The sequence below is a fragment of the Cornus florida genome, unplaced genomic scaffold, assembly GCF_030987335.1.
Source record: "Cornus florida cultivar Cherokee Brave unplaced genomic scaffold, ASM3098733v1 CherokeeBrave_3.0.0_Hap2_Chr06, whole genome shotgun sequence".
NCBI classification, from domain to species: Eukaryota; Viridiplantae; Streptophyta; class Magnoliopsida; order Cornales; family Cornaceae; genus Cornus; species Cornus florida.
This window is the reverse complement of record NW_026775576.1, coordinates 66,481,311-66,588,250: the sequence shown is the minus strand read 5'-3', so window position 1 is coordinate 66,588,250 and position 106,940 is coordinate 66,481,311. Positions and strand designations below refer to the sequence as shown.

At 35.4% G+C, this 106,940-nt stretch overlaps 13 protein-coding genes and 1 non-coding gene across 16 annotated transcripts; 9 read left to right on the top strand and 5 right to left on the bottom strand.

Annotated features, from left to right (window-relative positions):
- Positions 1-2,439: 2,439 nt before the first annotated feature.
- Positions 2,440-2,544, bottom strand: LOC132315472 (small nucleolar RNA R71). The gene has a single exon (XR_009483663.1). It is a non-coding gene; the product is annotated as a small nucleolar RNA R71 (small nucleolar RNA).
- Positions 2,545-10,237: 7,693 nt separating this feature from the next.
- On the top strand, positions 10,238-15,550 carry LOC132311810 (uncharacterized). Its single transcript, XM_059809916.1, has 3 exons — positions 10,238-10,376; positions 10,502-11,154; positions 15,067-15,550. Exons 2-3 carry the CDS (start codon positions 10,611-10,613, stop codon positions 15,327-15,329), a joined length of 807 nt encoding a protein of 268 aa, XP_059665899.1. The 5' UTR covers positions 10,238-10,376; positions 10,502-10,610; the 3' UTR covers positions 15,330-15,550.
- Positions 15,551-16,743: 1,193 nt separating this feature from the next.
- On the bottom strand, positions 16,744-20,298 carry LOC132311811 (iron-sulfur assembly protein IscA-like 1, mitochondrial). The gene is made up of 3 exons (XM_059809917.1): positions 20,001-20,298; positions 17,909-18,026; positions 16,744-17,302 (listed from the first exon to the last, which is right to left on the bottom strand). Exons 1-3 carry the CDS (start codon positions 20,194-20,196, stop codon positions 17,188-17,190), a joined length of 429 nt encoding a protein of 142 aa, XP_059665900.1. The 5' UTR covers positions 20,197-20,298; the 3' UTR covers positions 16,744-17,187.
- Positions 20,299-23,690: 3,392 nt separating this feature from the next.
- Positions 23,691-26,088, bottom strand: LOC132311809 (small ribosomal subunit protein eS25-like). Its single transcript, XM_059809915.1, has 4 exons — positions 25,959-26,088; positions 25,795-25,869; positions 24,815-24,949; positions 23,691-24,019 (listed from the first exon to the last, which is right to left on the bottom strand). Exons 1-4 carry the CDS (start codon positions 25,959-25,961, stop codon positions 23,906-23,908), a joined length of 327 nt encoding a protein of 108 aa, XP_059665898.1. The 5' UTR covers positions 25,962-26,088; the 3' UTR covers positions 23,691-23,905.
- A 3,751-nt stretch (positions 26,089-29,839) lies between these two features.
- On the top strand, positions 29,840-30,451 carry LOC132314245 (uncharacterized). Its single transcript, XM_059813130.1, has one exon. The coding sequence runs from the start codon at positions 29,840-29,842 to the stop codon at positions 30,449-30,451; it is 612 nt and encodes a 203-aa protein (XP_059669113.1).
- Positions 30,452-38,301: 7,850 nt separating this feature from the next.
- On the top strand, positions 38,302-38,850 carry LOC132314244 (uncharacterized). The gene has a single exon (XM_059813128.1). It carries the CDS (start codon positions 38,302-38,304, stop codon positions 38,848-38,850), a length of 549 nt encoding a protein of 182 aa, XP_059669111.1.
- A 5,866-nt stretch (positions 38,851-44,716) lies between these two features.
- Positions 44,717-51,603, bottom strand: LOC132311808 (vesicle-associated membrane protein 727-like). Of its 3 annotated transcripts, none has more exons than XM_059809912.1 (6): positions 51,402-51,603; positions 50,678-50,931; positions 50,382-50,583; positions 50,115-50,235; positions 45,116-45,178; positions 44,717-45,023 (listed from the first exon to the last, which is right to left on the bottom strand). In XM_059809912.1, the coding sequence occupies exons 2-6, from the start codon at positions 50,871-50,873 to the stop codon at positions 44,880-44,882; spliced, it is 726 nt and encodes a 241-aa protein (XP_059665895.1). In that variant the 5' UTR covers positions 50,874-50,931; positions 51,402-51,603; the 3' UTR covers positions 44,717-44,879. The 3 variants fall into 3 exon arrangements, with proteins under 3 accessions (XP_059665895.1, XP_059665897.1, XP_059665896.1); XM_059809914.1 differs by having other exon boundaries at positions 51,276-51,406; XM_059809913.1 differs by lacking the exon at positions 51,402-51,603 and adding an exon at positions 51,148-51,287.
- A 4,705-nt stretch (positions 51,604-56,308) lies between these two features.
- Positions 56,309-62,510, bottom strand: LOC132311807 (uncharacterized protein At2g38710). Its single transcript, XM_059809911.1, has 5 exons — positions 62,075-62,510; positions 59,911-60,030; positions 59,229-59,343; positions 58,421-58,514; positions 56,309-56,790 (listed from the first exon to the last, which is right to left on the bottom strand). The coding sequence occupies exons 1-5, from the start codon at positions 62,176-62,178 to the stop codon at positions 56,591-56,593; spliced, it is 633 nt and encodes a 210-aa protein (XP_059665894.1). The 5' UTR covers positions 62,179-62,510; the 3' UTR covers positions 56,309-56,590.
- A 4,849-nt stretch (positions 62,511-67,359) lies between these two features.
- LOC132311806 (uncharacterized protein At2g27730, mitochondrial) lies at positions 67,360-72,067 on the top strand. The gene is made up of 3 exons (XM_059809910.1): positions 67,360-67,617; positions 67,743-67,820; positions 71,755-72,067. Exons 1-3 carry the CDS (start codon positions 67,465-67,467, stop codon positions 71,779-71,781), a joined length of 258 nt encoding a protein of 85 aa, XP_059665893.1. The 5' UTR covers positions 67,360-67,464; the 3' UTR covers positions 71,782-72,067.
- A 128-nt stretch (positions 72,068-72,195) lies between these two features.
- Positions 72,196-73,701, top strand: LOC132311804 (germin-like protein 9-3). Its single transcript, XM_059809909.1, has one exon. It carries the CDS (start codon positions 72,959-72,961, stop codon positions 73,577-73,579), a length of 621 nt encoding a protein of 206 aa, XP_059665892.1. The 5' UTR covers positions 72,196-72,958; the 3' UTR covers positions 73,580-73,701.
- A 2,569-nt stretch (positions 73,702-76,270) lies between these two features.
- Positions 76,271-76,891, top strand: LOC132314901 (germin-like protein 9-3). The gene has a single exon (XM_059813673.1). The coding sequence runs from the start codon at positions 76,271-76,273 to the stop codon at positions 76,889-76,891; it is 621 nt and encodes a 206-aa protein (XP_059669656.1).
- A 1,776-nt stretch (positions 76,892-78,667) lies between these two features.
- Positions 78,668-79,413, top strand: LOC132314243 (germin-like protein 9-3). Its single transcript, XM_059813127.1, has one exon. The coding sequence runs from the start codon at positions 78,668-78,670 to the stop codon at positions 79,277-79,279; it is 612 nt and encodes a 203-aa protein (XP_059669110.1). The 3' UTR covers positions 79,280-79,413.
- Positions 79,414-81,970: 2,557 nt separating this feature from the next.
- Positions 81,971-82,591, top strand: LOC132314900 (germin-like protein 9-3). Its single transcript, XM_059813671.1, has one exon. The coding sequence runs from the start codon at positions 81,971-81,973 to the stop codon at positions 82,589-82,591; it is 621 nt and encodes a 206-aa protein (XP_059669654.1).
- Positions 82,592-84,367: 1,776 nt separating this feature from the next.
- LOC132314241 (germin-like protein 9-3) lies at positions 84,368-84,979 on the top strand. Its single transcript, XM_059813126.1, has one exon. The coding sequence runs from the start codon at positions 84,368-84,370 to the stop codon at positions 84,977-84,979; it is 612 nt and encodes a 203-aa protein (XP_059669109.1).
- The last annotated feature ends 21,961 nt before the right edge of the window (positions 84,980-106,940 follow it).

Here is a 106,940-nt window from a genome sequence, read left to right as displayed (position 1 = left end):
TTCTGTATAATAGGGAATAGTATTCACAATTATCTCTTTCTTCAGTGTTACCATCCGGTTGCTCAACATTGCAGATTCAGACCTCCCAAAGAACCGGACTCATAAAAAACAAAAACAAAAACAAATTCAACCAAAGCCCTGCATCGTCTCTCTCTCAAGATGTTCGAACCTATACATATATAACAAATCCAGTCTTTGAATTTGAATTTCGCGCCGGAGGAGGTCGCCGGATAAATTTACAGGCTGCGCAGCCAAAGGGGAGGGGCATTACAGCGGTGAGACCGCCGTAACAATCGGCGAGGCCGTCTTCCACAATCCATATATATATATATGTATGGGTTAATTTCACTCACACCCCCTCAAGTTTGGCTAAATATCAACCTCAAATATTGTTAGGCGCTGAATGTTATACATTTTAACCCCTTTACTTGCATGTTTTATTCTCTTAATAATAGTTTATTTGTGATTTTACATTGTTTTATTATTTTTATTTATTTCAGGACTTTAATTGTAAAATCAGTGAAGATCAGTGATTTTGAGCTTTAAAAGATGACATTCCGTGGGATCGAGCAATGTTGAAGATCCAAGTCTAATTATACTTGGAAAATTGTCCAAAAGAAGCTACAAGTTGATGAGAATGGAAAGAAAAAGAAAAGGAGAAATCCTTCTCCAAAAATGAAACTTTCGCCAAAGTTGGTAAATTGAACCCATTTTGGTAATCTGGCGGTATCTCTCTCCTCGAGTGTCAAAACAGCTAAATTCTTGTATTGGTTGAAAGGAAATTCGAAGAGTTACAATTTTGTATTTCATGAGGATTCCATAAAACAGCAGTTTACCTTGTTAAAATTGGGCTGAAAGTCTGTACGAATTTTGGAGTCCTTATTTGACAGAATTTTTATGTATCTCTTCTATATGAAAAAGGGAACTTTAGGGCTGATCTTTTATTATTTAAATGGAGTCCTCTACAGCATTGAATCATCACACAGAGGAGCTTGAGGCTGAGATCAGAGGAGAAGCATTCAGAAGAAAGAAAAGATCAATCCATGGCAGTGAAGATGTCTTCCTCAACCATGAAGAATTCCATTCCAGTCATGCTTGGCTAAACACTTTGCCAGGGTTTTGATGTAGCCCTAACTTAGCACGCTGGTTTGATTGTATTTAATTATTGGAGAACAATTTTTATCATGTATGATTGTGTAATCTATAGGATTTTTAATTGATTTTTCAATAAGAATCGGTTTTAGAGTTTTAATTCAATTACAAATATTTTTCTATCTTGCCTTAGATATTTTAATCTTGTAATTGAACACAACTCATTCACTTCTTATAGTTGTGAATGAGATGATTACACAATTGTATTTGTCTGAATATAATGTTAGAGATTTGATGGAAAGATAGACCATGCTACATCCTAGAGTAAAGTAGATAGGTAGATGGTTTATACCAATCAAAGATAGTCCATGCTTAGCTTTAAATTATATTATTTTCTAGTTGAATTAATATGTGCTTGTAGCCATGATTTATTCCTTGTGCATGTTATATCATATATCTCCAATAAATTAATGTAATTAACTAGTGGTGCGACGTTAGTGGTGAAGTCATACCCTTAATTCTCTCTCTCTCTGCTTTGTACATCCTATTTAATCATTGTTCTTTAGTTTATTTTATTTTTCGACTTAGTTAATTTAGAATTAATCATTACAATTCAATTATCCTACTTTCAAGTTAATTTGGAATTTAAGAAATCTGTTGATAAACTTAATTTACACAAGTCCCTTGGATACGACACTCTTACAAGTAAGCCCTATCTATAAAGATTCGTGCACTTGCGAGTGGTACATATAAATCTCACAAAAAGTTTTTGGCGCCATTGCCGGGGACTTGTTTTAGTTCTTGATAGATTATATTAAATTCTACAATTAATTTCAATTAGGATCTTAGTCTAGGATATTATTTTATTTTGATTCTGTTGACTATTTCAGGTGAGTATTTTAGACACTTGAAGAAAATTTTTGGAGGCCTTCACAAGGAAAAGATGGCGGATGATGGGGAGAACAACAGGGCTGTTACAGGAGCGATTCGCCGTCTAATAGATCACTATGAACCAGGTGCATATAACTTTTCATCTACAGTACGGTATCCTCAAGTGAGGGCCCCTCACTGTGAAATTAAGACCAGTACTCTTCAGTTACTGCCTTCTTGTTACGGCTTATCAAAAGAGGATTCATACCGGCACTTGGATGACTTTGCAGAGGTGTGCAGAACAATAAAGATCCAGAGCTTTGATGATGATGTGCTCAAGCTACAACTTTTCTCCTTTTCATTGAAGGACAAGGCAAAAGACTGGTTTAATTCATTGCCAGTAGACTCTATCACTACATGGGCTGAATTGCAACAGAAGTTTTTGAATAAGTACTTCCCTATGGTGAGAACTACTCAATATCGAGATGCTATTACTCATTTTGGTCAAGGGTCTGACGAGCCTTTTTATGAGGCTTGGGAAAGATTCAGAGACCTCCTTTAAAAATGTCTTCATCATGACATACCAAAATGGTAGCTTGTCAATTTTTTTAATAAGGGGCTCAATGAGGCACAAAGGTATATGGTGGATGCATCGTGTGGTGGAATTTTTATGTTGAAGAGTGAAGAGGAGGCATGGCAGCTCTTCGAAAATATATCTGATAATTCTACACAACATGTCTTACCTCCAGTAGCAAGACCTCATACCATATTGAGGAGAGCAGAAAGTGTGAATGAAGCAGGAATAAATCACGGGCTAGTGAGCCAAAAAGAGGCATTAACCAAGAGGATGGACCAATTGATGACTTCACAGTCAAATTTTACTCCTCCATCAACTAATGCTCAAGGCTTTGAAGTGTGCTATTTCTATTCTAGTCCAACTCACCATGTGTCCATTTGTCCAAGTGCAGCTCAGTATTCAGAAATTTTATAAAAGCAAGTTAATGCTGCCTATGAAACACCTAGAAGTAATATGTTTTCAAACACTAACAATCCAGTTTGGAGAAACCATCCTAACTTTTCCTGGAGAAATCCAGTCATAGGGACATCTGCTCTCCCACCTCAAGTACCTCAGGTACAAGGCAATTTTCAATCTCAAGTTCAGACTTCAAATCCTCCTGGATTCACTCATATGAATGCCTTCAATCAACCTCAACAATTTTTATCAATGCTCGAGGCAATGATGACAAAGCAGTTAGAGCCAATTAATCAACTTGTCCAGTCTCATTCTCAACTTGTGCAATCTCATTCTCAATCCCTTGCCAAGTTAGAGACTCAAGTTGGCAAATTAGTTCAAACCTTGAATCGAAGAGAGGATGGCAAGCTTCCTAGTCAACCAGTGGCTAATCCAAGAGGTGTGCGTATATTAATGACATTACTGGCCAAGAAGTTCGCCATGAACAAGTGTAAGCAATTACTACTTTAAGAAGTGGTAAGAGGGTTGAAAACAAGGTGGAAGAAGAAGAAGCAAAGAATGATGAAAATTAGAAGAAAATACTTGAAGAGAAGAAAGAGCGTAATGAAAAAGCACAAGAAGTACCTCAAACTACTGAGCCAGCTCTTGAGCAAAGGCATGTTGTTGTGCCATTCTCTTAGAGACTACAAGAAACATCAAAGACGGCGAAGCAATTCAGCAAATTCCAACTTACGCCAAATTTTTGAAAGATATGTGTACTTAGAAGAGGCGTTCAAATAGCCATGTTCCTAAGAAGGTGCTATTAATTGAGCAAGTCAGTTCTATAATCTAGTACTACACTACTCCAAAATTCAAATATCCAAGTGCTCCAACAATTTCATGCACAATAGGGAATCATCAAGTAGAGCGAGCTCTATTAGATTTGGGTGCAAGTATAAACCTTCTTCCTTATTCGGTTTACTTGCAACTCGGATTAGGAGAATTGAAACCTATCTCAATTATTCTCCAATTGGCAGATAGGTCAACCAAGCAACCCCATGGTGTCATCGAAGATGTGATCATCAAAGTAGATTAATTCTACTTCCCAGTGGACTTTATTGTGCTCGATACCGAGTCAGTTCCGGAACGAAGGAGGTATATTCCAGTGATCCTTGGTCGTCCTTTCCTTGCGACAGCAAATGCAAGCATAAATTATAGGAATGGCGTCATGGACTTATCTTTTGGCCACATGAAGGTGCACTTAAATATTTTCAATGCCAGTCAATGCCACTCAGAAGATAAGGATTGTTTTTTTGTCGATACCATCGATGAATGTGTTGAAGAGATGGCCCCATTTGCCTTGACAAAAGATCCACTGGAAACATGTCTGTCTTACTTTGATACAGAGTTCTTTGATGTTGACAAAAGCATTGAAGAGTTGAATGTCATTCTTGATGGAACCAATATGCATAACATTCTACCATAGAAAATTCATATTGAGCTACTTCTACCATTGTCAAGTGAACCACCTATGCCATCTTTGAAGTCTCCACTAGAGCTCGAGCTGAAGTCGTTACCCTTTCATTTGAAGTATGCATATCTTGGGCCAGAAAATACTCTTCCATTGCATAATTCATTCTCGGATACGCAACTATTTCAACTTCATAAGGAGACTCCACCATGGTATGCTGATATTGTGAATTGGAAGGCGTTAAGAAAGAAGACCGTTCGACCGAATCGGAAGGAGTGGTACATTGAAGATTCCGTGCCTACGGAAGGAGTTGAATCTGTCAATTTGACGGATCACATTTACTCCACCTAATCATCCAGGTACCACGTCGCCTACCAACGTTAAATGGAGGAGTTTTAGATTAGGTTTTATTTTATTTTTACCTTGTTTAGTGGTTTAGTTTTATTAAATAAATAAATAAAAATCCATAGGTTAGATTATTATTTTCATTTGTTTTTAGGTTAGTTTTATTTATTTTCTTTCGTTTTATTTTGTTTATATTGTATTATATTTATTTATTTTTGTAGATTAGGTTAGTTTTAGGTGAGTTATTTATTTTATGTGAGTTATTTTATTTATTTATTTATATTTTTTCTCTTTTGTTCTTTTAGTTTTTATTTTGTAGAATAGTTTAGAATATTTTATTTAGTTTTTATTTTTATTTTTGTAGTTTAGTATAGCTTGTATTTAAAAAAAAAAAAAAAAATTTACGAAACAGCCAACAGCGCCGGGCGAATGATCGCCCAACTGTCGGGCGACCATTGCCAGGCCAAACCCATTTTTCCAGCGCAAGAACAAACCCGGGCTAATGATCGCCCGACCTTGGGGTGACCATCGCCCGGAAGGAGAAGTTACGACAGAAACAACAGCGCTGGGCAAATGATCGCTCGGCAAAGTGGCGACCATCGCCCGGCCACACAAATTTCCGGCACAATCACAGATCCGAGCGACCATTGCCCGAAGGGAGAATTCCCTGCGATCCCCATAATAGCACCGGGCGATCATCGCCCGACTTTCCGGTGACCATCGCCCGACTAGAAAAAAAAGAAAAAAAAGTCGCTCGATGGCGACGAACAGGCACGGCAGAAAAAAAAAATGAAAAATGAAAAATGAAAAATAAAAAATGAAAAATGAAAAAGAAGAGGAAAGAAACGAAGTTACTATTATAAGGAGGCTTTTGTGGCATATTGTTTTCCAATTTCTGTCTCCTATTCCCAAACCTTTACATTTTATTTTATTTTTTTGTTTTTCCTTTCTCAGTACTATCCTATTACCTCCAATCCTTGCATTCTTACAATATCATATATTTCTATATTTCATCACCCATTATCGATTTCATCATTACATCCCATTATTCCATTCTTAAATTCCATATACCAAATCAATAAATCCATAAACCAAAAATCCATTTTCCTAAATTTCTCTACACCTCATTTCCTATACCATTAGAATAAGTCCTACCCCATGGAAAAGGCTGCCGCTGATGCCTTTGATGATCATCCTTATGACTATTTGGTGGGTGAGGTGACCCAACTCCGATATGAGATTCAAGAAATCAATCAAGGGTATGGGATAACTCTTGAGGGGCAGAGGATGATTCTTGAGGAACAGAGGATGATTCGTCAGGATCAAAGATTAATGATGGACATGATGCGCGCACTTATGATTCGTAACGGGCTTAATCCCGATGCTCCGCCGCCTCCATTTTAGCTATCTTGCCAAGTGCTTTTGTTCTGTGTTTTTATTATTATTATTATTATTTAAGTTCTTATTTTTCTTAATTTTGATTTTTGCCAGTGAGACCACTGTCCAATTCAAGTTTGGGGGCATAGAGTCTACTCTAGATATTATTAATTCAATTAAAAGAAGAAGAAGAAGAAGAAGAAGAAGAGTCTACTCTAGTTGTTAAAAAAAAAAAAAAAATCAATTCTTTTTCTTTGGCATATTGACTTTAATTCAAGTATTTGAGAATTGTTGGAGGGATTATTAAAATGCTTAAGTACTTTTTAAAATTCTTTTCTGAGATCGTCTTAAATCCCTAATTTTCGTGCTTTATTTTATGTGGGTTCCATTATCTATTATGATAGGAATTTTAGTAATTGTCGGTCCCTGATGGATTTCACATGCACACTAGAATTTTATCTATGTGTATTTGTATTTTTGGTTGAATTCTGATGACTATGGATAGATATGAATTGGTGAACTTTGAAGGTTATTACTATGGCATAGATATTAAATAAATAAATAAATAATTTTGGAACCCTTTCATGGAGTAATCGGGGATCATGTCTCATAGGCATTGAGTGTTCGCATGAAGAATTGGGGGTAAGGATATGAAAAAAAAAAAAAAAGAAAAAAAAAAAAAAGAAAAGAAATAAATAATATTTTGTCATAGAAAATAACTTGAGAAGGGATATGAGGTATTGAAGTTATAGAAGTTGGGTTCAATTGAAAAGACATTACTACATAGGTAACTTGGTAGTTCACAAATTTCACAACATTGGGGATTGATTTTTGCTGTAATTTTTGTTACACAGGTGTACGGGAAACATTGGGGTGAAGTATGAAAATAGGGACTAAGGAGTATAGTCAGATGATAATTTTTAAAGTACTTCTGTGTAGTCTTCCCCATGATTAATATTGTGATAATATGAGAATAAGTTGAAATCGTGATTCCCATGAAAGCGGCATTTATGTTTTTTTTTAGTTTTATTGCTATGGGACTAGCAATATGTAAGTTTGGGGGTGTGTTAAGTGCTGAATGTTATACATTTTAGCTCATTTACTTGCATGTTTTATTCTCTTAATAATAATTTATTTGTGATTTTACATTGCTTTATTATTTTTATTTATTTCAGGGTTTTAATTGTAAAATCAGTCAAGACCAGTGATTCTGAGCTTTAAAAGATGACATTTCGTGGGATCGAGCAATGTTGAAGATTCAAGTCTAATTATACTTAGAAAATAGTCCAAAAGAAGCCACAAGTTGATGAGTATGAAAAGAAGAAGAAAATGAAAAATCCTTCTCCAAAAAGGAAACTTTCGCCAAAGTTGGTAACTTGAACCCATTTTGGTAATCTGGCTGTATCTCTCTCCTCGAGTGTCAAAACAGCTAAATTCTCACGTAAGTTGAAAGGAAATTCGAAGAGCTAAAATTTTGTATTTCACGAGGATTCCATAAAACAGCTGTTTACATTGTCAAAATTAGGCTGGAAGTCTGTACGAATTTTGGAGTCTTTATTTGACATAATTTCTATATATGTCTTCTATATGAAAAAGGGAACTTTAGGGCTGATCTTTTATTATTTAAAGGGAGTCCTCTACAGCATTGAATCATCACATAGAGGTGCTTGAGGTTGAGATCAGAGGAGAAGCATTCAAAAGAAAAAAAAGATCGATCCATGGCGGTGAATATGTCTTCCTCAACCATGAAGAATTCTATTCCAGTCATGCTTAGCTAAACGCTTTGCTAGGTTTGTGATGTAGCCCTAGCTTAACACACTAGTTTGATTGTATTTAATTATTGGAGAACGATTTTTATCATGCATGATTATGTAATCTATAGGATTTTTAATTGACTTTTTAATAAGAATCGGCTTTAGCGTTTTAATTCAATTACAAATATTTTTTTATCTTATCTTAGATATTTTAATTTTGTAATTGAACACAACTCATTCACTTCTTGTAATTGTGAATGATATGATTACACAATAGTATTTCTCTGAATATAATGTTAAAAATTTGATGGATTATGCCTAGAAAAGATAGACCATGCTACACCTTAGAGTAAAGTAGATAGGTAGATGGTTTATACCAATCAAAGATAGTCCATACTTAGCTTTAAATTATATTATTTTCTAGTTGAATTAATATGTGGTTGTAGCCATGATTTATTCCCTGTGCATGTTATATCATATATCTCCAATAAATTGATGCAATTAACTGGTGGTGCGACGTTAATGGTGAAGTCATACCCCTAGTTTTCTCTCTCTTTGTTTTCTACATCCTATTTAATTATTGTTCTTTAGTTTATTTTATTTTTCAACTTAGTTAATTTAGAATTAATCATTACAATTCGATTATCCTACTTTCAAATTAATTTGGAATTTAAGAAATCTGTTGACAAACTGAATTTTCACAAGTTCCTTGGATACGACACCCTTACAAGTAAGCCCTATCTACAAAGATTCGTGCACTTGCGAGTGGTACATATAAATCTCACAACAAACATCTTTTGAAAATAACTATCACTTAGGTCCATTTTCCCTTTTTCGTCACAGTCTCCGTTAAAAACATGGGAAAAGACAACTTTGCCCCTAGTTTTTTAATAACATTTATTCCAAAATATCAGACAAGCTAAATGACTATTATACCCCGAATTATATTATTTAATTGCCAATACACACTATTTCTCTATCCTCTCTATCTGAAGGAAGCTTCGTCTGTCTCTCTCTCTCTTCTCTATAAATACACAAAACCTTTTAGAGTCCAAATTTCGTACCATTAAGCCCAAGTTCCAAAGTCATCCACATATATCACCGAGCAAATCCATATGCCTTCTACCCAACTGCGTACTGTTGATCAAGTAGGTTTGCAAATATGGGTTCATCGTCGATGCCTCTGGAATTTGGGTTTGCAAATAGTGGTTCTCTTCCACTATTTTGGCACCGTCGTCGGTTCCTCTACAATTTGGGGCTGCAAATATAGGTTCACTTCCACCATCGATGCCTATGCTTTCTTAATCTCTCTGTCTCTCTCCACCTGTTTATTTGAGAGTTTTCGACATTGGTTAGGCATACCGGATGTAATCGAACACACCAGATGGGTTGTAGGAGGTGGCGGCATGAGAGTTGGTGTCTTCGTTGATGGTGTCAGCGCCGGATACTTGTTTGGCCTAAGAGATTAGAGAGAGAAAAAGAAGGGAGAGAAAGAGAGGCGGGGAGGGAGGGGACTAGAAACAAAAAAAAAATAATAATAACAAAAATAAATAAACACATAAATTCAACCAATTAATTCCTAAATCAACCAATTAATTAGCAGTTAGCACTCCTTTAAATATAAAAGGAGTAATAAATTTGGAATTTTTGTCAACCAATTAATTCCACCTGTTAACTAACTTTTGGGGAGTGAAAAACGACACAAACGTTTTAACGTTTTTAATATGAGTGATAGTTATTTTCGAAAGATATTTGAGACTAATATTTGGCCAAATTTGAGGGGGGTGAGTGAAATTATCCCTATATATTTTTATCATAATCTGCAAATTGAGGAAAACAGGGATGATGGTTAGAAATAAAGAGTGAACACCTTGATGGACATGGTTAATTTACCCTTATATAAATATATAAAAAAAAAAAAAAAAAAAAAAAAAACAGAAGGAAGTTTTGTGATTTTACCCTGTCTAACAATTATTTTTCCTTATTCATTGCATATAGAGTATATATAGTACGCACAATTGACTTTTACAATGAATGCTTTGTATAACATTTATTGTATGAAACCCAATCATGTTTACAACATCTTCTTAAATTCTTAAATTTTTGCTTGGACCGACAACTTTAAATTAGATTAAAATTGTTTGAGTAAATTAAATTTTATTTTGGATTTGAGGTTTTCAAAATGTCAATCTATGCTCACCTAAATTAATCCAAAAAAAAAAAAAAAAATTGACATCTAAATCCGTAAAAAAAAATCTGTTTAAATTTGGATCAGATTCCATTGGATTGCACCGATAAAATATATATATATATGGTTGAATTCCCAAAAAAAAAAAATGTCCCTGTTATTATTATATTCTCCGTACTGTATTACAAGGTCCATAGATCGAGTAACATTCGGCCCGTTTGGTCCATTCGGAGAATATAGACCAATTCCTACCCTACTCCACTCCCCTCCACTCGACTCACCCTAGACAACATCTGGCGGATTTATTCCTGTAATCACTTCCGAAAGGTATAACTCTTTTTCTTCTCAACTGGGTTTCTGTTTATTCTCACTCCTCTTCAGATGTTTTTGATGTCTTTGCTCTAACAAGGCTGCATACTCTGTCTAACTCCATATGCTTTTCTTTTTCACAGGTTCAATAAATCTGCAAAAGGTACAAACTTTAGAACCAACCCTTTTCAAAGTGGTACTTCTGATTTCATATTTTGTTTCAGTTTCATATATTTGGGTGAAAAATATAACATGGGTTTGGGTATATCTGTGTTGATAGCAATGAAAGCATCTGCCCTGTTCTTGTTTTTTGCCTACCTTTCAAGCATTGGCTTCTTGTTTTCGTCAATACCCTTTTTATATGCATCTTTGGTGTCAATGTTGGTGTCAATTGCTTCTCACCCATCTATTAATTTGCCTATGCTTTTGGGGAAGAGAACAGATGGGACTTTCCCAATTTGGTCTAGAATTATGTTCTGCCCTTACTTGTATTTTGTCGAACTTTTTTCTGCATTGAGAAGGTTGAGTAGTGGGGAAGCTCCTTATAGTGAAATTTGTGAGGGTTTGTATGTTGGTGGGTGGCCTTGTTCGCCTGAAAAGTTGCCGCCCGGTAGCCCTGCCATTATTGATTGCACTTGTGAGTTTCCGAGGAATTTGGAGTTCTCAGGGCATGCTTATTTGTGTGTTCCTACTTGGGATACGAGGTCACCTCAGCCAGGTGAAATTGAATCGGCTGTTAAGTGGGCTTGTAGAAAGAGAGCTCAGAAAACGCCAATATTTGTCCATTGTGCCTACGGTATGATTTGAACCTTAGAATCACCTTTGTGAATTCCGTGTTGTACTAGCAATCAAATTTGTTTCCTGATGTTTCTGCCTCTAATTCATTCTGTTTTTACCATTCAAATTGCATTTATTGTTGATGCCTTGATTAATAAACTTATCCATTTCATGTAGAGTAGTGATATTCACACCGAACACTTGTAGCGAATTGTGTAACTGAAAATTTTTTAATTGGCTATTATACCAAATACAACTAAGTGGAGGGCTCTACTTCCTTATTTTTTGCATAATTGACCAATTAAAATAGCAGGTCTAGCAATTCACTACAACTAATAGGTGCAAGAATCATTTTCCTTTCATGTATCAGCATGTCTTCATTACTTCTTAATGTAAGATAACATGAATGATTGCTCGGGCGCCATATTTCTTAGTTGTCATGTTTCCACTCTGATTATTCTAGTGCCGCTTTCAGTATGCTTTATTTTACTTATGCTTTCATCCTAAGATTTTGCTACTTATTCTGGAGCATCTCTTTTAGTTAAAATAGTCAAGGTGTTGCATTGCCTAAATAAGTATATGCTGCATGACTTAAGAACCTAGTAATAACGAGTGTTTGGTATGTACTACGTAGTAGGTGAACTTATTTAATAAAAAAATAATAGCGCATCTCTTAAACAAGATTTATGGAGGGCAAAGATCTATTAGATTGAGTGATCTTAGTCGATCTATGTTGTAGTTATTACAAATCCATTTAGGATTACCAAGTTCTCATATATATATATATATATATATATATATATATATATATATATATATATATATATTTAATCCATTTAGGATTTACCAAGTTCTCATTAAACATGGTTGTCGAATCTTCTATTCAATTTTTATGCATCTTATTTATAAGGGATAATGATAATATGAGATAGACTTCCTTCTTTTACAATCAGTAGAATGAAATAAAATCAGTTAATCTTTTGATAGTCATGTAATCTTCCAAGGCTGGCATTGACCAATTAGGATAGATAAGATATTCTAGAAATATGACATTTGCGTCAATCAATGAATTGAGAAAGGCTCCATAATATCATAAAGTTATAAATCTCTTTCATGTTTCAAATAAGCAAGGTGTGTGGCTTTAGAAGTCCAACCAATATTACTCAACAAATTATAAGATATGTTACATGTAATGTGCTTGTACATTCTTTTAGGTTGCAATATTTTAACTCACTATTTCTAGATTTTAAAGTTTTGCCTTCATCTTTATTTGCTGTCAAAACTTCAAAATAAATAAATAAAATCCAGAATAGTTGCAACAGTTAGGCTCCCATTAATGTAGATTAAATGATTAATGTAGATTAAATGAATGGCTTCTGGCTTCAAGATCTATGTGCTGAGGCTTTTCAATAAAGGAGATAAAACAAAGCATAAAGAGTGTCTAGATTTTTTATTTTGATGTCTGTTCTCTTTGAAACAATTGCATAATAACCTTCCATGATAAAAAAGTTCGCATTGTTATTTATTGTAAACTGACAAAAAGAACCAGAAGTGTGCATTATATGTGCACCGGGTATTATGACAAATGCGTTCAAATTGTGGTATAGGGTACATGTTGGTGATGGAGATTATTTTACTTATACAACCTATTTGTGTGTTAGAAATAGTACTGGATCATCTGTTACTTGTTACTTCCTTCTTTTGTATTATTACTTCTTATTTTAACCTGCAAAAGTACTTATTTATTGTTTACCTCAATTTTCATCCTACTATTTCAAAATAAGGTTGTCCATTGATTTCTTTTCCTTGTATAATATATTTTGGTTCATGTTTTCCTATGGAGGGCTCAGAAAATTGGTTATAGAATATACAATGTCCAAGATTTTTATTCTATATCAAAATAAAGATAAAAATTGAACACTATAGCCCACCCCAACGATTGCCTTACTTTCGCTGTTTGATGGCTTTGGCTAGATATAGACGTCCTTTTGTTTCTTACATTTTTATATTTATTTATTTGCATTTTGGTGACATGTTGAGTTCTATAAAGCAATAACAGGATTATTTACATTTAGGCAAGGCTTGGCCTACATAGGCCAATTACTTCGGTGTTGCCATAACACTTTGACCACAATATTATTGCTTACCACTACCATCGTGTTGTACTTCTGTCCCTATAGTCAGCATGGACACGCCTAAAAGGGCAAAGAATACGTATCGGACATGGACACGCGTCGGACATGCCCCTACACAGGCTACTCGTGTCGGACGCGCCAAAAAATGTGTCTGAATTTATTATTTGTTTTTGAATATTCAGACACGGCACAAACACTTTATTTTTTAATTTTTATAAGGCACTTGGGGATTTAAAGAAAGTTTTAGAAAGAAAGCTAGGTTGAAGTGTAAATATGAGGAGCTGTTTAATAGTTTTCAATAAAATGATGGTCATTATATACTTAAAAGTTGTTGTTTTATAAAACAATTTTATATTAAACAGTCAGATATTTATGCTTATATTTAGTTCCAAGGTTCAAACCCTTGCATATTTATATTTCTTTGTTTTCTCCTCTTTCTTAACCAGTTCTATCATTCTCTCTTTTCCCCGGCAAAGAACATTTTTTTTTTTTGTCACTATGAGGTTGATAAAAAATAATATTACTCTTAATTTATTAAAGTACAACATCATATACATAAATATATATATTTATTATTCACCGCGTCCGTGTCCTAATTTTTTAGGATTTGCTGTGTCCGTGTCGACCCGTATCCGTGTCCGTGCTTCTTAGGTCCTAGTTATCTTGGCTGTTCATGCATCATAATGCAAAACATATGAGGATGCAATGCTTTTTTTTTTATGTATCCATTTGCTGTATAAGCTTTCTTGTCACTAAGCATGCTTCTTTTGAGATTTTCATAAATCATCTTTTTTCTTTGGTATACACATTATCTCTTCAACTACACAATTGCATGCTTTTCTCTAGGCCAATAAGAACACGAGAAGGCTTTTAAGTTAACTCTGACTATGGATAATTTGTGGAAGAGGGGTTAAAATTATTCCAAATTGGTATTGCATGTGCAAGAGGGATTAAGATACTAATTACCTTCTTCATTGCATGGTTGCACATGAGTTGCTGATCTCTTTGTTCAGTGTTAGTGATTTATGCTTTAGTTTGTCTGTGACCACCATATTTGGCGGGCTAATGTTTGTGTTGGGGAAAAGACTCCAATAAGTTTAAAGGCTGTGCTTTCATGTCTCATACGGAGTGTGTGGCAAAGGCAGAAAAGAAGGAATATGTTTGAGAATGGGAGTTACCTATTAATAGGGCCAAAAAAGTAATAGTGGATATTTTTCATTTTTAAATGTCTAGGTCTTTTCTGGATAGTTTTACATTTTTTTAGACTTTTAAGAGATTTGTCTTGTAGAGAGGGAGTATGGACTTATGGCCCTTGAGCTCCCTATGGCACCTTCCTCCCACAGTGCAATTTTTCAAGAAAAAGGAACAGATACTGAAATCACCCTTATAATTGTTTTGATAAGAAAACCACCAAGTTGAAAAGCATTTCGTTTATGAAGTGGAATACTGGAATGACGAGGCTCTTAAGGCCCTGAGCCACACGCAACCGGGGGAAATCTCCCCAATCCCCTGTAGTTTCACATGGTCTGACTTAGCCAACTGGTGATGGTCTCAAGAGTCAGGGTAAGGGGGCAAAAGCAGACGACTGCGCTCAGGATCCTCATCAACTTCACTTGCTTGTGGTTTTATTATGTACTGTTATGCATTCATATCATTTGAAAATTGGAACCATGACCAGATTTAACCTTGTTTATATTAAACATTGGTACGTTAAGGATATATAATTTTCCCATGCTTGCAAGAATCAGAGGCTTGCAATCAGTTTTTCGGTCTTAATCATAATACTCTTCCTATAGGCCATGGACGAAGTGTTGCAGTCATGTGTGCGCTGTTGGTAGCTCTAGGTGAGGCAGAAGATTGGAAAAATGCTGAAAAGATTATCAAAGAAAGACGGCCTTATATTCAAATGAATGATCTCCACCGCAAATCCTTGGATGAATGGTCGAAGCACCGGCTATCTACTCCTAAACGGAATGAAGAAACAGATGCAAGTCCTGTAATTTTGCCCAATGCTTCTGGACGCTCTCGATCAGATAGGTCAGAAAGAAGAAGTTATTGATCATCTTCTTTAGTTACATTGACTATTATTATTGTCTTACTCCTGTTCGTAGAGGAGGACTGTATTGTTGACATTACCTTTCTTTCTTCTAAGTTGGCTACATTCTGGTGTCAGTTTCTGTATTGGGCTTATCATTATCACTATGTAGTCGTCGATAATTTTATGGTCAATTGAACCAACTGCTTGACTGAAAGAAAATACACAATGTTCTCACCATCTCATGTAGCTAAATCTCTTTATTGAAGTGCAATGTTAAAGTATGCTAGCGACAGTCGCATGCCATCTATGAAATTCGTGAGGATTGTTGAATTCCAGCTTTCAGCATAGGGCTAAAAGCCAAATTGGAAAGTATTTGGAGAAAACGTAGTGTAGTTTGTCAACGTGAAAATCATGTTAATGCATCAGACACAGGTAAAAAAAGGTGCTTGAATCCGAACTCCATTTTGTGTTTTATGTTGGCATCTAGCATGTTGAACAAGGTTGCATGTGCCTCGGCTTCTAGTTAAATGTAGACTCGTATGCTTGAAAATCAGAATTAGAAAATGACATATTGTACATTCCTTGTGTAATAGAGATGCTTGTGGTTAATTTTTCCAACCTAAGCATGTGGCTGTTGAGGGTTTTATTATATGGTTGATATGCAGAGAGGATGTTCTTCATCGTACTTCATCGTATGACTTTAAAGCACCTGCTAATTGCCTTTCAGCAAAAGATTGAAAATTCTAACCAAACAATGAAATGAAAATGCATGATTACGCGAAGGTGATGACTAGCGTGCTCTTTGAGATGAACATAGGTCTTTCATCTGCTATGCATAAACTTTTTCCCCACTTTTATTAGTTATAGAAAGTTTTTCGTTGTAAACAGTATCAAAACCATGACACAACATGATTTCAATATTCCATGTCTTGTGTATACATACAAAAAAGAAAAAAAGGAACTGAATTCAGTAGTATCTGGTGTCCATGTTTAATGTGGATAAAAAACTTCTCTGTAATCGTTTGTACTTGATCATCACATTAAGCCATCACTATGTTCTGTCCACATGTTTTGAAATAAGTTTTATGTTGAATTTTAAGATGCCATCACTTTCTTTCAGTCAAATTCCCATCAAGTTTTGGCACAGCATCAAAAGACATTTTGAGAACATTTAACTTTTCTGGAGCCGTCTTTGCCACTGATGGTGTAGGGTTTGAAGGATTGCCTGTTGATCCATCAACAATACCATTTGATCAATGAATCCTCATCCAGGAAAACCTTCAACCAGTTCCAGTTCCAGTTCCAGCTCCCGCTCAAACTCAATCTTTTTTAAATACATGCTATATTATAAAAATTTCTGATCCCAGGCATGACCCTATAAGAACAGTTTTTTGAAATGCTAAATAATCTTCATTCAAACTTCTGTAACAACGCATTAGACTAAATAGAATTCAAATAGACAAAGAAGTCTTCTCTCATATTTACAACATAGTGTGATGATGTTCTGGTTACAAATATTCAACTTGAATGTAATAAAAATGTCCATTCACTGCAACCAAAAACAACAGAATTTTACAGGAACAATAACTACAAACAAATATATATTTAAAAAAAGAAAAAAAAAAAAGAAAAAAAAAAAAAGAACTTTGCTAGGCGCCGGTGTCCACTTTATCATCCTCTATTTCTTACTTTTTTTGGTAAGGATCATCCTCTGTCACTTGTAAACCCTGACTGGTATCCTTTGTTTCGGTAAGGATCATCCTCTGTCACTTGTAAGCCCTGAATGACATCCTTGCAAATAATAAGTCAGCTCTGTCTGAAATAGCTATATATGGGATTGTAGAATGCAATGTATCCAGTTCCTGCAAATCTGTCAAAATTATGATCCTGAACTACCACCAGGCTTAGCAGCTTCTGCACTGCTTCTTGTCATAAAGGATTCTCCACAACCACACTGCCCTTTAGAGTTTGGATTGATAAATATGAACTCCGATCTGCTCAGAAAACCAAGGCCAGAGGCCACAAAAGGAATATTATATATATATATATCAAGAAAGCAAGAGACTGAAAATGATTAATTAGTACAAGAAATGCCCAGAAATAATTTTCTTGCAATCAAGCCTCATATAACTTGTCATTTATGAAACTAGACTTAGTTCTTGTATGTTTACGAAGTTAACTAAATACTAAAATCATATTCTCTAGTGCAGGTATACAAGGACTACGACTCTGAGATGAATGTTGACAGTTTCTAAGTAGTATTAGCTTTCAGGTATTAATATAATATGGTCACTGGGAAATTTCACTTTTGACATGGCAAGCCAAATGATATAGATCTCCTTTGATACATCATGAGTCAGATCATTAAGCTAGAATGTGAATTAAGGTCAAACAAAATTAAGGTGTTATCAGCTGTGTTGATTAAGTGGGAGAAGAAACCATTCTAAACTTTGAGAAAAATGAGCATGTGGATAGATTACATCAGAAACAGCACAATACACTCATACATGTGTCCATAAGTGTATGAATAAGTGTGCATGCATTACTCCAAATTCGTTTGCAAATAATTACGTATCTGGTCATTAAAATGTTGCCCATACCTGAGTTTGTCATCAACAAAATCCATCTTGGTACCTATGACATGCATGAGGGCCTTTGGGTCGATCAATATTTTCACACCCTTGTCCTCAATCAACTCATCAAACTTCCCTTTCTCATCTGTATATTTAAGGCAGGAAACCAGCAGGAAACTATATAAGCTATAACCATGTAAGAATTCCAGTTTCCGAACTATTGAAAAGAAAAAAACTTTAGAAGAGAAGCATCAATATTTCAATGCATTTACATTCACATATTCTTGCAGCAATTTAATCATCAATAAAAAAAATTACAAACCAGTGGCACAAAATGTTGGGATTTTGGAGCACTCAAAAGTCAAAAACAGATCTGATAGGATTGACAAATTTGCTTGCAAGGATGACGCAAATTAACATGTGCCACACAAGTAAACCAGGTTGAAGGAGTTGGGGTTTGAGTGGCAAGCATCCAAAGGATTGCTGCTACCAAATTGCCACCAACTAGAGCTAGCATCAAAAATAAAAGAAATTTAAGTCTTAGCTAATGATGATAGGAAACTTGGAACTGGAAGCTTCTTGATTGTCTAGAAGTGCATGCTGATTGTTAAAACTTACAAGATAGCTGATTCAGAAGGCAAAGGAAAGGGGCCAGAAGTTTTAAGTAGTTACGTAGACAATAATCTACCCCCAAGTACATCTGGAACTATCAGAAATGAGGTAGATCTATAATATATGAAAGAAAAAAAAATTCTAATTAACCAAAATGAAAAGGAGTATGGAGAATTTCAATTACCACGAAGATGGGTAATAGTTTAAAATTTAAAGGTAGCATCTTAGGGACAAGGAGAGTTTATTTAAAGTAGCACAATATGGGTCATATTAAACATCAAAAGGCAGAAAATTAAGGATACACAGGTGCATTCCAGAAGCATGAAAGTGTGGGAAATCAGATTACAATAGTATAGCTGAGGCATTATCTTTCCTCGAAACAGTAAGGTTTTACAATACCAACTGAAAACACACCAAAAAGAGAGTACTAGTTCAGCATATTTCAATCTCAAACAGGCACCAGAATGGAAGAGTTGCCATTAGCCACAAACTTATGAAGTTAGTTGTATGCAAATAGTTGCCCCTTGTACTCATTTTTCTCAAATCTTGGGCTTGACTCTTAAGTGAGCTGAGCTAGAACAACTAATGAGGCTCCAAGAAGCAACTCGTTCAAGCTTGAACATAAATTTCTCGGTTCATTAAAATTTAAAAGTTTGAGCCAAGCTTGAGCACGCTAATTCAACCAAGCCAGGCCAGAACCATGCAGCAACTTGGCCGAGCCTCCCTCAGTTACAAGACACCACGTAAATTCGACTCTGTGCATTCACACATGTCAAGCATAATTAACAAAAGAAATATAAAGAATCATGACTCCTGCTGACAGTATATACATTCAATTGAAGAAATCATCCAAAGCATAAAACCAGGTGAAAATCAAATTAGAAGTCAATGTGTATGATTCACCACTCTCATATTGGTAAAAACACTCTTAATTGTCGCTTAAAGCAAGTGTGCTTGAAAATCACACCATGAAAAATAGTACCATCAAAGAACAGGAAAAATGCATTGCATCGCCATTTGTGCTGCTCAACTCCACTGTAGGTTTAATTTTAAGGTGGTCTGGAAATGGTAATTGGTTTGGGCATCCTTGTCAGGCACCAACAACTAATACGCTTATTATGAGTGTTTTCTTAATAAAAATATCAAGTTCACCTTGCAAATATCATATAAACTCAATGAAAAATCTTCAAATTTCATTGTTTCTTCAAATTTCCCAAGTTATTGTAAATTTCTACAGATTTCAAATGTGGTTCACAACAAAGTTTCACAAGTTAAAACCTACGCTGTGATGAATTCTTCAATTCCAAAATTCAAAATTAAGTTATTAGGAAACATATATTAAAATTAGAATCTTTATCTAATTTCAAATAAATTAGAATAATTTTCGTTCTCATACAAATTAAGGTTCAAGCTTGTTCTATCAAAACACAAAGGATATGCATAAGTTTACAATATACATACATATACATATACATATATGTATATCTATAAACGGATCAAAGAGGACCTGCATAATTGAGGGTGTAGGATAAACCGTTGCAGCCGCGAGCCTTGACGCCGAGCTTGAGGAAAGAACGTTGGCGCTGCTGTAGCAGGTCGCGTATCCTAGCAGCTGCGGCGTCAGTTAAGTTTAGCGCTGGCCGGCGGACGGCGGATCCAACCTTCTTGGCAGCTGCCGCCAGAATTGAGGAAGAAGATGCCATCTCTCTCTTCTACACACTTTCTCTCTCTAAAACGTCATATGTACAATGTGTGACATGAGTGAGATGTAACTAAACCAGACCATTAGGGCCTCAGGCCCATCTTCACATGTGTTGTGAACGGTCTAGTGACTTATAGGAATAATTTTTGGGCCTATTAGTTGATCGTGATGATAATTTTGTGTGACGAGTTTACTTGATTTTTGAAAAAAATAAGAAACAAAATAAATCTATTGAGCTGTATACCTCACATCAATTTTCATAAACTCTTTTTTAAATGGGTGTAAATTTCTTATCAAGGTAAAAAATAAAAAATAAAAAAAATTCTTTAAATTAAGTACATTTTGAATAAAATTTTGCTTCTATTTATAACACATTGAAATATATTATATTTAGGGCGAATTACTAAAAAAAAAACTCCTTATTTTGTAGTGTATTGTAATAAATCTTTCTTTTCAATTCATTTTTTTTTTTAATTAAAACTTCCCTCCAACTAACTGAGAGAGTTTACTTTTACTGAAATATCCCCTCATTGTCAAGAAATTATCATGTAATTTACCAAATTATGTATAAATATAATATAAATAAAATTACGATTGTGAGGGGTTACACATTATAATATATAGTGTTATTGTATTATTTATATTATATTATATATATTTTGATCATTGGACTAGTGGCCTAGCCGTATCAGTCTCGTATCTTTCAAAGGGAGGTTTGGAAGGTTATGGGTTCAAATTTCAGATGTGTGTGAGTACCACCTAGAAAAACAAAAGTAACGTATTTTTTGATTAGTTGATGGAATTCTTTAGGGGAAAAAATAAAAAAATGAACTATCAATTAAGGAAATTATTATATTTATACATAATTTGGCAAATTACATGATAATTTGGCAAATTATTATAAAAAATGCCAGCAAATTATCATTGTTGTTGTTGTTGTTGTTTACATTCTTAATGTTAGTTTGCTATTTGGTAATTAAATTGATGTATTGGTTTCAGGCGGTGGACTACGGAGTTGAAAAGTTACGGAATAACAAGAATCTTGGGGTATCATTCGAATCACTCAATTTTCCCGGATTTGTTATAATAGTGTCTGCATTATGTTTGGTTAATTTTGAACTTCGATCACATATTGTGAAATGGTTAATTATAGCACAATTAAGTGAATTTCTAATGCAGAATTGTGTAGAATTTTAGGTCAAAACTCTATATTGTTAGTTCTCTTGATAATTATTTTAGCTAGCAGTCAAAATTTCAAGATAAAAAGCTTTGATCTTCTATAAATTAATATGAACGTCTAGAAATTGAAGGGGCTAATTTCCCTTGTTAGTCCTCAATTTTCCATAATCACGTAGTCTAGGGGACAGTTTTTTTTTTTTTTTGCTAAGCTCAAATTTTCGCCTAGGAGAGAACATCATTTGTTGGGAAATGAAAAAAGAACAAATAGAAAGAAACTAATTAAAAGCATTTTAAAACACATGCATGTTTTAATATTAGGAGGGAGCTTAATTAAATTGAATTTAAAAATGTTGAACTAATATTGAATATTTTTTAAAAAAAGAAGCCGATTGATGATTGATGACACGGGCTACTACGAGAATGCAATAATACCAATATTGAAATTTTTAGAAGGTACCATGACTAACATTATGACTAGCAATAAAATTCTAAAAGAAGTGCGTATGATTTAAATCGAGGATAATACCAGGGGATGGGAAAGATTGAGACTAATTTATGCTGAGATAGAAAGGAAAAAGATGTAGTAGTAGTAGTGTGAAGTTATGGCCTATACATGTTAAAATGGCGAAATAGGAATCATCTAGCAGATCCCTAATAGTTTGATTTAGGGCTTCATCGAGTGAAGTCGTGTCTCAATTATCAAGGGTAAGAACATTCCGGTGTTGGGATCAAGGGCACCTCAAGAATAACCAATTTTCTCACACATCCTTCTCAAGTTCGGAAATCAAACATGACTTATCAGGTGGGCATTTTGGTAATCTTGTTTTTTTTATAAGAGCTATGCATGTTCGTGATAAATTTCAACCTTCTGAAGTTCTGAAATTAAATGTTGTAACTTATCGCGTAACATTTTGGTAAATTTGTTATTTTGTAAGTGCTATGTTATGGTAAATTTTAACCTTTTGAAGTTACTAAGTTAAATGTCTTATCAGGTAGCATTTTGGTGAAATTGTTATTTCAAAAGTATGTTGTGGTAAATTTTAACCTTCTGAAGATCTGAAATTAAATGTATCGACCACATTTTGATACATTTGTTGTTCCAAAAAAGGTGCTATGTTGTGGTAAATTTGCTGCCGATATTTTTGTCAAGAACAAAATTTGGAATCATTGGTCAAGCGCTTTCACTGTTAAGATGGAGTTTTGAATTTTTCATAATTAATTACTGAATTGAGTTAGTTTTATGAGAGTTGAATCATTTAATATATTAGAGCCAAATTTTGTAATAAGAAGAATAAGAGTAAATTCATACCAAATAATGCTAGGTTTGGAGCACCGAATCTACTTTTTTATAAATTTACAATTATTACTTCTCTTATTTCATATAAATTGAATTAGCATGTAATTTTAAAAAAATGGTCATTGTCACACAAAACGTGAAATATATTCACAATAGTTAGACTGACTAGGACCATTTTTATACACACGTAAACAAAACTAAACCATTTTTTTTTGTTTTTTTAACAAAACTATACCTTTTAAAATATGGTGAACGAAACACATGAAATTATTATTATTATTATTTTTAACAAAACTATACCTTTTAAAATATGGTGAACGAAACACATGAAATTAGTCATAAATTTTCTCGATATACTTGTGGAGGGTTTGTATTTAGATAGAGTCAGTTTTTGCAGTTTTTGTTTTTTTGGTTTTTATATTTTCTTTATGAAATTATATTTAAAAAATAATTAAAATTTGAAATATTGGAGGTAATTAAAACATATTGAGTAGAATGTATCCGTTCAATATAAATGTCAGATGATCGAATGGTATAAATGATAAAAGGTTTATTAATTAAATTGTTGATTTTTAAATCCATTTATTAATAAAATTGTTGATTTTTTATTGAAAAGAACCTAAATGTTTTTCTCTAGTTACAAAATATATATATATATATATATATATTTGTTAAAAAAAAAAGAAAAAGAAATGAACCTTCAAAGGAAATTGAGTGATTTGATCACATATTTTAATATGAAGAATCAAAATGTTTGTCCAAATTATTTTCCATTAAAAATTTTCTTCTTCACAAACTAATTTACATATTTTATTTTAAAATAACAGTATCCCTCTTTTTCAAAAGGGAACTAATTAAAAAAAAAGTATTCAAAACAAATTCATTTGGTCCTTGTTAGGTCTATAGAATTTAAGTAAACCATAGCATTTTATTATAATTTTCCTGCTAGATTTTCACAATTGAACCAACAGAACAAACACAAATGACTGTCAAACAGGAGATCAAAGTATCCCTCACGGTTATTTGACAAAATAAAGCCAATGCAAAAGACATACTTCCAGTGATGAATTCGTATATAAATACGACATTGATTCAGCAAAGCAGAAAAACATGAACGATTCTAGTAATGCAAGGAAACAAAATATTCATCAACAAAGTTTAACCACTAAACAGAAAGGTAACATAATATTGGCAGGCATCCCACCTACTCATAAAACAAAAGAAACAGGGTCTCCTAAGTATTAGTGGCCCTGGTATAGATCTGTTGGCTAGCATGAGAAGACACCATCCTGATTGCACCTCTTGCCATCAAATCCTTAATTGCTTTCCGAGCAAGCGATCCATTCACCTGAACAGAAAAAGAATAACAAAAACCATCCACAAAACTTTTTAAAAATGGTGTTATGCGGGCATAAAAAAATAAATACGTCATTCTTTACTTAGCATTTATCATTTGCTGGACATATAAACCTCTCATTCAAGTCTATATCAGTAGAATCCGCTAAATCATGAAAATGAAATTGGTTGAAGTTTATAAAATACCAATAAAAATTCAACCTCCACTTATGTCTCTACTTATTGGTCAAGCATCTCAAGCTCAACGAAAGAGTATTCGTAATTCCAATTTTCAAATTCGAACTACACTGGTAAAAATATATATATATATATATATACAAGTATTCAACATCAAATAATATCAGAGGGAACTTAATAAATGTACAATTGTCATGAAATTTTATTTTATTCCAATCAGAAAGAGTAAATTTTAACAGAATTTTATTGTTTCATATTTCCAGCTACACTCATAAATCATTTTGACTAGCGACCTTTGCACAAGTTCTTATCGACAAAAAAAAAACCATATGGATTTTATGTTTTGTTAACTTTTCTTTGATGCCCTTGATTTTACCGATCTACTTTGCTAAGAGAGAAAATCAGAGCTCTATCTACTAAGCTTATCAAGCAGTAATGAACCTCAAGCTAAGAAGTTCAGTAGTGCAAAAAATGCATACACTCAATATGTAAAAGTATGTGACTATGTTTTCTGACATTTGGGATTCAAAAAATAAAGGGACATTATTGTAGAACAACTGAGATCTAGCAAACTCGCCACAAATAAAGAATAGGAAAGTTATGAACGTACCCTCAATCTATCGGACAAGATCGAAGGAGTAATGAGCTTGTACTTTGGAGCTTCAGAAAGAAGCTTATCATAAGTTGCCTTGTCAAAAAGAACCATGTTATTCACCTTCTCCTTTTGCTTTCCTTTGCTCCATTTCTGCAGAATTATTAACACTAAAAAACTTAAAAACTACTTTCTTGTAGGAAAATAAATTAAGACAAAAGAGCTTATCACTCGAATCACGAGCATAGATATAAAGAACCAACAAATTTGAACACTCCTGTTTTCTTTTGAAGGTGGTGGGGAGACGTTCGTTGAAAGTAATTTCATATGTTTGACTACATTTTCAGAATAACTATTTCAAACACCAAACAAAGCCATCTAACTTGGGAGGACGAGGGGTGGGGGGAAGAGAGAGACATCTACCATTACTTTCTATGAAAACAAAAATAATGTCAATAAATCCCCCAGGCGAATTATAAAAATAAATCAAAAATTCACAAAAACAAGATTAAGGAAAATACTTAATCCAAACCAATAAAACTTAATGAATTCGATCTCTATAGACACTCAATTATGCAATGACGCCCTAAAATTGAAATAACAACTTTAATTACCAAGTCAATTAGTTTTACAAATAAATTGCATATCAGATCAACAAAATGAAAGGATATGACAGTGTATATTTGGTCGAAGCAACAAATTCTATAAACTATTATCCTTTTTCAAGTAACCCAATAAATTTGAACTGAAATAAATAAATAAATCACCAATCACGAGCTCTGATTTAAAAAACCCAAAATTATGAAAAAAAATTAAAACCTAGGTCTCAATATAAACAATGTTTTTTTATCAACTCGCTACGTCCAAGAAAAAAGAAAAAGAAAAAACCCTAATTAGCAGGAAATCAGCACATCAAAAATTAGATTATATAAACAGTAAAAATCAAATCATAAATCCAAACATAGCAGTTGATTACCAATTCAATTATTCCTTTTTACCTTCTTTTTTTGCTTTCCTCCGCCAGATTTGGCGGGCTTTGACGACGGTGGAGGTGCCTTCTCCTTCTTCGGCGCCTAATGACAAGAAGAAAGTATTTTCAAAAGGTCAAAAACAAAAACCGGAAACAGAAAAAGTTTTGCTTAAAAGACTTGATTTGTCTCACCATGAGATCTCTTGTTGAAGATTTCTAGGGTTTCTGTGTGTTGAGAACTAGCAAATATCACCGCAGCGCCAAAGGGAGAGTTTAGTGTGCGCATCTATATATGTGTGTAGGATTCAGAAAACTAGGGTTTGAGGAAATATTTAAGCTAGTGTTTGGGTGACTGTATTGGGATGGAAGAATCCCGGATATCTTTATTCCTGTTCAGGGTAACGTAAAACTCGAAGAAAGAAATATAAATTTTTTTTTTTTTTTTTTTTCATAAACAAAAGAAAAAGAAAAATAATTAATGTTTTTTTTCAACAAATATGTTTAAAATTTTCAATTTCCTTTTTCAAGTTTAGAATTTAAAAAAAAAAAAAAAAAAAAAGCACATCCCCCCCCCCCCCCCCCCTTCCCTTTTTTTTTTTTTTTTTTTTTTTTTTAGAATTTTGCATACTTCTCAATTATAGATGGCAAAATACCTTGCCCCATTGGGTTTCCGCCCCACTTTGCCCATTTTAAACGGTTATAGGGTGATTAAATGGTTTTGGGATGAAATGGGTTTAACATTGAAACCCAGCATGTGTGTATGGGGTGGGGATGAGGAAATGTCACCATATCTCGCCTCCTTTTATAATGATAAATTATAATTGTGTCCTTATTTTTTTATTTTTATATTCAATAATATTAATTATGTATTAAACAAATTCTAATTTATTCTATGTCAATCACTAAAAATATCATTTTCATTATTCTTATTTGAGAGCTTTTCAAATCATAATTTATTTGATGTTCCTAAAATAACATTTAGGTGAAGTGCATTAAACTCTACTTTTCTATTTGTGTTTTGTACTAAACCACACTTTTTTATTTTTTTTTACCAAAAAAATCCCCCTCAACCATACGAGGGGAATAACTTAACTGATGGACGTTAACTGAAAGGAAACTATTTGGACATTAAGTTTTTCATATATTTTTTAAACGAAAATGATCCCTACCTATTTTATACCTCACATATATATTTACTCTATTATCACTCTTAGCGACATATTCTCTATCATTACTGCAACACTACGCATCTTCTTTCTCAGCTCGTTATATATATATATATATATAATATTTTATATAATATGTACCATTAATTATTATTAACACTACATTTACATTTTGAACAAACCTTCAGACCTATATGAATCTGGGTTTTTCCTTGAAATTTATCTGCTTATTATTATTATTATTTTTTAGAATTATATTGTGCATTCATTTCTTTGGTTTTTATTGATTTTCATTTTATACAGATTTGTTAAATAAGGTCATCTTTTACAACGGGAAATTATGCCTAAAAGTTTTCCCTATTTATTTTTATTCCTCAAATTTTTTATTTTTATTTTTTTAAAGTTTTTTTTTTCTTTCCTATAAGACATCTATTTAGTGCAAAACACAAATAGAGAAAGGGGGAGTTTAATGCACTTCATCCATAATATTAAGTTTTTAGTTCCAATTGAGAAGTTGAATATTGTTTTTACATGCATAAGAGAAATTTTTTTATTACCATTGTTGAAAATTAATTTGTTTATTTATTTACTTTCATTAGATTCGTAATATAATTACGAAAGTACTCTATACAATCCATTCTTATCCCGCCTCTTTAATAAGAATTTTGAACGAGGATGGGGGCAGCTATGCTAAACGGGAATGGAGATGGAGATGGCGTCCCCCCGACCCAAACCGCCACCTACCATCCTACTCTATAAATCGCTCTTTTTTTCTAAAATATAATTTACATAAATCAACATAATTGTTTATTCAAACCACTATTCAATTGACGAAAAAAAGAATGTTAATTGATTGTTTTACTACTTAAAGAGCAAAATTGCTTTCTTCATTTGTTAAGTTTACAATTTTTGTCATTTATCTAATATCTAGAACTAATGTAATTACTGGAATCATTATAACCACAAATCGGATGTCTACTCTTATGTTTTGTTTGGTTGGAGGATGGAAAAATGAGAAGAAGGGAGAGGGGATGGATGGATGAAGAAAGGATAGTGGAAATGATAGATAATAACACATATTATTTGTTTGGTTGGAAAGTAAAGAATAATTTTTATATTCTTTCAACCAAACGCAATATTAATCTTAACTTAAACTCCAACTCAATTATAATGTTTATTTCATTAATTACATAATGGTCAACTTTGAAAGGCATTTGATGGAATTTAATTACATTGCACAATTGGAATTCCCGCCATTACCAATTTCCAGAGGGACACTCGAACAGTGTTTTCTGGGCCAATTCGGCCCAAATCGACCACTCCCTAATTGCGCGAGCGCCACAACGAGTCATCTATTCTTGTGATGATTCCACTAGGCCCAATGGACATTCTATCAGATAAACACACACTCACACACACACGCGTGTGTATATATATATATATCTATACTTTTTGCCATTATAAATTACAAAGATGCCAAGGCCTTTTAAATTAATGGTTTCTGAAATCTTAAACCTACCATTGCCTATTTACACTTATCTCAACTGTTTTCAATTAATGTGTTGGTTTCATTAAAGGAGATGATAAATGCACTCTCTATATTTAAATGCACTCCATTTATTTATATATTTATAAATGTAAATGTCAAACATTCTCCTAATATAATTAATTAGAGTTACCCATATTTATGTCATTTCACTTCAAAATAAATTATATTTGGTTAAAAGGAAGTGGGGGCGAATATCTACTCCTCTCTTCATTAATTGATATCACTGTATTGAAATTTAAAGTTTAAATACTCCCTTCGTCTCTAATTAGTAGTACATTTTTTTCTTTTTACATGTCTCAAATTAATTATCCTTTTTGAAAGGTCAAAGCATCTTTTCATTATATTTCTATCATTATCCTTTTATCTTTTTTTAAAATTTCAAACTTTTTAATTATATATATTTAAATTAAAAAGAACAATTTGATAATTTTAAAAGGGGACAATGCATTAATTGCATGTCCCCTTAAAAACTCTAATTTCTAAACATGGACTTCTATTTAGGGACAGAGGTAGTATATATTAGAGATTATACCCCAAAGCAATTAATACGACAAAGTCTAAAAAGTAGGTCAACCAACCAAAAAGGCTATTAAAAGAGAATATATATATATATATATATATATATATATATATATATATATATAACTCATAAAAATTAAGTTAATTAAATTTTTTTTTTTATTATTTTTTTTTGGCTACAAGGCAAAACTTATAACTTTTCATTCTTTTTGTTGCCAAAAATTGCAATACAATCACAACACGAGAGATTAGCAAAATCTCAAGACTTCTCTAATTTTTTCTCTTCAAGACAAAATTTTTAGGGTCAATTATTTCTACTGAAATCGGGTCAAATTACTAACTGAGGCCTCAGAGGGTGGTTGGATTATACATGAAAATAGACAATCCCATTTTAAATTTCAAAATTTGTCCTCACCTAATTAAAAGTATATAATACTTTTTTATTTTATTTTTATTTTTTATAATACTTAATCGATGTTCTTAAATTAATTCACACTTTTAAATGATAAATAATGCTTCGTTGGCATTGCTTTGAAAAAAATAAAATATTTGGGAATGTAATCATTACTATTTGCTTTCCTGATTGAACTTCCACGTCAACAATCGCAGAAGACAAAATATATAAATATTTCCAGTGGAAGTTACAAAAATCAATCCGCGAAAGTAATGTTATAACAAAAACTGATAACTGTAGTATGAACGAGAAATGCATGCCCATGGTAAGACATTTCTTAGCTGTACGATTCTTTTACCACTTTCTCTCTCTCCCTCTCTATATATACACACACATACAAGTATATATCTCCTAGTGCTCTAACAACACTTTCATGAGCCAAGCCATGGCAGCTTACAATTTCTCTAGCCTCATAGAAGTCTTGAACCACCAATCATCCCAGAACTCGCAGCCAAACAATGGAATGGGAAATTCCTATGAGGACCCTTATGTCACTGAGATGTTTGGGGAGCTCTATTTTAAAGAGGCCAGTCCTCCATTTCCCCTACACTACCTTTTCCCTTCATCTCCATTTCCGTTTCCATCCTCATCGTCATTACCATCTTCTCTGCCTGATCCTACTCTTGAGTATCAAACCAACGTCCAAAACCTCAATGGTGATGCCAACCATGAGATGAAGAAGAAGAGAAATGAGGAGCATTGGGGCTCAGCGAACGATAATTGTTCGTATGGCAAACCGAGTTCATGGACAAGCAAAGAAAGATTGTTTCCTCCACCAGTTTCTCACTTTAAACTGTTTAAGACTGGTAAGGCTTTTGTTTACTTCAAATTTAATGAGAAAACTTGCAGATTTGTTCGCAAGGAGATAAAGATTCCTCCCAAAGGATTTCTGCGTGGTTCGAGGGAAAATGGATGCTTGAAGTTGAACTTTGCTCACAAAAAGGTGGAAGATGAGGAGGAGGAGGATCAGGAGGAGGATGAAAGTGTGGAAGCATAAGAAGAACAAGAAACAAGTGATAAGATTGTGAAAGTCAAGTTCTAGGTTTATGATTTTGTCTTTGATGAGACTTTGCTATCAAACTAGACAATTAAGTCTCAAAGATTCCATGCAATCACAAGAGATCGATGTTCTTGTATTGGGAAGCATGGAATTCATTTATGAGTTTGTTGTTCTTAGAATATTGGGTGTCAAAAAGAGAGAGAGAGTAAAATGAGAGGTGCATACTTGACCTTTATGTTTGGACTTAATTTGTAATGTTATGTTTTCTTATATATATATATGGAGAACCTAGTAATACTTGACCTTTATGTTTTGATCCAGCTAGCTACTCGAAAATAATTTGAATTCAACATTTTCTATATGTATATGCATAGATATATACACAAGCTAGCACAAGCAAAAACATATACACATGTATATGCTAACATATGTTGTTAAGCAAACGAACAAACAACTTCAACATTGCTGGGATTGTTTGTGAAGTAATTACAATCATGATTTGTGAGCTTTTTCCTTTCTTTCCACCAACTTTATATGAAATATAAAAAATAAAACAAAATAAAAATAAGAGGAAAAAAACAATGAATAATCATGCTTGACAACCACGTCAGCCGTTGGCAAGTTTATTTTGACAATCAGTTACTGACCACTAGGTGATATCGTTATTTAGTTATTTTTTGTTAAGAAATGTCGTTAATTATTTATCCATTGTCAAATGTCGTTAATTAGATGCATTAATTACTTTCTATCATGCACGAGCTTAATAATTAGTTATTTTTCATTAAGAGAAATACCGTTAATTAGTTATTTTACTTAGTTTATTAATATCATGCATAAACTTAGTTATTTTTGTTAAGAGAAATGTCGTTAATTAGTTATTTGCAGTTAAATGTGGTTAATTAGTTGCATTAATTACTTTTTTTTTTTTTTTTTTTCATTTCCAAGCTTGATTATTCTCCTTCGTTAAGAGAAATGTGGTTAATTAGTAGCATTAGTTACTCTTTTTTTTTTTTTTCATTTCCAAACTTGATTATTCTCCTTCGTTAAGAGAAATGTGGTTAATTAGTAGCATTAGTTACTCTTTTTTTTTTTTTTTTCAAATGTTAGTTACTTTTTTTTTTCATACATAATAGATGCATTTGGGTATGGACTAATTAGTATATAAGTTAAGAGGATATTAAACACACCTTCACAGCTTTCTTCAAGTATCTCATATTTAGTAATCCTTATTGCTACTCTGGTATGACTTCTCTATCCCATTTTGTTTCAAAGAGAGTTTGATGAAAATTTTATTACAAATCTAAGCTCTATCCCAACTGATCACACAGAGATTAGGAATTGCTTGTTTTCTGTTAAGTACAAGAAATTTCCTAGACCTGATGGATATAATTCTTTCTTTTTTCAAAAGAGCATGGCCTATTGTTGGTAATGATATTACTCTTACAATAAATTTTTTTTATCCTGATGAGGTCAATGCTACTTAGCTTTAATCCTAAAGGTTCCTAATCCCACCTCATCCTCATATAACAGACCTATATCTTCTTGTAGTGTCACATATAAATGCATTTCAAAACTTAATTCTAACAAGTTAATGCCCATTATGCCTACCATTATTGACAAGGCACAAAGTGCCTTTGTGAATTGTAGGAAAATTGGGGACAATATCATATTAGCTCAAGAACTGTTAAGAGGGTATCATAAGGACATCCACCCTCCTAGATGCACACTCAAAGTCGACCTTCATGAAGCATATGACTGCTTCCATCGGTAATTCATTCCTGATGTTCATGAGCTAAGGCCTCCATTTTCATTTATTGGATCGGATCTTGTATCTGTACTGCCTTTTTCTCTATATCTGTCAATGGTGAGCTGACATCCTTATGTTTTGTAATTGTGATTTCAGGTCTTCCCAGACTATTGAAAGTCCATGAATACCTTTAGCATGCTCTCTTGTCTCTCCCCTAATCCAAACAAGAGATATCTTTTCTTTTGTGGGGTACCACGTGCATACAAAATGCAATTTGCAGCCTATTTTAGTTTTCATGTGGTACCCTCCTAATTAAATACCTTGGCTAACTTTAATTAATTTAATATATATATATACACTAACAACTAGTGATTGCCAATCACTCATAATTAGCATGCTATCAAAGGTGACAAATTAGACAGCTAGAGGGGAGACTTCAACTGATTCAAGCTACCCTCTTCAACATACATATCTTCTGGACAAACCCTGTTGGAGGCCTTGACATTTATATGGCGTCCTAGATTTTTTTCAAAAATTTCGGATTTTTTATTTTTCTCGGTGCATCATTTTGCGTATCGTGCTCCGTTTTGTGTGCCACATGAATTTCGGTAATCGTTTGGGACATTTCTTTGAGTTTATAGCTCTTGAAAATGTAATTGGGTTCACTTTAGCATTTTCTAATTTTTGGGCTAAGAAATCCCGTGTGGGGCCCCATGCCCGGATTTTTGATCTTGGAAATTTTTTCAAATTTCTTTCACTCATTTATTTAAACTATTTGATGCAATTATATATATTTGTGTGTGTGTGTACAGGACAATACTTAACTACTCACCGATGAGTAGGGTGAAGCTACTGACCCTTATGTGATCCAATAACAAAATAACACATCACCTTTAATAATAAAATAATCCACACCTTTCTTTTTTCGGATCAACCATTAAATAAACGTATATAGTGTTTTTAGGTGTGAATTATTTTATTATTAAATGTGATGTGTTATTTTATTATTGGATCACATAGGAGAGTAGCTTCACTCTACTCACCAGTGAGTAGCTAAACATTATCCGCGCGCGCACATATATATATATGGGGGTAGATATTTTCATGGCACAATGGTAGTTAATGGTTGTAAAGAGGGTATTTTTGGACTTTGATACTTAGAGTGGGTCCCACCTTGATCAAACTTGTGGCTAAAGGCACAATATCATATATATTTCGGCACTTCATTTTCCCAATTTTCCATCGCGGGCGCTCTCTCTCTCTCTCTTTCTCTCTCTTCTTTCTTTTTCACTCCATTAATTTTTACATGCTTAAAGCTTGATTTAATTTTTACATGCTTAAAGCTTGATTTTGAGTCATTCTTAATGTGATTTTGACATAGTGATAAAAGAGAGATTGAAATTACATCTTAAGAACTTTCCATTGATGCCAAGATCTTCACCATTTGACCACTTTGAATTTTCGATCGGGTCTTGCCAAGAGGGTGGATTTTGAGATATGATGTCTTCAAGAGGAAACTTTGTTCCCCACACATTCCTCTTCACATTGACAGTGGTAGACTTCAAATTGGAGGAGTTTCAACCTTGGAGAAATTCAGCTAGGCTTTGCATCTTTGAGGTACGGTTTTGCTTAAATTGTATAGTCCTAGATTGTGATAAAAAAATATCTTGTTTTCCCCTTGAAAGCATGTTTAGTTTAGTGTAACTTGGATAGATTTGGGTTCTAGGGTTTCACCATGATCTTTATCTGCTTAATTGTTGTTTAAATTGAAGTTAATACTCTTTTACATGTTGCAAAGCATGATGATTATGTTAATAATAATGCTAGATTGGAAGATTATATGTGCTATGTTATTCATTTCATATTGTATGTACGTGACTAATTGAGATGATTGTGGGTTTATCTTACTTTGCTCCTATGTGTTATGTACCTGTCATTCCTACTTGACTTGAGGAAACGCTATTTAGACATTCTTAAGCGGTGGTGCTCACCCCTTTATCTTAAACATTTCAGGACTCAAAAGAGACGGAATGGACTATTCATCTTAACCATTGTAGACTATTTCGGAAATGATATTTGATGTCATTGTAGTCCTCATTATTTGTAGTGTTTTTGAGTTCAATCATGTTGAAATTTTAATTCATTCTAATGGCAATGTAATTTTTATTATTTTGGGTATGTAATTTTTACAAAGTGTTATATTAATATTATAATAATAGTCTTTGGTATGGTAAATGTAATAATTCTATTTTAGTACGTATGTAAACGATTATGTTAACGCTGATCATGTTAACGTTGTTTTGTTGTTTGGGGTATTAATATACATATATATATATATATATATATATATATATATATATATATATATATATATGGTGTTTGAGTGGCATTTTATAGTGTATCGGTGGTAGTTTTAGTGGTTGTGAATTGTAGTGGTTGAGTGGAATTGATTGAGTAATAAAAGAAACAAATAAATAGAGGTTTGGGGAGTTTCAGTCGACGTGTTAGTATCTCACAATTTTGGGCAGTGAGCAATTTCACTATTAATGACCCATATCGGTCAACATGAATTATTCACACGTTGATCGAATGCCCAAAGTATGTCCACACATCGACCAGTTCCTGCTGTATACAATTATGATTTATTTTCTCCTTTTTACCCTTTATCACTTATTTATTATTACTAGTATTTACCACGTGGCCCAGTAAAAATACAATTATTATGTTTTAACTACACATCCGATTATATTACTCCCGAACTTCATCCTAATCATAGGATGTCCTTGGTAAATGATTGTTTTACCCCTTTTGGGTCTTAAACCATTATAATTGAGTTAAATGACTATTTTGCCCTCATTGGGCCCTAAAGTGTTAATTTAAGGTGAAATGACTATAGTACCCTTGCATGTCATCGGGTTCAAGTAAGGACTAGGTTAACAATTCTGATCCAACGGATTTGGATCATCACAGTGCACAAAAGTGGTACATACCTGCACAAAAGTAGTATCTAGATATATTAAGGATAGTTTAGGAAAATTAATAATATTTTTCTATGTCCACGTACCTCAGACTTTTAGCAAAATCCATAACTGCGAAAAATGTTGTCTTTTACTCCATCACTCTATAAAAAGACTTCCAAAAGTCCATGTTTCTGTAATTATCCCTAAATTATATTGAGGTGCCCCTGTGTGAGCCACGACTCACACACTTTTGTGATGATTTAACTTCAATCAGTTTGGCTAGCACCATTTTTGAACAAACCTATCTTAAGATAGGAAATTACAGGGCCGACTGGAGCTTTAGGCAGTTGTCGAAGGCCCCATCCAATGGGAATACCGGCGCCCCAAATTTTTCCTAAAATTTTATTTCCTTCTAGTATTAGCCCCACAACTAATAGGAAGACTTTAAAAATTTTTATTTTCTTATATTATAATCTTGCTAAAGATTTATTTCCTTCATCCTATCTAATAGAAAGGTTCCAAAATTTTTTATTTTCTTATATTATAATCTCTCTGAAATTTTTATTTTCTTTTATTATTAAACCCCAACCAATATAAATTTAAAAAGTTTATATACTTATCTCACTCTTTGTTTTCACTATCTCTTCATCCCACCCATAGATCCCGCGAGGCGTAATTATTGAATATATATATATATATATATATATATATATATATATATATATATATATATATAAATTATTGAATATATATTTAACCATTGTAGGAATTGGTAAAACTTTTCGTAACAAAAAATTTAGGTGAAAATTCAACAAATAATCAAAACATAACAAAAAAATCTTTTTAAAGAACAACAAATGAACAATCAAGTCATCTAAAATAATTAGAATATTATATAATAGTGAAAGAAAAACATATTACTGAGTTGATTCATAATGATAATCAAATGTGTGCTAAGAAAAATCTTTATGAAATAAAATAAAATAAAAAAGATTAAATTAATTAGTCATATTATTTATTGAAAAAATACTTTAATAAAACTTGAATTCAATAATCCAATTCATCTCAAAAAAGCAAAGGTTGATTTTTAAATATATATATTTGATATTAATATAATACATATTAAAAGACCACTTATATATTTTTTCACCTAAGGCCTCAAATTATATTAAGCGGCCCTGACAGTAACATATGTATATATACACACACACACATGTATATTTCACACCCTTATAAATAATACAAATATGCATGTTGTAAATTTATAATAAAATAAAATAATTAAATATAAAGCTGCACTATCTACAATTTTTTTTTTTATCTACTTTTAAAAAAATATATATATATATAGAGAGAGAGAGAGATAGTGCAGCTTTATATTTAATTAATGGTATATATATATGGTAGATAGTGTGGCTGTATCTACTTATTCTTATGGTATCTCTTTTCAATTAATGTGTTGATTTCATTAATTGATATCCATTATGGCTGTATTAAAATTCAAGTCTAAATATTACTTTAGTTGCTCATCTTTGATATTATAATTTTTGAAGGGGACATGCAATTAATGTATTGTCCCTCTTTTTAAATTATTAAGTTGCCCGTTAAATTTTAAAAATATAAAACATCAAGTTTATTTTTTTTAAAAAAAAAAAAAAAACTAGAAGAGTAATTATGAAAATATTACATTTAATTTGTTTGAATTTTGAAAATGAATAACTAATTTAGAATACCTTAAAACAAAAAAAATGAATTACTAATATAGAACAAGGGAGTACCCTCAAAGCAATTAATACGACGAAGTCCAAAAAGTTAGGTCAACCTTCAAAAGAGACAAAGAAAAATAAAATTTAATTTAAATAACAAATAGAAAAAGTTTTTGTTTTTTTGGTAAAAAAGTTGCCCTGGTATTGTAGTGTTGTTGCTAGGATTTTGAATTATTAAAGAAATAAACTAATATGAATTAGATAGTTAATGTACATTTGATTGAGCTCATTTTGGTTCAGTCTTCACTCTATTAGTCTGTAGAGCTAGTGAAACTATTATTCATCAAGATGGAAAGATACAAAATGAAACTTAACAAGTGCACTATCAGTGTAACATACATATGTAAAGGACCAATTCCACTAATCTATAAAAATCGATTCAAAAATCATAGAGAAGTTAAACACCAAGAGTTTCAAAGAAAGTCAGAGGGTTCAAGTATTCGTTAGAAATAGAGTGGGTCCTTGCCAAGCTCCAAAAAAAAAAAAAACACAGAAAGTAAAAAAATAAATAATAGAGATCAAGTTAATTAAATAAATTTTTAAAACTTAAAACCTCTCTTTCTTTTTGTTGTCAAGACAAATTTTTTAGGGTCACTTATCCAGTTATCCTGAATTGGTGTTAGAAGTTAATTGGTGTTTAATTCATATTGGATTCAGATGAGAATGCGTATGGATATATATGGGTTGAATGTTAACACCACTTAATAACTTAAGTTTTTTTGTTTGGATCATAAAACACTCAGTCCGTTACAATTGGTATCAGTGCCACACTCAATTCTTATTCAGTATCAGGTAGACATGGTGAAAAATGACTCTTATAATTAAAATGAAATTGTCGTCAACAAAAGGGTGATTGAATTATACTTGAAAAAAAAAATAATAATAATAATAAATCATTGTCTCAATTTAAATTTCAAATTTTGCCCTCATCTAATTAACAGAATGTAATATTCAGTTTTTTTTTTTTTTTTTTTTTTGGACACCTTTATAATACTTGATTGATGTTCTTAAATTACTTCACACTTTTTAAATGGTAATCTTTGTTGGCATTGCTTTGACATACTATATAATAGATGGAGATGTAATCATTACCACCTGCTTTACTGATTGAACTGCCATGTCAACAATCGCATAAGACAAATATACTTTCAGGGGAAGTTACACAAAATAAATGTGAGAAAGTTGTTGTCATATGTGAGATAGCAAAGTTCAAAACCTTCAAGTGTGAATGCAAAAAACAAAATGCATGCCCATGGTGAGTTCTTATCTGTATAATTCTTTTACATCTCTCTCTATTTATCTATATATACACACACATATTCACACATACAAGTATCTCCTGGTGATCTAGCCACACTTTTCATGAGCCAAGCCATGGCAAATTACAATTTCTCTAGCCTTTTAGAAGTCTTGAATCACCAATCATCCCAGCAACAGCCAAACAATGGAATGGGAAATTCCTATGAGGATCCTTATGTCACTGAGATGTTTGGGGAGCTCTATTTTAAAGAGGTCATGAGTCCTCCATTTCCCCTACACTCCCTTTTCCCTCCATCTCCATTTCCATTTCCATCCTCATCATCATTAGCATCTTCTCTGCCTGATCCTACTCTTGAATATCTAACCAACATCCAAAATCTCAATTGTGATGCCAACCATCACAAGAAGAGGAAGAAGAGCTCATCGACAAGCAAAGAAAGATTGTTTCCACCTCCTGTTTCTTTCTTGAAACTATTCAAGACTGGCAAGCCTTTTTCTTACTTCAAATTTAATGAGGAAATTGGTCGGCTTGTTCGCGAGGAGATAAAGATTCCTCCCCAAGGATTTCTGCGTGGTTCGAGGGAAAATGGATGCTTGAAGTTGAACTCTGCTCACAAAGAAGAGGAAGAAGAGGAGGAGGAGGATCAAAGTGAGGAAGCATAAGAAGAACCAAGAAACAAGTAATAAGGTTTTTTTTATTTTTTATTTTTGGTAGTTAAAGAAGTGATAAGGTTGTGAAAGTCAAGTTCTAGGTTTATGGTTTTGTGTCTTTGGTGAGACTTTGGTATCAAACTATATTGACAATTAAGTCTCAAAGATTATATGCAATCGCAAGAGAGGTTCTTGTTATGGGAAGCATTGAATGCATTTATGAGTTTGTTGTTCTTAGAATATTGGGTGTAACAAAAACAAAAATAATATATAATTTATATCCCTTTATATTTTTTTTCCTAGTTGATATCTATACATACATGTCTTCACGGCCTTATCTCTTTTTGAAAAGTAGGAATCTAATACCGCTAGACTACGAATCTGTTGATATTTAAATCCCTTTATAGAATATGAGAGGTTCATACTTCTTCTTTAAGTTTAGAATTTACAATGTTATGTTTTCTTATATTATTTGAAGAACCTAGTTAAACTTGACCTTTTTGTTTTGGTCCCACTACCCGAAAATAATTAACATTATCTTTATGCATATGTATATGCTAGATACATACACAATTAACCACTACAGCAAAAACAAACACGTACACCCATATATATGTTTACATATTAAGCAAAGGAACAAACAACTTCAACATTGTTGGGAGTGAGTGTGATTTGTGAGTGTTTTTTCCTTTCATAAATAGAATTCAATAATTGCATCATATCCATGAAAATAAAAATAAAATAAGAATAAAAATAAAAGAAAAAAGACTATCATGGTTCACAATCACATCAATTGTTGACAAATTTATTTTTACAATTAATTTACGTTAGGTGATATCGTTAAGTATGTGATATAGTTAATTAGTTATTTTTTGTTGAGATGTCGTTAATTATTTATCCATTGTTAAATATCACTAAATAGTTGCCTTAATTACTTTCTATCATTCATGAACTTAATAATTATTTATTTTTCATTAAGAGAAATATCGTTAATTACTTATTTTTATTAATTAGTTTATTAGTTACTCTTTATCAGGCATGAGCTTAGTTCTTTTTGTTAAAAGAAATGTCGTTAATTAGTTATTTGCCGTTAAATATAGTTAATTAGTTGCATTAGTTACGTTTTTTTTCTTGTTCGAAATATTGTTAATTAGTTATTTGCCAATGTCGTTAATTAGTTGCATTAGTTACCTTTTTCATATGATAGGAAAATATAATAATATGAAAAGCCATCAATAAAAGTTACAAAATAACGATGACCACTAATTATTAGTACAGGACATGTGCCATATAAATTGGCGTGAATAATCTATAATAATTGTTCACTACGATAGAACACTTTTTCTATAAATTAGTCAAATTTTCTTTTATGCAATTAACAGAAAGACCAAAATCTTAAAAACTAGTGGAGGAAGGATGGATGTATTTTTATAAATAATTGAACACTATTCAATTTATATAATTAATTAACAAAAATTCCAAAGCCAATTGTGCATGAATTATGAAACTTTATTGAAACTTCAATTAGTTGCATTAGTTACCATACTCAAGCTTCGTTATTCTCATTCGTTAGAAATGCCGTTAATTAGGTTATTTGCCTTTAAATGTCATTAATTAGTTTTAATTAATTGCATTATTTTCATAGACAAGCTTAGTTATGTTGGAAAAAATTATTATGACAAATAATAAAAATCACTTGCACTTGGGCATCGACCGAAATACAATAAGTTATTTAACGTTAAATATTATTAATTAGTGTTAATTAGTTGCATTAGTTACCTTTTTATCATAGAGAAGCTTAGTTATTCGTATGCTCATTAAATAAACGATTGTGCCAACTACTAAAAGTTATCAATGTTTCAAAATTGGAGGCTTTTTGGGAGAGGGAAAATAAAGAAGCATTGGAGGCTTTTCAGGAAAAGAACAGTGAAAAAACTCTACTAACCACCACATTATCACCAAGTCAATTTTTTATTAAGAAAAGGAATACTACGTAAATAATAATGAGACTATTTGATTAACTAGATACTCAACATTATCTACAAATTCAATATTTTTGATCTATTACGAGGTTTTAGCTCAAGTGATATCTCTTCATTTATTTCGAGTAGAAGATTTAGAGTTTGGTGAATGAAAGTGAAAAATTGAGGACGAAGAAGCTAGAGAACTCAGCAAGATTTTAAAACCTGATATGATATGATATGAACTTTCTATCTATATATATATATATATAATTAATATTCTATATTAAAGATTATTTCTATAGATTCATTGGGACCGGTTCGGTTCCAAAATACTCGGTCCAATCCGAACCCCAAATTGGTACTGAATGTTCCATCCTAGCATAAAAGTCTACTCACCAACAGCCAAGTGCAAGTTTCCTAACAGAAATTAAACTCTATTTGTGTTTACAAAGGGACTACTTCTTCACCATATGTAAAATTCCAATGCTAACCTCCTGCCACTCTCTGCCTCTCCACAGTCACTATTCTTACCATTGCCATTACATTCTCACAAAATTCGAAATTGATGTTGCAATAAAGTCTTAAATTGAAAGTGATGAGCCCCAAATTCATTTGCATCTGCTATCAAAAGCAATTCATTACACCAAGACCTAATGCAGAACAAATTCATCTTCTGTACAATCAATCAATTTCTCGGTCTATATATACCATAAAACCTAAAATGGGGATTCACTTACCCCTTCTTCCTCTTGACTCCTACTGGGGGTAGCATAGAGGGCAGCCAAACCTCATATGATTCCCATCATACTGGCGGAAGCATTGAGGGCAGCCAAAGGTCATATGATTCCCATCATAGCCGACGACAATTAGAGTAACCACGCCGTGTGCGGCACAATCGAATCTGTACCCGAATGGTGTTAGGTAATAGTGTGATAAGTGGCTTGCAACAATCATCAGATCTTGTAATAGCAGTGACTTGTCGTCGAACAACATCCAAATCACCAGCAATGTCGCAGGGACAACATAGGAACAATCGCCGCCGGTGACCTCACCAAAACTCCTTTGTCCGAGCAAATATTTATCCCAAATCGTGAGAACAATGTACCCCAAGTTCAGTAAGACGATGGTGAATCTGGAGAAGTTTGAGATCTCTAATTGCTGAGCCATAACAACGGATAACATAACGATAAGACGAAGCCTCCTACCCCTCAAAAGGTTCTCCATGTTGGTCGTTGCGGTGGTGGAGTGAAATTCTGGGGCTGGGTGCTTTTCGAATCTGATTTTTAGGGTTTGGTTGTTGTGGCGGTGGAGACAGTGGAGTGAAATTCTGGGTTTATGTATTTTTAGGGTTTGGCTGTTGTGGCGGTGGAGACTGTGGAGTGAAATTCTGGGTTTATGTATTTTTAGGGTTTGGTGGGTTTAGCATGGCAATTACTGTTCTTACCAAGGGTAGTAATGGAATTGCTGTAGTTCCAATGAGCAGAAGCAGAAAAATTGGTCCCAAATCCATGTTTGGGTATCAATTTAATCCATAATTACTGTTCTTACCAAGGGTAGTAATGGAATTGCTGCAGTTCCAATGAGCAGAAGCAGAAAAATTGGTCCCAAATCCATGTTTGGGTATCAATATAATCCATTCCTACCCTTGGTAAGAACAGTAACCAATTCATTACATTGTGCTCTTTCAGGTACACATATCTCTGGTAATTTTTGCATTAAAGATTTTTATTAGGTTTAATTAGTTTAGTGTGCTTCAATTAAAGACTGGTGGGTTAGTAATAGTAGTGATATTAGGTTTTGTTCCGGTTTCCTTTATGGTACATAGATCCAGAAACTAAGTAGATTGATGGGTTGTACTGAATTATAATTTAATGAAATGAAAATATCGCTAATCACTGGACCATGGTATATGAATCTTGTTTGAAAGAATGAATTTATGCTAATCACTAATTTTTGAAATAAATCAAACAAGCTAGAGTCGCATTTTTTACGCGGATCCATCTTGTTCATATTGGAAACTAAACATACAAAACAGATATTTTGTTATTATCATTTTATTCGTATACATTTCATATTTGCAATTAAGATACAAAATAAGAATAATCATTTTATTCATATATATATTTTAAAAAATGATAGAAGAATACTATTTTGTTAATTTGATTTATTTGTTACTAAAATGGATATTTTGGAAAATTTATTAAAATTTATTTTATTTTTTAATTTTAAATTAGTCCAATCAAACATTAAAATAGTTATTACCATTACATTTCATTTCCTTGCATTTAAAGATAACTAAAGTCATACAATTAGGGCCCATTTGGGAAGTGTTATGCGGTGTAGTGTAATGCTGTAGCCTAGAACAGAACAAGTGTTTTGTAATGTAGTGTTCTGAAATGAGAACAAAACATGTTTGTGACGAAAATTTGGAGTGAGAATTTTGGAATACAAATTATTATTATTTTTTTTGATGATTAAAATAAATTAATTACAGAGCTTGACTAATTTGTAAAACAAGAATTAGAGAGCTTGATTAGTTGATTTAGAAAAAAAAAAAATTAAATCAAAACCCATACACACAGGTTAGCGGTTGCAGAGAGAGAGAAGGGGCAAGCTTGAGAGTTGAGAGAGCGGCTGAAGCTTGTGAACGGCTGAAGCTTGTAGATTTTGTAGTTTGCAGTTGTAGTTGTAGTTGCAGAGAGAGAGAGAGAGAGACTAGGGCAATTGGAAGGCTGAAATGATTTGCCCTAAAAATGGATTTGCAAAGTTGAGAACGAGAATAGAGATGGAAGCGTTTGGGAGGCTAAATTGATTTGCCCTAAAAAAAATTTAAAACAAAACCCACACAGTTTGCAGTTGCATAGAGAGAGAACGAGAATAGAGATGGAGGCGTTTGGGAGGCTGAAATGATTTGCCCTAAAAAAAAATTAAAACAAAACCCACACAGTTTGCAGTTGCAGAGAGAGAGAGCAAGAATAGAGATGGAGGCGTTTCGGAGGCTAAAATGATTTGCCCTAAAAAAAATTAAAACAAAACCCATACATTTGCAATTGCAGAGAGAGAGAGAGAAAGAGAGAGAGAGAGAGAGAGAGAGAGAGATGGAGGCGTTTGGGAGGCTGAAATGATTTGCCCTAAAAAAAATTAAAACAAAACCTATACAGTTTGCAGTTGTAGAGAGAGAGAGAGAGCGAGAATAGAGATGGAGGCGTTTGGGAGGCTGAAATGATTTGCCCTAAAAAAAATTAAAACAAAACCCATACATTTGCAGTTGCAGAGAGAGAGAGAACGAGAATAGAGATTGTGGCGTTTGGGAGGCTGGCGTTTGGGAGGCTGAAATGAACGATGGGATGGATGAATGAGATTAGGGCCTGTTTATCTACAGTAAATATTGAGCTAGAACAACATAGAACACCAAAATCTTGTTCCAGCTTTTGGGCCAAATAGTGATTTTGTTTTGAAAGTGTTCTGGTACTGTTAAGAACAAAACAATGCGGGCCAAACATGTTGTTGACTCAAAATGGATTATTATAGCAGGCTTGGAACCCTTCAAAACACTACAAAACAAACACCAAACAGGGCTTTATTCTCAATGAGTGGCGCTCTCACACTTTCTCCTCTATTATTCCGCTATTATTTTTTCTGCTCCGCGCACAGTCATGCTCTCACAGTGTGTGATTTAGATTTTGCCGCTCTCAAATTATGTTTTGCTACCATCCGTATGACTTAGATGGTAACTACTCATTTGCTTCAAAAGAAAAGGCATTGCAATTTGTTTATAAAGCAAATAAGTACGGAGAACATCTGTGTCCTTTCCACTAACATGAAATCCGGAAACTAATGGTGGGAGAAGAAGAGGTGCAACAAGTTAGAAACAGAAAATTCAGTCACCACTGATCATCAGAAATACTAAAACATGCATATCAAATTATTAACCTTTTAATTATCATTACGGGTTTTAATTATCAATGTTTTCAAATTTCAGCAGTCAGTCTTCAAATATAAGAACATGTACGTAGTAATTCTTTGTACATCAAATAAGAAAGCAACCAACTCATACGAATGTATAGTTTACTCTCATCAACATTTGAAGCCTCCACAAGCTATAAGCCACAGAATGACAATTAGGACAAGGATGGCTCCTCCTACCATCAGCTTCATTTGGAGGTTCTGTAGCCACATCTTACGTCGCAGTTGTCTACCCTGCCTCTGGAAGCTGTCAGCCTGAAGTCCAACAAATAAGTACAAGCACATCAATGACAAACTCCCTAAGATACCTATCCGACTCGGAACAACAGATGAGAAATAATATATACCTGGAACTGAAGGTTTTCCGTTTTATCCACCAGTATTTCAATCCTCTCACCACGATCTAAAACCTGCCACCAGAGAAAAGAAAAAGGTTATTTATCAGATTAGTTTCCGACACCAATATAATAATTCATGAGTTTCCTAAAACCTGTAAGATTTTGCCTTAAAATACATCAGTATGTACCCACCCACCAACCCAACACACACACACACCCCTAAATTTTTTTCCCCTCAGTTAAACACCAGAGCAAATGATTTGCGATAGCTTGAAGAATCTCACATCAAATAAATCAGTAAAACTTCTGTACAATGTTGGAAAACACCAGCCAATAGAAAGCTAAAGGAATACGTCAAATAGAGTCAGATCTCTCCATAAGAAACTAAGAATAAATAAAATTCATGAAATCCTACACTTCTTTTCACCATTTGGTTTGTGAATATATCTTTTTTCATCATTTAGGGAAACAACACGCAAGTATTCAATAAAGCATCAAACATTTTCTCCCCGTCTATGCTTCTTCAGCAATGCCTATCCTTGTCCCCAGATTGAAGCACTTCCACAAGCATCAAGCTCATCTAATGATTAGCCTTCCACATCCACATAAAAACATCTGACTTGCTCTTCCAATTTTACATCACTAAATTTACTCAAGGCATCATCCACTCTCAAACTTGTCCACCTTAGTTTCTACACTCACATGTCGTCACTCGTCATGTATATGATAAAAACAAACTCTTGCTTAGTTTCTACTGGAGTCATGGGTCTTCAATGGTTATGGGCATTATGGCTAAATTATCCTACCAGTTTTTCCTCTTGTCCATAATTGGAGCTACCCTAAACTCCTCAGTTCTTACAATAAATATCTCATCTTAGACATATCTCCTTCCACTCATCTATCTCAACGTCATCATAGCTACAGTTGGTTTATAAGCACATAATTTCCTGAATATTAATATCAAAATTACCAGCAATAATGTCCCAGTGCTGAGCATAAGCTCACTCTTGCTACATACAAGCACCTTCCTTAACCAGTAGCAATAGTGTATCAATCCAAAAGCAGGGTGCCCCAGCCCCCAATAAAGGAAGTGGTACATCCAGTACCATTGTTATATAAAATAGGACATCAAATTTTTATCATACATGTCAGTCACGTAGTACTATAAAACAATTCTCCATTCACTCTTCTCTAGTTCTACAAGTAGTGTTCAAAATTGACTACTAAATTTCACCTGACAGAAAAAGAAAGAGCAAAATAGGAAGGCACATTGTACTTAATGAGAATTCAGGAGAAGGAAAAGAAAGGATACACTACAGAGGATAAATGTGTTTTACAATTAAGGCATTCACCATCCATTCCACGTTTCCCCTTAGTCTCATTTTCTTAGTCCTTATAATCTTATCGAACAGCTTCATTAATTCGCTTATAAATAAAAATCTGTTTAGAAAGCACCAAACAGGTGACTCATACACATATGGTATCAATAAATTATAGTTCCAAGTTTCAACTCACCCAAAAATATACAAAATAATTTATCAATCTTAAAGATTTTCCAGTGATAAAAAAAAATAAAAAGAAAAAAGTGAGTTCAACATTCTCTACCGTAAGAGACAAAATATCAGATCCATTCTTTCCTAACCAACAGCACAACCATCAATGACTAATTGTTTCAGCCCTTTCACACTTGCAATACCACTTAAAAGTAACCATTTCCTTTTTCAGCAAGTTGGCAATACTTAGTGTTTACCCAAGCACCATGTCTAATGAAAAAAGAAAACCACTGGAGGAGCTAAAGTACGTACAATGACCTTCTAAGGGAACGATGTCAATCAAGTGAGATGAGACCTTAAAAGATTTATCAAAAAAAAAAGTGAGATGAGACCTTAAAAGATGGCATTTTGTAGACGTGGTTCATTAAAGCTTTCTCGGGAGCTTGCACCACAGGCGTCTCTAGTTTCTTTCACAAGATTAGAAGATTAGAGGAAAGTCAGTTCCTATTATTAGTGAACTTTTGGCGTTTATGTGCCCTTCGAAACTCCGATCAAATGGTTTTCTTCCTATTTGCATACAAAGTTGGGCATCTTCATTATCATTATTTGTCAGCTCTCCTATGTCAGACCGGTTCCTTTAAAGGTGCTTGCTGTCATGCTTTAGTGCGCCCATGGGACTCACCCTTTATTGAGCATCGTAAAGTAAGATCTCGCCTGAAAATTTCCCCCTTCTATTCCATCCAATTCAAAGAATCCTCCTCACCCACATCAATATCCTGAGCATATAAAATGCCTAAGGCTCTATTCTATCCAACTCTCAATCCTAAAAAGGTTTTAAAAAGCATAAATCTCACCACCCTACTCTCTAAAGTCCTACAACAGTCTACAACTGTATCCTGTCTATCAACTATCACGATGAAGAGGCCCAAAAAAAGTCCAATGCAAGGAAGCCTCGCCACAACAATGACCAAGCCAACACACAGCCAACAACAATCCTAATATGGTTCAAAAAATCTTTCCATCCTTGGTTGATGTTCTTCGTCACCCTCACCCCTTAAGAGACGACCTCCATCTTTTGTCATTTTCCCTCTCACCAGCATACTTCCTTTCCTCCATTCTCCTTCAGAGGTTCTACCTCTCCTCCCCAAACATCCACAGCCATTTTCCCAAAGAGTTTGAATAAAGATTCTCAGATTTCTAATGGCCAACCATACTTCCTTCACCAAAGCAAACTACCAAGTGCTATTTGAAAACGCGCAACGCCTCCACAAATAGAGTCCATCTAAAACTTCTCCAAACTCCTCTAGCAGAAGTTAGAATAGGGAAAAGAGACATGAAGTATGCTGTTTAGTTGGATAAAGTACTTTTGGTAAGGGTACAACGTCCACCGTTTGATGGATATTGATTATTGCCTCTTCCATCCTGCCAACCTGCTCCCAAACAGCTGCATCATGGTATCTTAAATAGCCTTATGTTTGAAGAAAAGTGTAGGAACCCGAAAGAAGACCTAGACATATAGCGGACGTACCTCCAATCAAGATAGGTCATTACTCTATACTCAAGCCCCAATTGAAGTGCGTCAGTGACATCATAGATTAAAAGCTTTCAATGCTTCATCCTTCTTTTGAGGCTTTGGTAGGCTCTAGAGGTGGATGGTTGTCCAATGTGTCTATTTTGCAGCACCATGTTTCTTATCGAGGGTAAGAAATAAGATGGTATCTGGAAAAATTAATATGATTCTTCGGGACATGTCAAGGGTAGAATCAAATTTTCAATTTCCTTCAGGATGTCAGCCACAAAAGACATCAATGGCATTCCCCTTTCCTTGCACATGAACATAAATAGAAGCATATTTACATGCCACGTCCACAATAAAAATGTTGTGGGACCCTTCTTTTTCTTTTTCTTTTTCAAAAATTTTTCCCTCTCAAGTATAACAAACACATCAATGTCCCAACTGAGGCCTGAAGCTAACAGCATAAGATTCGATATTCTGTGGCTCCTTAGTGTCGATTCCAAATGTAATCTTTGAAGCTGAACTTAGATGGGCTGGTCAATCTAGGATGTCAAAATGACTGAAGTGGCACGAGAACCACATCATGGTTGCTTTATCTAAGACTTTATAATATGGTAACACCGATATGGCTGAAGTTTAAGCATTTCTATAAGGCCTAAGGGATCCTAAAGCGAGGAAGTTATCAGAATTTCTAATTAAAAGAGACAGTAGATACACAACTCATCAAACCAAATATGCTAAGGGAAATAACAACATATAAATTGTAGTATTTATGAATTTATCTGAGACTAATTTATTTAGATAGTGTACTGAGCTTAAGCCTAATTCAGAATCTCATTTAGAAACCACCACCCCTCCCAACTTGTATGGGCTTGTGAATATGGAGGATAATAGTGTTTGGTATAATTTCCCCTTACTTTCATTACTTAATAGAATTAGATATTCAAAACTCACTGTTCCATTCCTTGTAAGTCTGGCATGTCCTAAGCCATAACATTACCTCAACTTTTTCGTCTTTCACGTTTTTACCCTGTTCATTACAAAATTATGACCTTATACAAAACGAAATGGCAAAAAAGGATTCACATAGCCAACTGAAATAGTAGGGACAAGGCTTTATGGAATTTGGTTCAGGAATTCATCCATTAAGAACTCTCAGGTCCAAAAATTTCAACCTTATTAGCCAAGCTTAGCGCCTCAAGCTCAGTTGAGCCGAGCCAAATTACAATATTGTATATTTTAGTTGAGCCAAGCGTGAAAAATTGAACTCGGCTCTGCTTAATTCATTTGAAACTTTATCAACAGTTGTCCACAGTCAAATTGCAATTGGCTAAAGTAGACATTTGATTAGACAAAAGTTTTACTCAATCACTCAAGATATTTATTAGAGTCCAACGCCAATTAAAAAGTGGTCAAGCTATTTTGAACATTAAACCCAAGTTCCAAGTCTAATGAGTCAGCCGTGTTCTCTGTCTTTTAAACAAGAAGCAAAAGATAGTCTAAAAAATCATTTATTTATTATGCTTCATAGTCGAAGACTCAGATGTTTCAGTTTAGAAGACAGTAGTTTTGGTTTGAAAGGGAAAAAGAAAAAGAAAAAGAAAGAATGAAAGTACCCTGCAACCATAAAAACTGAACATAGAAGAATATTTTGCTTCCTTGACATTTCATTTCATTATTTAAATTTTTTGTATGAAATTTCATGATTTATGAATATTGTAGACGTAGAAACTACAGCAATTAGCACAATATGGTGAGTGTTAGTGCTCAAATCTTTACAGCTTATCAATTTATTGTGTTTTATGAATTTTGAGGACAACCTTCCTCAGTAAACAAAAACACAATTTCAACTATTTTCACATGGGAAAACTCATTGCTCTATAGTTTTTTCAACCTGATCATAACCGGACTTAGAAGACTTAAATTGTCACTTATTATATATACTACACATTTATCATTCTCAATATCTATATATCTCTCTGAAGAAATAAACATTTACCTTCTCAATGTTGTCCATCATTATTCCTTTGACCTCTGTTATTTGAGCCTTCAGTTTGGACAGCTTACTAATTTCATCTGGATGATTCATACAATATTCCATGTGATCTTTGAGCTTTGGGCTGGTAGACAATAAACAAAAATATGACCAACATAAAATTGAGCTTTGGGCTGGTAGACAATGAACAAAAATATGACCAACATAAAATTGGGGCAGTAGACACCAGAATTCAATGCATATTCCCAATGAGTAAAGAGATATACACACCCAAATTCTCGGTCAAGATTGTATGCAATACTAAACCGATCTCCAAATAAATCATCATCTTCATCGTCATCATCAGCAAGAGAGTGGGTGTTGTCACTTCTGATACTTGCACCGTAACGCTGTTTGAAGTCATCCTTGACTCTGTCAAGAAACACATAGGGCACACTCCTCCCTAATGATTCATCCGCAACGACAAGAAAAACTGCATGGCCAAGAAAAGTTACCAACCAAAACTTGTTTGCTAGGATGAGTTAAAAAAAGAGTTTGTATTATCAACTCAGATGAAGAACCATTACCGAATCCAGTGTCAAGGAGGAAGTTGAAGGTAAGCCCATCACAAGAGTATGTGTACTTGCTGCTATTAGAAGGCAGCTTCTGTAAGCACTGCACAGCAATGGTACTGAAGTTGCCAGAATATGGCGTGTGCTCCGCTAAAACAACTGTTCCTTTTGCTACAAAGCTATAAATTAACCCTTTCTGATTCTGACTCATCTCTCAACTATAGCTTCATAAACTTCAGAGATTTTGAGTTCCTTAATGCAACAGTAACCTAACAAAATTGGGATTTTATAATGAATTTCAATTTAATAAACAAAATTAAAATCAAAACCCATTAAGCATAATAGCACGACAAATTCATTTATCTATCCATCAATATATATATATATATATATATATATATATATATATAAACGATTTATAAAACAAACATATACAAATAATTAAAACCCTAACAAGCGTGCTTTTTTACGATTAAAAAACATACACTGATGAGATCTTGAAATACGAACAAAACTATAGCCTCTTGCTAAATTTACAGAAGCTGATTCACTGTAAATGCCTAATTGTAATATAAAGATTTGTCAACGGTTGAATTGGAATCAAATCGCCGACCTAATAAAAAACTTCACGACGAAAATCGAAGATAAGGAGGAATCCAAAGTGAATCTGGATCATCAATCCGAACGGAACAAGAAAAGATCGATATGCATATATATCACACACATATAGAGAGAGAACCTGAAATTGAAATCTGGCTTTTGCTTCGCGTGCAAGACTACGAAGAAGACTGAACGAGTCAGAGGAATTGAAAATTTGAAAGTAAAGTTCTCTGGATTATTAGTTAACTTGAGAAACCGCAGGGAAAGTTTCCTACTGGTTTAGTTAGGTGCTGTAGTTTTGTGGAAGACTATAGGATGCTCATTTTGCACTACAATTCTAAACCCTGCAGTTTTTCTTTTTCGATTGTATGCCATTTGTTTTTATTTGTTTATTTATTTGTTTATTATTTTGGTAATTGCAAAAAAAAAAAAAAAAAAAAAATCCCAGTTATTAAGCCCGTGGGTATAAATTTCCACCATTTGAAAATAAGTGCAAATATTAATTTTAATAAATTTTTTTATTAAAATCTCAAAATACCCTTAATAATCAGTATTTTATGAAATCAATTTTTAAAATTTTATTTTGTCTTAAGGGTACTTTATGTATTTTAATCTTAAAATTGACAAAATGTTCTTATTTGCTCAATTTGAAAAATGTAGAGGTTTTCTTTTTAACACCAAGCATTTCCACTTTACCCCCTAGTATAATTATTAAAATGACACAATTTTGATGCAAAATTGCATAAGCACTCTTGCATTCCAATAATTATTTAAAAAAGAATTCCTATTCTTCTAGGTAATTGTAAAATTTATTTTTTATTTTAAAAAATAGAGAGAGATAAAGGAGATCATTATATGGTATACTCGTAAAATATTCCTTGAGTGGTATTTTTTTTTTTTTTTTTTTTTTGCACCAAACCAAACCTTAACATTAAGAAAAACGAGAACTACACTCAGATAGCATCTAGAAGCCACTTGGGCCAGATATTCCACTCCAAATCACCACAATCGGCATTCAAAGCCTTCTTGCTCAATAAATGAGCTACAACATTACCTCCCCGAGGCACCCATAATAAAGAAGAACCTATACAAGCATTCAGAAGAGAAGAAACATCATGAAGAACCACCGTTAACACTTGACTCGAGGCATGGAGGTTCATAACCGGCTAACAATCTCCTTCAATAATCACATTCTGGTAGTCCCATGCTTGGAGGAGATGAAGACACACCCGAAGGACAAGACCTTCAGCAAGAGAAGGGCCACAAACATGGGGAAGGAAAATCGTTGCAACTTTGATGGCCTAGCCAAGATGATCTCGAAGGATAATACCCCCACCAGAAGATTTTTTAGAGACATCAAACGCTGCATCGAAATTAAGTTTAAGAAATCCCAACGCCGGAGCACACCACCCCACTGGAGGAGCAACGGCTGGAGATGGAGGAAGAGAAAGCAACCGGCTTTGACGGGAAATTTCCTGAAATTCATGAAAGTCGGTGAGGGCCTTCTAAGCTACATTCCATGGCTCCCATCTCTTGTTATTAAAAGAGAAATCATTCCTACATTTCCAGAGGGTCCAACAAACAAAAGCCGCAAGGCTTAAAGCCTCCCCCGAACTTGCAGACAACATCAAAAGATTGGAAAGCTTGGTCTAGCGTTTTGGCCAAATGGATGGGAACAAGCCCCGAAAATCCAGCCTAAGAGGGCTGAGCAACCAAACCTGACATGCAAAAGGACATGTACATAGCAGATGTCAACAGTTCCAACTTGATCTTCACAATAAGGGCATCAGATCACCTCCAAGCAGCCGCGAAAAGAAAGCTACTTGTTAACTGGTAATCTATCACGTAGACTCTGCCAAAGAAACAATTGGATTTTTTGATGAGTCTGAATAGACCAACCTTGCGCCACATATTAATTTTGCTTGCATCAAAACTACTACCATCATTAGAAGATGAAACTGATTTCTGGTTTAGGATAGAGAGAGCAACTTGGTAAGCACTTTTAATTGAAAAGGAGCCATCTTTGGAGGCACCCCATACTTTACAATCCACTCCACCCATAAAACTAATTGGAATTTGTAAAATCAAATCGCGATCCCTCGGATTAAAATGTTGACGCACGCGATCAGAATTCCATTGATGGGAGGATGGAAAAATTAAATCAGCAATGGAGAAAAAAGAGGCACCAAGTGGAGATGACACGACCGCATGATTAGCAACATCAGGAAGCCAATTATCCTTCCAGCAATTGACTAACGAACCATCCCCAATTCTCCAATTCATCCCTTTCTTAATAACTTCCCACGCAGAAAGAATGCTTTTACAGGCCCACGAAGCGCGAGCTTTCTGGGAAGCATCCACAAAACTGCAATGTTTAAAATATTTCTCCACGCCATCTTGGCCAGCAAAGCCAAATTAAAAGCCTCCATGTTTTTAAAACCCAAACCACCCTGCATTTTGGAAAGACAAAGTGTATCCCAACTAATCCACTTGATTTTGTTTGATTTTCTTCACTGCTCCACCAAAAGTTAGTGAATATGCGTGTCAAGTCGTTGCAATTATGTTTAGGAAGTTTAATACACTGCATGTTGTAAGTTGGAAGGGAAGAGAGTAGCGCTTTAATCATCACCTCTCTACCGACCCGAGAAAGGAACTTTCCTTTGAGAAGTTTAGCTTTCGCCGAAACTATATCTGAAATGACTTGAAGAGTCGCAACTTTGGATTTCCCTAAAAGTGAAGGTAAGCCAAGATAGGTATTGTGCCAATCCACATCGTGAATCCCTAAGGAATGCCTGCAAAAATCCTTCTGGTCTTGGGAAGAATCAGGAGAGAAATAAATGCTTGATTTATCAAAATTGACTAGTTGGCCTGTTAAAACCGCATATCTGTCGAGAAGAAGTTTCACACTTCGTACCTCTGGGTCCTTTGCTTTACAGAAAAGAAGGACATCATCGGCAAAAAGAAGATGAGATATAGGGGGCAACCTCGAGCCATTTTCTGCCCAAGAAGTTGTTTACGTCGCCCAAATTCCTAAAATAAGAGAGACAAACCTTCCGTGCAAAAAAGGAACAGGTACGGGGTGAGACGATCTCCCTGCCGAAGACCCCTGAATGGAACAAACAGATCACCACCTTCACCATTCAAAATCACTGAATAGGAAACCGTACCAATGCACTCCATCATCAGGCTCACCCACCGCTGGTCAAAACGCAAAAAAGTCATAAATTTACGAAGAAAAGTCCAGCTCACCCTATCATATGCCTTAGCCATGTCCAGTTTAACTGCCATAAAACAAGAATCCCCATTTTTCTTTGACTTGAGCACGTGCAAGAGGTCATGGGTGATGACAATATTATCGTGTATGAGGTGATGAGGGACAAAAGCGCTTTGAGCCTCACTAATGAGAATCGGAAGAAGAGGTTTGAGTCGATTGGCGAGGGTCTTCGAGTATAATTTGTAAACAACATTACACAAGGCAATTGGTCTGAAATTAGCCATGAGAGTAGGATGTTTGAGCTTGGAGATTAAAACAAGATTAGTGGCATTGAGACTTTTAGGCAAAAGACCACCATGAAGGAAATTATTAAAGCCCCTTGACAGATCAAATTTTAAAACCTCCCAATTCGTTTGGAAGAACAGAGGAGTGAACCCATCTGGACCTAGGGCTTTGTAAGGACCCATACTTGCAAGAGCTAACCGAAGTTCTTCCACCATGCCATCTTTCAACAAGTCAGTATTCATGGCGTGCGTAACTTTTGGTAAAACCAAATTCCAGAATGAAGGATCATTTTGCTCTGGGAAAGAGGAATAAAGATGATGGAAATAATCTTCTACAACCTTACGAATGTCATCCTTAGAATCCCTCCACAAACCACCGGAATCTTCCAAACCAATGATTTCATTTTTCCTCTGGCGAATTTGCGCTTTCCTATGAAAAAATTTGGTGTTCTTATCACCATGTTGCAACCATGCTACGCGAGATTTCTGCATCCAAAATATTTCGTCTTATCTCCAAGCATTACCAAATTCCTGTTATAAATTTTGATAATGCAAAAATGCCTTGATTGCAGATACAATATGGCTTTATTTATTATTATTATTATTTATTTTTCAGGGGAAGTTCAATCCAAGGGTCACCGAACTCAACCGGTGATATTAAACTCTTAACCCAAACCATCCTCCAAAACAACGAGTCTAACCCAAGTTTTCTTTTCCTGAACTAGGGTTAGGCTCGAAATTGTCAAGTTAGGTTCAATTTAGGCTCACCAATCAAGCTATGCTCTTCTCGTGAGAACTGGATCCATGGTTGATGTCGTGGTAGATGCCCAAGATGTGGCTATGGGTAGGGGAGCTGACACTGTTGTTGATGTGATCCTCCAAGACCGTGCATTTTCTGTACCACTAACATAGTGATATGATTCAAGTTGGATTAGTAGACCATCCAATAACCTGAATTGGTAGACAATGTGCCACTGTCGCTATGCACTCTTACTTTCGTATGCAGTGAGACTGAATCGAGATGCTTCTTTCAGAGATGATTTCTCGGGTATGAGTTATCCTTCCTTGTAGAACTGTCTTCTAGAGAACGCTTGGAACCCCATGATAAAGTCACTGCTGATGATAAAGTCACGGCTGAAGTCAGTGCCCATTCAACAAAGTAACCGAGACTGCTCCCCGACTCAGCTGGTCACAATGGAGCAACAACCTTACCGTAGGCGCGCCCCTCCCCTTTGCCCACCCAAATCTGATGGAGTAAAATACATTACGTGCATGTGTATACGCGCGCGTGTGCGCGCATTTTGAATAGAACCTTGTCAATGCCATGAAGCAATCAGAACAGCTTAAGCAATGCATTGAGAACATGAACTACAAGAACGTATGCGTTTATGCGTACATGTGTTTGTGTTCATGTGCGTGTGCAGTATTAGACAAGTGGAACTAATTATGTACTTAAACCATTTTATGAGAAACAAGAAGAAAAGGCAACGTACCTCTAATTCGGTTTTTAAAAGGCCCGAGACGAAGAGGAAACTTAAGAGGGAGAGATACAAATAAACACACTGGGTCAAATGTATATTACAAACAATAATGGTATACACCATTGCAGTTCCAGAGAAGCTGCCAGACACAAATTTTGTGCAATAGGCACAGTAACCAGAGTTCAAATGGAAGAGTGTTTTTGGTGTTCTCTTCAAAATCAAATGAAATTGAAGAAATAATTTAGACAGGTTATTACAATTTCTTGTATGGGTTGGAACCCCAAGAAATCCATTCCAACCCATTGATAACCAAACCGGTTATGCTTTCAAAGAAAGCTGTTTGGAACAATTAGCTGGGCTTAGCCCCAACAACAGAGGGAGCAGCACCTCTGGTTGTCTTGACATAGGAGATGTAATCACCATAGTGCATAGTGAATAGCGTGCTCTGGTAACGGGTCAGCTTGATGCGCTTCCTGAGTGATTCAGTGATGGTGCCATTGTAACCTGCTTTCCGTATCAATGAGTCAATTGTTTCAATCTTTGTCCAACCTGAAAACAAAATACAACAAATGAGAAACTAGTTACCAATAAAAACCCAATGCTTCAAATAAAAGTCTGGTTCATGTTTACAGTAGAGGTTAACACTTCAAAACATAAATATCACTTTTGATAACACCATTTTTTCCTACCCGAATACATACACAAGTCTAGAATGCTACACTAACTTTTCAAATCTTTATTCTTCAATCATTCATTCACAATGAAAAAAGAATGGCTAAAATGATGCTTTGTGAAAGAATAATCATTACTTAAAGATTGTTGAATTTGCCTATTTCAATTTCGTGTAGCAAATTAAAGAGCATTTCAAGAATAGATATAAATATGAAAGCATGTTAACATCCAAGCACCAGTACCACATCCAGTTACTAACTTACTAATTAGAAGTCGCAATAGATTAAAGTTCATTTGGAGAACAGAAAGGGAAGCTTCATAGGAAATCATTGCTCATGCTTCTTGTTTTAGTAATGGTTAGGCTGCAAATGAAGTTGTTCATGATAAACCCAAACCCGACTTGTTTAGAGCTCGGCTCAGGTTCGTTCATTAAGTAGACAAGCCGACTTCGAGCTTATTTTCAGCTTGTAAGTAAACAAGCTAAGCCCGAGCAGCATTTGGCTTGGCTCATCTAAGCTCTTGAAAATAGCCCATAAAAAGTTTAGGAAGTCCATGTCTATTAATCCGTTCTTTAATTTTAAGCACAGAAAAAGCTTAGGAAGCTCATGCCCATTAATCCATTCTTTATTTTTAAGCCCATTAATCAAATCTCCTAATAACATCCCATACACAAAACCTGCAGACACCCCAAGCCCATGAAAGAATCGGTTAAATCCCCTGTTGCCTTATCCATTCCTCAAATAAGTCTATTATCTCCTTTTGATTTTAAGGTTAGCCTCTCTCTCTCTCTAGAAACCAGATCTTGCTTTATCTTTTCTATGTATAAATCTCCATCTGTGAGCACGCCTTGGGACCCAACAGCGCTGAATCTTGGCTATTAGGAAATGGCTTTCTTTTGGCACTGGGAAAAAAGAGTAATAGTAGCAAAGGAAAATAGGTAACATATTGGAAGGTTTTATCTCCGAGTAGTGAAGCTCAGAGGAGAGAAGTCCTTTTAATCACGTATTCATATATGCCGTGTCTCTGTCATGTTCATGTCATATTTTTTTTTTGGAATCACTGAGTCAAGAAGATAAAACGAGTAAACAGAAAATGTCCATGTCGTACTTTTAAGAACTCATTCTGTCAATAGGTCTGTGTGACTTTATCTTCATGTCTGTGCAACATAGGAAGTACCGCAAGTAATAAGTAACAATAGGAGCTTGACTCTTGGTTTACCAATGCAAAATTAAGAATGAAATCAAATAAAGCAAATTACTCTAATTTCACAGATTCTCATTACTCCAATCTTTTTAGAAAAGAAACAGCAAACAGTGAAAAGGCATAAAAAATATGTTGTGGAAAAGGAATGGGCACATAAAAGACATCTCCAATTATTATACCAAGATTATGATGATAAGAACCCTTTTGTAATAGCAAATCCCCTCAAACTGATAGGCATATTCACTCTGTCCAGTACATTTTGTGGTAAGAAGCCTAACAAAGAGAGCATACCCAACAAACTCACCTTCATGAGCAGCCACCTCGGGCAGGTATGTGGCGCTTCGCCTTGTATTATAGTCAGGATCAGTGAACTCAATGATTATACCATGCTTCCCAATCTGCAAGAAAGCAATAAATACTCAAGGACGAAACACACAACGCCATATGCAGGGCAAAAAAACATAAAGCTATAGAAAATCCTAATACTAGATTTTATTAAAAATAGGATTTCAGCTGTAAAATCAAGACAGTGACACCCATACACGATAACCAATAATGATCCCATCTAGTCATAATTTAGGAGAATTGTAAAGTTGACAATTCTACAATACTATCCATCCGAACCACTTAAGACTTCATCCAATTTCCAATTGGAAAAATATCATCCAGTTGAACAATCCAAGAAAGAAAAGTTGCAAAATTTACATGAGCAATCCCATATTGCAGCATGAATAAGGTCCAACCTAATCTCATCTAAATTCAGTGCAGTAATCTAATTTGGACTCCAAATCATTTACTTAATTCTTTTTCCAGTAAATAACATTAAAACATTGTTGGATCATTTAGAAAACACTTATAGTGAAAAACATTTCTGCGTCCAGAATCAACTAATACCAATCGCATTACACATTTAATATTTTCAAGCAATATATCCATCCCTAACATGGAATCATCTAAGGTCTATGCATAATATTGTTTGGATCAATCTTTTTGAGAATTTTGGCTGAGAGAATGTGGTTGATCCAATGCAGAGAATCAGAGACGTAAAAGCCAAGACATCCATGCACCCTAATTCCTGTTCAAAAAATCAAAACAAGTTTGAAATCACAAACCTGCCAATCAAGGTAGTGGGGAGCAGTTTCATAATCAGTCAGAATGGAAACTGTACATTCCAAATTAGGCAACTCCTTAGCCTGTATGGGGGGGAACCGGCGATCCTTCAGGGCGCTGCACAACATTCGAGATATAGACTTATATAAGCTGATGTTTTTGGGGATTTCTTTCTTCTTCTTCTTCTATTTTATTTTATTCTTTTTTTTGTGGTGATTAAATCAATTTCATTAAATCACAACAAAAAGCAATAACAACCAACAAAAACCAGCAGCTTGCAGTATAGCTCAGAAACATATAAATTAGAGTTCAAACAATTAAGAAGCTGGGTCTAATGCTGATTTAAGCATCAAAGCTACTAAAGACTATAAGAAGTTTGACTTCTCTAGAATCATGCAGTTGATTACATAGAAATGTTAAAAATGTCTTTTTTCATACTTGCAAATTAGCACGTTATTGCTAAAGTCTCTAATTGAAATTGTGACATATCTACAAAAATAAATAAAAGAATTAAACAAAAGAAAATTTTAAAAAGATTAAGAAAGAAAATTATTGGAAATAATGTCGAGACCTATTTCTATTTATTTGGAGTAAAGAACATTTAAGCAAAGAAATGTGGCTTAAAACTAGAGATAGAGATGGATAGACAAAAAATAAATTCGAAGCCCTTCCTTTGCAAAATACCTCGTTAGCGCATAGTCCTTGAAACCATTGATTAAGGCGCGGGCCTCCAGAGTCCCAATGCATCCACGTAGTCGAGGCTCCCCACCATTTACAACTTTCTTCCAAGTAACAAACAATGGGCTGAAACCAGAATATTGCAGATAGAACATCATACCCAATGGGGTTTTAGTTTGTAAATGTGCATTTGGTATGCGATAAAACCATAATCACTGTATACGAATGTGCACTCTTGGTTAGATGATCATATATGAAACACGCTGCTCTGTATAAAAAAAATAGAATAAAATACTTATTTAATGCTAACAAGATTAAAAGAAAAAGTCTGCCAAAAATTGACTGCTGCCTTTGGTTCTTTTATTTCCTTATTAATTTCTACTTACATACTAATAATTGTTTCAGCCTCTCCGCATGCGGAGGTAAGGCTGCATACATTTGATCATCCCAGACCCCGCAATGGTGGGAGCCTCATGCACTGGGCTAGCCTTTTTTTATACTAATAACTGCTTCAGTAATGCAAAAATATTCAGCAACTCTGCAAAATAATACTCAAAACACTACAGAATCAATTGTCAATGAAAGCAACTAGAACTTGCTTTTTAACTCTTGGTACAATAGCAAGAGCAATCTCCATCTTAAAAAACAAGAAGAAATTCAAAATCCCAAAGCATGGGGAAAAAAGTATAGTTTTTATGTGGCCAACTGTTGTCAAATGGTATAATATATACCATATTAAACAATGTAGAACTATTAAACAATGTAGAACCAAACCCAAAGCAATAGTCACCCATTATCAAATACAAGAGAGTAGTTAAAGTATAAACAGCATTCCAGCAAGTTAAGCTCTGCACAGGCTGTAAAATTTACATGACCACATGAGAATTACACAAGATAATCAATATTCAAAATTCACAAGTTAATCAAATAGAATATAATGCAGCAGATCCATGGTAGAGTATCAAATAGCAGTGTCATGAAATGCAGTCAATGACTCCCAAAAAATACACATAGGGCATATCACACAGTAGAGGAATTGTGTGCTTAATTTCCAAAGAATTTGTGCTCTGGGCTAGCAACCACAAAACATACATAAATTTAGTTTTAAGAATTACTGAATTCCTAAATTATAATAATTGTAACTGAAAGTACAACACTCCACCATTTGTCACCTAACAAATACTATCTGTGATGTGTCTATTGCCCATAGTGAGATGACTCAGATAGATAACGGTCATTTAAAATAATGATTTCAGTCCAAAACCACTTTGAATGTCAAGAGCCCCTCCTCTAGGTCAAGGTGCCATGTTTGATCCGACACCTTCTCTCTAGGTAAAAAAATATAATGTCTAGGCATGAAGCTGCAAATCTACTGCAAGAGGGGAGGGTACCTACTATACGAATCATTCAACTCCAAAATCACTGGTGGAAAGAAAATGAAAATTAGAATTGGTTCTTCCGATCCAAATTTCAAGGCCCCAGCTCCTTGCAAGCAAAGACTGATTTTTGATCATTTTTCTATACCATGCTTATAAATATGTCCCTCAACACAACCTTCTTTTCCCGTTTCCAGAATATTTTTTTAAAAAAAGGACAAAAAATGTTGAACTTTCGCAATCAAGGCTAAACATATGACCCAAAAATAACCAAAACATGGCTCCCTCTAGCTCAGTTTGTTACTAAGGAAAAAATTGACACAAATGCTTGTTTTCCAAGCTTCACCATGAAATCCACATCAATAAATTCCTTTCTGTGACATAATTTTTCCCCAAAAACTGTTCTTTAAATGAAAACTTTTGTTTCTGAATAAAAGTCGCGCTAATGGAAGAGTCTTTAAAAAATTCAAGCAAACACTAAATACATATAAATCAGAAAAAAAAAAAAAAGAAGCAAATACAATAACGTGCAAACACTAATTTCTTAATGCACTCAACAGATTATTCTTTCAACAAAAAGGAAATAAGTAAGAAACATATTTATCAAATAACTAACATAAAAACACTCCATAAATAAATAAATTAAACAAAAATAAGCTACACCGTCAAAGTGAATAGTCAAAACACCATAGGATTTAATCCACAAACAAAAAGGAAATCAAAAGCATTCATCGGCTGACTATGAACACACGTGAGAGAAGAGGGATATAATTTTAGAGAGAGAAAGAGCATACTGTTGACCCTCATCGAAAGCAGGAGGAGGGGCTTGTTCGCTGTTGTAGTGAGCGACGAGGATGTCGAAGCAGTACACCACCATCTCCCTATTAGCCGACACCATTTTCGCCGATTCTGAGAATTTGGGGGTCTCAATTACACAACACAGCTGGATCAATTGATCTGATGATTGATTATCAATCGATCGAACAATTAGTTAATTAATCAATTAATTAATTAGGTTAGGGTTTACAGAGGATTTAAATATGTAGAACTTTCTCTTTCGTGTGAGAAGAAAAGAAGCGCTCTTTTGCTTTTCTTTGATGGAAGAGAACAGCTCTTCGGATTCCGAAAATTATTGAGGTTCAATAGAGAGAGAAAGTGGTACTCTTACTCAGGAAGCGCTTCTCTCTCTCTCTCTCAAGACACCAGCATACGCCTCCTCTGAAATTAAATAGTACAACACATTTTTTTTTTTATATATTTTTTAAAAATTGTTTCTGGAGCTGACGTGTCCACAAGCCAACGTATTCTCTGTACAACTTCTTGTACTAAAAAGAGGGCTTGTCTGAAATAGAAATCGTTACACGGTCCTGTCTTTGCAAAACCCATTTATTTAAAGGTTAAATTGTAATTTATTGAGATTAGGTAATGATTTACATGCTACAAGAAAGACTTGTCCAATATTAGATTGGAATTAAAAAATTGGACTTGAATCAATATATATATATATATATATATATATATATATATATATATATATATAGATTGAATGTTAACTCATTTAATAGTTTAAATTTTTTATTTGAATCAAAAATTATTTTAACCGTTGTACCATATCACTTACAAATTTAATAAAAATTAAATGTTATAAGATTATTGAAGGTTGTTTTTAGAAAACAATTGTATCATTTCATTCTAAAAAGAGTCATGTAGGACTTGATATGGGAGAGTTGTGCGTGTATGTGTGTACAGTGTGTACATATTGTTTCATCTACCACTCGATGTCTTGTAAAAAATATTAGGGTAAAATACAATCACATCTTCTGAGATTTGACAAAAAGGCACTCAGATGAAACTTACTTATTCTTTGGACAAAGACACCCCTGAAGGTTTAAAAATGGACAAAGACACCCCTTTACATGAAAAATTGATCAAATTACCCTTTGACCGTTTAAGAGACTTTTTTAACTTTACAATTTAATATATTGGACCAATCTACCATCATGAACAATTTATGCATAAAAAAAATGTAAAAAAAAAAAAAAAAAAAAAAAAAAAACTTTATATTGTTCACTCATTTTTTTTTTTTTTTTGTTATTTACTTTATAAATGTCCCAACTTCTTAAAAATGTAGACGTCTAAAATAATTTTTTGATCAAATACATATATTTCAAATAAATTATATTTTGTTATTACTTCTTTTCTTTTTTTCTTCTTTTTTTTTTTAAATTAAGATGCTTAATTCTTTCATCTAAAAAAAATAAACCAATCTCTTTTCCTTAAAAATAAAAAATATGGTACTAGTATAACTTTATGCATCTTAAATTATATATCAAATATTATGCATTTCCCAACATAAAAGGGAAAATAATAATAATAAAACAAAGGGAAAAATAATAATAAAACAAAGGGAAAAAAAAAAAAAAAAAAAAAACAAACAAAGGCATGCATAAAGTTACACTGGTACCTATTTTCTTTTATATTGGAAAATGCATAATATTTGATATATAATTTAAGATGCATAAAGTTATATTGGTACCATATTTTTTATTTTTAAGGAAAATGATTGGTTTTATTTTTTTAGATGAAAGAATTAAGCATCTTAATTTAAAAATAAAAAAGAAGTAATAACAAAATATAATTTATTTGAAATATATGTATTGAATCAAAAAATCATTTTAGAAATCTACATTTTTAAGAAGTTGTGACATTTATAAAGTAAATAAATAAAAAAAAAAAGTGAACAATATAAAGTTTTTTTTTTAATACTTTTTTTTTATGCATAAATTATTCATGAGGGTAGATTGGTCCAATTTATTAAATTGTAAAGTTAAAAAAGTCTTCTAAACGGTCAAAGGGTAATTTGGTTAATTTTTCATGTAAAGGGGTGTCTTTGTCCATTTTCGAACCTTCAAAGAGTGTCTTTGTTCAAAAAACAGGTAAGTTTCCTCTGAATGTTCTTTTGCCAAACCTCAGAGGGATGTGGCTGTATTTTATCTAAAATATTACTATGCATTATGTAATTTTTAAAACATATTTTCTTTTTCAGAAATTAAATTTTACAAGATGTTATAATCATATATAGTTAACAAAAAAATTTCTTTATATAATATGTTAAATGTTTCTTATATATTATGTGGTTGCTTGAAAAATATATATATTATAAAGGGCAATTATGTGAGTGAAAATTTCAGGAAGCATACCATGTATGGTTCAGGATTTTATTTTATTTTATTATTTTTTAATTTAACATTAAAAGAGAAGGAGAGTGAAGTGTCTAAAGTATCTTCTTAGAGGGCCAATATCAATATCTTTATTAATTATCTCCTAATCATAATTCAACTAATTCAAAGGCAAGTATTAAGTGACCTAAGTCACATAAAACGAGAGTAAATTTGAGAATGAGAGCGTGAGAGGACAGAGTAAAATTCACTTTGGTTAGATTTTGAACTTGATATTTATGTACACTTTGGTATTAATGTACTAACAATTAAACCGTTATATTTGGTACTAAGAAATTACTTTCAAATTTGAAGTCTAATTTTAAGGTACTCATTAATTTGAAGTCTAATTTTAAGGTACTCATTTTATGCTTTCAAGTATATAACTGCTAAGAGTAAAGCACCGTTGGAACTTTTTAGTTTAAAAAATAATAAATAGTTAGAGAGTTGGACATATATAATCACATTTTTTTTTTTTTTTTAAGTATATGTATCGGCCCACAATACAAACAACATTTAAGTAAAGTGTACGATTCGAAAGCGAAATATCAAGTACTTACTTCCTGAATCTCTGTCAACGCTGCTATACCTCTGAAGGCAGACATATACAATCAATAACGTTATCTTTTACTTATATAACTATATTTTTGGAATACTATATCACAACTCTTTCACATTTTACCCACTTTAACGGTTCAAAAAAAAAAAAAAAACGTTTCGATTCTTCTGCCACCTTTTAGAGATAGGAATCTTCCCCGACCAGGCAAGGACGTAAACGAAGACAATCCATTTCGAGTCGGTCTCGGGGGGGTTGTGTTGCGGGAGACAAGAAACTCAAATCTATGGGGGGTGGCGCAGTGTATACGCCTTCTGCGATGTGCCCTTTTGGTGTTATGGTATGAAACCCTTTTGATTCTTCTAGAAAGTCAGGTGCGCAAAATGGAGAATCTTGCCATTCTAAATTGTCTCCATCTCAATCTTTTGCAACTCAACTTGCACTTTTGGTGAGTGCTAGTCCGTCCAGCGCTCTAGATACCTTTTAAACTTTAGGTTATTATCAAAATTAATGTCGTGACCTAGCTTGGTATTGGGTTTGTTTGAAATTAATTTTTTTGTCAGTGCTTGCGGTTCTTAGTGTTATGGTATGTGTGGGCCAAAAAAAAAAATACAACAGCAGTTCAAAAAGAAAATAATATATATTTACATGACAGAAAAAAAAAAAAATATATATATATATAGATGCAAGGCAATACAATAATTACTTGTGCATCAGTATCACATCTTTAATCGACCGTTATATATACCTTTTTGTCACAAATCAGAGAGTAATGTGAGGATCATGCCAGCTATATAAACCTACAAAAATATCTACTGGCATGGCCCACCCGGGAAAAAAAATTATCAGGACAAAACGACATGACTATGTACCTCACCATTATTTTGTACCTGCAAAGCACATAGACAGCTTAAATGGTCCACTTCAATCAGCCCTATCTATTTATTTGGGAGAAATGACTTATAACTAGACTAGGGAATATCATCGCATTATTTATTATTATTATTATTATTTTAGTTACGTAAATTCGCACATAATTTACAAATTGGTGGATTAAACTCCAACTCTCACCTCTCGATTAATAATTAACAATTGTTAGATCAGTATAGGAATATTTTATTTGAGTAAGAAGTTAGCTTAATTTTATTAGTCTTATATAATGTATAGCACAATCCTACTTATATCGACTAACTCAATGCACCAAGTTACCGCCACTGCGGAGTTTGAAAATTGGTTTTTTTTGTTTGAGTCTGTTTTTCAGGTTACATGGAGCAACTTTATTGATGCATCAAACCCGTCATTACAATTTTACCTATAAAAATATCTCAATTGAACATTTGAAACCCCTCTTCACCGGCAAACAAATTTGGGATCTGCCCAGTTACATGCTAAGACCCTCATCTCGCCCCTTGTGATTAACTCTAGCGTGGAGCTTGTTTGACAATGGTTATCTTCATTGGATTTGAAGAGAAAGACTTCTCTGCACTGGTTATATTATGTTAAATCGCTTTATTTTAGTAGGTTCAATCACTGCATATCAATATTTAACCGTGACACTAACCATGTCATCAATACAAGCGGAGCAATAAAGTATTTTCTCGAATTTGAGACAAGCGGTTAGCTGATTGGAATTTCCATCTCCCTCCTGTTGGGTTGGGCTTAATTGTGCCTTCAGCCATGGGTTGTGCTTATTGTACTCCCTTGTTGGCTTTCTTGGGCCATTCCCTTTTGGGCTATAATTTTTACAAATATAAATATATATACCTAGGTTGGGCCCACAAGTGGTTGAAACCAAGGTTTCATAATCTTGATTCAGTGGTGGGCTGAGCCAAACAGAATTTAGGGCTAAACTGTTAATGGTAAGTTTAAACCATCAATTTTTATTGCCTTTAAAGTTTTTATCGTTTATATGAAATCCAAAATTATCAGGTGATATCATGGTATTATCAATTATTAATATTTTGTCACATAAAATATATATATATATATATATATATATAGTGTCATAAATGGAAAAGTGCATTTCACAACGTGTCAATAATTTAACGTTAACAATTACTAACTTTTTTTAAAAAATCATTAAATTTATTAGTGATATCATTTTAATATTATTAAAATGATTAAAATGATAAGAAGGGTAAAGTATTTCCCCTTAACAATTATGTTAACAAATAGTTATTTCACTCTTATCAATATAAATTTATCCATCATTTTTAGACCATAGGAGAAGGGTACTTGTGTACTTTCATACCCATTTTGGTTACGTGTAAACAATCCAGAGAGCGGCACCCGAAGCTTCGCCAGTTTACGGAATAATCCAGAGACCCATTTTAGGGTTTGTTGACTCAATCTATCAGTTCCAGATAATTTCTGATATATATCTGAGAGTCGTTGATAAACCCAATTGACAATGGCTATGAGATCTGTCGTTTCCCGTTCTTCCCTGTGTCGTTTCATGGAGGGCTCTCGAACCTCAACACCTTCGAGTCTTCGCTACTTCAGTGATGGCAAAGGTAGGGTCTTTAGTGAAGAAGAACGCGCTGCTGAGACCATCTACATCCAGGTTCTTCTTACTTCTTTCATTTCTCTCTCTCTCTCTCTCTATATATATATATATATATATATGGGTTTGTAGATATTGTTTTAGTTTTGTTTGATAATTTTTTATTTATTTTTTTTGTTGTGAAGAAAATGGAGAGGGAGAGGCTGGAGAAGCAGAAGCTGAAAGCGGAGAAAGAGAAAGCACAGAAAGAGAAATCTGAGAAGGTATGGACTGTTGGGGTTTATTATTATTTGTTTGTTGTTTTTTTGGTTTTGTTATTATTTGTGATATATTTTGGGTGTTTTGTTGATCTGAATCTTTATGCTATGTTTGGCTGCTGAGAAACAGTGGAATAACTACTTGTTACAAATTGTCGCTGCAAATTTTAGCTCTCTTGAATTTTTGTCTCAGTTTGTGGGAAATTTATATGTTCAATGTTTCACATGCTATTATGCATGGTTTTTGTTAGTGATATATACACATTACAACTTGATCTCCAATATATACATAGACACAATTTTCTTTGTCTTTTAAGTAGAGGTTTTGATTCTTGCAAATAGTTAGCTGCGATTTAGCGTGGTCTATTTTTTCAATAAGTTGTGGGGTAATCTGAAGAAAGTAAGAAAGAGCTTACGTGATAGTGGAGGTATGTGTAAAACACATTGACCTTACTGATATTCGTACTCTTCATGCTGGTATTGGCGAAACTAGTCAGCTCTAGGATACAACTTAATCAGCTCGCAGCGCAAAAACACGTAAAGTATTCAAATACTGATGTAGGATAGAATTCTGAACAGTTCGACAAGCAGTTTGACAAGTCCATTTTTGACCAGAATGGAGTGATAGTTGGGTTGAAACGAAATTTAGCTTGTGGGCCATGTTGGTTTTACGCTGAAAACCTTCGTTTAGGGTTCCGAAATCGCGTTTTATTGAGTTATAGCCCATAGGAGCCTGTGCATTATTTCGGAATTTTTTTTCGAGGCCTTAATGAAGTCGGAATGCCCTGAGATTTTACATTTTGTAGTTTTATTTGATTAGGTTTCTTTCTCTATTTTTTAGAGAGAATTTATTTTTGGACTTATTTCTAGGATTAGTTTCCTTGTGTTTTTAGTTTCCTTCTAGTGTTAGGTTTTCTCTATTATAAATATTCATGTATTGCAAGAGCAGAATTTAACCTTTTATCAATAATATTTCAGAATTCTTTATGAATTTTCTTCTAGTTTGTGGATTCAAACTACCCTTCCTTGTGGATTCAAACTACCCTTCCTTATGGATTCAAGGTAACCCTGTACCTTGTGAACGTACACATATACGCATATGTAAGAAAGAGTAGAATAGAGAGAGGGATGGAAGCTCTCCTCAAAAATCTCTACTTCACTTATCTCAACTTCACTCAGGGATGTACAAATGATAAAGATGTCTTTTTATAGCATATAGTTTGTACTACGTAACTGTTATAGCAACAAAAATAGAGAATTTACTACAGTATTTAATATGCAATCTTGCATCATTTTATTCAAGATTATATACTCAATAATTCTTAATATCCAGTGTAACACACAATACACGTAATGTCATGTTCAATTGCTTCTTGACATAATTTGTGCGTGAAATTCACAAAGCAAAATATATTTCCCCCCATAGAAATCTGGTTTTTGAAGAAACAAAATGATCTGTTAACAATTAATAAAATTTACCTTGACGTCTAGGATTAAAAGTTTGTTTCAAGTAACAATTAGGAGATATCTCAAATAATCAAAACTCAATGCATAAAAGCAATACAAATCTACAATTCTAAGTAGCTCTGATATTACAAAGTACTCAATAAGCGTCCCAACAGAAACAATCAAAGAAGGAAAGAAATTAAAGGAACAAGTGACTCCATTAAACAGAATAAGAATTCTCCGCTATGCATACATATATAAGTATATACTATGCATATATATATGTGTGTGCCTGTGTGTGTGTGATTTACTTACATATTTCAACCAATAAATGTGTGTTTCATTCTAATTGTTTTAAAAACCAAAATTGGTCAAAGAGGACCCTTTGCCATCACCAGCAGGCGAGACAATAGGTTCACCCATTCTCTCTCTGAAACTCATCCTCTCTATACGTGTGTGTTTATATATTTCTCTCTCTAAAACGTTTTCACTCACCTCTCTCTCTCTCTCTCTCTATTATATGGTGTGTGTGTGTATATATATATATATATTTATGTGTATATTTTCTGTAGAAGCTCTTTGGACAATTAGTAATTTAGCATGAAAAGTTGAGGTCATTTTAGTAAATGCACCTGAAACGTTAGATTGACTAACCATTCGTTACTCTGATAGGGGGTGTCAGAGTAACTTTGCAATTTTTTTAATTTAAAGGTAATTAAGCCAAACCTCAAGGAGGTCGGAGTAATTTACCCTTAATAAAATTGCCAGGCCCAGGGTTAACCAAGGGCCCTTGCATGCTCTCTCTGATTCTCATTGTATATTTTTATTTTTATTCTCTCTATAGTTTATATCAAGTTCAGTGATTACCACTTGGCCGAGTAGCTGAATTTTATATACAGAAAGGTGGTTAATCTAGTAAAATGGCATCTGTGTCATGTGGGCAATCTATTTCAATCTTGGCAATCATCTATAGTTCTATATCTGAATTGATTTGTGTGTTGATATCATTATCATCAGCGGGGATATTTTGTTTACTGATACCGACAAAATTGGGGATATTTTGTTTGCTGATATCAGCAAAATATATTCTCTTGTAACCAAGTATCAATGGAGAAATCTGATAAAAATAGCCTACTCAACCGTCCGTGTTTCAAAACATTCCAAAGGGAGGCAAATGTTGTTAACCTTGTTTGGTTCATACCCTTGGGGATGGCCAAACGATTAGATTGAAAAGTAAAGTGTTAGCAGTCATATTGGTTTTGGGCGCCAGGGGAATTGGCGGCCTGATTGCCTGAAGGTCAGACTAGTGAAACATTAGGTCTTCATATAAGATCCTAACTTCTAAGTTTGTAACAGCCTTGGGGTTAGATCTGTGGCACATATTGCTCCTCTCTCTTGTGTTATAAACAGAAAATCTATATCAGCCTTTGCTCCAACCAGGTGGAACCGAGTTTTTGCACATATGCAGCCTAGGTATATTCTAAATTTGGACATGTTCATGAATAGCTGATTCCGCAAGATCCATGATACTTGCAATAAAAAGAATTATTCAGAATGGATAAAGGGAGGGGCTCACTGATTGCTTTAGGATGACAACTAATTATGTTGATTGGTGGTTACTAAAGCACGGTTTTGCAACTGAACTGCTGGAGTTTTGAACAGAAATGAAAAACCTGCTGCTGTAAGGGTCTCTCTGCTAGTGAATATGGTGTTGGTGGTAAAGAAGAAAGACATGTAACGGCCTTTCATTATTTATTTATTTCACTGAGCAAGATTTTATTAACAAGCCAAACCAGCAACCAACAAGGAGGAGGACCTCACAATTACAAGACAATTAGAAACACCCACTTCCAAAAATTGGCAAGCAGGTAAAGAAATAAGAAAAAACCCACAAAGGGTAACACAGAACAAACAGGAAGGAATAAAACCTCCCACCCTAACCAACACTAACAACCACACTACTCCCTTGACTAGAATCGAAAAGTCCCACCAGGTCTTGCAAATTAGTTGCCAAGGAATCAGCCACATTCTAAATGTGTGACGAGCAGTCTGGAGAGGATTAACAGAGATCTCTTCATAGAGCCTCTGGTTCCTGTTCCACCATAAGTGCCAGATTGGATGTGTGAATTTTAGCTTGACATTCTGTAGGGGTTCTTTAGCATTGGTCTTCTTGCACTATCAATTTTTTTTTTTTTTTTGTTCTCATAGCAAATGTAATTAGACACTAATTCATGGACATCTCCCCTCTACATGCCTGGGAGTACTTGAACAAGATTCTCTCTCTCTCTCTCTATATATATATATATATATTTATGTATATATGTATTTATACACACACACACACAATAGGTTTCTACACTCATAGTATCTATTTTCTGCCAGTTTTGACAATGTACTCTGGAACTGTACACAGTCTGATGCTGTCTTGCAGCATGCATCTATTTTCCTCCTCTATTTTCAGTCTGTCTTACCTTCGACATTGTACTTTTGACAGAAAGATGGAGAGGCTCATAAGATCTAAAGTGGGCATCTGCACTGAACGAAGCTCTTGCTTTGGAAGTACTCATGAGAAATAAATGTAAATGACTATGCATAACTCCTAATAAGAGTTGTTTCTGTATAGGGTTTTATGGCACTTGGTGGTACTTGCCTTCTCTCTTTAGTTGGTAATGGCCTTGTGCTATATTGTGGAACTCAATTCCAGGAGTTGTTTGTGGTTTTCCTTTGATTTGTACTCATGAGAAATAAATGTAAATGACTATGCATAACTCCTAATAAGAGTTGTTTCTGTATAGGGTTTTATGGCACTTGGTGGTACTTGCCTTCTCTCTTTAGTTGGTAATGGCCTTGTGCTATATTGTGGAACTCAGTTCCAGGAGTTGTTTGTGGTTTTCCTTTGATTTGATGGTGATTCAAGTTCATTCTATTTTTGCATTTGTCGGTGGCATGCTTATTTTTCTGTTTCACTTTTGTGATACACATTTGCCGCTTTCAGATTTATTAGGGTTTAAAAAATTGAATCTTAATCTCCTCCTTCCACTTGTAGCAACCGGCAAGATCCTGCTATTTGCTATTAAAATCCTACAATTCTGCTTAGCTCTTCTTTATACATTTTTGCTATAGGCAATGCTTTATTTGCTTTATCTTATTATTTTTATTTTTTGATTAAGCAAGTACTCACTCACACATTTCACTACTTGCCCACTACGGGGCTGGAACCCTGTGTTTTGAGGGAGGAGAGGTTATACCATTTGGTGTTACACTGCCACTTGATCACATATCTTGTAGGGTTCTTTTTGAGCTTTATTTCTAATTAACAACATTTGCCGGTTTGATGCCGGCTAAGGTTGAGTTCACAAAGCTTGTTTTAGCCAATCTTCTTAATGACTGCTGATAATCAGCCAAAAGAGCCTTTTAAAAAACATTTAAATATCGAGAAGTAGCCTTTTAAAAAACATCCAAATATCCAGTAGCAGTATATACTGGTGTTTTCTTTAGTAGTAAGCGATAATGAACACAAAAACATGTTGAGATTACAGCTCTAATTGACAATAACAAGAAACATCAAATCAAGGGCATTGTAGTTTCCAAATCACTTGATTTGTCTTGGGTTGTGCTTATAAATTGACATCCTTTGGTTGAGGACTCAAGTTAAAAAGTCTTGCATACAATTTCCATCAAACTATTATCATCAGTTTATGGTCAACATGGCTTGCAAGCTTGAATTGTTATTCACACTAGCACTTGTACTTGGTACTCTCTGTATTTCACATGCTGGGGATGCAGACATTCTCTCTGATTTCATTGTCCCAATGAACACCACCATTGATGGCAACTTTTTCACCTTTACTGGCATGAGAGTTCTTCTAGGGGGAGATTTTCCGACAACTTTCAAGGTTTTGAAAGCAAGCATGGCTGAATTCCCGGCTCTTAATGGTCAAAGTGTTTCTTATGCAGTTCTTCAGTACCCTGCTGGCTCTGTCAATCCACCTCACACCCATCCTCGTGCATCTGAGCTCTTGTTTCTCCTCAATGGCAACCTTCAAGTGGGGTTTGTCGACACCACTAACAAGCTCTTTACTCAGACACTCCAGGCTGGTGACATCTTTGTGTTTCCCAAGGGACTTATTCACTACCAATACAACTATGACGAAAAAAACTCCGCCATTGCAGTATCTGCATTTGGCAGTGCAAGTGCTGGAACCGCGTCGATTCCTAGTTCCGTCTTCAATACCAGCATTGATAGTGGGATACTTGCAAAGTCTTTCAAAACTGATGTTGAAACTATTCAGAAAATCAAATCTGGCTTTGTAGCCTAGGCCTGAGCCAGAAGGGCATTACTAGTTCAAAAAATGTCAGCATTTTTTTTTTTTTTATAATAATTTTATGTATTATTTGTTTCACGAATAATTTCCTTTATCAATTGAAGGATATCAATCAATGGCTGTTTTTGCAAGAATTTTCTTCAGGTGTTATTTTTGGTAAGAAATTAAATCTGTTACATGCCAGAAACTATAAACCGCGCAGGATAGGATTTAGGCAAACCTGTTCCAAACTCATTTTGTTGCCATCCCTACATATTGATTTTGGGCTTCATATAAGATCCCTAGTGTATAAAAGCCTTGGGTCTACATATTTTTCATCATCTCTTAGTTGCAGACAAAACTATTTTAGCCATTGCTTGAAGCCAGGTGGAAGCTGAATTTATGACTCAACATACCTAATGTTATGTTTGGCGGCACTAAATCGGTGCCTTGAATTTGAGATTGAAGAAATTTTAGTACAAAATTTGAACCAAACTTTTTCCAAATCCCAAATCCAAGGCACCAATTCGGTATTTCCAAACATAAATATATTATAAATCAGGTCGTATTCACAAATAAATGATGATGCAAGTTTCATGGCACTTGCAATAAGAAGTGATGATATTCATATGGGGTAGAGAGTATCTGATAGCAAAAGGGTCACACTGATTGCTTGAAGATGACAACTAATTGTGTTGGTTGACTGAAGCATGGTTTTGATATTTATTGATATGGTCTCTACAACCAGTAATATGTGCTTTGCACTAGTTTTGACAATGTACTCTGGAACTGTACCGTTAGTCTGATACATTCTTGCAGTATATGCATCTATTTCCCTCCTATTAAATCCATTTTCAACACAATTAAATCTATTTTCAACACACTTGTTCTAGATTTCAATACATGTTCTATATGTTGAGATCTAGAACAAATGTGTTGCAATTGTGTTGAAATCTCTTTTCAGCATCATTATTTCTAGATTCAGCACACTTATATCGCGTTTCAACACATTTGTTTTATGTGTTAAAATTATGCTAAAATCTAGAACAAATGTGTTGAAATTGGATTTAAATGCGTAGAAAAATGCTACAACACACTACAACAGATGGTCCAAACTCCTTTAATTTTAGGTTCTCTTACCTTCAACCACTAGCCGCTCAAAAAAAAAAATAATAATAAAAAATAAAAAATAAAAATAAAAATTTAGTAGAGGTAATTTTAGCCCAACCCAATTTTTTTTTTTTTTTTTCAGTAATACTAGCCCACTCCGGAATAGATTAGCCCACCCCATTATGCATTTTTGGATCCGCCCTTGCTTTCAACGTTGTCCTTTTGACAGAAATATGAAGGAGAGGCTCATAAGATCTGGGCTTTAGCTGTGACTAATGGACTCTTGCTCTTGGAAGTACTCATGAGAAATAAATGTATATGACTCTACATAACTCCCAATGAGAGTTGGTATTGTATAGGGTTTTATGGCACCTGTTCAGAACTTGACACATGCCTTTTCTCACTCTGTAATGGATACCTGTGCTATATTTTGGTACTTATGAGAGTTGTTTCTGGTTTTTCTATGATTTTGATCTTGATTCAAGTTCATTCTGTTCTTGCATTTGTGGGTGTCATGCTTATTTTGCTCTTCCGCTAGTGCATGCACATAAGTAACAATAAATAAAAAAAAAATTGGAAAATCGAGTAGCGAACAAGTAGCGATGAGATGGAAAGTGAAGGGTATTGTTGGTAGGGCTTGGGTGGCCTTCAATTTAGGCCTTGGTTGCTAGACTTGTCTTGATCTTCTGAATAGTAGCAATGCCAGTTTTTAAAAGACAATCGTTAAGAGTGTTACCAAACACCATGTAGGAATGGACACAGTGCTGTATTAGCACCACCAAGGCTCTGCAATTAGCATTGGCATTTTACTGATGATGCACTAGTTCCTTTGGGAACGCAAACATGTTCGTTGCAAAATTTGTTCATGGTCACAATGAACCTTAAAAAGGCTCTTGTCAACTATAGACAGAGCTGGGAATGTTGTACGCCTACTGAGTGCTCAGGTATGGCAATGGATACACATTTGCCATCAAGTTTGGTGGACATCATTGTCAAAAGTTCCAAGAAGTTTATTTCAGGTGAAGGGATTCCCATTGACGACAGTAGAATCTGCTGGTCCTATGAAATCTGTCACGACGTCTGGATCAGTTCCTCTAATAATTGCCAGTGTTATGATGACCACATTTGGTTTTAAAAGAACTAAGCCATACTGCCACTTGACCACATATGTGGTAGCCTGGTAGGGTTGGGTTTTTGAGCTTTGTTTCTAATTAAAAATGTTTGCAGGTTTGATGCCAGCTAAGGTTGAGTTCACAAAGCTGAATCGAAAGACAAGGGAATACTCCAACTCATCATATTGACCTATAAACAACCTCCAAAAAAAATCAAGGTATATCCATACTAGTATACGCGTGTGTTCTTATATAAGTGACAGTGAACGCGAAAATCATGTTGAGATTACAGCTCTAATTGACAATAACAAGAGACATAAAACAAGGGCGTTGTAGGTTCCATCTCCCTTGATGTGCCTCTTTAGTCCTGCTCTTTTTTCTTACTACTGAGGCTGTGCTTATAAATTGACTTATTGTTGTTGAAGACTCAAGTAAATAAAAAGTCTTACAAAGGAATTTCCATCAGACTATTCTCTTCTCAGTCATGGCATTCAAGCTTGATTTGTTACTCACCTTAGGACTTGCATTTGCTACTCTCTATATTTCAGTTGCTGGGGATGCAGACATTCTTTCTGATTTCATAGTCCCGCCTAACCTCAACGGCATTGATGGCAACTTTTTCACCTTTACTGGCATGAGAGTTCTTCTTAATGGAGATTTTCCGACGACTTTCAAGGTTTTGAAAGCAAGCATGGCTGAATTCCCGGCTCTCAACGGTCAAAGTGTTTCTTATGCAGTTCTTGAGTACCCTGCTGGCTCTGTCAACCCACCTCACACACATCCTCGCGCAGCAGAGCTCTTGTTTCTCCTCAATGGAAACCTTGAAGTGGGGTTTGTGGACACCACCAACAAGCTCTATACTCAGACGCTCCAACAGGGTGACATGTTTGTGTTTCCTAAGGGACTTATTCACTACCAATACAACAATGATACAAAAAATGGTGCCATAGCAGTATCTGCATTTGGCAGTGCAAATGCTGGAACCGCGTCAATTCCTGGTTCTGTCTTCAACACCAGCATTGATAGTGGGATACTGGCTAAGTCCTTTAAAACTGATGTTGCCACTATTCAGAAAATCAAAGCTGGCTTCGGAGCCAAGGCCTGAGGTAGAAAGGCCGCAGCGGTTAATAATATGTCTGCATCCTGTTCTTTGTTTTAGTGCTGGAACCGCGTCGATTCCTAGTTCCGTCTTCAATACCAGCACTGATAGTGGGAAACTATTCAGAAAATAAAATCTGGCTTTGTAGCCTAGGCCTGAGCCAGAAGGATACTAGTTCAAAAAATGTCAGCATTCTGTTTTTGTTTTTTAAATTTTTATGTATTATTCGTTTTGTGAATAATTTCCTTTATCAATTGAAGGATATCAATCAATGGCTGTTTTTGCAAGAATTTTCTTCGGGTGTTATTTTTGGGAGGAAATTAAATCTGTTACATGCCAGAAATTATAAACCGCGCAGGGTAGGGTTTAGGCAAATCTGTTCCAAACCCACTTTGTTGCCATCCCTACATATTGATTTTGGGCTTCATATAAGATCCCTAGTGTATAATAGCCTTGGGGCTACATATTTTTCATCATCTCTCAGTTGCAGACAAAACTATATTAGCCTTTGCTGAAGCCAGGTGGAAGCTGAATTTCTGACTCAACATACCTAATGCTATGTTTGGCGGCACCGAATCGGCGCCTTGAATTTGGGATTGAAGAAAATTTAGTACAAAATTTGAATTAAACTTCCTCCAAATCCCAGATCTAAGGCACCAATTCGGTACTCCCAAACATAAGTATATTCCAGATTAGGTCATATTCACGAATAGATGATGATGCAAGTTTAATGGCACTTGCAATAAGAAGTGATGATATTCATATGGGGGGAGAGAGTATCTGATAGCAAAAGGGTCACATTGATTGCTTTAAGATGACAACTAATTGTGTTGGTTGGCGGCTACTGAAGCATGGTTTTGATATTTATTGATATGGTCTCTACAACCAGTAACAGTAGTTATGTACTTTGCACCAGTTTTTACAATATACTTTGGAACTGTACAGTTAGTCTGATACAGTCTCACTGCATATGCATCTATTTCCTATAAAACTTTTCAACACAATTAAATCTATTTTCAACACACTTGTTCTAGATTTCAATACATGTTCTATGTGTTGAGATCTGTAACAAATGTGTTGCAATTGTGTTGAAATCTCTTTTCAACATCATTATTTCTAGATTCAGCGCACTTGTATCGCGTTTCAACACATTCAGCGCACTTGTATCCACTTGTAGCCTGCTTAGCTCTTCTTTATACATTTTTGCTATAGGCAATGATTTATTTTCTTTATCTTATTATTTTTATTTTTTGATTAAGCAAGTTCTCACACACACATTTCACAACTTGCCCATTACGAAGCTAGAACCCTGCGTTCTGAGGGAGGAGAGGTTATACCATTTGGTGTTACACTGCCACTTGATTGCATATCACTTTTTGAGCTTTATTTTAATCAACAACATTTGCCGGTTTGATGCCAGCTAAGGTTGAGTTCACAAAGCTTCTTTTGGCCAATCTTCTTAATGACTTGCTGATAATCAGCCAAAAGAGCCTTTTAAAAAACATTTAAATATCGAGAAGTAGCCTTTTAAACAACATCCAAATATCCAGTAGTATATACTGGTGTTTTCTTTAGTAAGCGATAATGAACACAAAAACATGTTAAGATTACAGCTCTAATTGACAATAACAAGAAACATCAAATCAAGGGCATTGTAGTTTCCAATTCACTTGATTTGTCTTAGGTTGTGCTTATAAATTGACATCCTTTGGTTGAAGGCTCAAGTTAAAAAGTCTGGCATACAATTTCCACTCAAACTATTATCATCAGTTTATGGTCAACATGGCTTGCAAGCTTGAATTGTTATTCACACTAGCACTTGCGCTTGGTACTCTCTGTATTTCACATGCTGGGGATGCAGACATTCTTTCTGATTTCATTGTCCCAATGAACACCACCATTGATGGCAACTTTTTCACCTTTACTGGCATGAGAGTTCTTCTAGGGGGAGATTTTCCGACAACTTTCAAGGTTTTGAAAGCAAGCATGGCTGAATTCCCGGCTCTTAACGGTCAAAGTGTTTCTTATGCAGTTCTTCAGTACCCTGCTGGCTCTGTCAACCCACCTCACACCCATCCTCGTGCATCTGAGCTCTTGTTTCTCCTCAATGGCAACCTTCAAGTGGGGTTTGTCGACACCACTAACAAGCTCTTTACTCAGACACTCCAGGCTGGTGACATCTTTGTGTTTCCCAAGGGACTTATTCACTACCAATACAACTATGACGAAAAAAACTCCGCCATTGCAGTATCTGCATTTGGCAGTGCAAGTGCTGGAACCGCGTCGATTCCTAGTTCCGTCTTCAATACCAGCATTGATAGTGGGATACTTGCAAAGTCTTTCAAAACTGATGTTGAAACTATTCAGAAAATCAAATCTGGCTTTGTAGCCTAGGCCTGAGCCAGAAGGGCATTACTAGTTCAAAAAATGTCAGCATTTTTTTTTTTTTTATAATAATTTTATGTATTATTTGTTTCACGAATAATTTCCTTTATCAATTGAAGGATATCAATCAATGGCTGTTTTTGCAAGAATTTTCTTCAGGTGTTATTTTTGGTAAGAAATTAAATCTGTTACATGCCAGAAACTATAAACCGCGCAGGATAGGATTTAGGCAAACCTGTTCCAAACTCATTTTGTTGCCATCCCTACATATTGATTTTGGGCTTCATATAAGATCCCTAGTGTATAAAAGCCTTGGGTCTACATATTTTTCATCATCTCTCAGTTGCAGACAAAACTATTTTAGCCATTGCTTGAAGCCAGGTGGAAGCTGAATTTATGACTCAACATACCTAATGTTATGTTTGGCGGCACTAAATCGGTGCCTTGAATTTGAGATTGAAGAAATTTTAGTACAAAATTTGAACCAAACTTTTTCCAAATCCCAAATCCAAGGCACCAATTCGGTATTTCCAAACATAAATATATTATAAATCAGGTCGTATTCACAAATAAATGATGATGCAAGTTTCATGGCACTTGCAATAAGAAGTGATGATATTCATATGGGGTAGAGAGTATCTGATAGCAAAAGGGTCACACTGATTGCTTGAAGATGACAACTAATTGTGTTGGTTGACTGAAGCATGGTTTTGATATTTATTGATATGGTCTCTACAACCAGTAATATGTGCTTTGCACTAGTTTTGACAATGTACTCTGGAACTGTACCGTTAGTCTGATACATTCTTGCAGTATATGCATCTATTTCCCTCCTATTAAATCCATTTTCAACACAATTAAATCTATTTTCAACACACTTGTTCTAGATTTCAATACATGTTCTATATGTTGAGATCTAGAACAAATGTGTTGCAATTGTGTTGAAATCTCTTTTCAGCATCATTATTTCTAGATTCAGCACACTTATATCGCGTTTCAACACATTTGTTTTATGTGTTAAAATTATGCTAAAATCTAGAACAAATGTGTTGAAATTGGATTTAAATGCGTAGAAAAATGCTACAACACACTACAACAGATGGTCCAAACTCCTTTAATTTTAGGTTCTCTTACCTTCAACCACTAGCCGCTCAAAAAAAAAAATAATAATAAAAAATAAAAAATAAAAATAAAAATTTAGTAGAGGTAATTTTAGCCCAACCCAATTTTTTTTTTTTTTTTTCAGTAATACTAGCCCACTCCGGAATAGATTAGCCCACCCCATTATGCATTTTTGGATCCGCCCTTGCTTTCAACGTTGTCCTTTTGACAGAAATATGAAGGAGAGGCTCATAAGATCTGGGCTTTAGCTGTGACTAATGGACTCTTGCTCTTGGAAGTACTCATGAGAAATAAATGTATATGACTCTACATAACTCCCAATGAGAGTTGGTATTGTATAGGGTTTTATGGCACCTGTTCAGAACTTGACACATGCCTTTTCTCACTCTGTAATGGATACCTGTGCTATATTTTGGTACTTATGAGAGTTGTTTCTGGTTTTTCTATGATTTTGATCTTGATTCAAGTTCATTCTGTTCTTGCATTTGTGGGTGTCATGCTTATTTTGCTCTTCCGCTAGTGCATGCACATAAGTAACAATAAATAAAAAAAAAATTGGAAAATCGAGTAGCGAACAAGTAGCGATGAGATGGAAAGTGAAGGGTATTGTTGGTAGGGCTTGGGTGGCCTTCAATTTAGGCCTTGGTTGCTAGACTTGTCTTGATCTTCTGAATAGTAGCAATGCCAGTTTTTAAAAGACAATCGTTAAGAGTGTTACCAAACACCATGTAGGAATGGACACAGTGCTGTATTAGCACCACCAAGGCTCTGCAATTAGCATTGGCATTTTACTGATGATGCACTAGTTCCTTTGGGAACGCAAACATGTTCGTTGCAAAATTTGTTCATGGTCACAATGAACCTTAAAAAGGCTCTTGTCAACTATAGACAGAGCTGGGAATGTTGTACGCCTACTGAGTGCTCAGGTATGGCAATGGATACACATTTGCCATCAAGTTTGGTGGACATCATTGTCAAAAGTTCCAAGAAGTTTATTTCAGGTGAAGGGATTCCCATTGACGACAGTAGAATCTGCTGGTCCTATGAAATCTGTCACGACGTCTGGATCAGTTCCTCTAATAATTGCCAGTGTTATGATGACCACATTTGGTTTTAAAAGAACTAAGCCATACTGCCACTTGACCACATATGTGGTAGCCTGGTAGGGTTGGGTTTTTGAGCTTTGTTTCTAATTAAAAATGTTTGCAGGTTTGATGCCAGCTAAGGTTGAGTTCACAAAGCTGAATCGAAAGACAAGGGAATACTCCAACTCATCATATTGACCTATAAACAACCTCCAAAAAAAATCAAGGTATATCCATACTAGTATACGCGTGTGTTCTTATATAAGTGACAGTGAACGCGAAAATCATGTTGAGATTACAGCTCTAATTGACAATAACAAGAGACATAAAACAAGGGCGTTGTAGGTTCCATCTCCCTTGATGTGCCTCTTTAGTCCTGCTCTTTTTTCTTACTACTGAGGCTGTGCTTATAAATTGACTTATTGTTGTTGAAGACTCAAGTAAATAAAAAGTCTTACAAAGGAATTTCCATCAGACTATTCTCTTCTCAGTCATGGCATTCAAGCTTGATTTGTTACTCACCTTAGGACTTGCATTTGCTACTCTCTATATTTCAGTTGCTGGGGATGCAGACATTCTTTCTGATTTCATAGTCCCGCCTAACCTCAACGGCATTGATGGCAACTTTTTCACCTTTACTGGCATGAGAGTTCTTCTTAATGGAGATTTTCCGACGACTTTCAAGGTTTTGAAAGCAAGCATGGCTGAATTCCCGGCTCTCAACGGTCAAAGTGTTTCTTATGCAGTTCTTGAGTACCCTGCTGGCTCTGTCAACCCACCTCACACACATCCTCGCGCAGCAGAGCTCTTGTTTCTCCTCAATGGAAACCTTGAAGTGGGGTTTGTGGACACCACCAACAAGCTCTATACTCAGACGCTCCAACAGGGTGACATGTTTGTGTTTCCTAAGGGACTTATTCACTACCAATACAACAATGATACAAAAAATGGTGCCATAGCAGTATCTGCATTTGGCAGTGCAAATGCTGGAACCGCGTCAATTCCTGGTTCTGTCTTCAACACCAGCATTGATAGTGGGATACTGGCTAAGTCCTTTAAAACTGATGTTGCCACTATTCAGAAAATCAAAGCTGGCTTCGGAGCCAAGGCCTGAGGTAGAAAGGCCGCAGCGGTTAATAATATGTCTGCATCCTGTTCTTTGTTTTAGTGCTGGAACCGCGTCGATTCCTAGTTCCGTCTTCAATACCAGCACTGATAGTGGGAAACTATTCAGAAAATAAAATCTGGCTTTGTAGCCTAGGCCTGAGCCAGAAGGATACTAGTTCAAAAAATGTCAGCATTCTGTTTTTGTTTTTTAAATTTTTATGTATTATTCGTTTTGTGAATAATTTCCTTTATCAATTGAAGGATATCAATCAATGGCTGTTTTTGCAAGAATTTTCTTCGGGTGTTATTTTTGGGAGGAAATTAAATCTGTTACATGCCAGAAATTATAAACCGCGCAGGGTAGGGTTTAGGCAAATCTGTTCCAAACCCACTTTGTTGCCATCCCTACATATTGATTTTGGGCTTCATATAAGATCCCTAGTGTATAATAGCCTTGGGGCTACATATTTTTCATCATCTCTCAGTTGCAGACAAAACTATATTAGCCTTTGCTGAAGCCAGGTGGAAGCTGAATTTCTGACTCAACATACCTAATGCTATGTTTGGCGGCACCGAATCGGCGCCTTGAATTTGGGATTGAAGAAAATTTAGTACAAAATTTGAATTAAACTTCCTCCAAATCCCAGATCTAAGGCACCAATTCGGTACTCCCAAACATAAGTATATTCCAGATTAGGTCATATTCACGAATAGATGATGATGCAAGTTTAATGGCACTTGCAATAAGAAGTGATGATATTCATATGGGGGGAGAGAGTATCTGATAGCAAAAGGGTCACATTGATTGCTTTAAGATGACAACTAATTGTGTTGGTTGGCGGCTACTGAAGCATGGTTTTGATATTTATTGATATGGTCTCTACAACCAGTAACAGTAGTTATGTACTTTGCACCAGTTTTTACAATATACTTTGGAACTGTACAGTTAGTCTGATACAGTCTCACTGCATATGCATCTATTTCCTATAAAACTTTTCAACACAATTAAATCTATTTTCAACACACTTGTTCTAGATTTCAATACATGTTCTATGTGTTGAGATCTGTAACAAATGTGTTGCAATTGTGTTGAAATCTCTTTTCAACATCATTATTTCTAGATTCAGCGCACTTGTATCGCGTTTCAACACATTCAGCGCACTTGTATCCACTTGTAGCCTGCTTAGCTCTTCTTTATACATTTTTGCTATAGGCAATGATTTATTTTCTTTATCTTATTATTTTTATTTTTTGATTAAGCAAGTTCTCACACACACATTTCACAACTTGCCCATTACGAAGCTAGAACCCTGCGTTCTGAGGGAGGAGAGGTTATACCATTTGGTGTTACACTGCCACTTGATTGCATATCACTTTTTGAGCTTTATTTTAATCAACAACATTTGCCGGTTTGATGCCAGCTAAGGTTGAGTTCACAAAGCTTCTTTTGGCCAATCTTCTTAATGACTTGCTGATAATCAGCCAAAAGAGCCTTTTAAAAAACATTTAAATATCGAGAAGTAGCCTTTTAAACAACATCCAAATATCCAGTAGTATATACTGGTGTTTTCTTTAGTAAGCGATAATGAACACAAAAACATGTTAAGATTACAGCTCTAATTGACAATAACAAGAAACATCAAATCAAGGGCATTGTAGTTTCCAATTCACTTGATTTGTCTTAGGTTGTGCTTATAAATTGACATCCTTTGGTTGAAGGCTCAAGTTAAAAAGTCTGGCATACAATTTCCACTCAAACTATTATCATCAGTTTATGGTCAACATGGCTTGCAAGCTTGAATTGTTATTCACACTAGCACTTGCGCTTGGTACTCTCTGTATTTCACATGCTGGGGATGCAGACATTCTTTCTGATTTCATTGTCCCAATGAACACCACCATTGATGGCAACTTTTTCACCTTTACTGGCATGAGAGTTCTTCTAGGGGGAGATTTTCCGACAACTTTCAAGGTTTTGAAAGCAAGCATGGCTGAATTCCCGGCTCTTAACGGTCAAAGTGTTTCTTATGCAGTTCTTCAGTACCCTGCTGGCTCTGTCAACCCACCTCACACCCATCCTCGTGCATCTGAGCTCTTGTTTCTCCTCAATGGCAACCTTCAAGTGGGGTTTGTCGACACCACTAACAAGCTCTTTACTCAGACACTCCAGGCTGGTGACATCTTTGTGTTTCCCAAGGGACTTATTCACTACCAATACAACTATGACGAAAAAAACTCCGCCATTGCAGTATCTGCATTTGGCAGTGCAAGTGCTGGAACCGCGTCGATTCCTAGTTCCGTCTTCAATACCAGCATTGATAGTGGGATACTTGCAAAGTCTTTCAAAACTGATGTTGAAACTATTCAAAAAATCAAATCTGGCTTTGTAGCCTAGGCCTTAGCCAGAAGGGCATTACTAGTTCAAAAAATGTCAGCATTCTGCTTTTTTAATTTTTATGTATTATTTGTTTTGTGAATAATTTCCTTTATTAATTGAAGGATGTCAATCAATTGCTGCTTTTGCAAGAATTTTCTTCAAGTGTTATTTTTGGGAAGAAATTAAATCTGTTAAATGCCAGAACCTGTAAACCGCGCAAGGTAGGAGTTAGGCAAACCTATTCCAAACCCACTTTGTTGCCATCCTTACATATTGATTTTGGGCTTCATATAAGATCCCTAGTGTACAATAGCCTTGGGTCTACATATTTTTCATCGTCTGCAAAACTATATTAGCCTTTGTTTGAAGCCAGGTGGAAGCTGAATTTCTGACTCGACATACTTAATGCTATGTTTGGCGGCACTGAATCGGCGTCTTGAATTTGGGATTGAAGAAAATTTAGTACAACATTTGAACCAAACTTCCTCCAAATCCCAAATCCAAGGCACCAATTCGATACTCCCAAACATAAATATATTCTAGATTAGGTCGTATTCACGAATAGATGATGATGCAAGTTTCATGGCACTTGCAATAAGAAGTGATGATATTCATATTAGGGGAGAGAGTATCTGATTGCAAAATGGTCACACTGATTGCTTTAAGTTGACAACTAATTGTGTTGGTTGGTGGCTACTGAAGCATGGTTTTGATATTTATTGATATGGTCTCTACAACCAGTAACAGTAGTTATGTACTTTGCACTAGTTTTTATAATGTACTCTGGAACTGTACAGTTAGTCTGATATAGTCTTGCAGCATATGCATCTATTTCCCACACAATTAAATCTATAACAACCCAAAAAGATACCAAAATAATAATAATAAAATATATAAAATTTCGGCATAATCTCTGCAGAAAAAGTCCCTCTACAACCTGTTGAAATATATAAAAATGCAATAGCCTCACATGGCCTTAAAACTAATCTATCGTGTCCCAACGCACAATACAAATATTATATCACATTCCCAAAATGTTTACATACGTATAAAAAATCCTGTTCCTCCATCTCATCCAAACAAGGAACACACCTTAGTTATATCAAGTTACAATCCATAAAATGTAGCTAAAATTTAAAAATTCATAGCTTACAACATTATATGAATTAAACTAAAGTTTCACAAAATAGTTAAGAATACATTTACAAAATATTAGAGTTCTAATACAAAAGATAGCAAAATAAAATAGATCACCAATCTCTTCTAAATTTGTGGTGGATCATCGTCCGCCTCTTTTCTATGTCTTGAAATTTTTTTAAAAAATAATGAAGTGAGCATAAGCTCAGTAGGAAGTGTTTAAGACACACTCCTTATATCCCCGTGAATTTCACACAAAGAATGGGCAAAAAGGAACGGTGTCATACCATGGGGAATACATATTCTCAACCACAACAACAAGTATGTAGCAAATGTCAACCAATCACAAATTTCCCACAATGTCATGAAGTGCAATGTTATGCAAATGTTGTTCCCCGTTTCTGAAACAATTCCATTTCAACAACTAAACCGTTAGTGCAATCCAACCCAAGGCACCTCCAAGGTGTCACGAAAGGAAGGTTGGTTAACTGTCCACGACCACAAGGCACCTCCAAGGCGTCGCATCCGGCCTAGTTAACTCAACTATATTCCCTTCTAGACTACCCCAACATCACGGACTACTAGGTGCCTCCTAGGAGTCCAGTTTTCACAACATTTTTAGAAAATATTATCCCCAAATAATTTCGTTTGTTTTAAAAAATATTTTTCCTCCCTTCTCTTTCCCAATGAATGCATGAATGCTTGTGCTTCAATTTATCAACCCAACCATATAACTTTCACACATACTATATAAGACAAATTTATAAACTACATGATGGAGCTCTCATTTAATATTAACTTTGCATAACTAGCATGTACAATATGGATTCAATTTCATATAAACATGTAAGCATGCTAAATCACCTTAAAACAATTAACAAGTAGTCACATACATTCCATGCTTATCATTTGAAACAATTTTGCAAGAATTAGCACTAATTAAACATGCTAGGCATCACTTTAAGCTAGAAACTCACAAAAATATAAGAATTCATGCATTGGAACACTTCTACCTCAAATTTATAGAAAAACCCTCAAAATGGGTCTCAAATTCGAAATTCTAGGGGAGGCCAAAAGCTGAAATTTTTGTACTCACACGTAGATCTCGCCGTGCTCTCCGTTTTATCGCAAACGGCTCCCAAAAACTCCAAGAGATGAGGAAGTAATCAAATTTTGAAGTTTAGCAAAGAAAAGAAAAAGAAAAGAGAAAGAACAGAGAAAGGGCCGGGAGATAGAGAGAATGAGAGGCCAAGAGATGATAGTCTCTTGGTCAAAAATCCAAAAGATAGTGGTGGTAGGTCCCTCCACCACAAAATTTCCCAATTTTGACTTTTCTTTAATTTTTCTCTCCACAATATATATATATATCAAAATAAAAAACATTACATTTTCCCTAACTTTAAAAGATTCATTGCCGAAATCAAGCCATACCTGAGGGAGAAAACAACTCTGGATACTTGGAGCGAACATCCTATTCGAGTTTCCAATTAGCCTCCTCAACTCCGTGATGCCTCCAAAGAACCTTTAAAAATGGTATCGTCTTTTTCCTCAACACCTTCTGCTGTGTGTCAATGATCTGAATTGGTCCCTCCTCGTAGGAAACATCCTCATCAATGTCAACCTCAACCCAACTCAAAACGTGAGATGGATCCGGTTCATACTTCTGTAGCATTGATACATGGAAAACATTATGGACCCTGTCTATCTGTGGTGGCAATTGTAACGACCCAAACCGGAGGTCCGGATCGTTAACAAGGTCCTTACCCGAACCCGATGACATATTAGGGGTAAAATGATCTTTTTACAATATGAAAGGATAATCTATCCTTAAATTAGTCAAATAAGATTTGAAACAACTATTCTAGTCATTCCATGATACTCGGTGAGGTTCTACGGTCACCGGATATGAATTCCCAAAAATGCCCTTACCAGTTCAAGGCAAATTTTGACACTATTTCACCAAAACAACCATAACTCTCAACATGAGTGGAATTTGAAGATAGGGTTGGTCTCATTGGAAAGCTAACTCAAAATCCTTGAAAATGGGCTCAAGAATGACCCCATTTGGTTTCGGAACGAAGAAGTTATGACCGTCTGAAGTGAAGTGATCAAAGCTGTCAAACTGTCAAGGCAAAATGGCACACTAGAGGACTTGAACCGGTTCAAGGACCCTGAACCGGTTCAAGGACCCTGAACCGGTTCAAGATGGGCAGTAAGCCCACACGAGAACCATGACACCCCCTTGAACCGGTTTAAAACATCCAGAACCCTAAAAGTGCCTTAGAAAGCTTAAAAATCTTGGATTTTTACATAATTGCACTACTTTGGTCTTTATGTAACCTTATTCAAAGCTCAGACCTGCCCTAAATCTTTCATTTGACAGTATAAACACATAATTAAACTCTCATTCATTCAAATGTACCGAATATAAGCCCAATACATCATTTAAAGACCGAATTACATAAGTATCGTTTTATACAATTTTCAAAGAATTAAATACAAGAATGAGACCTCCATGGCCAAAATTTACATGGCTTCAATATAAACAAAATGGAAGTGAACTCCTAACTACATCAATGTCCATAGATGCACATCATTTACCGGCTCGTCTCTAAATTCTTGAAAAATGTTAATAATGATAGGGTGAGCTCAATAGCTCAGTAGAGAAAAGCCTAAATCACATTCCTAAAAATCCCGTGAGCCATAACCAAAGAAAGAGAATCAAGAAAAGGGATCATGGGATTTTTGAGTCATACCAATCATACATAAATTTCATCAATTCACAACCTTACCATCAAACATGAAATGCAAATACTTCTCTTTTCTTTTCCAACCTAACCTCATTAAAACCTTCTTAACCATCACCTTGGCTTACCACACAAACCACCATCTCATTCTCTAATCTTCCTTCCCACATTAACGTTCATCCTCTCAACTCACCCCCATGCCAAGAATATGCATGTCATACAACCATTATCAATGTAAAAATTATGATATACATCATAATCATCTTACTAGAACATCCAAAACATGAAGTTAAACATACAACTCATACTTTCACATTTCATCATAGAAAATTAACATGCTTGGCACAAATAAAGAAACCATCATGTTCTCAACCCAAGTAATTAGATCAATACTATCTTATGCTCAACATCACAATAAAATATTCACAAACTAAGTAAGCTTCATAATATCAAGATTTTTATGTAAGAAAATACATAGGAACTCATTAAAACCATAGGAATTTGTAAGTTAGACTTCCCCTACCTCAAGATAGCAACTAAACAAGGCCTTAGCAAGCTCTAGCTCTAAGGCCCAAACTCAAATCCCACCAAAATCTTGCAATACCGGTACCAAAATGTAGCCCTTGCAATGATCTATAATTTGCTAACTCCGGCTTAACCAAATCTTCTTCTAACATGAAAAAATTTTAAAGAGAAGGGAGAGCAATATAAAGAGAGAAAGAAAATAGAAAAAGAGAGCTTGTGGGGGTGGTCCAAAAATGAGGGGAAAAAGAAAGAAATGGGCCAAATGGAGACACTCTTTTGGTCTCTAGAATTTTCTAGGCTACTCCATGAAGCCAAAATGACGAAATTGCCCCTTGAACTTCTTTATAACTTCAACCTTGCCATAAAATGCTACCCCCATTTAATATCACTAATACAACATACATACATGTATATAAATACACATAGACACACACACACATGTGAAATGTCAATAACGCCTTTCACTTAAGATGAGAAAACTAGGAGAAGTTCCCGAGTCCGGAAATCATCCCGACTTCCAAAATTCTAAAAATGAAATCGTCACTTCTAATTGACTTAAAATGATTAGAAATACCCTTCTAAAAACCTCGGCTAAAAAAAAATAACCAAAATGCCCCTCGAGGTCTGCGTGGCATGCAAAACGAGGCAATGATTAAAATAATCCAGAAAAGTCGAATAAATTCTAGAAATTAGAAAATAGGGAAAATCGGTAACATTACAATCTCCCCAACTTTAAAAGATTTCATCCCCGAAATCAACCCACCTTACAAGAGAAAGACAAAAGGATACAAAAACGGAGTACGTCTTCGAGTACCCCACGCAACACACTATACCTCAAAATCCCAACACAAAGAATCCAGCATCCCATGTCACTCGCAACCCTATGCTTGTGACCCAACGCAAGAATGACCGAATCGTAACCACAATCACACGCAAACTTTTCCTTACAACACTAAATGGGCATAAGGGTACACTCTATGCCGAACTAAATTCTCTGTCGCCACATGCCAAGCACACGAGGCACAAACCCCCAACCAACTCTATGAATCCATTGAGTCCTGACCATTGAGAACCATTAGGATTGCCATCCTTTAACCAGAACATACCATTGGTCAATACTAAATCCACAAACAACGACTTCAGTCAACCCACACGACAACACGTATCACAAAAAGAATTCTTTAATCCATGTCACCACGACACTCAACCATCTGCTTCCGTACTTAAGATCAAGGGAAAACACTTAACCTTGGTTTAAACAAACCTAATTCATAAAATTACACTAAGACTGTCCATATGAGACATCCCACTAGAAAACTGTCCACTAGAAAGCTGTTGGATCCCATACACGGTAGGTCCAACCAGCAGCGCCCTATACAATCTGCGCTTAACACCCATGACTGTAATCGAGAGAACCATCAAACCTGTTAAATGTACCATCAGGTATCCGGGAAAACAAATCATCAGCATAGCTCAAGGATCAATTGATCCAACAACTGAAACTCCTTGGACGTGTAATCCCATACCGAGTATACCACCATCCACGACAAGTCAACTGAATACGTAAAAAGAATACCATCAACCCCAAGTGAGACTCACTCTAAAATAAGATCGTACTACCACACGTACGCAACACACAACACCATACTCCGACTGTCACTAAGCATACTAAAATCAATGATCATTGACCTTTGACCCAACATTGTGTTAAGGAAAGATTCACTCAAAGAAATGGTTGGCCAGGCCATTCCCATCGTCGATCCGACCTTAACACCGACGTCGTTCTTGTTCTCAGGTCTAATCCTCAAGTATACATACACACCAATCTCTATGTCTACTCTAGGCATACGGTCTAACCATCCTCAACACACGAGTCAAGTCACAGCTATCAGACGCCACTACTAGCTCTAAAACCCAAAGAAAACATACACACCGGTAACACATCACACCTCACGTCGCATCGGTCATGACCTCTGGGAACGAATCCTTCAAAACCAAAGACTTCATCTCCTATCGTAGAGGTAAGTCGAACGATCTAGAACAACTCTTACTCGGGATCCTAACAAAAGAGCGAACTCTAACAAGTTATTTCGCCTGCTGACACGCATAACTTCTACGTGGAAATACAAAACTCATAGACGACAAAGTCCTTGCCAAGACCAATACAAGAAGAAGGAAGATTAAGTCCTTTTACCACAACGAAACAGAACATGCACTTGTCGATACCTTGCATAAGGTATGCCAGGGAAGAGGAACTAAACAGAGACGAAACAACTCGATCCATAACTTGTACACTTAACATCCATATGCAAAAGAGAACGATGCCCCTTCCCAAACACTAAGGCTAGACAACGACTCCTAAGACATCGCGTCCTATTCTACCCAAAGAAGAACCTTATAAGCAAAAATCCATGCCCTTCATCCATAGAAACAACCAGGTAACGCTAACCACTACCTCAATAACCTTTAAAGTTACATGGATAAAACCCTTCTGTCTTTAATCCATCAGTAAAACCATTACATAAAAGCTCAACTGCTGACAAAATACACATCATTATCCAATAAAACTATCAGTGAATTCACATATAGCCTTACAAACACATCATTGCTTTAATATATAACGGTCACAATTGGTACACCATTACAACATGAAACCCTTACAAAACTTCTCGATTTATATCTTGGCCCAAGGGCTCATACTAAGCATCATCAACATCACCCAGTTCGGAACCACACTATGGGATATGTCCACCATCCTGGCACAGATGAACTCGACACTGCACAAAGTATACAGGCACCTGTCCAAACTCATGGGGTAACCCCCGTTACCAGAACAACTATGTGCAGGTACCTCCTATCATACCCAATTCGCAGGTATCCCTCACTACAGAACTCGCAGGTATCCCCTGCTACATAGTCACAGGTAACCCCCATTATTATACCAGACTCACAGGTATCCCCCATTACGACACGACTCACAGGTAGCCCCCGTTGCAACACGACATGATGCACTGACAACAACATGACAAGACGCATATATGATAATGCGACATGACTTCCAGGTAACTATGCAACATGACTCACGGACAATCATGCAATATGACTCATAGACAACCATGCAACACGACTCACAGGTGTCCCCCGTTACAACACGACATGACTCACAGGTAACTCCCGTTACAACATGACACGACTCATAGGCATCCCTCGTTACAACACAAGCCGGCTCACAGGTGTCCCCCGTTATAACCGACTCGACTCACAGGTATCCTCCGTTACAACACATGTTGGCTCATAGGTGTCCTCCGCTATAACTGACACAACTCACAGGTATCCCCTGTTACAACACAGTCACAGGTAACCCCCATTACATCTAGCACAACTTTGCACAGGCAACTGCCTAATTTCACAGGTATCCCCCGTTACACAAGAATCAATCACAATAATGTCTTATCTCCTCTGTGGACAATCCCTCTTAATGTGGTGTGATATCCCTCAATTCTAGAGCTACGGGTGATCAAGTCCAAGCACAGATCTGAGGGATATCATATAATCAATATGTAATCAAGCAGGAATAAAAACTGAATTAAGAATAAAAATAATTATGCACTGAATGAAATCTAAAATAAGAATCCTCAAACTTTAAATAAGAAATTAATATCATTTAAATCCTTCAAATCCGTACAACTCAGGAATCCATCTAGTGGACCCCTAATAACTCCAAATGAACAATAAATACAAAACCAAAATCCAAAACTAAAATAAGAAAGGAAATCCTATGTAATCGAAAGAGTGAGTGTCTGTATCTGCATCCACACGATCAAGCCCTAAGCCTGGTACTGACGAACACCTGAAAAATAAGAATGGGTTAGGCCCACATGCAAGTTCCATCCTACTACAATCCGTACATAAACTCGATGTGCAGATACATCCTAGATAGCTCGGCAATATCTAAAATAGTCCATATATATATACACACACTATAGGATGCTCACTAGCCTATAACATAGTTTAGCCTGGGTAGAAGGTGACATATAAAGCACGTTTTTCAGCGCCAAGTACCTAGACCTACCAGGGAACATCAGTTATATCTAGCTACTCAACCTTTGCGATATACGCACCCTAATCGTGATTAGGAGACTCAAGCTCGTATCACGGTACCATAAGTATATATATAAATTCCTTCCTAATGCAGAAAGATAGAATAAATATCCGTTATGTCGTTCTACTGTTTTAGTTGACAGGACATGCATCCATGTATGATTTAACTGTTTTAGTTAATCCATTCCGTATGTATGAAGAGGTAGGACTTAACTTTTTGATCTAATCCATCTCTGATATGCCACCGTCCCATACCGGTGCATATAATGCATATGATCCACAAATGATGCACACTCAAATGAACATCAAGTATATCCAGAAACCAACATAATAGAAATCAGATAGTATTAAGATCCTATCATGAATCATAGATCCTCCTTTTAAATTGTTAAAATAATAATAAACAATTTACACCATCCATTTCCATATAATTGGCAGAACAGAAATTTAATACAGTTCTGCAATTAACATCCATAGCATGTTATAATGATTATCAGAAATATAAACTGCACATTATACTAGAATTCCCAACCAATGCTTCCATACTAGTTCATTTACATTGCTAAAATGAAGACTAGCATTTAAATTGTCCTCATGATGTCCATTTAATCCTCAATCATAATTCCTACATCTAGTATAATGGCACTCAGAAGTCTAGACAGAGTACATTATATGAAGTCCCAATAGTATTTTAATACTAGTTCGTTTAATTTGCTAGAACAACCACTAGTAATCAAACTTCATATTTCGTGACAACATGTAAATTATTGTTAAATTTCATGGAGTCCATTAACACTGTATAAACCAACATTCATGACCTTCATTAAATTATACATAAATATCATTTATATAAAATCTAAAACATAACTCCCATTCCAGTCCATTTAGTTTGCTCAACAAACTAGAAACTAAGTCATCCTCCTTACTTGGTGGCATGCATAGATTTCTTTAAAAAAATTCATGATACCCCTTTCCAGATCATAAACCAATATTCATGGGTCTTTAAATATGTTATATATATTATTTTAAAACCCCCAACTAAACTTCAGTATTGCATTATAGCCACTGTAGTCCAAAAAACCACCAAAAACCACGTATTGGGCATTTATAAAAGGTTGAGGAGGCTCCAATTTAAGTTGAGGAGGCTCCAATTTGAGTTGAGGAGGCTCCAATTTAAGTTGAGCAGGCTCCACTCCTCTTGGAGCCGCCTCTACATCATGTGGAGCTGGCTCCACTTTAATGGAGCCGCCTCCATTGAAGGGTGGAGCCATCTCCACTCTCCCAGCCCCCATATTTTCCTTCTCCTACGTGTTCCAGACCCTCTGTCTTCCATTGCTAGGGTTCCTAAGTGTCTAAACTAGATCCCAACACATTCCCAGCATGAATACTACACAGTATGCATCATAATTTCAATTGAAAACATCTAATTATGTATCACAATTCAAGATTGCACAATTTACATAAAACTGTTGTAATTTAAAATTGACATAGAATCTGGATCAGTTTTAAAAATAGCATGCAATCCAACAATCAGTCTTAAAAGTTGAATTAATCCCTGGAGACTATAAAGAATGCACAGAACACAAGTTTACAGGAAGTAGATAGAATGAAACTTGCTTTTAGGTTTCGGTTTGAAACCTTTCAACGTCATCTCTCAATTCTCCGACGACTGCCGCCTACCGACAAACCTCCTACTGCTCGATTTCAATCCCACAAACCATCCCTTCCTTCCTCCTTGGTACGTCCTTCAGTCCACAACTGAACTCCTAATTGGTTCTCTCAGTTTCCCTCTGTTTTTTTCCTCTCAAGAACCCCTCTGTTTTTCCTCTCATGAACCATACGTGAATAGGGTTTATTTTTTAACTCTAGCTGACGTATACCATTCAATATATATAGGCATTTACTAAAACCTAATTCTAAGTCCCAACTCATCATAAGTCGGTTACCCATGTGAATAATATGAAACCCTAGACTATTTATGACGTATACAATTTATAAACAGAAGACTAAACAACATAATCCACCTAAGCACATATGTAAAAATACAAATAAATCATATAAGCTATCAAATAAAACATGTCAATTCAATCACCGATTAATCAGATAATAAATTTAAATAAACAATTAAACAATTAATTTAAAATAAATAAACAATTACAATAAATAATGAATTTAAATAAATAAACATTTAACCAATTAAGTAAATAAACACATAATTCAAAGAAAATTGAATTTAAATTCCAACTATATCTTTTTGAATATTAGGGGCATTACATGTGGCCCGACCGACCACACCGAAAACAAACTTCGAAACTAGGTCTATTAAGAGGACACTCTGCCTTACGGTGTCCTGGCTGCTTACAGTGATAACACACCAAACTCGTCTTAGAGGACCCTGAAGAAACACCAACAATAGGAGTAGCACCTACCATCCGCTGCTCCTAAGAAAACAATGAAGCACCTCTGTACCTCTTTTTATCCTGGCTCCCGGAAGAAGTACCCACACTTATACCTCGTCTTTGAGAGCCCACAATACCACTCATTTCTTGCCAATCTTTGGCTTCTGCTTCTGCCATCAGTGTTCTCATAACCGCTTCTGAATAATTCTTTAATCCCAAAAGTGTCACCCTTGGCCTAATAAAATGATTTAGACCGTACACAAACCTCCATGTCTTCTCTTCTTCATTCCCTAACACATCTGTAGCGAAACGTGAAAGAGCCGTGAACTTATTCTTATATTCTGTCACTGACATATCACCTTGTTCAAGCTCGTCAAACTGCGTCCTCAATTCCCATTTCTTGGTCTGCGGAAAATACTTATAAAAAAAAAAGATTCTTGAATGCATCCCAACTCATACTGTCAATATTGTGCATGCCAGTTATGGTCTTCCACCATACTGCAGCATCTCTAACAAACTTATAAGTGGCTAAGGTGATCTTCAACCAATCATTGGGTATGTTTATTGCCCTGAAATGCTTTTCAACTTCATCAAGCCAATCGTTTGCAACTAATGGGTTTGGACCTCTCTCAAATGCTACTTTCATGAGTTTGTTAAATTGGAGCAGGTACAATATAGCGGCCGTCTCTGCCTACCTGAAGAAAAACGTGGTCTCCCACCTCAAAAGATAGCAGCCGTCTCCGCCAATCCACATAACTCTTCTGTCAGCTCTAAGCTATAAGCAATCTCTGCCTGATCAACTTAATCTTCTCGAAAGTCTTGAGTACAATGTCGGGTCCTAAGGCGGCTATCTCACCCACCTCAGTCCAACAAACAGAAGACCTATAAGGTCTGCCATACAACGCCTCAAATGGAGCCATCTGAATGCTTGCCTGAAAACTATTATTGCATGCAAACTCAATAAGTGGAAGGTGATCCTCTCAACTACCACCCAAGTGAAGTACACAGGCCTGAAGCATATCCTCTAAGATCTGGATGGTATGCTCCGACTGGCTATCCTTCTGTGGATAGAATGCTGTACTAAGGTACAATAATGAACTAAACCCTGCTTGAAGTCCTTTCTAGAACTTCGAAGTGAACTTGGTATCCTTATCTAAAACAATAGACACTGGAACTCCGTGCAATTTTAAAATTTCTTTCACATAAAGTACACCAAGTGCCTCTGCGTCATCTATTGCCTTAATAGGCAAGAAGTGAGCCGTCTTGGTCAATCTATCAATAATGACCCATACGGCTTCATTTCCCCTCCGTGACCTAGGAAGACCTATCACAAAATACATTGCAATCTCCTTCCATTTCCATTGCGCTACCGGCAATGGCTGCAATAAACCAGCTGGTCTTTGGTGCTCGACCTTCACCTGCTGACAGGTAAGACACTTAGCCATAAAGTATACAACGTCCTTCTTCATTCCATTCAACCAATACTGATGTCTCAGATTGTGATACATTTTGGTACTACCTGGATGAACTGTAAAGCAGGAAGTGTGAAATTCCCGTAAAACGTCCTCACGACAAACTGTGGGAACAACCAACAAACCCCTGAAACGTAGACCTCCATCTACATGTAAGGTCCAATTCTTTACGGTCTCGCCACTGGAGATTAAAGTGTGAATGGCATCTAAATCAGAATCCTATCTCTGTGACTCAATCACCCGTCTGACAAAAGTGGGCTGAGCCAAGAGACTAAACAAGAATAATGACTCACTGCCATCATCATCATCAAAGCAATATAATCCCATTTCTGCCAAATCTTCAAGCATCTTCCACTTCCGAATGGCTAAACTGACTAAAGTTCCACGAGATTTCTGGCTTAAGGCATCAGCTACTACATTTGCCTTACCAGGATGATACTGCAATTGAAAGTTATAGTCTTCTAAGAATTTAACCCATCGCCTCTGTCTGTTGTTCAAGTCCTTTTGGGAGAAAATGTACTTGAGACTTTTGTAGTCTGAGAATACCTTAAATCTCTCACCATACAATTAGTGTCTCCAACACTTCAAGGCAAACACGACTGCTGCTAGCTCCAAGTCATGAGTAGGGTGATTATGCTCGTGAGTCTTCAACTGTCGAGACCTATAAGCCACTACTCTACCATCCTGCATCAGTACACAACCCAAACCATCACGTGAGGTGTCACAATAGATCACATAACCCAAGCCACGCTCGGGTATCACCAACACTGGAGCCGTAGTCAACCTTATTTCAGCTCTTGAAAGGAAGACTCACAGGCCTCATTCCATGCAAACTTGATCCCTCTCAGGGTTAATCTGGTCGTAGGAGCTGCCAAACGGGAAAAATCCTTCACAAATCTCCGATAATAACCCACTAGGCCAAGGAAACTCCGGATCTCAAAAACATTCTTGGGTTGCTTCCAATTCAGAACTGCCTCAATCTTTGATGGATCAATTGACACTCCACCTTTCGAGACGACATGTCCCAAAACTTTCACCTCATATAGCCAAAACTCACACTTCTCATATTTGGCATACAAATGGTGCTCCCGTAAAATCTGTAACACTATACTCAAATAGGCCTCATGCTACTCCCGAGTCCGTGAATACATAAGTATGTTATCCACAAAAACTACCACAAACTGGTCCAGGTAATCGTGAAAGACACGGTTCATTAGGTCCATCAATGCCACCGGCGCATTAGTTAAACCAAAAGGCATGACAAGAAACTCATAATGTCCATACTGTGTACGGAAAATGGTCTTTGGAAAATCCTACTCTCTAACTCGTAACTGATAATAACCTGACCTCAAGTCAATCTTTGAAAAACAACTGGCTCCCCTTAACTGATCAAATAAATCATCTATCCTTGGCAAAGGATACTTGTTCTTAATGGTGGCATAATTTAACTTCTGGCAATCAATGCACAACCTCAAAGAACCATCCTTCTTTTTAGCGAATAAGACTGGTACGCCCCATGGTAACACACTAGGTCGGATGAAGCCTTTCACTCTCAAATCATCAAGTTGCTTCTTCAATTCTTCTAATTCAATCGGCACCATATGATATGGTGTCATAGAGATTGGTGCAGTACCATCAAATCAATAACAAACTTAACTTCTCGGTGTGGAGGCATCTAATGTTACCGATTTTCCTTATTTTCTAATTTCTGGAATTTATTCAATTTTTCTGGATTATTTTAATCTTTACCTCGTTTTATGTGCCACACAAGCCTCGATGGGTGTTTTGGTCATTTTTTTGAGCAGAGGGTTTTAGAAGTGTATTTTGAATCATTTTAAGTCAATTTGAAGTGACGATTTTATTTTTAGAATTTCTAGAGGTCGGGACGATTTCTGAACTCGGGAACTTCTCCCGGTTTTGTCATTTTAAGAAAGGGGCATAATGGACTTTTCTAACATATATGTATACATCTATATTTATATATTAGAGGAAGATATTTATGGAGTAAGAATGGCATTTCATTGAAAGAGGAGGGGCATTTTTGTCATTTTGGTCTCATGGACCAACCTAGAATATTCTAGAGACCAAGAGGGTGGCTTTATTTTTGACACACTCTTTTCTTTCCTTCAATTTTTGGACCACACACCACATGCTTTCTCTTTCTCTATTTTCTTTCTCTCTCTATGTTACTCTCTCCCTTCTCTTTAGAATTTCTTCATGCTAGAAGAAGATTTGGTTAAGCTGGAGTTAGCAAATTGTAGATCATTGCAAGGGCTACGTTTTGGTACCGGTATTGCAAGCTTTTGGTGGGATTTGAGTTTTGGGGCTTAGAGCTAGGGCTTGTTAAGGCCTTGTTTGGTTTGCTACTTTGAGGTAGGGGAAGTCTAAATTACGAATTTCCTATGATTTTAGTGAGTTCTATGTATTTTTTTTACATGGATCTCTTGATATTGTGAAGCATGCTTAGCTGTAAATTTTTGATTGTGATGTTAAGCATGAGGTAGTTTTGATCTAATCATTTGAGTTGAGACTATGATGGTTTTCTTGTATTTGTGCTAAGCATGCTGTTTGTTTTATGAGAAAATGTGAAAGTATGAATTGTGTGATCAATTTTTGTGTTTCAATGTTTTAATATAACTATGATGTAAACTATGACTTGTATATTAATGAATCGTTGTATGACATGCATATTCTTGGCATGAGGGTGAGATGAGAGGATGAAGGTTGATGTGGGAAAGAGGGTTAGAAAATGAGATGGTGGTTTGTGTGGTAAGCTAATGTGATGGTTAGGAAGGTTTTAGTGAGGTTGGGTTGGAAAGAAAGAAAGGGATATTTGCATTTCATATTTGATGGTATGGCTTGTGAATTTGTGAAATCCACGAATGTTGAAATGACTTAATCCCATGATCCCTTTTCTTTGATTCCAATTCTTTGGTTGCAGCTTATGGGATTTTTAGGAATGTACTTTAGGCTTACTCTACTGAGTTGCTGAGCTCACCCTATCATTATTAACATTTTTCAAGAATGTGGAGACGAGCCGGTAAATGATGTGTATCCATGGACATTGGTGTATCTAGAATCCATTTCATTTTATACATATTAAAACTATGTAAATTTTGCCCATGGAGGCCTTATTCCTTGTACTTAATTCTGTTGAAATTGTACAAAATGATACTTGTGTAATTCGGTCTTTAAATGATGTATTGGGCTTGTATTCGGTTTATTTGAATGAACGAGAGATTAATTATGTTTTTATACTGTCAAACGAAAGATTTGGGGCAGGTTTGAGCTTTGAATAAGGTTACAGAGGGACCAAAGTAGTGCAAATATGTAAAAATCTAAAATTTTAAGCTTTTTGGGGCATTTTCAGGGTTCTAGGCATTTTGAACTGGTTCAACCCCAATTGAACCTGTTCAAGGGGTGCAAATGGTTCTCAAGTGGGCATACTACCCATCTTGAACCAGTTCAGGATTCTTAAGCCTGTTCAAGTCCTCCAGTATGTACAAATTGCCTTGTCAGCTTATCAGCTTTGATCACCTAACTTCAGACGGTCATAACTTCTTCGTTCCAAACCCAAATAGGGTCATTCTTGATCCCATTTTCAAGGATTTTAAGTTAGCTTTCCAATGTGACCAACCACATCTCTAAATTCCATTAATGTTGAGAGTTATGATTATTTTAGTGGAATAGTGTCAGAATTCGCCTTGAACCGGTAAGGGCGTTTTTGGGAACTCATATCCGATGATTGTAGAACCTTACCGAGCTTCATGGAATGACTAGAATAGTTGTTTTAAACCTTATTTGATTAGTTTAAGGATGGATTAACTTTCATAATGTAAAATGACTATTTTACCCCTAGTGTGTCCTTGGGTCTGGGTAAGGACCCAGTTAGCGATCCGGACCCCCGGTTTGGGTCGTTACAAATTTGGTATCTGAGCTTTAGATTCAAAAACCTAAGGATTATGGGTAGGGTTGACCTAGAGGAGTTAGAATTGGGTTTGACGGTGTTGCATACTTATGTGGTTAGTTCTTGTTTTGTTAAAAGACATGATTTGTTGTTATTTGATGAATGTGGAAGCATGCCTAATTGTTGATGCTAAATGTTTATGTGCAACTACTTGTATGAATAAATTTTCCTAAACCATGCTTGATTTGCTACGTGTTTACTTTTTAATTGTTACTGTTGATGAAAGTATGTTTAGTTGACTACGTGCGTAATCGTTAAGTGTTATTATTATTAAAAACATGTTATATGAGTTCTTATTGCATGTAATTGAGCACGAGTTATGTAATGCATATAGTATAGGATGTGACAACTTTTAAATGAGCATGCTAGGTATAGGACGTGGTTGTACTCTTAGGTTCGTGTTGTGGTCATTCATCCACTAAGGAGTGGATGTATGCATGACTTGGTGGTTTCGTTATTGACAGGTTTGATTGTTTGGGACAATGTTGTGTGTTAGGCTACGAAGGGTTTTAACCCACGGATGTGAGGGGCCTGTTTATTCCTACGTTTGTAAATGTTTAGTTCTTATTGAACGGATCGTGTGAGTACCATAGCTTGTGGATTGAGCTACTTAATGTATTCTTGTTTTGATCATGTAGTGGCTTTTGTAGAACTGTGTTTGAAAACGACGTAGGGAGATGAATCCGAATAAAGTTGGGGAGTGAGCAGGTGAAGGGCTATACCAGCCGGATGGGGTTTCACTGGGACAGGGCCAAGTCAGAGAGGTGGATGATAATCTATAAGTACCAGAGGATGATATTCTATTAGTAAGGGCTATAGCCTCAGCCTTTTAGAATTTAGCGAGTACCACAGCTCTTCAAGTGGTACCGCAACTTGTTATTCAGCCATAGGAGACAGAGATGGAGCGGAACCTTAGGTACCTGCTCCAATTTAACAAACTCATGAAAATAACATTTGAGGGAGGTCCAGACCCGTTGGTAGTGGACGATTGGTTAGATGAAGTTGAAAAGCATTTCAGGGCAATAGTAGTGCTTGATGATCGGTTGAAGATCACTTTAGCTACGTCTAAGTTTGTTGGCAATGCGGTAGCATGGTGGAAGACCATGACTAGCGCATATGATATTGACAGTATGAGTTGGGATATATTTAAGAATCTTTTCTTTGATAAGTATTTCCTGCAGACCAAGAGACGGGAATTAAGGACGCAGTTTGACGGACTTGAACAAGGTGACATGTTAGTGACAGAGTATGAGAATAAGTTCACTTCTCTTTCACGTTTCGCTACAGATGTGTTAGGGAACAAAGAAGAGAAGGCATGACGGTTTGTGTATGGTCTAAATCGTTTTATTAGGCCGGGGGTGATACTTTTAGGATTAAAGAATTATTCGGAAGTGGTTACGAGGGCACTAATGGCAGACTTAGAAGCCAAAGATTGGCAAGAAAAGAGTGGTATTGTGGGTTCTCAAAGACGAGGTACAAGTGTGGGTACTTCTTCTGGGAGCCAGGATAGAAAAAGGTACAGAAGTGCTTTATTATTTTCTCAGGAGCAGCGGACGGCAGGTGCTAATCCTATTGTTGGTGTGTCTTTAGGGTCCTCTAGGACAAGTTTGGTGTGTTATCACTGTAAGCAGCTAGGACACTGCAAGGCGGAGTGTCCTCTTGATCGACCTAGTTCGAGAGTTTATTTTTGGTGTGGTCAGCCGGGCCACATGAAGAGGGATTATCCACAGAGGAAATGAGACATTACTATGATTGATTCTTGTGTAACAGGGGATACTTGTGAGATTAGGCAGTTGCCTGTGCACAGTTATGCTGGATGTAACGGAGGCTACCTGTGAGTTTTATAACGGAGGTTACCTATGAGAATGTTGTAACGGGGGATACTTGTGAGTCGTGTCTGTTGTAACGGGGGACACCTGTGAGCCGACTTGTGTTATAACGGGGGATACCTATGAGTCGAGTCGGTTGTAATGGGGGACACCTGTGAGCCGACTTGTGTTGTAACGGGGGATACTTGTGAGTCGTGTCGTGTCGTAACGGGGGCTACCTGTGAGTCATGTCGTGTTGTAACAGGGGACACCTGTGAGTGATGTTATATGGTTGTCTATGAGTCGTATTGCATGGTTGTCCATGAGTCATGTTGTATAGTTACCTTTAAGTCATGTCACATTATCATATGTGCGTCTTGTCATGTTGTTGTCAGTGCATCATGTCGTGTTATAACGGGGGCTACCTGTGAGTCATGTCGTGTCGTAACGGGGGATACTTGTGAGTCTGGTATAGTAACGGGGGTTACCTGTGACTGTGTAGCGGGGGATACCTGCGAGTTCTGTAGCGGGGGATACCTGCGAGTTCTGTAGCTGGGAATACCTGCGAGTTTTAGTAGCGGAGGATACTTGCGAGTTCTGTAGTGAGGGATACCTGTGAGATTGGGTGTGACAGGAGGTACTTGTACACAGTTATTTTGGTAACGGGGGCTACTCGTGAGTTTGGACAGGTGCCTGTGCACTTTGTGCAGTGTCGGGATCATTTGTGCCAGAATGGTGGACATATCCCGTAGTGTGGTTCCGAACTGGGTGATGTTGATGATGCTTAGTGTGAGCCCTTGGGGCAGGATATAGATCGAGAAGTTTTGTATGGGTTTCATGTTGTAATGGTGTACCAGTTGTGACCGTTATGTATCAAAGCAATGATGTGTTTGTAAGACTATATGTGAATTCACAGGCAATTTTATTAGATACTGATGTGTATTTCATAAGCAATTGAGCTCCTATGCATTGGCTTTGTTAATAGATTGGTGATAGAAGGGTTTTTAGCCATGCTACTCTAAAGGTTTTTGATGTGGTTATTAGAGTTACGTAGTTGTTTCTCTGAATAGAAGTTGTAGATTACTACTTGTAGGTTCTTCTTTAGGCAGAATGGGATGCGATGTCTTAGGAGTCGTTATCTAGCCTTACTATTAGGAAGGGGGCACTGTTCTCTTTTACATATAGATGATAAGTGTACATGTTGTTTTGTCTTTGTTCAGTTCCTTTTTCTGGGTATAGCACATGCAAGGTATCGATAAGTGTGTGTTCTGTTCTGTTGCGGTAGAGAGACTTGATATTCTTTTTTCTTGTGTTGGTCTTAGCAAGGAGATTGTTGCCTATAAGTTCGTATCTCCATATAGGAGGTTGTGCGTGTTAGCGAATGGAAGGACTTTATAGAGTTCCCTTTTTTTGGGATCCCGAGCGAGGATTTGATCTTGATCGTTCGACTTACCTCTATGGTAGGAGGTGAAGTATTTGGTTTTGAAGGATTCGTTCCGAGAGGTCATGACTGATGCGATGTGAGGCATGACTTGTTTACCAGTGTGTACATTTTCTTATGGTTTTAGAGCTAGCAGTGGCATCTAGTAACTGTGATGTGACTCATGTGCTGGGAATGGTTAGACCGTATGTCTAGAGTAGATATAAAGATTGGTGTGTATGTATATTTGAGGATTAGACTTGAAGACAAGAACGTTGTTGATATTGAGGTTGGATGGACGATGAGAATGGCTTGGCCAACCATTTCTCTAAGTCAGTCTTTCCTTAACACAATGTCGGGTCAAAGGTCAATGATCATTGATTTTAGTATGCTTAATGACAGTCGGAGTATGGTGTTGTGCGTTGCGTACGTGTGGTAATACGATCCCATTTTAGAGTGAGTCTCACTTGGGGTTGATGTTGTTCTTGGTACGTGTTTAGGTGACATGTCATGGATGGTGGTGTACTCGGTATGGAACTATGTGTCCAAGGAGTTTCAGTTGTTGGATCAGTTGATCCTTAAGCTATGCTGATGGTTTGTTTTCCCGGGTACCTGATGTTACATTTGATAGGTCGGATGGTTCTCTTGATTTCAGTTATGGGTGTTCAGCTATGATGTAGTTATTGAAGATAATAGTTGTCAGAGATGGTTTTAAGAGTCGCAGGTTGAACTCGTGTGTTCGTTCGTTGAGCGGTTTTGTAACCACTGTTTTGTGGACTATAGGGCGTTTAACGCAGATTGTATGAGGCACTGCTGGTTGGACTTATCGTGTATGGGTTCCAATAGCTTTCTGGTAGAATGTCTCGTATGGACAGCGTTAGTTCAATTTTATGAATCGGGTTGGTTTTGACCAGGGTTGAGTGTTTCCCTTGATCTCACGTGCGGAAGTAGATGGCTGAGTGTCATGGTAACTTGGATTGCAGGATTTTTTTCGTGATGCGTGTTGTCGTGTGGGTTAACTGAAGTCATCGTTTGTGAATTTAGTATCGACTAGTGGTATGTTATGGTTAAAAGGATGGCAATCCTAATGGTTCTTAGTGGTCAGGTGTGATACCCCTCGGATCTGAGACACGGGTTGATCAGGCCCAAGCCTGAACCCGAGGGAATACTAAACAATTAATATGTTAAAACGAATACGGAATACAAAATAATGAATTAAAGAAATAAATAATAACGCTGAACGAATGCTAAATAATAAAATCCTTAAATCATAACAATAAAATCCAACTTCCCAAAACCTCTAATCCATACAACTCGGGAATCCATCCAGTGGACCTTTTATTAAAATCCCAAACTGAAACTAAAACAACTGAAGTAAAATCTAAAGCTAAACATAGAGAGTATTCCTACGTAGTCGGAGGAATGAGTGTCTGTATCTGCTTTGCACGTCCAAGCTCTAACCCTGGAACTGACGAACACCTAAAAAATAAAAGAGTAGGTCAGGCCCACATGCAAGTCCTATTCTACTACAATCCAAACAGGAATCCGATATGCAAATACATCCTAGATAGACTCAACAATATCTAGAGTAGTCCATATATGTATATACAGTATACACTATAGGACGCTCGCTAGTCCAATAGGTCTGTCGCAGCCTGAATAGAAGGCAACATGCGAATACGCACCTTAAGGTGGGCATGAGTACCTAGACCTACCAGGGAACAACACCTATGTCCAGTTATCCATCCTAGGCGATATACGCGCCCTAACCATGGTCCTAAGACTCAGGCTCATACCATGGCACATATATAATATATATATAAAGTCTTTACTCTTTTTAATACAAAATACCATCCATCTATGTAGTGGTCTGATATATGTATAACAAATCCATCATGAAACCATAGTAGGTCATTCAATTCACAATTGATATGACTCAAATATGAGATGTACTTAACCTTTATGGTTAGTCCATAACTCAATCCAAGTTAGGTAGAATATAGTGTTTGAATTAGTCCATACCTAGTATGTCGCCGTCCCATACCGGTACATACAATCCTCCAGATAGCATAATTAAATAAACGACACTATTATATACATCCAACAACCATCCTTCAAAACATGCATCAATAGAAATTAACACATGTATATCAATACTCGGCAGTCATTAGAGAGCCTAAAAATCCAATTCCAATAATGTAAACAGCTAAACAAGTATAAGCGTTCACATCCTCCAAAATATCCATAAACTAATGCAGTTGAATAGCAAAGTGAATATTAATTTGATCCAACACAAGCAAGGTTAAATTCAGGTAATCCATGTTACTTATAATCCTATCCAAATATGATTAATTAAAATTAATTCATATAAAATAATCCTCCAAGTTCTAAAGTGTAAACTGA

Coding starts and splice junctions, on each gene's coding strand:
- LOC132311810 (XM_059809916.1), top strand. CDS start 10,611: ATGGGTTTGGGTATATCTGTGTTGATAGCAATGAAAGCATCTGCCCTG. Junction 11,155..15,066: donor ATTTGTCCATTGTGCCTACG/GTATGATTTGAA, acceptor CTCTTCCTATAG/GCCATGGACGAAGTGTTGCA.
- LOC132311811 (XM_059809917.1), bottom strand. CDS start 20,196: ATGGCATCTTCTTCCTCAATTCTGGCGGCAGCTGCCAAGAAGGTTGGA. Junction 18,027..20,000: donor CTACACCCTCAATTATGCAG/GTCCTCTTTGAT, acceptor TTAAATATACAG/ATGAGAAAGGGAAGTTTGAT. Junction 17,303..17,908: donor TTTGTTGATGACAAACTCAG/GTATGGGCAACA, acceptor TTTTCTGAGCAG/ATCGGAGTTCATATTTATCA.
- LOC132311809 (XM_059809915.1), bottom strand. Junction 24,950..25,794: donor GAGGAAAGCAAAAAAAGAAG/GTAAAAAGGAAT, acceptor ATAATTCTGCAG/AAATGGAGCAAAGGAAAGCA. Junction 24,020..24,814: donor TCTTGTCCGATAGATTGAGG/GTACGTTCATAA, acceptor TTTTCTGTTCAG/GTGAATGGATCGCTTGCTCG.
- LOC132314245 (XM_059813130.1), top strand. CDS start 29,840: ATGGCAGCTTACAATTTCTCTAGCCTCATAGAAGTCTTGAACCACCAA.
- LOC132314244 (XM_059813128.1), top strand. CDS start 38,302: ATGGCAAATTACAATTTCTCTAGCCTTTTAGAAGTCTTGAATCACCAA.
- LOC132311808 (XM_059809912.1), bottom strand. CDS start 50,873: ATGAGTCAGAATCAGAAAGGGTTAATTTATAGCTTTGTAGCAAAAGGA. Junction 50,236..50,381: donor AATCTTGACCGAGAATTTGG/GTGTGTATATCT, acceptor ATTGTCTACCAG/CCCAAAGCTCAAAGATCACA. Junction 45,179..50,114: donor TGATGGACAACATTGAGAAG/GTAAATGTTTAT, acceptor CTCTGGTGGCAG/GTTTTAGATCGTGGTGAGAG.
- LOC132311807 (XM_059809911.1), bottom strand. CDS start 62,178: ATGGTGTCGGCTAATAGGGAGATGGTGGTGTACTGCTTCGACATCCTC. Junction 59,344..59,910: donor AAGGACTATGCGCTAACGAG/GTATTTTGCAAA, acceptor AATGTTGTGCAG/CGCCCTGAAGGATCGCCGGT. Junction 58,515..59,228: donor CCCACTACCTTGATTGGCAG/GTTTGTGATTTC, acceptor GCTTTCTTGCAG/ATTGGGAAGCATGGTATAAT.
- LOC132311806 (XM_059809910.1), top strand. CDS start 67,465: ATGGCTATGAGATCTGTCGTTTCCCGTTCTTCCCTGTGTCGTTTCATG. Junction 67,618..67,742: donor CTGAGACCATCTACATCCAG/GTTCTTCTTACT, acceptor TTTGTTGTGAAG/AAAATGGAGAGGGAGAGGCT. Junction 67,821..71,754: donor AGAAAGAGAAATCTGAGAAG/GTATGGACTGTT, acceptor TACTTTTGACAG/AAAGATGGAGAGGCTCATAA.
- LOC132311804 (XM_059809909.1), top strand. CDS start 72,959: ATGGTCAACATGGCTTGCAAGCTTGAATTGTTATTCACACTAGCACTT.
- LOC132314901 (XM_059813673.1), top strand. CDS start 76,271: ATGGCATTCAAGCTTGATTTGTTACTCACCTTAGGACTTGCATTTGCT.
- LOC132314243 (XM_059813127.1), top strand. CDS start 78,668: ATGGCTTGCAAGCTTGAATTGTTATTCACACTAGCACTTGCGCTTGGT.
- LOC132314900 (XM_059813671.1), top strand. CDS start 81,971: ATGGCATTCAAGCTTGATTTGTTACTCACCTTAGGACTTGCATTTGCT.
- LOC132314241 (XM_059813126.1), top strand. CDS start 84,368: ATGGCTTGCAAGCTTGAATTGTTATTCACACTAGCACTTGCGCTTGGT.